The 143,593-nt window shown below is 39.1% G+C and overlaps 5 protein-coding genes across 21 annotated transcripts; 2 read left to right on the forward strand and 3 right to left on the reverse strand.

Moving 5' to 3' along the window:
• Positions 1 to 2,040: 2,040 nt before the first annotated feature.
• EFHB (EF-hand domain family member B) lies at positions 2,041 to 56,521 on the reverse strand. 7 transcript variants are annotated; one of them, XM_071429327.1, is made up of 14 exons: positions 56,448 to 56,521; positions 22,165 to 23,171; positions 21,062 to 21,121; positions 20,108 to 20,251; positions 18,696 to 18,876; positions 17,957 to 18,067; positions 16,186 to 16,312; positions 15,744 to 15,827; positions 13,939 to 14,006; positions 11,060 to 11,214; positions 10,037 to 10,244; positions 9,461 to 9,664; positions 8,473 to 8,654; positions 2,041 to 5,634 (listed from the first exon to the last, which is right to left on the reverse strand). In XM_071429327.1, exons 5-14 carry the CDS (start codon positions 18,826 to 18,828, stop codon positions 5,470 to 5,472), a joined length of 1,437 nt encoding a protein of 478 aa, XP_071285428.1. In that variant the 5' UTR covers positions 18,829 to 18,876; positions 20,108 to 20,251; positions 21,062 to 21,121; positions 22,165 to 23,171; positions 56,448 to 56,521; the 3' UTR covers positions 2,041 to 5,469. The 7 variants fall into 7 exon arrangements, with proteins under 7 accessions (XP_071285428.1, XP_071285429.1, XP_071285430.1 ...); XM_071429328.1 differs by lacking the exons at positions 22,165 to 23,171; positions 56,448 to 56,521 and adding an exon at positions 21,913 to 21,965; XM_071429329.1 differs by lacking the exons at positions 22,165 to 23,171; positions 56,448 to 56,521 and adding an exon at positions 21,766 to 21,882.
• Positions 27,524 to 49,510, forward strand: RAB5A (RAB5A, member RAS oncogene family). Of its 3 annotated transcripts, none has more exons than XM_071429331.1 (6): positions 27,524 to 27,776; positions 33,422 to 33,674; positions 37,007 to 37,158; positions 38,228 to 38,350; positions 40,215 to 40,308; positions 42,668 to 49,510. In XM_071429331.1, the coding sequence occupies exons 2-6, from the start codon at positions 33,512 to 33,514 to the stop codon at positions 42,781 to 42,783; spliced, it is 648 nt and encodes a 215-aa protein (XP_071285432.1). In that variant the 5' UTR covers positions 27,524 to 27,776; positions 33,422 to 33,511; the 3' UTR covers positions 42,784 to 49,510. The 3 variants fall into 3 exon arrangements, with proteins under 3 accessions (XP_071285432.1, XP_071285434.1, XP_071285433.1); XM_071429333.1 differs by lacking the exon at positions 27,524 to 27,776 and adding an exon at positions 28,099 to 28,227; XM_071429332.1 differs by lacking the exon at positions 27,524 to 27,776 and adding an exon at positions 28,202 to 28,339.
• PP2D1 (protein phosphatase 2C like domain containing 1) lies at positions 44,070 to 58,187 on the reverse strand. The gene is given in 11 exon segments (XM_071429885.1): positions 44,070 to 44,449; positions 44,452 to 44,620; positions 45,038 to 45,426; positions 45,429 to 45,468; positions 49,142 to 49,199; positions 49,201 to 49,315; positions 49,318 to 49,729; positions 55,903 to 56,023; positions 57,026 to 57,185; positions 57,500 to 57,645; positions 58,111 to 58,187. Coding segments are annotated over 11 exon segments (1,797 nt in total). The 3' UTR covers positions 44,070 to 44,339.
• A 517-nt stretch (positions 58,188 to 58,704) lies between these two features.
• Positions 58,705 to 99,426, forward strand: KAT2B (lysine acetyltransferase 2B). Of its 9 annotated transcripts, none has more exons than XR_011679562.1 (19): positions 58,705 to 59,133; positions 67,983 to 68,109; positions 73,446 to 73,591; positions 74,134 to 74,223; positions 75,953 to 76,134; positions 78,442 to 78,633; positions 81,039 to 81,145; positions 81,730 to 81,855; positions 83,286 to 83,422; positions 85,194 to 85,402; positions 87,637 to 87,763; positions 89,983 to 90,093; positions 91,096 to 91,239; positions 92,809 to 92,923; positions 93,683 to 93,719; positions 94,081 to 94,144; positions 94,216 to 94,326; positions 94,438 to 94,622; positions 97,406 to 97,595. XR_011679562.1 is itself a non-coding variant. In XM_071429319.1 (18 exons), the coding sequence occupies exons 1-17, from the start codon at positions 58,912 to 58,914 to the stop codon at positions 94,276 to 94,278; spliced, it is 2,199 nt and encodes a 732-aa protein (XP_071285420.1). In that variant the 5' UTR covers positions 58,706 to 58,911; the 3' UTR covers positions 94,279 to 94,326; positions 97,406 to 97,595. The 9 variants fall into 9 exon arrangements, 6 of the variants coding, with proteins under 6 accessions (XP_071285419.1, XP_071285422.1, XP_071285423.1 ...); XR_011679561.1 differs by having other exon boundaries at positions 94,242 to 94,326; XR_011679563.1 differs by lacking the exon at positions 94,438 to 94,622 and having other exon boundaries at positions 94,085 to 94,144; positions 94,242 to 94,326; positions 97,406 to 97,444.
• A 572-nt stretch (positions 99,427 to 99,998) lies between these two features.
• Positions 99,999 to 104,411, reverse strand: SGO1 (shugoshin 1). The gene is made up of 8 exons (XM_071429334.1): positions 104,194 to 104,411; positions 103,914 to 104,110; positions 103,401 to 103,505; positions 102,892 to 102,956; positions 102,589 to 102,728; positions 101,156 to 102,001; positions 100,786 to 100,960; positions 99,999 to 100,544 (listed from the first exon to the last, which is right to left on the reverse strand). Exons 1-8 carry the CDS (start codon positions 104,327 to 104,329, stop codon positions 100,403 to 100,405), a joined length of 1,806 nt encoding a protein of 601 aa, XP_071285435.1. The 5' UTR covers positions 104,330 to 104,411; the 3' UTR covers positions 99,999 to 100,402.
• Positions 104,412 to 143,593: the final 39,182 nt, after the last annotated feature.

Below are 143,593 nucleotides of genomic sequence, written 5' to 3' on the forward strand. Positions count from 1 at the left end.
GTGCAAAATCACTGCACTCCTATGAAACTGCTCCTGCTTCCATGTTTGAAATACAGTAGTTATTCCCAATACTGTTACTGGGGGAAATCAACTGACAGCACAGAGAAAGCTCCTGTCTGCCACTTTTAAAGCCATGCTCATGGTACCTCAGAAAATGTGCTGCAGAATCAGAAACCTCTCAGAAAAAGATAACCTATCAAAAGAAGACTTAAGAATCATTTCTATGCAGGTGAGCAAGCAGTCCCCAGTACAGACTTAGGAAGGATGTGACAAAGGTTTATAAACATCTGTATGACTGACAGCATTTGGAAATTGATTTGTTTGTTGTTTCTGATCATCTTACATCATATTAAGACCTTAGAAAGGAGGTTTAAAATAAGCAAAGGAGCTAGGTTTTCTGTTCAATGTATTGCTAAAACTATGGAAATCCATGACAAAAGATGTTGCAGAAGGTAGAGCATCCCAAAGTTTTAAGGTTGCACTAGGGAAGCTCATGAAGAGAAACATGTTTAAGATCATTGAATGTTAAGAATGCCTCTCAGAAAAGTTCTTCCTTCCTTTCAACCACTTCAAGCTCAAGTAGTTGGAGCACTGTGAGACTGCTTGGAACAAACATTGAAGCATTTGCCCTGGTGGGCTACTTCTCCATAAACATGTTTTTGACCACTGTCAGTTGGCACGCTGGGCTAGATAGAATCCCTGGGCTGCCCTGTGCAGATACTCATTATGTTCTCATTTTATATTCATTGCTCACAAGCAGAAAACTCTACATTTTGTCATGCAGAGGAACACACTTTTAGTAAAGCAGTCATTTGGGATTCTGTATGTCTGTCTTTGAAATCTGTTGAAAACTACTGAAAAAAAAAATCATCACCCTGTGATTAACTGGTACCATTTGAAAACCCTTCACTCTTATTTTAGTCCTTTGTACCACTCCAGATTCAAAGAAATACTTGACTATTTCGAGAATCTGCAGAAAATGTCAAGGCTTATAGGAAAACTATTTCTAGAAGAACATGTTTTTAAGCTCCTCTGTCTACTTTTGATCTGATTGTGTGGTAGAACCTTATCTAGTGAATATACACCACACACAGGATAATTTTTTTAGGACACAGAACATACGATCCTTATTACTAGAGGAAGAGAGCCTTCACAAAAGCCATGACTAAAACTTGTCAGTGGTACTCAGGACCTCCTTTCTTTTAGATTAAGTCTTAGTTTTGCCATTTTCATCTACGTCTAGGCCCTGGAATAAGAAGTCCACTTTGAAAACACACAGAATATGGCAGATTTACTCTTTAGTTTTATTACAGAGTTTAACACTTCATCTCTTAGGGTATAATCTCAGAACACAGCTGTGCATACCTACGTCCCCAGGAATATAAATTTCCACATTTGGAACTAAGAATGTGGACCCAGGATGCACAAGTTCTCTACATCCTCCAGGCCTCAAAGAAGCCACACACATTTGGCAGAAATCAGCAAGCACCTGTCTTAGGATATCAGAACCTACTGGCAACTGTTTTAACTACCTTTCTCCTTGCAGATTAGTCCTGATCAAAGATTTCAAAATCTTTCCTACAGGTTTGAATAATCTATGATGACATCTCCAAAATTAGTAGGGTATTAAAGAGTAGTAAAGATCCTATTGGAACTATTTAACCATGGTAGCATTTAGTGTTTCTCTGGCACACCTAAACCTGTACCTAGCTGACAGAAAAGCACTCTGGCCATCCAGCAAGGTGAAGCCACTCAGGCAAATGGTGGTCTGTGACAGACTGTCAAATGCAAATAACTACTGTCCAAAGAAATGCATCCTAATGGCAAACATCAACTAATTAAGCTGTGTAAGTCATTCCAAAAACATCATACCTGCTCCCATCTGTTGGCAATACAAAGACTTGAGCCATCTTTCTAGGCACTTTCCCCCAGCACCTTTTTTGCTTAGGCATCCATTTGAAGTACTCTTCTTAGTATAAAAGATTATTAGCATTCCATTTAGCACACAAATAATTATATACAGCCATTCACTTCAAGGAATGAGTTCAAGGACCAGGAAATTTACTTGATCAGATAAATCACTGAAAAACAATAGTTCTTGATATACAGAACAAAAACACTAAATCTTTTTAAGACAGATACAATAATATTATCTAGTAATAATATCAAGGACAGGCATACATGTATTTGTACATACATTTCTATGGAAGACAGTGGGCTGGATCTTCCAGCATGTCAAACAAAAGTCACTGCACAGATGATTTTTTATTTTCATTAGAGAACTGAAATAGTAACAGTAATAATAACAGAAAATCTAGTCCAACATCTGCTTTACTTAGCACAAGTCACTGCCAAATAAATCATACTAGCTGTGTACATTCACATTCTTATATATGCTAATATTCACATTCTAATGTGCCAGAAATACAGAATGAAAGTAATTTTACACATTCAAATCTTCAACCTTATCTTTTAGAGGTGTCTTTAGGTATTGAAAGTCAGTTTCCCTGTCATGGCTTTTGGGGACTAGCAAACACTGGTCTCTATCGCTGCATATAGGAAGAGCTCCTGCTCAGCTCCTGAAAACCAATACATCTGCTCCAAAATGAACTTTGAGCATTTGACAGAACCAATCAATTGCATTAAAAATGCATCATTATTAAATACATTATTATTTGGAATACTCATTACAGTGAAACAGAGATTAATGGAGAAATAACACACAAGTATCTGAATGTGCTGTCTTTTATCCAGTGTCTATTTTTATGAAAATTCTATTAAGAAAATTTGACACAAAATGTCTACAACTCATCAATTTTTGACAAAATATTTACCTTTGCTACAATTTGTTGTTTATTAGTTTTGTCCACCATATCAGTCAACATGCGATTTTTTAATATAACTGTTAACAGAATAAATTGCCTTAACCAGTAAATTTATACATTCACTCTTAGAACACATGGCTTTTGAGTTGTCATCACATCTCTTTCCAAAAACTTCACCTTGAATACAGCCCCTGGATCAGTGCAAGGTAGTGTGCTGTCCTTGTTACACCAGCTCTATACCTAGAATCACACTGAAATATAGACAAAAGCAAAGCTTATATTTTTTGTCTTTTGGAATATATTGAGGGACCCTCAAAAATTACAGAACAGAACTTGCAGCTTTAAAGCATAAAAACATGTCATTGAATTCACATATTGGGAAGTCAAACAGACATGAAACAGAAAATCCTGCACCAAAGCTCTGTGTACACAAACTGTTTCACAAAAGAAAGCAAAAGAATTGGGGAGCTCCTGAGAAGTCACTGTGTCATAGTGATTAAATCTTTCAGGGGCTTCCTAATCAGTATGGTGATGAAAAACAAGTACCTACAAGCAGAATTTACAAGTCTTTTCAGTAATTTATCATTTCAAGCTTCAGAGGAGTAATTTCAAACTCAAACCTGAAAGAAAATCTTTAGTCTGTGGTTACAAATATACTCACAAAAAATGAAACCATGATTTAGCAGTCTTCTTTACCCAGAACTTATTTAGTAGACTGACCAAGAACAAAATTAATTCAATTTCATTGACAAAGGAAAGGATTCTACTGAAAGAGGAGTGCAAGTGAGTACTTTATGGCAGAACAAAAAAAAAACTCACAGAATTTCAAGCTGCTGAACAAACAGAACAGATCTCATATATCTACACATACATATACATAAATACGTACACACAGATGCAGAAGTTTTTTTTTCATTTTCCCCTGACATGAGCTTGAGTATTTCATCTAAAATCTTCTATTGAAGAGGAAAAATATTTTGTTTTTTCTAAAGTAATTCTCTCCAGTGCTTTTCAAAGTTCGCTGCCACAAAGGTGTAAAGGATTCTTCCTTCCCACATAATATGAGCAGAGAATAAGCTTTAGAGAGTTTCACTGAAGGTGGTAAAATTCCAACATTGTAAATTCAATTCTAATCAGCTGTACATTTATCTTTCTTTCATGGTTCCACTTGGGACAGTCAGTCTGCTTCCTGCATTCTTCTGAGTGCATGCAGAGAGTTCCAGAAGGATGGGGAGGCAAGGCAGCAAGAATGCAGAACATTCATTCACAGCAGGAAAGAAGTTGCCTTCATCAAGCAGCATTTCCACCACCTGGTCCTTGGAGATACCAGAAAGCAAATGCTTTCTACTTGATGTAAGACAGCTACTGTTAATGCTACAAAAATACTGTACAAAAGGCTCTGGCTTGCAGATTTCAAGTAACAAGCTAGTTACATGTAAATGACCTGCTCCTAGAACATAGGCAAAAGAGGAATCTTAAACACAACAGAAGAAGGAACTAAAACATTAAGCTGGAATTACATGTGCATTTCTAGTATTTAACTAAAGAAAGTAAAGTTTTCTTTGTAAAACTCAGTAACGCTTTTGGCTAGCAACATTCTCCAAATCTTACTAAGGTATTTAAATCACTAATAGGTGACAAAATAGCATCCTTCTTTAAATTCTGTATATTAAGATTACATTGGGCAACAATCTTTCATTTGAAAGTCTAGAAGTAATATTTCTCACTGTTAAATAGTGAACAATTTATATCTGTTTTACATCAAAGTTCAGTACTGTAGTAGAAGAGTGAACATTCCCACTCACAGTTGCATGTTTTCATACTATTTTCTTTCCATTACTATTCTTATTGGACCTTTCATCTATTCATTGAGATTTGCATAATAATCTTTAAGGGTTTCTATTAATGACTCTCCCTCTTTCCAAGAAACCACACTGGTCACAAATGAACAACTGGCTCTCTGAAAGCCCTCACAAACTTTTCTGACTACTCAGCAATGTAATGCTTATTACATAAGCACCTCTCAATATCCATACTTTTTCCTCATTGTGAAAGCTGAATACTATTAAGTAATAGTCATAAGGCTGCATAAAGAATAGGAGCCCTCTACCACAAACTGGACATTCATTTCTGGCACTTCTTAACCTATAGGTTTTTATGGAGTCTATTTCATGACAACACTTTAGATCCCACACCTATTGCTATTTACCTTTCTTACTATTTGACAGTAAAGCACTTTCTCACATGAACATTCAAACATCTCAAACACTTTGCCACAACCAGATCTCTGTTGGCAAGAATTATGGAACATGAGAAGAAAGGGAAAATGCCATGATATGATAATAATCTTTGACAGGCCTTGAATATCTGAAACATTTATTTTTAGTACTTTCAAAAGTGTTTTTCCATTTATAAAAAAAAAAATAAATTTTATAAAATGAAAAAGGGGATATATTTGTAAATATTAGTACTACATTTACAAGCATGGATACCAGTTCCTACCAAATACAATGATTCATATATATGGTGAACCCACTACTCAGAAAGACAATACACATAAATATTTGTTGTTTATTTTTTTATTCAGCACCAAAATTATGACTAATGTTAAATAAAAACAGTGCCCAGAGACTAGAATCAGAGTCTAGAATTCTATGCCTGATTCGCATATCTTACTCAGTATATTCCACATACTTTCTTCACAATCACAAAGCTCTTTTATCTCATGTTTTGTACACACTTGCTTCCATATTTCTTCAAACCTTTCATCTGAAGCATTCATGCCCATATTGTGGAGAATTTGTTTAATCTACAAAAATAATACAAAATAATGCAATTAATGTAATTCTAGTCAGCATTTTGTTAAACTCTACAGTGTCTGGCTTTGACATATTTAGCAATCTCTATTTGCCAAAGAATATTTTCCCACTCTTAAGTTAAAACTACAGACCACATCCTGCCTCCTTAACGAAAGAAGTTCCTATTTAAGTAAATCTGAATCTTATTGCAATGAAAGCTGTACAAAATTGTCTGTCATTAATACAGTAATGTTGATGCACTACTTCAATGCTGGGACAAAAATCAAATACAGAAGACTAAGGGAAAAGTAAATGTTTTTCAAAAGCCCTAAGTAAAGTCCTGTTTATCCACTCTATTTTTGCTGTCTACAGTTACCAACACAAATCAGATTCTATTATTATCTGCATTTCACAGCAACAGTACTACACACAAGGTCATCAGCGGGTATAGATAAGTGGGTGAAGTGACTAAAATGAAATGGTTCGCATCAACTTTGAGCCTTGCTATAATTTTACACCAAAATAATTCAGCAGAAGGGATTTTTCCATGTTTTCTCACTTGGATGCTTCATGTTGCATGCTTCATTACACTGACCTGTTGACTCATTAGAGGAAGGTAACTTTAGAAGAATATTGATGCACTCTGTGCTTCTGTTAGTATCAGCAAACATTTGGCTTCTTCAATTGTATCATATATATGTGTGTACATGTGCTATATTTATGCTATGGAGGCTTTATGCATGCTTTGATAAAAACCTTTAACGCAGTCAAATCAGCCTTATTATATTGTCTTTTATATTTCTGTATAAATATAGGCCTGATCCCCAGTACAGCAAATCTTCAGCTTCATCTTAGCCAATAAATCTGAGTGTTTCTGCAAGCTGAAATTGCAGGAGGAAAAAGAGGACTGAATTTTGTTTCTTTAAGCATAAGTGTTGTTTCAGTTACATCAATCATACTACCCATGAGTAAAACAAACCAGATCTGATCCGTTGTCTTCAACAAGCTAGTGAAATATAGAAATTAAACTAAAAGCAATATTCCTTCACAGGGCACCACTGCAGGGAGAATTAAGGACTACATGTTCTCATAATTTGGCTTCACCATGTTAAGAGAGAGCTCTGTCCTGACTCATCAACTGCTGTAAAATCATCACTGACCAAACCACAGACTACTGTCTGCGGACAGGATAAAACTCACTCTCACCCATGATCAACATGCTGCATACAAATTACACACTATTTCTCAACTACATAACTTCTATCCTCTTCAACAGACTGGAGAGAATTTTAGTGAAGAAAACAGCAAGTCCAAGAACTATTTTGTTCTTTTGCAACAAGATGAGTCACCTCACAAAACTATTTCATAGTCAGAATTTGCATTCATTCCGACCACACTATACAAAAACAGCATTAAATTACTCTGAGCTTTCATCTAATAATAATATCATATAATCATAGTATTAACCATGAAATTTTTGGAAACATTAATTATACATATCAAAACAATAATCATAAAATTGCCAAATATCCTATTTCATGAACATAGGGTGTTTCGACAGACTCAGAGGTGGTTCTGCACTGAATTCTATATAGCTGGTATAGTCTACACTAGAGTATGACATCTCAGGACATGTTATAACTTCAAAGAACAGCTCTATCTAGTGCCTGACAGATGTAATTGGCTTCTCAATGAAGCATGAATTCCGTTTATTGTTAGCTATTTGCTGCATGCACTCATTTCCTGCTTTCAGAGCTAGATTATAAAGTGGTAAAAGCTCATGTACACAACATTCTAACAAGATGTTTGATGAGCATGACACCACACCTTCTACCCCCAGTCACCAACCAGCAACATTATTTTTTGTGAAATATATATTCAGTTTCTAGACCAACTTTCAAACATGACTGCTGAATATTTAATATAATGAGTAGAGGTCACTAATGTAATGAAGAAGAGGTTGCCACAGCCTCTTTTCTCATTTTAGATTGGAATTTCACATTTCATCACAATTGTCTAATAAACTGTATGTCATGTAATGAAGTTCTCTCTTAATATTTTTTCCCTATGAATTGTATACATATGTAAAAACAAAGTGGTAAACAATACTGAAGAAGAAACAGCGAAGTTATTTTAGTATTTATGTGAGAGAAATTCTGGTCTGTGAGAAAACAGAGTAGCAGGAGGCTGCAGATGTATCAGAGGAATCAGGTAAGTCCCTAGAGTCTCATGTCCCATCTTTGTCTTGAGAATTATGAGACAGCACAGCATTGCTGTGTGACTCCCAATGTCCTCCATCACTATACAGATCCTTTGTAGACCTGAGCCTACAACTGTGACTCAGCAGAGCACTTAAAAGGTACTGTCAAGTTGTTTGCTGAATTTGTCATTAGCAAAACCTGCCAAGTTTGTCTGAGGAGAGACACTTTTGGTAAAATTTTCCATTAAACACCCCTATGTGAAAGAAATTATTCATATACACCTTTAAAAATCTCCTTGTGGGGCTTTTTAAGACATTTCATGGAATACCTTAGATTGGAAACGATCTCTGGAGATCATTCATCCAATCACATAATCAAAGCGGGGCTAACTTTACTATTAAACCATGTTGCTTGAGACCTTGCTCAGAAATTCCAATAGCTTGGATCACAATAAAATTCATGTCTACCAGCTTCACAAACAACTTAAAATGTGAAGAGAACATATTTTTCAGATAGCTGAATGGATGTAAAGCAAGATGGTAATGTTGCACTATGAATTTTACAACCTGTTTACTTGATGACTTCCCACTCCCATATGGCTAGCAGAATCATTATCTTGGAAGAATATTCTGAAGAAATTCACTATACCTCTGCCTTTGGTCTCTTTTTTAAAAGATGTTTTTCATATACTCCCTTTTGACTGAAGACAGAAGGGTACAGAAGTGAAAAACTACTGCCCTGATCACCATAATTAGTCGTGTCACTGAGGCGGCAAACTTGAGGAGCAGGAATATCTGAACGAATACTTGGAACACCACACAATGGATAACCTGTGAAAATCAACCAACAGGTAGCATGGATAAACAGCACCAGGGAGGAGAAAACATTTTGTATGAAATAGGAAGAAATGTGATGCTTGACATAAGTTCAATAACAAGTTACGTAATTTTCTTCCTTGTATCTTTTTTCACATTTTTAGAAATCCTGGCTTCAGCTACATGATGAAGTGTGAAAACCGGGAACCTTGCAGTAACATACTAGTACTTACTCAGTATTCCCAGCTGAAATTATTTTAGGTGATTGTGTTATCATTATAGTGCAAAGGTTTCACATTGTTGTCTCCTTAGTGTAAGAGTTCCATGCCTCCTTGATGCTTCTTTCAGGCAGCTCCTCCAAGCACTGAATCTTTGTTCTTGCAGTAGCCAACTGACTCCAGTTCCCCTCAACCAACCAATCCACTCTTTTAGAACACTCTTCTTATTGGCTACAGCTGTGGCATGTTAAAGTCAGGCCTGCTCCTAATCGTCAATAATTAACCCAGCTGCAACTCTTTAGGGGGTATGATTACTTTCTATACTACCTTTATTTTCTTATATTCTATCCCCCTACATGATTGTAAGGAGATATGGTCCTCCCAAATTTACTAGCATAATTTCTCAAAGACATCTAGATTAATTTCAATGTTGAATAGGCCATCCCTTCCAACTTACAACTCCTAATCTTAAAAAAAACTTAGCTTAAATAAATTAATTCGCTATTTTACATTGGTAGAACCTGTAGCAACACTTTTTAACTTTGCTCCTGATTTTGTCTTAAACAACGCTCACAAGTGAGCAGCACAGTCCACTGTACTTACAGGATGCTGGGATACCACCAACTACAGCATTATACTGAGAAGATGATGTTTGATAATTTGTATATACACGGTCTGTTGATCTTGTAAGTGGTTTTGGCATCTTTTCTGAGCTTTCTGGTTCTTTTAACTCAAGATCTTTCTGTTCTGGCAGTGGCTCATCCTCTTTCTTTGTGTCTTTGGGAAGACAGGCATCTAATTTTTTCCCTACAAAAGGGAAAAAGTTATGTGACAGCCAAGATAGATTACCAATATATTATAGACTAAGAGGCAAAAAACTTTGTTTGAATAACTGTAAAGGAGGTAACAAAATTCATCTACATTTCTGATAATATTTCTAGGTGATGTTTTGCTTTCTGTTGATCTGTATTACTAAGGAAACTTCCCAGTGTCAATCTTAGCATGCAACACAGAGCTCCAGGATTCTGAAACACATCTGTACCTGAGATGCTGGTAGTTAAATTAGTCTCTAAATCCTACCCTTCTAACGGAGCACCTAGTTTCCAACAGCAATGTCCTTTCAACAGCTATCCTAAGAACTAGATCACCCCCATATTTTCCCAGTATTAAGGAATCTACCTTTTGTAATTATTTTTTCTTCAAACTCTTTAACACCCATTTTATCTTTCCAGTTCAGAAAGTTCGCAAAGTCCCGGTAATTAATCAGACCATCCTTATCCAAATCACAGCAGTCAAATAAGGATTCCAGGAGCTCATCATCCAGATTCACATTCAGCTGAGAAAAGATCTTTCGTAGCTTTTCCTTGTGTATCATTCCATCACCATTCTATTAAAAAGAAAACAAAACAGTTGTTATTTTCTATAATTCTCTAACTGCCATTATAAAGTAACTTCACCAAAAGAAACATATACACGTGTTTATACATGTATGTATATATATTTATACATATATATAAATAGCACCAGACACGCTATTTCAAGAGTAACATTGCTGAATACAAAAATAAACCCTAAGTATTTTAGAAATCTGAAAAATGTTAAAAATGTTGAAAATGTTAATTTTCAACTTAAATAAAACAGTGATTTGAGAGCAAAGGTGTGAGAGACAGGCTACTGTAACAAGATAGCAATCTAATCATAAATGTTGAGGAAAAGCCAAGATATCTTTAAAAGTAAGACATCAATCATTCTGTATACATTACAATAATGTTACATATGAAATTCCAATTACAATTTTTTTCCAGAGAGAAAAAAAGAAAATACCTGAAATTCTGAGGCTTGACAACTCAGTCAAAAAGTACAGCTTGGAAGAAAATATGAATATAACCCCTTCCAACAGTTTACTCTTTGCAAAGGAATGCCAGACTTTGAAGTTCAAAAATTGTTAAGATTACTCCTGCTTGTCCCTCTAACCTGGATATTCCTAATAATATTACTAAAAGCTCCAAATACTATTGTGTCTAATTCCATAGCATATCACAGTAGATGAGACATTCAATAACTATGAAGTTATCTTCACAGTTACAGTCTTCATCCATATTTACTTTGCTATGCTTGTGTTTCTTCTTGTCTGTATCTCTACAGCACGGGAGTGCTAATGTCACACATTCCTTTACATTTATACCTTTTCAGAGCACTAACCTTATCAAAATGTCTTAATGCTTCTAGTAACACATTAAAATTCCCATAGTTAGCTTTCTTCAGACTTTCTCGAACTGCAATCAAGATAACTCTTTCTCTGTCCTTCCCACGGAGGAACTCACATGGAACCCGGACATGAAGAAGATCATGAACGTCTATAAAAATGAACAATTCCTCAATTAGTTGTGCATATACAGTAATCAAACATTTACAAAAAAAAAAAAAGCTTGCATTCATTAGGAAAAGGAGAATTTCAGTTTCAAGATGCTAATTTTCAGCACTGCTGAACAGCTGATACAACTACTTCATTGCAAGATCAAATGGCTCATATAATTATTTTTCTACTCACACGCAGAACCTAATGTATGGAACGTAATAATGCAGCTTCACAAATCCATCCACTGCTTCCAAGAGCTTCTAAAAGCAGTAGTTTTTACTCAATGTCCAGATAATTGAATAAAAAAGAACATATATTATTGATCTACCACTTCCAGTCTGTCGCATTCCACATACTTCTGAGATAAAAGCATATACTTATATACTATCCAAAATTTAGTATTTTGGATAATTATATATCACAGGTTTCTAGAAAGACAATACAATATCCTTATGTTACTGTTCCCATTTTCCATGTATCCTAACTCTATCAGTATTTTTAAACACTTTAGCACACTGAGCTACAATCGTTATCCAAATTCCCAAGGTACAAATGCCACTTTCTGGAGTGCAAGAAGTTCATTCACAGTACAGTAACAAACATGAGTAGCTCGCCTAATCCCCCTCTAACAGCAGTGTACAAGCATTTTGTTCAGTTCCTTCTGCTCTTGCTTATAGCATGAACTTTATTATACTATGTAGTAAAACGTGTAAAAGATTATTCACTCTTTGAACAGACTTTCTCTGGCCCAGATTAACTGTACGACTTTGATCCACTTCATTTTTTTGCTTCCCAATTATTGACTGTATTCCCTAACTATTAAACACAACGCTAAAACATCATCAATCCCATTGACTATTTGAGTTGAATAGCTTTCAAAATTTTGTCATAATGAAAATAAAGAAGTTTTGCTGTACTCTGCTTTCTATCTCCTTGCAACCTTCAAAACTTATTATTCCTATTTATTACTTGTAATTTTTACTCTTTTTAGAGAAGTGCATGAGAAATCATTGAGAGGGAATATGCATGATTGATTTAAATAGCCATTTTAGTTTGTCACTTTGATGTCAATAAGGGTTTTCTGCCATTTCCCTTTTTGTTACATGTCATGGTTTGACACTGGTGCAATGCCAGTGCCCCCATGAAAATACATTCTCCCTGGTGTCTACTGTGAGATGTGACCCAGAATAGAGCAAAACAGGCTCCAGCTTAGGAATAAAAGGAAATACAACCTTTGTTAACTTACAATATATAAAAGAAACACACAGAACTCAGGATGAAAACCTCCCAAACATTCCTCCTCCCCCCACCAAATTCCCAATACATCACAGTAAGACAAAACCTTGGATTCTCAATTCAGTTACCACCCCTCAGATCACCAACTCTCAGTCCATCACCACCCTTCAGATAATCAATTCTCAGTTCATGAAGAAGAGAGGAATCCCTCTTGTGCCATAGGCATCCCCAGGAAACACAGTTGAAACTCGTGTGTTTCCATGTCACACGTGGCACCGCATGGAGCACATTTGCCATCCTGACATCTTCCTTCCATGCCCAGTGCTCTCACCACTGCACATGGACCAGAGCTGCTTCTAGGGTTTTCCTTTTAAGGGTGCTTTGCCCAGTTCCAAAAAGATCATGGTCTCTCACTTCTGGAACACCTGTCCCCCCCAGATTTCATCTCCTGGGGCCGAGAGGTCTCAACAACAGAGATCATCTCCTTCACTGAAGATCGAGGGCACCACCACCCTCCTCACCCGTTGTCTCTGTTCAGGCACTCCTTCACCTACCAACACTGAACTCTCTTGCTCCGAGCCATTGCCTCCCCATAAATGCAGTCTCTGTGCCACAGGAAAAATGGTTCTGTCCATGGCTTTACAAGAAAAGTCCAACCAAAGGCCACTCCATCATCTCCTACCACCTAGAATTCTTCTCAACTTCTCTCAGAAGGTCTCCATGATCCAAGAAAAGGGTTAAAATATCAGGCTCTGCCTGTCCAGAACGCCCACAGCTGCCCTGCCGGGCACCTTCTCGCCACAAACCCCCTTCTCCTTCCCAGCTGGCCGTGCTGTCCGCACACAATATCGAATTTCAAGGTGGCACAAGCACCAGCACAGGCTCGCTCTCTCTCTCTGCGGGGAGGGGACTGCCTGATGACTCTCCAATGCTCCTCCACCCTTCCATCCTGCAGGGGCCTTCACCTCCCCTCTCTGTCCAAGGCCCGGCCTACCTCACCCGGCCGCATGGCTTCCCTTCCTCGCCCAGCCCGCAGCCGGGCAGGGCAGCTCTCACCTCTTTCACCACCAGAACCCAAGAGAGCTTCTGCCTGCCAGTTCTCTGCTTTTAACCCCCTGCGTTCTCAGAGGCGTATCCATGTCCCCAGTGGCCACACCAGGTGCCAATATTCAAATCTGAACACCCATTGGTTTTATCACAGCATCCCAAAAAACTCACTTCCTCTTAAAACATGACAAAAGGCTTTAAAAAAGAAAGAAAAACCAGCATGATAATCCCAAACCTAAAGCTTCTATATTTTTGACATTTTCTTTTTTCCCACTAGCAACTTTAAATCCACTCAAATTTACATTTCAAAAATTTATTGTCAACAAATTTTTGTACCTTGCCTCTTAAAATTTTAGGAAAATTGTACATACAACCAACAGTTACTACTTCAGCAGAGTTTCATCAGCAAGGTAAGATTTTATTCTGCTCTTGAACTTACCATATTCATCTGGACGGATTGCCAATCCAAATGTATGGTCTGGGGGAACATTCATAGTATCTGCTATACTGTCAAAAAGAACATCTTTTTGTTAATTGCCAAACAGTTTATTAATACCCAAAATAAAATCTCAGCTACTGTTAAAAAAAAGTGATTAATAACAGGGATGATACTCATAGTTTACCTGAAATTTGTTTATCAGGACTTTGTTTCATAATTACCATTCCAGAAAAGCAACCCTTTACAAGCTGATTAGAACATTCACTGTTTGTAACATAACATAGCCAAATGTAAACATTAACTTTTTGAACATTTATCCTCATTATAAAGAAAAACACTCTATGCCATTTTTCCAAAGAAAATGATAGAAACATGCAAGAAAAGTCCTTGTAGTCAAAGAACGGGAATATTTAGACAAAATCTCCAACTGAAATGTCTGAAATAAACTACTTTTGGATAAAGTGGAAAAATTGAATCACATCTCTGCTTTTCCATGTGCAATTTTTTGTCTACCAAAACCAGCAACCAAGCCCATATCCATGTGGAAAACTTTTCTCAGTTCTATTTTCCAAAAGTTGAAGATTTCTCTTTTGACATTAAAGAACTCCTTCCTTTTTTTAATTTTAAAAAGATACAATGCTCATTTTATTTTTAATAATAAAATAATTAAAACTCTTATCTGAATCAAAAATCCCCATCAGAATTTAAAAGATTATCAGAGCTTTGTTCTAAAGCACAAAACAAAAAAACAAAAACCCACACAGAGAAATGGAAATAGCCCAATCTAAAAACCACTATGTATATTTTCTTTTATCATTTTCATATCACACATAGGACATGGATAGCATAAAATTCACTAAATAAGATTAAGTTTAGCCTGTATCTGTCTTGTAATATTAGTGTTGGATTTCAGCCTGCACTGCAACCCATCCCTGACTGATCACACTGCTTCATGCTGCTCATGCTGCCAGTCTGTCTCACAGTAAGCTGGGACACAGTGACAGGGAGAGAAGAAACTGACTTGTATTTGTGCTCACTGCTCACATGCATTTATGAGAACACTTCCCCAGATCAACCTAGGCCTGGGATCTTGAGTTTAAAATTATCTTTTGCTACCAAAGTCCATGTTAGTGAGCCTTCAGATATATTTTTGCAGAAATCTAGAGCATCTGCAAAGACAGCCTTTGGATACATTCAGGAGCCCTAGATCTGCAGCACACCTGGATCCTAACCACACTGTACCTTATGACTTCTCTGGTGCTTCTTAAGCACTGTTCTGTAAAATTACAAACTGTCCCAGATTGCTTCATAAATGTCAGTCATTCTAATGATTCAACAGAGATTGGTAAATGCTGCTCAGTAATAAAATTTAGTTCCATGTCCTTTTCCAAGGAAGTAATACAGTGAGATTACAGATGATGTAACAAAGAAGACCAAAAATAGTGTGAGAGTAAGCAAAACGGTCGAATCCCAAAACATTAGGTGATATGTGTCAGTCCTTTCAAAACTTACTAATTGCAAAATACTGGGGAAAAAAATGTCTTAAAGAGTGCTTGACCATTTAAACAGTAAGACCTAACTTCACTACATGGACACAGTACAGCCTCTACTAGAAACTTGTGTACTTATCAGCCTAATTAGGGCAGGTAGAAGGTCCTTTTCTGTTAAATGAGTGCTGCACTGGAAGCATCAAGCACACAGCTATATTTTGTATCCAAGACATAAAAAGATATTGGAGAAATGGCAAAAGTGAGTGAATTTTGTGCTTGATCAATTTGTAACAGAAGGTATATTTGCTTACTTACGGATCAAAAACTTTTCCAATCAGAGGCTGGTATTTTTCCTTAAAATCATCACTTCGTTTTGACACAAGGTGTGGTGCTCTCTTCCTACAAATTACAAAAATAACTCTTGCACATACTTTTTAAAATATTCAATATTTTTTCAATACTATTTTAAAATATTATTATATATTAAAAGAAAACAGCAAGTCCTTTCAACTTAGTGATTAAACTATCTTGCTACTTAAAATCAAAGGGCTTTACATAATGCATAAGACATGCCAAGAGTTGTTATATGGTAAAAGTTATCTGGATAAACTGTTCTGAAAATCACATCTTGCATTTTCTATTCAGTTCAATACAGCTAAGGATAGGGTTGTGAGATATACAATTTTCTTCAAATAGGAAGACCCACTCTTCCTGATAATTTTTTAAATAATTAATTAGTTAACTCATTGCAACTTACGAATCCAGGTCCAAGACCCAATTGAAGGTCTTGGCTGTATTTCGCCCATCTTCATAGTGAGGGGTTTCCATTCCATAAACAAAAGACTTGTCAAAGTGTGAGTTATACTTCCTATTGACTGATTCCCCTGCAGAAAAAGGAGGCATTTCAACCTGTGTAAAACACCTAAGGAAGAAAAAAAATGTACCCAGTATCTTCGTTCTTAAGACAAAACAATGAAGAAACAAAGGCAAATAACTAACAGATCTGTTCAGTTAAAGATAAATAATTTGCATTCTCCCTGTTTATTGAGTAGTTAGGAACAATCTCATTGTCAAAAGTGAAAAGGCAAAATAAAAAGCAAAAACTGCTTCAGTTGGATGTTCTTTTATGTCTGATTAAAGACAAGCCCAACAGAATAAATTAAACCATGTAGCCTAAGTGGTGAGGGTCAAACAAACATTGCTTTATAATATCTACACTTGAGCAGAAATGTGTACTATTTGATTTATTGTTTTCAAAAAATGCAAAAAATGTTTTTGACGTGTTGCATTTTCAGATGTACTCTTGCTTTGTCTTTTTGTCACAGAAAAAACAGTCATTCTTTTTCTTCAAAGTCTTTTCAATCACCTTTTAAAAAGAATGATAATTACAACTTTCAAAAATATTATTCACTGCATGTTTTCTAATAAGGGCTCCATATGGCTGTATGGCAGCATGGCATTTTTTACACTATTGGTGGGGCACATAGTTGACTTTTTTTCTGTCAGTCTGCTTCTGACTTGGCCTCTCCATGGTGGATGTATGTAACAAAAGAGACAGAAACAGACAATGGATAATTTCACTAAAACACCCAAGAAAGGCAGAGAAGAGAAGAAATGAAGTTACAGGTTTGGCCAATTTATACCAATACTATTTATAGAATAATTTCTCAGTGAGACAACAAAGTACTATAATTTCACATCAATGTAATAGTCTCCACATAAAATTTACATTTTCAGCCGAAGTGGAAGTCATGGAACTGGGAAAAATCAAAGTGGCTGCAAAAAAAAAAAAAAATGTAGTGCATTTTAGAGTTCTATTTGTCACTCTGCTCCTGTGCAGACCTGTGAAATAAAGGGTAACCACCCCTGAGCAGACCACATCACACAGGTACAGCCCCCAGGAGCTGAAGCAATGCAGGCACAGCCCACAGTCCCATTGGAGGATTCTGTAGGCTGAGGAACCTGCATTCCAGAGAGTCACCCAGCAGCCTGAAATTCTTTACAACCAGATCTTAATGCTAAGCTCCTCATCAGAAAGTCTGCCTGCTCTGAAATTCTGTTTGGATCCTGAAGAAAGACAAGAACTAGAGGAAAAAGTACTGGAATGGGTTGAGCTCACAGTGTGTGACTTCAAATCTGAGATTGCTTTCAGTGGCATAGACAATGCCAAACTCAATAAGCAACCAGGGCATCTGTGAGTTTCTAGTTTCCTGGAAATATTTTGCTTTTCAAACAGCACCAGGCTTCCAACTCCTTCATGAAGTACTTACACTGTTTTAAATGCCCATCCTGAAGTGATTGACAGTTCTAGAAACTGAGATCATGCTCTCTCACTTGCTGTTTTTTCACATAATTTTTAAAAGTAATATATTGTAATAAGTAATATTTAAAAGTAATATATATAATAATATATGTATTAATACAGTGGTTAAAATTAATAGTTTATATCTCAAAAAATAGCATACAGTAGGCACTGAACACACCTAGAGGAACTTTTTACGTGGTTTCTTATGAGCCTTTTACCTTACCTGCATAATAATCCTCATGTGAGAGAACATACAAATCATGTCCTTCTCTCGCTTCTTTATCCACTTCCTCAAAGGTTTTTGGTGGATTTACAAGCTCTCCAGCTGTTAAATCTGGAAACAAATTAAGAAAGTATGGTTGGGGGAGCTAAGGGGGGTGGATATCTTGTTTCATTCATTCTTAATTGTAAACAATACCTGTTAGAGAAGTTGCTAATACTGTGGAAGGATGATACTTCTTACTACATTGCTAGTCAGTCTGTATTCATCTAATGAATAGATGAATAAACATCTAATTCATTGTTCACCTAATGACATGGGACTAGGGAGAGAATCACAGAAACCCAGATGAACAGAACTTTTGCAATAAAGCTACATGGGCAATACAGATGTGATTTCCTCCAGTCTATGGAGGAAAGCTACACATGTCAAGGAAGTTTCTTCCATGAGACCTAATAGAGTTGTTGGGAAAAGGAAGGTAAGTTGACAGCTGCCCTGCAATTCTCGCAGGGAATCTATAAACACAGAAAGGAAGAGAGCCAAAAGTCCTGGTAGTTACCATATGTTCTCAGTTGCTTGTTTCTTCATCAAAACTGAAAAATTTTTACGCCTTTTAGTAGTTGTTATTTAATACCTCTTCTCTTAAAATGGAGTTGTTGGAATCTTAGAGCATGTGCTAGATAATAAATTGCAGATTATCTTGTATTTACAGGAAATATGTTTTAATCGCACATTTTCCTACCTTTGAAGAATTTAATTCCAAATGTAGTTTTAATTATATCCAAGCCCTCAGGTAACTTCAAAGATTGATCATGTGATTTACCCAAAGGTGCTTCACGATTACTGAAGTAAATTGCTTCTTTCATGTCTTGCATCTTTTCTTGAAATTCACTTTTAGCAACTGGACTTATCAATGAAGCTACCTGAAGACATCACAAACAACACCAGAGGCAGGAAAACCAACAAACTTTGATCATTCACACATCACTACGACTACCCACACAAACAAGAGTTTGCTCATAAACTTCTATGGTTACACTGACATAATTTTATCCATTGAGTCTCACAATAAGTATTTTATTTTTATGCTACTTTTTCCACTTTTTAATATATACATTTTCTGACTGCAGTCTTTCTTTTCTTAGCACATATTAGAAACTATAGTCAAATTAAAATGTGACCAAAACTAAAGTGATTTGATTTTTCAGGCTATCAAAGTAATGGAGATTCTAGAGATTTATTATTAGACTCTCATTAAATATTATATAAAAAAATACTGAAAAAATTAGTAGCAAATACAATTGATCCAAACCCATGCTTAGCAAACTGACTAGGCTTCCAACCCTTCCTAGAGATAAAATTTAATTAATAATGCAAAGTCTTCAACAGACAGTACAGGTTAATCCAATACAGATCAATCCATTCAACAAAAAACTTCTAAGGAAAGACACCAAAACCTGGTTGTCTTTCATTTTGGATATGCCTGATAAATGTCCTACTCAACATCCTGGAATACTAGGACTCACTTACTTCCTAAAAATACACTTTACTAACCCAACTGCTATTTTTAGAGACAGGAACACTAACTGTGTGGTAAAACTACCAATGATCTCATCAGTTGTTTGATTACAGATTACAAAAATAATTTCTAAAGAATACACACAAAATAGTCTGATATATCCAAACCATCACTTTTTGGCTAAAAAACTCACTTTCTAGCCAAAGGTAAGAAAGCATACGGAATGATTACACCAAACTGTAAACACATTTGCAAATAACAGCTCTTTTGCTAAGAACTAAACTGGGTTTATCTCTGTAACCCACAAAAAAAAAAAAAAAAAAAAAGCAAGCAGCAAAATTTGTGGGTAGAAGACTGTTCATTAATTTAAATTTTGAAATTAAATTAACAATTCAGTAGTCACTACAAAAAGTTACATCACTGATAACAGTCACTGAACTTCAAATATTTTCCAGGTTCAATAATGCTAAGTCCTATGATTTGACCTAAGAACTCAGATAATTCACAGCAGCTGTGAAATGCTGCAGTATAAATCACTCACCTTTATCCCTGACTATGAAGACATCAGTTGCTTTTATTAAGAACACTCTTAAGAGGTTCATTCTTAAACAAGAGTAAAGGAGTCACATTCTTACACTGCATTGGGAGGTTGACTTTATGCCATGTGTCAGGTGTGTTGCAACATCGGGATCATCTGCACTGCCGTAGAATATTATTTTAGCACCAGGAGCTGGATCTGTTGTCTTTCGAAACTTTCGTACAGCAGTGGGAGTAACAGGCTATTTGTAAGGCAAAGCAAAAACAAGTTTACACCACACATTCACAAAACATTAATTAAAAGAAAATGTACTGCAGATATTTATGTCATTCCAGATACAAGAACAAAATATGAGGATGCTTTAGGGCTGCAGTACACGCATATGATCCTGCAGATGCTGATACTGTGAGCATAAGGTCAACAAAACCCAGACTAAATTTTATCAAACTAGCATTGCTAAGTTTCAACACTTCCGATAATTTTTATTTCTTTTTTTAATTTGGGTAACAGCTACTTCACATATTCTTGATGAAAACTAGATGTTACAATTATAAATTTCAGAAACCTTTAACATGACTCACAATTCCACCATCAATGAAGCAATTTTGGAAATTATTTAAACTAGAGTGTTGGGGTTTCTTTAATTATTATTTAAATGGAGACCTGCTATTTACAGGATCCATTTGTGCCTCAGTAGCCTCTGACTCTTCAGAGCCATGGGGAAGGGCCAGCGAGATTCCCATTTCTTGCAGGCATCCTTCTAAAGAAGAACCTCCATCAGAAGTAATAATAATTTCCAGTAATTACTTCAATTGCATTACCAGAGGGGAAAACTGCCTAAAACAATTATATTTAGTCCCAACTAAGCAAGCACAGTGACTTTTGTAAAACATGTGGAATGAAAATGAACTGCCAGAAGTGTTTTCCAATCTTGCCGGCTAGTCTTAGAAATTCCACGTGATAAAAAACAACATTGAAATAAACGGTAGTTTCAAAAGTGAAGGGATGTAGGAAAAAAAACAAAACAGGAGCCTCTACAAAACCAACTCACCCTGGGTGTCTCTTTGAGACAACTCGCAACCGTGTTGCCCGCTGGACTCAACTTTCCAGCCTAAACAATGCAATCAAAAAATAAATAACGTATTATTTATTTATATTATATTTATAACGTATATTTATTTATATTATTTATTTATAACGTATAAATAGCTCGTATTAATACACACAACTAGTCAAACTGGGATCTGGCACTATGCACGGGACGTTGTCCAATTGTCCCTGTTTTGATGAGGGTGGGAAGGAGCCACCCTCATTTCTGGGAGAGAAGGGGCTCGCAGGGAGATGCTCCATCCCCACCCACACGCTGCCCTCCTCCAGCCCCTTCCCTCGGCGAGACTCCGCCCCAGAAAGGCACAGGAGCGGGGCACAGAAGCGGGGGCGCGGCTCCGGGGCATCGGTGGGACACCTTTGGCGAAGGCACTCACATCCGGCAGCTCTGGAGTCCCGTTGGGGAGCGTCTCTTTGGGGCATGGCGGTGACTGCTCCGCCATGGCCACCGCTTACTCTCCTCGCTCAGTAACGGCGGCGGCGGCGGCGCCGGCAGCGCTCGTGCGAGATCCGCCGTGCGGCCGCCGGTCACAGCGCTCCGCCATCCTCTCGTACCCAGCGCCCTCCATCCTGCCTCTCACAGCGCTCCGCCATCCTCTCGTACCCAGCGCCCTCCATCCTGCCTCTCACAGCGCTCCGCCATCCCACCGCCCTCCATCCTGCCCCTCACAGCGCTCCGCCATCCCCTCGCACCCATCGCCCTCCATCCTGCCCCTCACAGCGCTCCGCCATCCCCTCGCACCCACCGCCCTCCATCCTGCCCCTCACAGCGCTCCGCCATCCCCTCGCACCCACCGCCCTCCATCCTGCTCCTCACAGCCCTCCGCCATCCCCTCGCACCAGCGCCCACCTCTTCTCTGCTCACAACCCTCCCTCCACCGCCCTCAGCACCCGCCACCCCCCTTACATCTCACACCCCTCGCGAAAAGTCAGGAAATAAATTGCATCGGGCTGTTTTGTAAATGTCACGATCTAGAAAAATAATTAAGGCCTAGCCGCAGAGGTCGCACATTTCTTAGACCGACTGTTAAATCTTTGAAAACCTACCAGCTTTCAGATAGGCAGGTTGACTCTTGAGGTTGAAATGAGGTCTTACATGGTCAAAAGTTTGATCAAACTTTCAATCTTTATTACTGTAATAAAAAATACTGCCCCTTTCACAAGCATTGTCACATGCTATTAAAATATTGGGGCTGTTCCTCTAGAGAAAACTGCAGCTCACCCACACACAGCTTGGAGGTGGGTGAGAGAAGCCCGTCAGCACTACCCCATGTATCAGACACGTGAGTGCTCTCACTGTTTGTCTTAAATGAGTCAACACCTCATATATCTAACCCACTGTATTTGCCTTTTAGAAACAGATGTGGATTATTTCAGAAAAGCAGTGTGGGTAAGACTGAACAGGTCTCACCGCTGTTAAACAGACCCTCAGTTCTTACGAAGACTTATTCTCAGATGACATGTAGCAAACCATCCTATTCTTCCCAGCAAAATATGTCAATTAAATCACATCTTGCTCCATTCTCTATAGTCCTTCAATGGCAAAACCAATTTTAGATAAATATACAGACCTTACTTGTAATTAATCAAACATTACCAGGTGTCACCATTTCATTCTCTGCTCTAACATTTGTTTGGTAAGGACTTTAGATGAATGATGCTAAATTAAAACTAAATTCCTTTTCTACAAATGGAAGCTGAGAGGTTCAGGCAGCCACTGCTGTCTAATGATGTGCTCTGGCTGTCCAAGTCACCAACAGTACTTGTCAGTGGCATGATCCATGAACTTCCAGCACATACAAGCAAATGTATCTTGGTGTTGTCCAGGCAAGAGGCATCATGTATAGCATTAACTATGATTTAGCTGTGGCAATGCTGATACGTCTTTTCAAAAGACATTATGTGTTTTCTGATGTAGACGTGGCTGCACCACACCCCTGGTATAGAACATCCATGTCCACTTGGGAACTAAAGAAGCTCTTGTAAAGTCTTAGTGTGTTCAGTTCTTTTCATATTTCAATCATATTTGTTGTTGCTTGAAGTTTAGAGTTTTCCTGCAAAACAAAACAATATTTTTGGTAGTTTAATAAATAAAATGATTGGTTGTGTCTTGCCTTGTGATCCATTAATCTGTAAGGTTAAATTTCTATCTAGTAAAGTTGTCAGAAGGGAGAACTATTTATAGAGAGGAAGAGCAAAGTACAGTAATGTAAAAATTAGATGGTAATAATATGGCACAGGAAACTGGGGTTTTTTTATCCCAGGATAAAATTAAGGAAATGGAATTTTTGTCCTAATGTTTGTTGTATTTCTAGATGGCTCTCTACCTGTGCTTAAGGTGGTATCATTTTTATACCTTCTGTGCATTACTGATTTATTTTTCCCCAGTAGGTGGCCACACTTGCTAATTGAAACCATCCACTCAGCCCCGATGGAGTGGGTTGTGTCAAAGGCATAAAAATAGGACTTGGACATGTAAGAAGAGTGCCTATTGCAGAAACAAGTAGAGCAGAAGTCCTTTCGTTTTTTTGCCTCTCTGTGCTTCTTTCCTTTTTTTGCAAAAACGTGGGTCCCTATAAATCAATTTGAAACCTACTTTCCTATAATTCCTCTCATTCTGGAACCAGTGTTACATCCATTCTTTCTTATACTGAAAGTTATTTTGGCCACAGAAGGAGTATTTGTGGAGTGGGAAGGACCTGTAATTTTAAAGATGATGAATTAACAAAAACTAATTGAACTCAACTTTAGGGAAAAAAAGATTAAAACTTTCTTTACTTCAGCATGAATTTGTCATCTCCTATGTCAAAAGTAGAATCTCTAGAGAAAACTATTTGGAAAAAGTTGAAAATTTTCCATTCCACAGCAGCGCTTATTTTCCTCAACAGTACTTGACATTTCACATCCAATTCCCACAACCTAATGCCTTTTTCTGTCTCACTTAGGCTAAAAAGGAATGGAAACTGTCCAAAACCCTGCATTTTACTTTCTTTATGAAGCGCAAGCAGCCCATGTTCTGCAACACAGCTCTCACTCTGACTATGGTGCTGGCACAGACTGGAGTCAAAGCACTAAGTTTGTATATTCCTGAAGGTCTGTGGAGGCTAGAGAACTCTGTGTAAAACACTCAGAATGTTGTGAAATGTCTTAATTGTGTCACCATGCTGATGCACTTTGCTGTTACTGCCTGGTTGCTTTCATAGGTTTTTATTCAGTTCATTTATGGATAGGAAATTACTGTTTTCTATGCACTGCACACTTTCTGTATGTTATGGTACAACCAAGCCAATGTAGGTACAGAGAAAATGTACACAAGTAGAGATAGGAGACAGAAAAAAAGAATGTTATAGCAAAAAAAAAAAAAAAAAAAAAAAAAAAAAAAAAAAAAAAATTGGGAAGTTCAAACACGATAAAGAGATTCTGCACATTCTCTAAAGTCAAGTTCAACTTATTATTACACATCTAGCATTAGATTTAAACACAAAAAGGCTGAGCAGAACATAATATTAAAACTCTACAGAGACATGCTAAAATAGATGGAATGCCACCTGGTGAAACCATGACCCACTAACATAAATTTGTTAATATCACCCAGCAGTTTCACTTTTGGTATATGATCTATGAACCACGAAAAATAAAATATGAAAACAAGACCACTGGTAGGGGCTATCTGTGTGATTTCAGAGCTTTCCTTCAACATCTTTTTGTGCAGACTACAACAGAAGAAACTTGTCTTCACCACTAGGACTCACAGAGACCTGTCAAGCCTGAAATACAGAAAACCAGTAAATACAAGAACTTGGTCATTTGATTACTGCCACATTCTCTTGTGCCTCTATTTCACACATTCACAGCGAACCCTCGGTGTTTGCTGTCCCACTTTGTCAGCGTCGACCAGCTGTGAACAATTTGGGCATTTCACAAAGCGAGAGAGATGTGCTGCAACTCTGCCTTGCACTCAGAGAGTTAAGTTAGCCAGCAGGAACCTCCTGCATGTAAAACAGGCTTCCTAACACCAACTATACAATGTGAATAGAATTTCTGCACCAAAAATTCCATTTAGCCTTGAACTTCAGGTACATCTGATAATCTGAAAGATTATTTCCATTTTATGAAGTATTTATTTATATCAGAAGCATAGATAATGATCCTTACATATGGAATAGTATGGTTCTTTATTACATAAGATTAAGTGAAACATGAAATGTCATGTATGACGTGTTAAATTTCTAAATTGAATTTAGTTCAAGTAATTCTAAAGTGTGTAAATTCTAAAGATTTGGCGTAATATTTTTCCACAAAAGCTTTTCATCTGTGTACTGTGTCTTACTGAGGTGGAGTTAATTTTCTTCATAGCAGCCTGAATGGTGCTGTGTTATGGATTTGTGATTAAACTACTGTTGATAACACAGCAATACTTCAGCTACTGCTGAACAGTGCTTGCACAGGGTGAGGACTTTCTTTTTTTCCCCACTTTGTCATCAGCCCCACCTAGGGAGAAATGCTGCTGATGGTCCAGAAAGATGGGAGTGGAATACAGCCAGGACAGCGGACCCAAACTGTTCAAAGGGATATTCCATCTCACACAGCATTATGCTCAGCAATAGAAAATGGAGGTAGACAAAGGAGATGTCTTGCAAGTTGGCTGCTGCTTGGAGACTGGCTGACACCAGCCTGTTTATGGGAGGTAGCTAATGATTTCCTCTGTATTGCCTTTTCACTTCCACTTTCCTTCATCTATTACACTGTCTTTATCTTAACCCACAACTTCTCCTACTTTTGTTCTTTCTGTTGTGTTCTCTGTCTTGCTGCAGGGAGGTGAGTAAGTCATGAGTGAGTGAGTGAGCAGCAGCCAGGTTGACTGGTTATTGTCTGGTGCTCCAATGCATGCCTGTCAGGTGTGTAGTAAAACACATTTGGTTATCAGGAATCTGCTGTTTGCTCAGCAAATCCTGCAATCCAGTTGAACGTATTGAGACCAGTCAGAGGGTTATGGCAAATAAGCAGTGTACTAGGGCAGGATTACATGATTTAAAGGACAACTCTTACAATTGGAAAACTCACAGCTCAAAGAAGTTTGTATACTTTACTTACACAAACATGTTTCTCTGGAGCTAGTGTGGCATTCTACATCACTGGTGAATGCAAAGACTATTTTCCTTTTTTTGAAGTTACATATCGGCCTTTCACAAAGCACTTATGTAAGTGATTAACTTCAACTTAATAAAGAAGAAAGGGGAAATTGTTACTCTGAGAGCAAACTAGTACCAATGGAAAAGTGTATGGAAAAGAAGAACTGATGAAGATTAATAAACCAATATTTTTTCACTCCATTCACTTCATTATGTACAAATATTGATATACCATACTAAGGAAGGGGAAAGTAGCATAACAGTGACCACAGGCTTTATATAACTTGATATTTGCTTCGTTTAAATATATGTGGTTGAAATAAAAAATGTATTCTGAGAATGCAACTGAATCAACTTGATTATTTCCTGTGATGGAGTATCCAAACAATTTTCATTACATTGTACCAATTACTAAATACCATTATTGATACACTTACTAAATGTCTTACCAGTTTACTTGTTTCTTTCTTTCAAATGCCAACTCTTAGACCTTGTTAAAGATGCTATACTGAAGAAACACTTATCATGATTGTTCTGTTTCCGCTGCAACCCACTTACAGCCTGTGGCAAACTGGCCTTTATCCTGCTCTCTCGCAAGGTCATGCTTTGTGCTATGAAGCAAGCGAGACTTGTTCTGGCCTTTATCAGTGGCTGTTCAAAAAAGGCAAATTCCCGATGGCAACTCAGGTTTTCCCATGTAGTTCCTCCTTTCAACTCATTTGACTAATACCTTTGAAACTGGTTCTTTTAAAGGATTAAACCATGACTTGTCTGCGTGTGCAATGCCCAGCTCCCACCCCTGGCTCCTCAGAGGCCTCCTCAGGCTGCAATGCAGTCCCTAGAGGATTAGCAGAGAATCACGGAATAGTTTAGGGTGGGAGGGACCTTAAAGATCATCCACTCCCAACTCCCCTGCCTTGAGCAGGGACGCCTCCTACTACAGCAGGTTGCTCGGAGCCCCACCCAGCCTGGCCTTGAACACTGTCAGGGATGGGGCATCCGGAATTTCTCTGAGCAACCCATTCCAGTGCCTCACCATCCCCACCGTAAATGGAAGATGGAAGACGCGCGGGTCGCTCGCAGGGACTCTTTCCCCGGGCGCAGGGGAGAAGCGGGAGACAGGGAACACCCTATAGCCGAGAGTGGCTCGGCCGCGGTGGGAGCGGCCGGGAGGGAGGGGAGGGAGCAGGAACAAAAGAAGGAGGGGAAAAGGTGGGAAAGAAAGGGAGCCACGTGACGACTGGCGCGGGCGAACCGGAAGGGCACGGCGCGTGCGGGCGTGACGTGGCGGCGGCGGAAGTGCGTGTTGTGTGTGTGTGTGAGTGTGTTTTGGTCGGGACAGAGGCGGCGGCGGAAGTCGGCGGCGGGGCTGGGTGAGGCACGGCTGCGCCCCCGCCCCTCGCCCCCACCGAGGAGCCGCCTCCCCTCTTACCCCTCCTCCGCCCACCCTGCCCCGGCGAGCCCGCCAGCCCCGACCGACGGACGGACATCGCTGCGGCGCCGCCCCGGCTCCCCCACCCCGGCCAGGTGAGGAGGCGGTGGCGGCGCGGGGGGGTCCCGGCGGCGGCGGGACGCGCCTTGTCCGGGCTCCTGGCGGCGGCCGTTCCCCCGGCGCCGCGGGAGCGTCGTGCCGCGGTACGGGCGGCCGAGGTGGGCAGCCCGGCGTGCGGGGAGGGGACGCTGCTCTCTCCCTTCCCGGCTCAAAATGGCGCCCCCGGTTTTCCCACTTCCCCTTATTCCTGTGCCTGGAAGGGAGCCGCGGGGGAGGGGAGGTGGCGGCGGGGGTTGGAGGGGCTGGGCCCGGGAGAGCGGGGATCCTCCCCTGCGTGCGGGCGCTCCTGCAGAGCGGTATCGCTGCCTGGGGCCGGCCGGGAGGGCTGTGCCCCTCGAGGTGCTTGTGAGATATGGAAGGGGAGGCTGCGTGATGGGTCCCTCGCTTTCCCTTTCGCTTGCGTCTGGAAGAAGGACCGTGAACTAGGTGGGAAGTAAATTGCTCCCGACAATGCGTCGCCATCGAGGGGATCGCGACAGGCCTAGTATGCTGGATATCTTCTGCATCGCACGGAATTGGAACTAGACACAAAGCTGGGGTAGGGTGGAGGAACAAACCTAAGCTTTTTATGCTGTAGAGGAGAGCTGAATTGCGTAAGATCTATCAAAATGTTCCAAACAGGGCCATGAAAGGCTGTTCTCTCGGCATTTTTAGTATTTTTTTCCTACCTTACATCTCTTTCAGAGCTTGGAGGTGGCAATGAGAGGCTAAACAGCTGTTTAAGCAGCAGAAATTAATCAGTTTCTTTCATGTAACGTTCAGGCAAAGTAAAAATCATGGATTTTTTATTTTTTTCCAGTTTTGTAGTGTCTCTTCAGAGTTACAGTCATGCTTACCTACAGATTGCATGTAGGTATTGTTCTTCCATAATGGGAAATGTCAGGAAAAGGTAGATGGTGGCTAGAGACAATGGTATTGTAGTCGTCACTTACATTTCCTGTATGATAAACCAGTTTATCTGAAAGTAATTGGTACCATTCATCATTCAGATGAGCTTATGAGATGGCTATTACCTTTAATTGTAGGGCTATGATTTTTTTTGCAGCAACTGTGTTGATTCACTTGTTTAACTTATAGTCCCATTATGTTTCAGTATGGCTTACATATGATGATCATTTTGCTGGTTATCTCTGTCACTGTCTTGAACACTGCAGTAAGGTGCCACACTAATTCTGCTGAACTTGGAAGGAAACTTCAGTTAGTAGGAGTGGCTAATATATAAGCCTTTGTAGTTACTGCCTTTTAAAACGTTCCAAAAAGTCCAATATGAAGAAATTTAAAGTAGATAATAGTTGTAGCCTCAGCATTGTATGCTTTGTGTCCGTTAATGCAGCATACAAAAGTTTTAGTAAGAAACAGTGTTGTTTGCTGTGAGATATAAAAGTGGTGGAATGTTCCAGTTTTAAATTTATCGTGAATTTTTTTGTGTGGCCTTTCTATTTGATAATACACTTAATCACATTAATTGTAGGAACAGTGCTCACTGTCTTAATCTCTTCAGTAGGCTGGCTTTTGTCACCAGTGTTACTTTGATACTTCTGTATTAGCTGTATTGTAGTTGAAAATAGACCAGTGCTTATGCTTACATGTCTGAATTATGCCATTAAATTGAGAGTTTGTAGGTATTGGCTGGGGCCATTGGTATTTTGTACACAGACTCAAGCATAATAAGATTTGTGTTTGATCTGTTATACTTAGGACCCTTTCATAAATAAAACTCAAGACTGTCCAACAGCATACAAATTTCTCTTCTGGAGTGAGAATACCCAGCATCCAGTAAATTAGTTGGTGGGATTTCCAGGAGTACTTGGCTAATAATATACTCCAGGCTTTGTGTTCTGGCACTTCAGCATGGATCTGCTCTGTCATGGGGGGAATATTCAGGAGAAGAGTGAAAGTTCCTACTTAGCAGAGTGACCTATGTATTTGTACTGCCCAAGACTGCAAAGTAGAGTTTTTATGTTAAACTTGATAAAAGCAAGCAAATCTCCCTCATTTCCATCCATGTGAAGCCATCCATCACAAAATTTCTATAGTATTTTCTTTAGCAGATTTTTATATTAGTAGGTCACTTCTGTAACTCCCATATGTATTGGTTTAAGAGCTTCTTCCAAGTCAAGCAGTTGTGTACTTGCCTTCATGTAGCTGAATGAAAATGTCTTACCCAGCTTTTCTTTCTTTACATATTCCAAACATATTGATTACATTGCATACAAAATCAGAAGGGGAGAAGAAAAGGAGCCATATCAGTGGATTTTTTTCCTCGGGAAATTTTCACCAGAGCTGAGTTTGCAGTGTATGTGTAGGGTACTGAGTGTGCTATTCCTCCTGGGTTGTATTTTACTGATGAATTAAGAAATAGTAGAATTAATGTGACCTGAGACTTGGAGTGTGCATGGGGGACTGTAGCATTGAAATCTACTTCTGAACCTTTGTGAGGCACTGTGTGCTCAGCTCACAGATGTGAAAATACCAGGCCAAAACCATTCTGCAGTGGCTGTGTCAAACTGCAGTACTGCTTCTCTTCACATCAAGCAGGTACTTCTCTTGTTTCTTGTGTAAGTTTGCTGCCATGTTGTGAACTTCAGCTACAGAGTTTTGGCATCATCTGAAACTTCAAAAGATTATGATTTCCATATATGCTGATAGAAGGTGTTAGTGACTTTTTTAATATGTCACAATCATCTGGATGTGCTCTATCAGGTTTTCAGTCTTGCATTTTTTTATCCTGAGCTGTTGAAAAGTGGGTGGTATGACTAGTAGGATTCATTATTAATTTATTAGATGTATTGATGTGACTGTTGAATGAATGAGGTTTGCAGTATGTTTCTTAGATGGCCTTCCTGTCAGGTCCTGTGGTCTGCTATCAGCTTGAGAGCTGGTTATCTTTGTACATGATATCTGACTGTCTAGAATGATTTCAGGGGAGGGATGCTGTAAGAATGTAAACTTTGAGGGTCTCTGATAACTACGGCTTCTGTAGCTTTGGCATCAATAAAAATCAAACTAGATATTTTTCTTGACAACCTGTGTCAGCTTTGTAGTTTTGAAGTAGTTTTGCCAGGGGTAGTAATTACTGTTTCATGAGTGATAAAAATCTGAAATAACTACCAGCCATAAATGCTCAGGTGAAATTGATAAATATTATGAAAGTTAAATGTTCTTTTCTCATACCTCATTTTGCTCTCAGTATGGAAAACAGCAAGCGAAAAAATCAGTCGTAGGGAGTAACCTGTGCAGTGACTTGATTTCCTCACTGTGTGTTGTGTGTCATCTGGAAGTCACTTGCTCCCAGGAGTACCAAATCACACAGTCATTGGATGTTGTCCTTATGTTTTTATGAATGCTGCAGTCTGGAAAAACATGGGACATATTAAGATTAAAGGGTTTTAAATTATTTCATGGCTGTCCAAACACACTGGAATGCTACAGCAAACAGATGGGTTTTTTTCCATTTTAAAACAAAAATAACTTAATTGTCTTCATTATTTTTCCAAAGGAAAAGATAAACAAATGGCTAACAGTATTCTGAACCACCTATATTTTGGTTATGCCTTGCTGCATTCTCTATTGTAGTACAGTTAGGGAGAGATTAACTGTTGTCACTGATCCATTTTTATCCAAATCACTCCACAACTTCTGAAGCATATTTCCACATCATGGAGGGGGGGAAGAGTCTTGCCTGAGAGCCAACGCACTAGTAGTGCAAAATCGTTTTATGGTGTAAGGATGAAAGGTCTGATATTTTTAAAATAACTGGATCTATTCCCGTATTCTGAAATACTTCACCAAAATTAGTTTAATGAATAAGAGTTGTAGTATCGAATTAATGTGGTTGTTAATAGGAACGATGGTAGGATTTTCAGGGGCTTTTTTGCTTCATTCTTTCACTGTGGAATACTTTCACATGTTTCTAAGAATATACAGCTAAAAGGTAATGCTTGATAGATTATGTTGCATAACTGAAATGTTTAAAATATGTATTTTTTAGTGTGATGTAATAGTGAAATGGAACGCAAACTCAGGACAGAATGCAAAATCATTATATTCTACCTCAAAGAAAGGAAATTATTTTGAGAGAGATGAGAAAAGGAGGAACCATGAGCAAATAAAAGTGTGTCTAAGATGCTGAAAATAGTTTTTAAAACCTGTATTCTGTTTACAACTGGAAATAAACTACCTGTTTTTCAGCTGTTACATTTTTCTGTAAATAATGCTAAGATTTTTGTTCTCATTTATTCCTTGAATATTAGCTTGAAAGGGAGTATCTTACTGAAGGGTAGAGTTCTGCTAGACTGCTGGAATGCTTTCCAGGAAAGAAGGTTCTTCAGGACTTGGGTTGAGGGAAGGGGAGAGCTAGGAAGGAGAAGGAAGGCTTAGCATCTGAGCTAGGCCTGTAGCAAACTGGAATGCTCAAGTGCCTGATCTGTTTTTGAAACAGGAAGGTGGTTAAAGAATACTGCTTGGTTTAAAACGTAGTTGCTTTATCACAAGGAATAAAGAACAGGAAGTAATTTGAAAGTAATATGTTTGCTTACTTTTTTGCAACATATGAGTTAAAGCCATTTTTTTGCATTAGGAGCATGTACTCTAACCTAACTCGCATCCTAGATGTTAGAAAAGCTGTATCCCTGCAAAGTGTGCTTAATTCAAGTAAATGATCAGCTGGAGCAGGACAAAATAATGAGCTAATTTTAGAGGTCTTTTGTTTTGTATCTACTGTTAAGTGTGTAAAAGCATAAATATTAGGGTCAGAAGTGGTACCAGCAGAGTCTAAAGGCCTTCCTTTCAATATGAATAAGTACTGTGGGTGGGGTTATTTTAAGCAGCTGGAAAGAAGAGTAAGCAGACTAAGTGATACACTGTTCATACTTGTTCTTACCAAAATCTCTGTTGTTAATACTGATCTAGGACACGTATAACTATTGGAAATAGAAATTTATCATTTTATGGTAGTTGTCTGGTAGTTTGTGCAAAGTGGCCTGGAATTCTTACTGGTCAATTGGTTTTCATATGGAAGGCTTCACTTTTGCTTCTCAGTACAGTTGTTAATTAGAGAGGATATTAATGGTTTGCGTGTGAAGATCTGTACTTTTATGTAAGGAAATTGTGTTTGATAGGTGGGATAGAAGTGAATTGATGAGCTACACTTGCAAAGAAGCTGCTGTGGTGTTGGGTTTTCCCAAATTGCTCAGTTTTTTAGCATCCTTGAGCAGTGCTGACTTTGGAATATTGGTTAGCAATAGCATAATTATGAAAAGTTATTCTTGTCATTGTTATTCTACTGACAATTTGAAAGTCTAAACCTGTTGTCTTATACATCAGTCCTGATTTGTTAAGAAATAACAGGAGACTGAGGTCTTGGAAAAAGCAGCATAATTGGATTTTAATGTGCTAATTTGAAGCTTTGATGGGAAGACTAGGTGTTGAAGAAGATAACTGGTTCATGTATCATAATTCTGGCTATAGTTGACAACTTACAAATGATGGTACCTGTAGTCTGGACTGTTGAATTTGGTAAATACTAGGTGAAGTTATACATAATACATTGCATTAGTGAATGAGACTTGTCTTACTTGGTTTGTAAATCTAATGTACCCACTGTCTTTTCACAAAATAGGTTGTTACTGGCAGAAGAACCAGGATTCAGATCTCAGTGGAACTTGCTTTCAAAAGCTGTTGAAACAAAGGACTGCTTTCTAATTTGGACATGGCTAATCGAGGAGCGACAAGGCCCAACGGGCCAAATGCTGGAAATAAAATTTGCCAATTTAAACTAGTACTTTTAGGAGAGTCTGCAGTTGGCAAATCAAGTTTGGTGCTTCGTTTTGTAAAAGGACAGTTTCATGAATTTCAAGAAAGTACAATTGGAGGTGAGAAAATTACCCTGTTAATTTGTTTCATGTTATGTGTTTATATCATCCATGCCCTTGAAAGCCTTTAATGTAATGGCACTTCTAGAGTGGCTCATTGACAGCAAGGATCAAACCTGTGTCAGTAATTGAGAACTATAATTGTCTGAGTTAAACACAAACATCCTTTTCAAATGGAGGTAGTAAAGGTGTCTTGAACTGCATAGTTTTGAAACCTGGACTAAATGTTACATTTTGTTTGTAAGTGGGTGTGTGGCTCTTTTAATTGTGCTGCATGCTTAATGCATAAAATAACTGCTTAGTAAGAATTATGAGCTTGGTTTCTATGAAAAAAAACCTGAGCATTGCATCTTCCATAAAGCTTGTGTTTGTCACTTAGGCATTCTGACTTTGCTTTTGGAGAACTTGCTACATTTCTGGATATATTTCTGTGTTAGCAATCACAGAATTTATTGTGCTGTTTTTCCATTCTGTGACTTCAAACAGAACAGGTGCTGGCTACCAGAATTTTTAAAAAATCTGTTCAGCTTTAAACAGCTTTTATCACACTCTCTCCCTTGGCAGATTTCTTAAGTTATATTGTGTTTTGGAGTTATTTGTGCTTTGAGCTGTATTCCTCCTCGGATAGATGTAAATGTATCCTAAAACTACCTAACAGAATACAGACTTTACAAAGTTTGGATTTTGTGAATTGATAAATACTCTCCAGTAGCTGCTGTTGCAGCTTGCATGAGTCAGCCTGTTCCATTGTAATATTTATGTGAAGGCCTTTCAGTGGTCTGTATGTGTCTTCACACACCAACAGTTGTTGAAATGTAAAAACGCTGGAAAGCTTACAAAATAAATGGAAGCTGAATTTCATTGCATACTTCTTTTGCCCTATTTCTAGCTGTTACATGTGTTTATTTTTTCTATCTGTCAGCATAAATAGACAACCACATATTTTCTACTTTAGCAATCTTGCTAATGCATACTTTTGGCTTTGTGCATTTTATCGTGGCTTGAGGATAGGTGTTAGTATGAAAGTTTCTGCATGCTCTGATAAACAGCTGTGTGGTAATACAGAGAACATTCTCAAAGATGTGTTGTGAATTAACCTTCCAATATCACCAAGGTCTTTAGTTTAGAAAAACAGTTAAAATTAAGTAAAATTCGTTGTTCCATTTCAATGATCTCAAAATTCATTTAACCTCTGTTTAGTTTTTTTCTTGTTTTAGTGTTTGGAATAACCCAAACCCTGTTACACTGATCAAAATCTAAACAAAGGTTAAACAAGAGCCTAAGTTCAAGTTTATATATATAAAGTTTAGTGTAATCTGTATTAACTTGTGCCTCTTCTATATCAAATAGAAACAAGGAAATGCTATATAATACAGCTGAGAGCTGTTACATGCAGCAATGTTGGGATTCAGAAAAGTTTTCTATAGAGAAAGCTGTCTAACTCTGTGGCTTGTAGTTGCCTAAGGCATAATTTTTCTTTGTATACAGAAGGGCCTTTTAACAAAGAGAGGCTTATGTGCATTGTGAATCTGGATAAAAACATCTGAAAGGGAGTGCAGTGAAAGGCAGACATGTTGGATGGTGGTGGTGTGGTTTTGCCACTTCAGACTAGTGTAGCAAGGCCTGTTAGTTGCTTAAGACAAAAGTATGGCTGTTAAAGATGACAGACTTTCAGATAATTAACAGATGATTAATTGTCAATTCACTATGGCCTTGGGAAGGTCGAAGAAATTTATCTTTTTTGCAGAAATTAACTGTCATTTTCAAGTGGTTGAAATGTTACTTTTGACAAAACCAAGAGGATTGCAAAGAATAGACCTCTTGTTTAATTCTCTTTCCTAGTACATACCTTCATTTATGCAGAGTAGGTACATTTCTTGTTAAGAGAATAATGTCTGTGAGAACTTGAAAATCAGCTTGCTTAACATCTTGTCTCTGCCTTGGAGAAAGACAATATTGAGCTGGTTCTGGTGAGAAAGCCCCTTAGTTTAGTGCAGAGTGTATGGTGTTTTTCCACTCTGTTTCGGTTCTGGGCTGCTTAGGGAGCTGCCAAGTGGAGCCTGTTTTTCTAGTGTTCGGATATGTAGCATTTAGAGAGATTTATGTTGATTTAAGATTGGAACATCAAAGCTTTTACCTTCTCCAGCCTGCCTGCTCATCTGTGATGGATGCTAATACCCCTGAAGCAGGAGCACCTGACCACTTAAGGAGTCAGCTTCTGGTCACGGTTTAACCTCAGCCAGCAGCTAAGTACCATGCAGCTGCTGCTTACAGCTGAGACAGGGACACTTCTGTATGCTAGTTACAATGTCCTTTACAGAGCAAGATTGGCTTCATTTTGGTTTCTGTAATGAGTTGAGTTAAGGTTGGAGCAGTTTTGGAATGATTCATACACTATGATGTCTCAGAAGTATGTAGGACAGGATGAAATCCCAGGTATGCAAGTGTTACGGATCAGTGTCTCTTCAGCCATTTGATTTAAATTGGTCACAGACCATCTGTGTGCCTAGTGATCAGAGCTCCTGCTTCAGCTAAGTAGTGGGCTTTCCTTAGTTTAGTTTTTAATATGGTTTTCTATGCTGTGTGGGCACTCACCTCCATACTTCTGATTGTACCTTAATCTGAATGGAAAAATTTTACTAGTAGTAACTGTTTGAAAACTTGGAATGAGTTAGTATTTTCTCTAACTGGAAGACCATTATTTATGGTAATGCATTCAGCCATAGTAACAATGGCTGCAAGTTTTCCTGAAACTGCAGGCTGTTGAAATTGTGCTGAAATTAATTCTTGAGATCACTTGCAAAGTCAAAAATCTAGCTGCTTTGAGAATAGGAAGTTACAAGCAGTGCCTCTTTATTCCAGACCTGTTAGCTAAGGCAAAGTTGTTAGGAGCTGAAAATCAAAGTTTTAAGATGCAAATCAAGTAATACAAATATGTAGAATTGAAAATATCTGAACTTTTGGATTATAGCATGATGGGATGCTGTTATTGGTACTCTAGTATCCATCCTGCTTCAACAGACCATATCTAGAAGCTTTAAGAGAAGGCTTATGGTTACTCAGATTCACTATAATGAAAAAGGGAATTCTTTCCAATTTTTGCTCTCTTATGTCTAACTTGAGGGAAGTCCAGTTGTTTAAATAACTCCTCTTTGATGATCAGAGTCAGGCTGTCAGCATTTTGTTTGAATAGATAGGAAATAATGATTGCATCAAACCTGTTGTATGTTAATAGTAGGCTATAAATGTTTTGCATCTCTGTGAGCATAACTATATATGAATATAGAGGTACAAGCAAACTTCTGGTTTCAGCACCTCTGTCTTTTTTGTAGCTGCTTTTCTAACCCAGACTGTATGTCTGGATGATACAACGGTAAAATTTGAAATTTGGGATACAGCTGGGCAAGAGCGGTACCACAGTTTAGCACCCATGTACTACAGAGGAGCACAAGCAGCTATAGTGGTATACGACATTACAAACGAGGTAAGTGCTGGACTAGGGATGCTTAAGGGGGATTTGGGCGTTACCAGTCTTGCACTGATCTTTACGTATTTTTTTTCCTCACTGACTTGTGTAAATCAGTTCATCATTTTGTAGAATTATAGAATGGTTTGGATGGGAAGAAGCCTTTAAAGGTTGTCTAGTCCAACACTCCTGCCATGGGCAGGGATGCCTTCTGCTGGACCAGATGGCTCATTTCATACTGCACTGTGTAATGTCAATTAATTTGTGTCTAAACTTTTCTGGCTAAAAGACTATTTCTAGAGTTGGGGTTTTGTTTGTTATTTTTTTGGTTTTGGGGTTTTTTTTTGTTGTTGTGTTTTGGTTTGGTTGGTTGTTTGTTTTGGGGTGGTTTTTTATTAAAAAGAGGGAAAAGAAGAGGAGAAATCCTCTTGTAAAAATGTTTCTAACCCACCATTAAATCAGTTCATGGAGTTTGAGCTTTTACTCTCATCACATTGCTGGTGGCACCTTTATTTCTGATAGTGCAGCCATTATTTTAATATTGTATTTTTGCAAATTTTGATTAAGGATTGGAAAGGTAGCACAAGCTATTGAGACTAAAACTGAAGGTTATTAGATTTCTTTTTATTTCAACTTGGATGAGTTAAGCTTCAGTAGTTTCTGATAAAATTAGACTTCAAACCCAAATCTCTCAAAAAAACCACAGAAATCATGTACCATAATGAACAGTCCTCAGTAATTAAAAAGTAATTTTGAGGCCTTCTCAATGTAGCTGTTCATACACTTGAATCTTCCAGAGAAACTGAAATTCCTGTTTTCTCTCTCAACCACTTCTTTCCTTACTCTGTCTACACAAAGATCTTCCTACCTATTTACTTCAGCATTATCCCAGCTAAGCACAGTTGAGAACTAAGGTAGGAATGTTTAATTTTAAAAGCTCAGTTGGCAATTTGGAGTGTGCCTTTGGACTAAGGTAGCAGCCTTACACTGGCATTTTGTGCCTGAAGTGTAGATAACAGAGATGGGGATAATAGGTGAGTACAAAAGGATGATAAAACTCAGTTGCATCATTTATAATCATTAACAGGAGTCCTTTGCCAGAGCGAAAAATTGGGTCAAAGAACTTCAGCGACAAGCAAGTCCTAACATTGTAATAGCTTTAGCAGGAAACAAAGCTGATCTAGCTAACAAAAGAGCTGTGGATTTCCAGGTATGTACATAATTTTTGTTCATAAGAATTGCATTTTGTTTGAATAGATAGTAAATAAACCTACAGGGAGCTTATATGCATAGCCTATCTAGTTATTATGGAGGTCATGCTGTTAAATATAAATGTCAACTGAGACTAATTAAATTATACATGCTACTGAAAAACCTATTTCTGTACAAGTAATGTGGAGGAATAGGCTTTTTGGAATAATTAATTTGACTTTGAGGAATAATTAATTTATTTGCGTATCTTTAAGGCTAATTGAGTATCTGTTCTTTGATGTGACCTCTTTCTGTCTTCTACCCAAAATTACCAGTAACTAGAGTTTCAGTGTATGAGATAGCAGTAACTCAGTGCAAACTGTTCTGTCTGGCTTGTCAGCCAGAGAATTTTGATTATCATATGATACAAAGCTGATTGATGTGCCTAACTTGCTTAGGTACTGTTGAAGCAGTGTTGAAATTTTAATTGAGCTTTTCATGGTATTTCTTTTGGTTTAGTGATTACAGCTGTGCTCTCACTGGTGTGTATTTTATCTTCTAGAAAGTTTAATCAAGTCATCAGAAGCCTTTAAACTGAATTAAACTACCTGCAGGTAGTTTTGGTCCATTCATGATTGGCTGAATTTGAATTAAGATAGTATTTATTAGTCAATAATTTATGGTGTTCAATCTGTGTTTGGGATTCAGCTGCATACAGTAATGATGGTTTTCAATCTCTGTTTGAGATACAGCTGCATACAGTAATGAATCCTTTTGTAACTATAGAGAGTTGAATTGAAAGGTTAGCAGTGGTTTAGGTATTTTTCTGCCAGTTTTTTAATTTTATACTTCTGTGACAGTTGACAGGCGGCTTTGGTGTTTTATGAAAAATGGTGGTATTTAACAAAAATTTCATACATGACTGCAGTCAATAATGTAATCACATTTAGCTAACAAAGTAAACCTACCTGTGCTATTTTTTGAACAATTACAATCTTAATGCTTTTCAAATGTAGGGGAGGTTTGCTACTGTGGATTTGTGGGCTCCTTGTGGGCTTGGCAGGCCTTTCTCATTGCAAATCAAATATTAGATTTCTAAGTATTTGTTAATGTGTTGTTTCAGATAGAATTACATAGATCTTATCAGGTGTCACTTAATTATAGAGAGTCATCAATTATTCTTATGATCATCAAAGGTGTTCTGTAATTCAGCTTTTTCATGGATTTCTTATTGAATGCAAAGGCAGTTACATAATCATAAGAAGCTGCAGATTCTCAGCTGAATTGACTAATAAGAAGTGGCAGAAATAGTATGGTTCTTAAGAGCAGTGTATCAGATTAAAATTCATACTGAAAAGGGAGGTAACATGGCAAATTACTGATTACTGCTTATTTGCAGTAATTGTGAATTTATATCAGGATAATAAAACTGTTCTGATCCATCTGCCTCAGTGGTTGAAAGATTCAAGATCGTTCACAGACTGCCTTTTTCCAGGGTAATAATGGACTCACTGACATTTGATGGCACTTTTGAAGCTTATTTGTTCTTACTATCAGAGCTAATGTTCTGCATTGGGGTTATCTCTTTCATAAATATTTTCATTTATTATTTAGTTTTGTCTGAGATTTTTCCACCTGGATATTTTTAAGATTAGTAAGGATCTTTAAGATTCCACTTATAATTGTTTAACTGATTGGTGAAATTGTAACTTCTCCATAGCTGGTGTATAAATTTGTCAGATGAGTGTTTCCACAAACTGTCTTTCTTTCAAAATGCTGTAGAGATTGTTTTTTTGTAGCAATTTAAAGTACAGTCTGTAATGATTGTATGAATTTACTTCATAAGAAAAAAAAAAGAAATGTATTCTTATTTTAACTTTCAGGAAGCACAGGCTTATGCAGATGACAACAGCCTATTGTTCATGGAGACATCTGCCAAAACATCTATGAACGTAAATGAAATATTCATGGCAATTGGTGAGTTTGTGAACAAAATGAGAACTTTAAAGGGAATGGTTTTCATGAGATTCAGACCATGGCAATCTTCCTAACCTAAGATCTCTGTTTTTCATGTAAATTATTTTTGGTATTGAAGTGTTCTTACTCCCTTCTCCCTTTCATTTGTTTAATTTTATTTAAGCATCTATCTGAAGTCCAAAAGCTGTGCCAAAGATGGAAATGTGTGCTTAAATTCAGTGTCCAAGTTATAAGTAAAGGATGTGGCATGTGAAAAGTAGATCTACTCATATATTTTTAACTTAACATAATCTTAGGGATTTCTGTAAAGATGCTAGCATGTAGTAGTAAGTATAAACCAAGAACTTTTGAGTTCCATTGATACCCAAAATTGTATTTAATTGTTAATAGACTTCTGAAAGTGGAAGAAAAAAATTCATTTTTAGGCTGGCCACTAATCTATTTAGTAGTTATCTTAATTATAGTAGGTGCTTTCCTAATGGGTAGTAGTAATGTATAGCATCAAATAACCTCACTCAATCTGTTTTGTTTGTTGCACCTCTCTAACCTGCTTTTTGTGAAAAAACATCATTGATGTTAAAATTAAATGTTTTTAAAGAAGTCTTAATCTTCTGCTTTCCAAACCAGGAGAGCAGGAGGTAGTTTTTGGTTTCTTTCAAACTTCCAGCAGATGCAAATTAAATTATCAGCAACACTTTATAAGAAGTACTTGCTTCATATTAACTGTAAATAATTGAAAAAGGGGGATAGACACAGACACTTAACTGTCTGACAGGAAAGTATATTTTTCTCATAAATGTTCAAGATAGTCCTGCATTTAATGATACAGAAATGCTCAACTGTACTATTCTGGTGAAATTTCAAGATTATGTTTAATGGTGCAGGTTGCTTCCTGTTCAAAAAAATCCCCAAAATCTGATTTTTAAAAAAATTTGTTATATCAACAGTAATTCTTGCCTCCCTATTTTAATGAAGCCTATAAAGTAAATTTGAGGGAAAAAATGCCCAGTTAGTAACTGTGTATTTTGTCTGCAATGTTTTTTGGCCATCTGAGAATTTTGCATCAGTGGGGTGAAATTCAGCTTTGTTAGTGCATCAGAACAAGATATGTGCAGCAGTAGACTCTGAATGGAAATTCTGATGAGGTTATAAGTATTGCATGTAATTTGGAATGGCCTGCAAAATATGGATGCAATCCTCAGGACCATGTATAAATATGATCTTAAAGCTGAGAGAAAATGAAAAATGAGAATGTTGAAAGAATTGTTGGATGCAAGCTGCAGCTGCTTCTAAATTGACTGCTGCAGCACTCATTCAGAACTCCCAGTTAAAAATTCCCAATGCTAATTCAGTTCTAGATACAGTTCTAGAATCCAAAACATTGCTCTGAAGACATTTTTCTATTGGTGCATTGACCCTTTGTAGTGGCTCAGCAGCTTAGTACTGTGTGGATTCTTGGATTTTACCACAGAACTGTAGAACAGCCCAGCTTGGAGGGGATATCAGAGGATCCCTGTGGCCCACCCACTTGCCCAGCACCCTGAGGTTATCTGGTACCACAGCATGTTGATGTCTGCTCTGCTGTTTCTTGGCTGGGTTTCATTCATTTTAGAAAAAGCTCTTCTAAAAACTGACCGAAGTAATTACTTTGGAGTGAAACCATTCATCCAAACTATAGAGCAAGGGTGGTTGTTGGGCCCTGGTAAGATAGGCCCATGGAAGTCCTTTTGTGTAGAACTTAGCAATTTTCTGATGGAGAGAAATCCAGGAGAAGCTACTGCTCAGAAGGGTGACAGCTTTCACTCTTATTTTTTGTGTTAAGACTGAGGAGGAACCTTGGAGCTACAAGGGCAACAAAGAAATTACCAGTCAATTGACTGATAAGAACTGAAGAGAAGAGACAGCTTTAAAAAAACAGGAGTGGCTTGATCTGGTGTTGAGGGCATTTTATATGTTGTCTGCAAACACTTATACTGGTTGCATATCTGGGAACTATTTGACCCATTTCTGTCTGTGTTTTCTGCCTTTTCAATGTTTCTGTATCTTTTTGCACTAACATCCTGATCTTAAAGCCTGTTCTGTGTGGGTGGATTCCCACAAGAGCTGTCATTTACTGGCATAGCACACCTGTGCAGATACATTTTACTGCTCAGGTTACCAATGCCATTTTACTCCTGGAAATCATAAAGTAGCTAATCATTAAGAAGTGTCTTCACTTCTTTTATTACCAGTGCACCGAATCAAATCAGATTATATAATGAGTACACTGATATGCCTATTATGTGTTGTTCTGTTTACTCAGGTGATTTAATCTTAGTAAAATCTCAGGTTTAACTCTTACTTCCTGTTCACCTTACAGCAAAAAAATTGCCCAAGAATGAACCACAGAATGCAGGAGCCAGCTCTGCCAGAGGAAGAGGAGTAGACCTTACCGAACCCACACAACCACCCAAGAGTCAATGTTGTAGTAACTAAAAGATCAATTGCTTTAAACTGTTCTGAATATTCTTCTGCTTCCTAACTGTTAATAACCATGGAATTGGAGTGCTTAACCTGGTCCAGTACAGCTTCCAAACAGCGAAGAGACTTACAATAATAGTCAAGTTCATGATACAGAGTTTTCTTTTCACCTAAAATTTTAACATGCATGTATCCACCACTGGCTGTAATGTTTCAGCAGTAGAGGAGAGATGGAGGCGGAATAAACTTCCTTCAGTTGAAAGGTTTTAAAAATCAGTTGTTATTATTAGAGGTGTAGAAGAACTACTTTCTGTGGACCTAATTGGCCAGTTCCTGTAGCCTCAATACTGATCACTGTTATAATAAATAGAATTGGGTCTTTTCATAATTCTCAATTGTGCTTTAAAACCTCCTTAGAAACAGGGTCTAAAAATTACTTAAACTTATTTGCAGTATTGATGCAACCAGTTGTTTCTGCAGGTATCCACTGTTTAGTTACACATTCCATAGGTTAATAATTTTATTACAGATAATACTTGCATTAACAATTTTAAGAATTCTATGCTTGCCAGAAAGTGGAGTTTTAGTTGGTACACTGTATGTAAATTATATCAACCCAGTTAGTTATCTTAATGAATTAGTGATGAATCAAGTCTAACTTCATTTCTAATCTATTCAGAGGGTACAGACCAGTAAATTCAACTCTGCAACTTAGGATATGGGGTTTTTTGTCCTCTACAAACTGTAAGAGCTCTTCAAGTAAAACCACAACAAACTCGGTGTCTGTGACTTCTTTCTTGTTTCTGATCATTGCTGGCCATTACAGTTTGTTTTTCCCCTAAGGAAAAAAAATAGTGCACTAACGATTATGTACATCCAACTTGATTTTAAATTTGGATATTAATGTACTGTAAATAGGTACTCTGCATTGTAGTCTACATTTGTTTAATACTTTCTGTAATATTTAAGAGTTGCTTAAAGGTATACAGAATGTACAGTTACTTAAAGCTAACTTTTTTCCTCTCTAATCAAAGGGGGTTCTGAGTTCTTCCTTTATGGCTAGAACAGTAATAAATGATGCTCCTGTATCTGTAACATAAGTACTGCTGTCTGTCAGTAATGAACTTTGCAACTTTGTTTTCCAAAGTACATTTTATTTTGATCAGTCCAGTATATTGCACTAATTCTTTTAGTTATTTTCATTATATGAAATCTACAAAGTGTGTCAGAAGAGATGAATTAGTCTATTTAAATGTTGAACTGATAGAAACTTACTTGTGCAGATTTTAAATTTGCAGTAATCTGGGTTTAGCAAGAAAAATGACAGTTCACCAGTGTTTAGTTTTATATTGAGGTGCTCAGGTTTGAATAAAGTGGTTTAAAAAAATTTTGATTACTGGTTCTTATTGGGAATTTCAGGAGGTTTTACTGCATTTGTACAGTTCCAGACAAGATGTCTGATTCACTGTATGGGTCGGCATTTAAGATGCTTTCAATAAATTCATGGCACAGCTAAATATAAGCTTGTCCTATATATATATTGTGGCACTCCAGTTATCCTGTATAAATCTTTAAATGTTGAGGTAATTGGGTATCTTATCACATCCATTTAGAAGTATGATCAAAATAGTAATATTGTCTCTTGAACCTGCAGCTAATGCAGTCTTTGCCAGTTGTTCACAAGGTGACTTGTTGCATTGCAGTGTCTCTGAGCTGACTGTGTCTCCTCTGCAGCTTGTGATTTGCAATTGATTGGGTACATTTTTGTGTCTTTTTCAAACTGTGGTGGTGGTTTAGAACCCAGTGGTGATACAGTCTTTAGCAGTTCTTGACCAACATCACCTGCAGTTTGTCACAAAATGAATTGGAGTCCATTTTTTTCTGCCAGCTGTGTATTTGAGTCAGAATTAGATGGCATGGTTTTGTCTGTTTTGAGGGCATTTTCATTGCTTTAGACCTTGATGCCAGCACATTATTTCGCAGCTGCTTATAGCTGTGACTTGGACCTGTTGCACAGAAAGTGTTGGTTTCTTCTTGCTCTGAAGTCTCACTGTGGATGAAAACTTGGATAAAAATTTCTGTTGTCAAACTGAGTTCTTCAGAGTCACCTTGTGTGTTAGAATTGGAGCAGTGTATCTCTGTTCTTTGAATTTACTTCATTGGTACTAAAAAGAGACAGTTCTGGATTAGGTTGATTTTTGTGGTCATGGGTTTTCTTATTAAGAATTCCATTTTTACTATGCCTGTAATTCTTCCCAGAACATTTTCACTGATTTTGTTTCAGGTTGCCTTTTGAGTCACTCTGAAAAATACTTTGATTGGAATAAAATAGCTGTATTCTATCTTGCAGATGATTAATAATGCTTGAGTCAGTAAAGTTGTCTCCAGTAAGGGATACTAGACACTGACATACGAGGTCCTGTTTTGTTGAACAACATTCATGCATTCTCAAATAATGAGTGAATGTTAAGAGTTGGTGCAAGTACTTCAGGTAATCCATAACCCCTCGAAGCCCGTTAGAAGTCAAAATAAGAAACTGGCAAGTAACATTTATAGGGACAGATGCAGTATGAAGTACAGATATAACAGATGTTCTTTTTACTGGAGCTCTGTGATGTCCAAGAGCCCTTGTAGTTCTCAGGTATCCCTCTACAAATCTGGTTTATTAGTGCTGATGTTTCCACCATTCTGAAGTGTTTTCTCTCACATTAGAAGTGCTGTGCTCTTAGGAGACATGACTCTGTTTTTATGTAAGACTGCACGTACATCATCTGAAGTTTAAATAGTATTTATAGCATACTGTTTTTTTTAAAAGATACTGCTGTTACAGTATCAGCGTTTTGTTAAGGACTGGGAAAAAACCTAAGATCACAGTTAATAATCTACTTCACAGGCAACAATATGTCCATCATTGAATCTGTTTCTGGTTTTACAGCAAAGTTTTCTGTGGTTTTTCCCCTTCTATTCTTAGAAGACTGTTCTGGAATCTTAAATCACTTGACTGCAAAAAAACTCTTGAGAGGAGTCTTAGGTGACATTTCATTCAGCTTAAAGTGCAGTCTAATATGAAAAATATGCACTCTTGTCAAGGTGCAACTTCTCTATTTTTCTCAAATACTTCTCCTATGAGAACATGTGCTTTCAAGTGTCTGAATGAACTCAGCAAGAAGTTTCAGCTCAAACTGTTTCTGGCAGCCTACAAATTCTAGTACTTGAAAATAATTTGGACATGATGTAGGATTTACTGTTTACTTACAGGATGCCTTAAATCCCTTGGTTGAGGCACCCAAGGGAGCAAGAATTCTTAGTCATTATGGGAAGTTGAGGACTAATTTCTTGGCTTTAGTAGGAAGAGGTATTTTCCCTGTCCCTCAACATTTCTGAAATCTGAGAATTAAAAGTGTTAGTAATTGCAGCACTGCGGGAGGCTGGTCATGTCAGATTTGAGTGCAGAACATTAAGGAAAGAGCTCTGAACCAAAGTGCTGTGTTGTTTGAGATCCTCTGTGCCTGCCCTGGGAGACCATTTCTTGTGTTAGGGGAGGTGTTCAGTCCCCTCCGATGTGTTGTCATAAGGGTAAAAGCAATGCCAGGCAGAAGGAACTTCCTTGGGATGTGGTGACTTTCTAGGCATGGAGCTGGCTGCAGTGTGTTCATTTATATTGTATTTTTAATAACATCTGGCTAGACTGGGGCACAGATCTCTGAAAAGGGTGTATGAGTAGGCATTGTGTACACAGTAATTGTGTTTCTTGGGCAGTATTGGCATCATCGAGTGTAGGAGACAGCTGAGTCTAGTCTGTGAAGGCAGATTTCTTCTGCCTTAAATCAGAAAGTGATTCAAAATACCAAACTGAAGGATGCACCTTTTTAATTAATTATAAATTTTAGATGCCTTAAATTGTGCTCTGTATGTTTCCTTGTGCTTGTTTCCCCTTCCTTCCTCTGATTTCCATCCTCCATTTTCTAGAAGAATGTGTAAAATATCCTTTAAACCCTTGGAGCAAGACCACCAACTGTATGCCTGCCCAAGGCCATAATATAACCCATGTGGAACAATCTGACTGCAAGAGAGAGTAAAATCTTTAATCTTAAAGTCTCTTTTGAATGCAAGTCTCTCTTGTCTGCAAACCAGAGACAGGGCAAAAGAGTCAACAAAACTTAGCTGACCTATCAATATGGGACTAAATGAAGAAGATGGCCCATGTCACCAGCTCCTGCTCCTTGTATCTGACCATCCTCTTTAGTTGCTTACCTGGAGCTGAAGAAACATGTCTGTACTTATGTAAGAATGCACTCCTTGGGGAAAAATGGAAGTTGATGTTGCGTGAATGCTTTCCTTTGATGTGGTACATTTGGTGGAAAATTAATTGTATTAGATTAAATAAATGTGTATTTAGCAGTGGTTCAGAAATGTGGACTTTAATCATAAAAGATTTAAAGTACCTCTGATGAACTTCAAACCTTAACTTGTTAGCAGAGCTTGAATTTATGTTATCCTTAATTGCAACCAGCATGAAACCCTCTCTGTAAGGAATGGGTGAGGCAGGTAACAAGACCCAGAAGCAATTTGGTAAAGAATTCACCCAGCCTCAGTTCTTGCCTTCATCAATCTCTTTGAAATAAAATATGTTTCCAATAAGGTGGAAACAAATGCCTCTGAAAACACTGCAGCCTTTTTGTGAGTTAATGCTGTATTCCAGTAAAGGTGTGACTGCATTTCCTGAAAGAACAGGTGGGCTAGTGCTGAACTACCTGTTTTGATACCTGTACCAGTCAAGGTCACATAGCTGCAGAAAGCTTATTTGAGGTAAAGTACAGCTGTAGTAGCAGCAAGCATTGAAGAATGGAGATTATGGGATACACCACAGTTACCTAGAGCAGTGTCAGTGCATGATAAAGTTGGTTTACAGTGTTTCTCAGGCTGGCAGATGAGGGCAAGTTGTTCTTAAGGAAAAGTATTTTTTCAATCTGGAATTGTTTTTTTTCAAATGTAGAACATGATTTTTTTTTATTTTTTTTTTTTTTTTTTTTTTTTTTCTTGTCTTGACCACAATGAAGTCTCTCAAATGGTTCTCCCTTTTTCTACTGATATTTGACCCTCTTCATTAATTTTAGTCAAATTTCATATGGGGAAATATGAAGAAGTCTTACAAGTTGTGTGAATGCACACATCACAGAAGAAAGAGTGCCTCTGATGTCAGCTGCAGTGTCAGCCCACTCCTTACTAATGCCAAGGAGAGTGATAGAGAATTGATGTAGTGCTGGGCATGTGCTTCAGGCAGAGGCTGGAAGAGAATGTAGCTGCAGACACAAATCCATTTGGAACTCTTCACCCCCCTGCTTTTTTTTATACACGCTCTGCTTTTTTTTTTCCCCACTCTACTTGTGTGCTCCTTTGTGGGAAAGCAAGTATCTTGCTTGTAATCTCACAGCTGTTTTACCTACAGGAGGGTGCTTAACTGGTAAGAAAAATCACCAGGTGGGAAGATACAATGACTGGAGTTGTGAGTCTGCAAGAGCTTTTCTAGTGTCCGTTGTAGCAGGGGTGGGTGAAGAAGCATTAGGAATGTATCATAGTTTCTGATTGTAATAAATAACTGATTCTGCACTAAAGAAAAGCAAGGTTCTACTTCATAAGGAAACAGGTCTGAATAGTTCTTTCATAAGAGTAAAATACAACAGATTCCTATTTCAGAAAGTAATAATTCAGATTATTTCCTCAAATTATGTTTTCAATTTGCTGGTAGCAGAATGTGGTGACACTTAGTCCAATGAAACAAATTAATTAAAAGAATATCTTAAGCATGTTTCATTGATAGAAGGACTTGGAATCATCAAAAATCAGAAGCCTGTCCTAAAGTGATGACACTTTAAACCTCTTGATTTAAAAAGAAAAAAACATACTATTCTTACAGAGGTGACTTGTGTATTATGGAATATTTCCTAAATCTGTCTTTTACCTTAGTAAATTGAGTTAAATGCTTTAAATCAAATATTGTGCTCAGGCTACTTATCTAAGAAGCTGAATACTATTGTCTGATAGCAGTATCAGTTGTGAGGGAATTGATCATGTCTCCTTCATATTGTCAAGCTAAAGGAATTGCTGCCTTTTATCTCCAGATACCAACTGCCAACAAATGTCTAGATTAATTTAGGCTTGCTTTTTTCTTTTTTTTCTTTTTTTTTTTTTCTTAATTGGATGAAGGGAAAAAAATCCTGGTGTGGAATATACTTACCTATAATAGCAACGTGCAGTAGCCCAGCAACACCTTTGGCTGTCCTCGCTAATGGGCTGTGTGTGTTGTTTTCAGGATGTTTTCTTTCTTCTTCCCCAGTGCCATCCATCTCTTCTCTAGGAATTATTTTCCCACTGAACAGCCACTCCAGTGACCTTTGGAAACCTCATTCCTTCCCAGCTGTAAAAATCTGCATTCTCCAAAAGGACTTAGCATACGCTTTCATAATAGACTGGTCTTGTTGGTCTCCTCGTTGCCTGGTTCTTCTCTTTTTCCCTGTAATCTGCTTGATTAGTCTGGCAAAATTTCTAGAATTTGCTCTTTGTCATTTTTATTTTTGTGGGAGGAATCCATGTGAGAAAGCTGTTTAAGAAATAGAAGTGGAAGCTTTGCTACAATTGTTTCTGTAGCTGTCACACTGTGACAGCCATCAAGAATCTGCAGAAAGCATGTATCTGACCTACTTTCATGGTTGTCCAGCACAATAAACCTGTCTTCCATGTCTCTCTGCCATGTGGAATTTTTATCTTAGCAAATCAGTAATGCTTTTATTAAAGAATTATTTACTTTCTTAGAAGTACCGGGATTGTTGATATTGGCAAGATCACAAAATGGTGTGGGAGTGGGATTATCCACAAGGAATTCAAGTGAGTAATGAACCTTCTGCCTATGTGTCTCAGAGAATTTAGCAGTGTAGAATTTCGGCCCTGCAAGGACCTGACTCTAGTCAGCACCAGCTTCTCTACCTGTCCTCCAGCCAGAGCTTGTGGCTTCCCCCTGCCCCCTGTACCTCCAGTTCCTCCTCTGCAGCTCCTTGCTCCAGTGTCCCCCATCAGCTCGGTCTCTCTCGCCTCACTCTGCTCCCCGCAGTGCTGTTCCAGGCCTGGCACCTGGTGCTGCCAAGCCAAGGATCAGAGCTGTAGAGCCTCTGAGCAAGGTGTTTCCTGACAGAGCCCTGGTGGCACAGAGGGACCTGTCTGAATTTACTGCCTGCACATTGGCATGTCTCTACCTGGCATGGGCAAACTGATGCTGCTTTCTAAATATTGTAACTTGCTCTGGTTTGGGCAAACTGACAAGAATGAAAAGAAGCACTGCTGATGCCATTTCAGCCAAATTGCCAAGTGGTAGTTTAAAACCTGACCGTCTTGGAGCTTCTCTAGAAAAAGAAAAAACCTTTTAGCTTAATACATTCAAAATAACATATTTTCCAAACCCTATTCTCAGGAACAGCTAAGCCATTTTACCTAGAATTTTTTCCCAAGTGATTTCTGCTTCAGGGTTGGAAAATTTCAGTATGAACTGCTGCTTGCATAACATCCTCTCCCCCTAAACCAGCACGTGACATACATGCACAGACACCATAACACAAAATCCTGACACCATGTGAGCAGCTAAGCTTGCCAGCCTATACTTCATGCATCTACTAAGTATGAAAACACAGTGTTTATATTCAAGTTGATTATGTGTTTTTTTTAGTATCTAGCATTTATGGATGAGAAAAATCAGACAAAAATGCATGTGCTGTTGTATTCTCTGTTACGAGATTTCTGTCTTAGTTAACCTTTGTTAACTGCTGATAATTCATCACCAGGGCAAAGGAAGATAGTTTAGCAGCAGTGTATTTTTTTTTTTTTGGTCTCACTACTTGTCTCCATCACCTCTGTATTATAAGGATTTCTGCAGTTTGTGTTTCAATGTGTGCCTCTTTTCTGTCATGGCAGTTAGATAAAATGTCGTTAAAGTCAAAGCCCTAACCTCCTTTAGCTGAAATTAATCCTAATACATCTTAATGAATTAATGAATCAAGAGCCTCTGATCAGCTGAGGTAGATCAATTGCAACATATCTTCTGATATTATGCAGAGCCACTTAAAAACCCTTTATGACAGTTTAGATAGCTTATCCTTCCAGAGGTGGCTTGCAGCTGGCTACAACTCTGAATCTGCTGTAGGATCAGTTTATAGGAAAGTCTGTCTCTCTACAAGAGGTGAACATCAGACTCCTCTGAAAATGCTGCACCTCTCCAGCAGGGAAAGGTGAGGAGGTGCATGGGTAAAGCTGCTTGTGCAGATCCCTTTTTCCTTTATTCTGCATAATTTGAATTTGAGACAGAGATGTCACAAGACTTTTCAATGCTTTCATTACAACGATGCATTCAAGCCTGAGAGAAATTAGGACTAATGTATACAAAACACCTGGTAAGCTATTTTTTGTCAGTCTTTTAAATAGTAGCCCATTTTATGTTTAGTGTATATAAAAGCCCCTTGGACTAGAGACAGGAAATGGGTAACTTCCAGCAAAATGTTAGTTTGATCTCAGCAAACTGAATTTCTTAACACACATTTTACATGGGTTTGTATCTCCATAAGTGGCTGTAAGTGCTAAGAAATTACATTTTCAAAGCACCAAAACAGTCCCAGTTAATTACAATGTGTAAATAACCAGGATAATATACATAATAATTCATGTAGCAGGATAGGCTGTAACTCTTTAGTTGCAATAACTTTGCTTATAATTATTAAAAGGGCAGCCCTGATGTTAATTTTTTATGCTATGCATAAATTGCTTATGTTAGTAGCTAAAAACCTTGTAAAGATATAAAATAAGAAACATTTGCTTTGCTGATCTCTAATGAAGTAAAAAGATTAGTCTATATGTCCTTCTCTCCTTGTATGTCTCTCATCAGGAACAAATACAGACTGGGAGGTTTTTTGCTGTCAGGTTAAAGGATAACAGTGAGATACTGACAGCACAATACACCAAGCTAAAGCACTGCCAGCCTCACAGTGAAAGATAAAATTCAGCTTTCTAGCTCACTGCAGTTTCCCTGTGCCTATTTAGGGAGCCAAAACCCAACACAGTTTAATGTTCTGAGATGAAAATAGAAGCAGATAAAAAGAAATTAGATGTAGAAGAATGGGGAGTGAACCACAGTTTGAGATTCTATGTGTTTTCAAGGGCAAAAAAATTGTATTTACTGTGTGTCATAACAAAGAGCCTCCTGGTCAGAGCTTAGTCTGCCATACACTGGCCTGTCTAAAAGGGGCAGAATGAGGCAGAGCATGAGGCTTATATGGCAGATGATACCATTGTCTCAGTAAATCTCATATTTCTGGAAAACCTTTCTAGCTATGACACTTGGAGCTGCTTGCTGTTAATAAGGTAAGGCAAGATTATTTTCTGTTTCTGCAGTTTGGCACTACAATTATCATTTTTTTAATTACCAAAGATGGAAGATGTTCCTGAGCTTTGAGGATGGAGGATCAGAGTTGTATCTGAACAGACAAGTCCCATATGCAGTTATCTCCCTTTGACACATGTTGTTCCTATCTCCACCCAGAGAGAGCTTCTTCCTCACTTCCCTTTGACACAGTCAGAACTTAGCTTGCACAATCTCCAGGCCTGAACTCCTTCCTCTCTTAGGTTTGGGGGTTTTATTATTTGCTACATACTTGTGGTCTTAGAAAATGGTGACTGTTATTGATGCTGAAACCAGTGCTGGAAAGATGCCTGCCTGCCTGCCTGCCTGCCTGTGGGTGATGGGACAAGGCAGAGAAGGACTGTGGGATGTAAAATGGAGGTCATGGTCTCCCTGAGTTTCTCATCAAAATATTATCATCTAGTACATATAAACAAATTCTTGCTGAATGAGCACCAGCTTCCTTGCCTGTCTTTTCCTGCTTTCCTGATGTACTTATTTACTTATTGCTCATGTCTCAGGTTGTGCTTCCCTCTCAGTCCTCTCCTTCCCATGTGCCTGTGACACCAGGACATGGCTTCATTGCCTCCACACCTTCAGCCCAGTTCTTGCAGAGCACCTCCCTTGGAAAACTGTGAATGCATCACACCCACATACAGCAACCATGACAGAGACTCTCATCATGGCCAGGACTACCTCTGAGCTGCAGGGTGCCTGATGCCACCAGCATGTGTCAAGGAGCCACCCAGGGTGGGCGGTGAGGCATCAGCACTGGTCTGGTGCAGTGTGGCTGTGCAGCTCATGCCCTGCTGCACAGCTGGAGCCACCCTCTGCTGGGGGATGCTGCCTTAGCAGGTCCCAGGTTCACGTGGTCATCTTTGGCCAAAGCAGCAAAGAGCAAATATTTTACATGAAAACCCTTACAAAGCCTTCCTTAAACTCATATAAGGCCTCTGAAAAAGTCTTCACATGAAAAAACAAACTAATTTGCTAACCCAGGAGCCATGCCCTATACCTTCCAGTATTTTTTTATCAGAACTGATCCCCTCATTCTCTAAAACCATCCACAGAAGGAATGGTGCAGAAGGAGCAAGACATCTTCTCCCAAGTGAGTCAACTTAGGCGTGCATGTATAGCCTACTTACTGCATCCCCAGAAGCAGTGATGCAGCTTCAAGAAAGTCTTGTTATGATAGGTGTGGGAAGAGATAAGGACAAACTTGTGAGTCACAGGAGAATGCCAGGGGCAGAGCCTGCATTCAGGACTTGGAATCCTGTACTCGCACCTGTAAACCTGATAATAGGTAAGAAAGAAGGAAGCGATCGATAATTAAAATAATTATGGAATAAATTAAGATAATTAGTCTCCTTATTTGTCTCCTAAAGTGTTGTCCAAAACTGGAATCCCGGGATTCCAGGCCCTCTGGTTTTGTGCCACCCTCTAAAATAAGAGTCCCCATCATTAGGTCTTCTTGGGCAAGAGTTATAATTTGTGACACTGTCCACTTGTGCAGAGCTGCAGCTCCTCAACTGGGAGGAAGCATCAAAATGGGAAATGGGAGTAGTGAAACAATGACAGACCAGCTCTTTCTACACTCCAGATATTTTGCAGCTCTTCCTCATAGATGGGTCAGTCTCAGTGGGGCAGAAGTAGCAGTTTGCTATCTCCCAAGGGCCTGTGTGGGGCAGAGAAGCCGTGAAACAATGAGTGAGGATGGTGAGCCTGCCAGCCTTGGCACAGGAGGTGAGGGATGTGAGGGTTTGGTGACCCACAAAGAAAGCTGTGGCAGAAGGTAGAAGATGGGTGGTGATAATGTAACTGTGCCTTCTGCACTCCTGCTGACATCCTGCCTCCCTCACCCCACAGATCCCCAGCTGGGGTTGGTGCTGTACTCCTGGGGTTGCTCTGCATTTTTCACTATTACAGTCAATCCAAATGGAAGTTTTTAGCTGTTTAGTTTCTGCTGCTTGGCTGAGGGGTTGGCAGTGGTGCCTATGGGTGTGTCTCTAGTTCCTGGAAAATCTAGGATTTCCAGGTGGTCCCTCATACAACAGATATGTAGAAGGCTCATGACTGGGTTTGCACAACCAGATGTGCTTAGGCCACTGAAACTTCATCTTACAACACTGACATAGATATTATTTCTGTATCAAGCGTGCTGGCTGGCACCTGGAGAAAGGAGAAAGGAGGCCCTTTCTCTCCCATCCCTGCCAGCAGTGCCTGTGCCAGTCTCCCAGGGGTATTTCAGGCTTCCACCAAATAACCTGCCCTACATGGCACAAGCAGTCAAAATGCACCAAGTGGAGTCCCAGAGGTTTGCAGGGATCTCTGCCACGAATTAAGGAATAGAGAGAACATAAAAATGCATTAGAGAAAGGAATAAACAAAAGAATTGTGGGGAGTCAAAGAGAAGGTAAGGGAAAAATAGGTATTACATCCCATGTTTGCAAGAAGAGATCCAGAGCTCTCATTACCATAAAATAATACAGTGTAAGCCTATGCAGTGACTGCTGATGGCTAAATAACTTCAACAAACATCTTCTGGACCTCACACACACAAATTATGCAAAGGCAGGAGTGACTCCAGCCTTTAGTTTTCTGACTTGGTTTGGATTAAATCAAAAGTCTGACTGCAGTCAGGAAGAGCATCCTCTGGGTAAGAAGCATATAAAAACTGCTAAATGGTCCATCACTAACAAGAAATTTGTGCGACTGGAGCAGCCATGGGTGTTGCAAATGACATTTTATCCATTTATTTTTCTGCATTTTTTCCTTTAGAAACTGGGTAATTGGGGTGTGAGGTTTCCTATCAGAGCAAAAACCTGATGGGAAGGTCTGTGCTGTTAGAGTCACATGTAAGCACCATGGGAAGCTGACGAGGTGCTAGAGGCAGCCTAATGAGCAAAACTTTAGTATTGTTAATACTTCCAGTGATTCACAAATTATTGATAGCACTCCTGAATGCCTGGTGGCCAGGAGGGAGGCCACCTCACCCACAAGGAATGCACTAATGAAAGGACACAATAGGATTTCATACTCAGACAAGTTCCCTGGAAGAGCAAGAGCTATGCTTTTCCTATTGGAATTGAATGGCAAGAGTAAAAACAGGTGGGAGCACTGGAAGAAAATCTCTCTTGAACAAAAGGAGGGAGACAAGGCTAGGTTGGGCATGCTGGATCTGACTGGGCTGTGAGACAGGGAGGAGGGTTAGGGGTAGACTCCCAGAGCTCAGCTGTGGGCTGGGTGGTCCCTGTCAGAGCAGTAGCATTCAGCATTAGGCTGCTATTAACTGAGTCATTCTTTAATTTATGGGAGCAAGATAGGCCCCAAAAGCCCTAAATGACAACTTGGTAATAACCAGGAGTCTGGCACGCCCTGAACTGTATTTTGATTTCCTCTTTTGTGACTCGAGAACGCAGCTGCCTCCTTTGCCTCCTTGGAATAATACTAACACACAGGCTCTTGCATTTAAGCCTGTCAGGTGTTCATGGTGAATTCATGCAGGAGCAACAAATGTGAAATGCATGTCTGATCTGCTGGGAGCATGGGCTCTGAGCAGGGATCCCCCTCAGGGCTATCAGCAGCCTGAGCGAGACCTGAAACCCACATGAGCTGGCACCTGTGTCTCACCTGGCTCCTGGCTTCCCTAATTTGATGCAGATGAGTAGCATTCCTGAAGTCACCTGGCTACTCACCTGAGCTTGTGAGCTGAGCAGCACAGGCAGGATCATCTGCTCCCACCTGTGCTTCCTCAACTCGGGTTTCAGAGTCAGCTCAACTTGTGCAAACCCACTGACATGCCCCAAAGGACAGAAACTGAAAAATGTGGAGAGGGTTTTTCAGACAATACTGTGAGTTTGAATCTAATTTAATATATTCATGTTTAATGACAAAAACCAAGCAACAGAGGGGTTGCATGGTGCTCAGGTTTATGCACGCATTATAATTAGAAAATTAGTATGTGCTGCACTTCTGAATTCAGCCAAGAGAAGAAAACAGCCTGGATATATGCAACAATGACATGTGTCCACTCGTATGTCAAAGCATAAGGGGTTTGTTTTTTGTCTTTTCGCTCCTTAGTCTTGTTAAAATTTTAAATGTAATATTTTTCTTTTCACTGGAGCAGTTTAAGACAAAGTAAAGCTCTTTTTCTTTTTGTTTTTAACAACATATTTGCATAAAGTTAGAATGTGAGCAATGATCAGGCTTCATGTTAAAAAAAAGAAAGAGGAAAACTTACCTATTCACAGTTAGAGTGATTTCTTTCAAAGCAGCTTCTAGCAGGCAGCAGGTCTGCAAGTGTAGTGAAATTAGTGTTTATAAATGTTACTATAGTAACCGTATCTGTAGCCACAAGCTGGTAGACTTACATTTCTGGTTATCTGGCGAGCATCAAGGTATAATGGAAAAAAAGAGACATGACATGGTATGGCAGCCATGCTCTTGAGGATTCAAGAAGGAACTGCAGTAAAATTATTTGCTTCCTGACAACTTTCATCTTTGATTTTACTTTCATGGAAGCAATAAGTTTTCAGGCTTTTAAGGTTCCTAAAGAATAAGGTTGTTCACCTAGGCTGTGATCCTGTGAGCATTCACCTGTGCAGCTTCAGACATAAATGCCCACTGAGTGGCCTTGATGCACATCGGTGGAGTTATTCATCTGTGTGAAAGCAGTAAATGTATTTTCAATACCAAAACTGTAATTCATTACATGCAAGTGTGCAAACTTAATGCTGGGTTAAATATCATTATCTACCTGGTTAAAGGAGAACCTGGTGTTTGGGGTAAAAAAAACAAAACAAAAAAGGAAAAACATACAGGGGCGTGTAAAGGTACATAACTCCCAGGATAACTAGGAGTCGATGTTCAGGCGGGGATATTATGTGGTCCATTGCAGCCAGCGTGTTGTTCCAGATGTGCTCTTTGCTCGTAACATTTGCTCTGCCGAGGAGGAGTCGTGGGAAAGCTGAAAGCGAAACTAAGCAAGAACAGTTTCATTTTCAAGTCCGAAAGAAGAAACCTAACCGGCATAAAGAAAATGCAAGCAAAGAGCTTCTTAGGGGTTGCTAATATACAGCGGCTATTTGTTATTTTAAAACGTGATTCGGACACTTACACCAAAAATTTAAAAATAAAAGACGAAGATAATTCTCTCCTAAATTCCAGACAAACTGGATTTTCTTATCACGTTTCATTTCCTATTAATCTTGAGGCTGCTACAGCCAAGGGCAGCGGCTCCTCCACCTTAACCAGTCCGTCTTAAAGCGGCGGGGATGGCAGCAGCCATCTTACGGGTCGCTGTCACAGCTGCAGGAAGCCCGAAGCCAGCCCGGCCCCGACGCGCACCCCCCGGGGTACCCCGGCTGCGGACGGCCCGCGGCAGAGGCCGGGGCGCAGGTCTGACCCCCACGCCACCGACACGCTGCCGATTTGAAAACCTCAGCGAAATGAAAATATAAATAAGTAAATAGAGAAAAACAACAGATCTCCCTGTTTCATTAAATGCTTCATTTTATTCCATTCTGGTTTCCTGTAATTTCGTGAATATGCCGACTCGCTGTATAACACCATGCTTGAAAATATCCCCAGGAGCTGCGAAGGGAAGAAGGACGCCGCAGGGTTTTGGCACCCATCCTTCCCCCCAAATATTACTTCGCACAAACCTAGAGTTATTTTTGCTTTCCCCGTGCAAGGTGCCAACGCCCTGTGCCTGCAAAGCCCTCTCTCTTTGCTGGGACTTCCCTCCAAACTCACACTGCTTTTTTGATAGTTTAGCTTCACACATCAAAGAACCGTAAATCCTACGCAAACGCCCAGCCTCAATGTCAACCCTTTAAACCGTGGTGCCGTAGTACGGAATTGCCATTTGTGGTTTCTCACGGCTCAACCACGGTTTTACATACGTGCAGCGGGGCAGAACCGCTTCGCAGCCGGTGCACTTGCTGCTGTGCATGGAGTGCGCTCTCTGGAGCAGGGCCATTTCCTTAATTTAACTTTCAATTAAAGGGTGATCCCTTTAAGGTATGAACTGACCTGCTCTCAACACTTGTTTCTGGACATAACAAAAAACCAAGCCCCAGAACCACGACACGAGAAACTGAGCAGAGAGTTTTTAAATTAGCCGGTATTTCAAACTGACCCGTACTTTTACATTCAATTAGAAATGATCTGGGGAAGAAGACGGAACCCTTCAAGGGTGGCCGCAGAGTACACAGTGTGGGAAGGCAATGGTTAAGCCAAACAAAGTAGCGGCGCTCCGAGGGGCCACGGCGGCTGCGGCAGCACCGCGGGCTCGCCGGGGTTCGGGACCGTGCGACACTGCCAGCGATGCCGCCTCTTTTTAGGGCAACTTTCCGCGCAGCCTCCCGGAGGGCCGGGATGGCTCCGTAGCGGCTCCGCACGCCGCGGGTGCCGCCGCCCTTCCCGCGGGGGCGCCGCCCGCCCCGCGCAGCCCCCGCGCAGGGAGGGGGGGCGGGAGGGAGGGAGGCGGGCGCGCCCTTGCGGTGCGCAGCGGCGGGAGGCGGGTGCCGGCCCCCCACCCCCGCCGGCGGGGCAGGAGCCGCCCGCGGAGCGGCGGGTCCCTCCTCCCGCCCCCCCGGGAGCAGCCGCCGGCGGCGGAGCGGCGAAGGGGAGGGTCCAAGGCCGGGCGCACCGCGCCGCGCCGGCGGGCCGGACGGACGGGCGGCCGCCGCCGCGCCGCGGGCATGGCGGAGCCTGGCGGCGGCGGGGCCGGGGCGGCGGGCGGCGGCGGGCCGCAGCAGGGCTCCCCGGCCGCCGCGGGGGTGGCCGCCGGGGGGCCGGTCCGCAGCGCCGCCGAGAACCCCGGCGGGGCTGGTTCGGCGCGCACCGCGGGGAAGAAGGCGCAGCTGCGCGCCGCGCCGCGGGCCAAGAAGCTGGAGAAGCTGGGCGTCTACTCCGCCTGCAAGGTACCCGGCCGGGCGGCCGCGGGAGCCCCCCCGCCCACGGAGGGTGGGGATTGACGGGAGGGGAGGGGAGGGAGGAAGGGAGGGAGGCGGTGAGGAAGGGCCGTGCCCTGCCGGGCGCGGGGGCGGCCCGGCTGCCGCCCGGCGCTGCCCGAGGAAGTGGTGGCTACGGCGGTGCCGGTGGATCCTGCTCCCCCCGGAGCTTTTCGGCCGCTGGCCGCAAAAATTAAACCCGCGCGCACCGAATACGGGACCGCGCGGGTAGCGCCGGCGCCCGCCCGCCCGTCCCGCCGCCCGTCCGTCCCGCCGCCCGTCCCGCTGCTCCGGCAGTCCCTCCGCGGAGGCGGCGGCGGGCGGGGCGGCTCCCGGTGCTGGCGGTGAGCGCTGGGTGAGCAGCGCTGCTGCCGCGCTCTCCGCGTAAACATCCCGGGCGGGGAGCGCGGCACCTCTCTGCTCCGCCCGCAGCTCCCGGCCCCGGGCGGGGGCTGCTCCAGCCCGCCCTGGCCGCGGTCTCGCAGCGCGGAGCTGTTGACACCGCTGAAGCCGCTGCTCCGGGCTGGAGCTGCCACTGTCGCCAGCAGCTCTGGCAGAGGGGCGAAGGGGCGCGGCCTCCGCGCTTGGGAAAGTTGTGTCCCCTGCGGTCACGTAGCGCCGGGCCGGTGTCCGGTGTGTGGTGCCCGAGCGGATGGCGGGGTCCCCTGTGCACCTGTACCCTGGCCCAGCAGGGCTCTCTGCTCCGTGTCTGCCTGCACTCGCATTCAGGAGTGCTGCTCCTGGTTTCCCATCACAAGCACTTTCTGTCCACCTGCGATTTTCTTCTTGGTGGGAGAAGCAGGACTCGCCTGTTTATTATAGAGGGAGGGAGCTCGGTCAGAGCTGTCGCTCTCGTCTCTAGAGCTCAGACCGCGGTCATTGTCGCCTGTGCTCAGAGCATGGGCCGCTGGCTGCGCTGCTGCTGTCAAGGCAATTTGTGGATGCACAGCGGGTCTGACATATTTAGATTGGCAGTGCTGATGTCAGATCCCCTAGTAATGCTTTCAGCTTTGAGAGTAGCTGTTTGTGAAAAAAGTGCATCTTATTTTCTCTGTTCTCCTACTTCGGCAGATGTTAAGTGAAAGGCCAAGCTGACAGACGAGACGAGGCATCGTTGCACCGCGGCTCTGTAGTCCTGGCTGGCGGTGCGAGGAGATTTAGCTGTAGGTTGAGGGCATGGCGCAATGCTGCCATGGAAGGGCAAATTACGGAAGCCACACATTGCAATGTCTTAGCTCTTCCCACATGTGCAGGCACCTACCTACACTTCAGCTTTGGAGCATGCATGGGACAGTGTGAGATTACACCAGTGCCAATAAGGTTAAAGAGCAGCTGCTGTACTTGAACTTGGCAGCACTAACTGTGGGCAGAATGATTTGAAGCTTTCCCAGTGTTAATTCCCCTTTGCACCCCCATATTTTAATGTTACCAAGACTTGCTAATAAATGAAGCTGGTTGTGAAGTGGGTAAATTTTTTGTGGGCTGTTAGGGAAGTGTGTGTGTGTGTTTGAATTGCTTTTTTCTTCCTTGGTTGGTGCTTTTTTTTCCCCTCTGATGCCCCTCCAGATGATGTTTTTGAGGGTGAAAGCCTTCTCCTGTAGTGCTCTGCCCCGCAGATGTTGCTGTGCTATAGAGAAGCCTTGTCTCCTCTGAAACCCTTTGCTTTTTTGGGGGCTCAGCAGCCTCTCTCTTGCAGGTGCTTTGTGGTAAGCGAGGTGAGCACCATTTGGGAGGGAAGGAGGGTACACTGTGGCCTGCTGTCAGCTCCTCTTTCCCTCTTGCAGGAGGTGATGAGGTACAGAGCAGGAACAGCTCCTGTTGTCAGTGCTCTGCTGGGTGTCCTTGCTGGCCCTCGTCTGTGACAAGTCTTGGATGTGTGTCTTGGTACTGATAAATGGAGCAGGACCCATGGTCAGGGGGTTTTCATCCTGCCAGGACGTAGGCACAGTTCCAGCACTAAACACTGCACTGTGTTCAGATTAAAATTGCTGTTTGACTTCTCTACAGCAGTTCAGTGGCAGGCAGCTTGCTTTCAGATCTCATAACAAAAACAAGTAAGCAGGCTGGAAGCTCCTTGCAAGCTTCTCCTGTGGGATAAGGTGGGAAGGATAGTGCAGGGTGGAAGAATGTTTTATTTTTTTTCCTGAGCACCTGGCAGGTGCTCCAGAAGGACCCTTTTTGGCTTGTAACATTAGTGATTTGCTGGAAACTGTAGCCTCGATAAGCTGGTTTGCCAACTGTAGCAGTGCAGTGTGTAACTTTAAACTTTTTCTTACTTTGGGTTGCAACTTCTCTTTCATTGATTCTGCATTTGTGCTTGTGAGTGCAAAAGAGTGAGAGGAGGCAAACACTCACACCATCTCCAAAGGGGACATCTGTTCTCATTCAACTAGTGACTGTACGTGGATCTTATGTAAATCTACATGGAGCTGTGCAAGTTGGAGTGCTAAAATATGTAACAGCATCCTTAACACCAATCACCTTCTCCCACAGGAGTTTCATTGCAGAATTCAGCATGCAGAATTTATTAGGAGCTTAGCCTCAGGGATGTTTGGAGTAACAGCCAGGGAGCACCTGTCTGCTAGGGATAAAGTCAGAACACAAGCAGGTGGAGAGGTCAGTGACTGTGCAGAGGGTGAGTGTCACTGGTGAGAGCAGAAATGCTGAGCAGAGGAGAGTTAAGGGCAGTGCTCAGGGGCAGGGTGCTTGGTCCTCCTGGTCCTTCTTTACAGCCCATCCCTTTCCATCATGGGAAACATGGACAAGGACTGCTGGTAAATACATATTTGGTGTGCACGTATCCTGAGCAGAATGAGCTTGAAGTTTAGGGACCTGAGACTAGACAAATGTGGAGTTTGGGTTTTTTCCTGATAAAAGAACTGGACCAGGAGAGCTGTAGCTGTTGAGCTGCTCCACTTGACTTGTTCGTCTGTGAGAAAAGTCTGGGTGGAAGGCATAGAACAGGCTCTTCTTGGTAAAAACCTTCTTAAAAGCCCAAGTCTGAAGGAGGAGGGTGGCATTCTGAACAAGATATATGAGAGGAGTTGGTGCTGTTTTCATGACTTTTGGAGGTACACAGTAGTGCTGTGAGGGGTTTTGTATTTGGCACTTGCTGTGTCTGTGTGTGTATGAATGGCTGCATACATCGTTTTGGTTTTGTCCACTGTGAAATTGAGCATTAGGCATGTGAGCTTGCAGCATTTTACATAAAAGCAGCACTGTGTGACTTACACACATAAATATATTTAATGAAGATGTAGGAGGAAGCCTCCTCTGCATTTTTTTTTTCCCTATTGGTTTACAATATGTGAAAATACAACTCTCTCTTCCGTCTCACTGGGAGCTTTTTTTGTAAATAAGGTGAAATATGTACTATTTTAGTACACTAAGTTTTCTGTAAACTTGTTTATTTTTCATTATACATGTCTTACAGTAATGCCTGGGTGTTTACAGATATAATTAGAACCCAGTAGTCTAAAGCACATGCACAAAGAATAATACCTCCTTGAAGAAAAGCTTTTTGCTTTAGATAAGCACAGTAGGCAGAGTGAGAAGGGTTGTGGTGAGATGACTTGGCCAAGGCCCTGCAGCAGGTGAGCAATGGGCAGATGTGGAAGTAAAATCCCAGCCCCAGGCTCCAGAGCTGCTGCTGATCCTTTCTGGAAGCACTTCTTCCCACTTCTCATTCTAGAGTGGCCTCTAGTTTTCCCACACATAAAAAAAAAAAAAAAAAAAAAAAAAAAAAAAAAAAAAAAAAAAAAAAAAAAAGCATTCATAGGGTAAACTTGTGTCACCTTTTCCATAAGAAAATATTTTATTTCCTGATTTTTATAAGGCAGATTAAGATGAGGCCAATTTGGCCATGTGACTGCTGGGCTCTTTATACTGAGAGTACAGCTCCTTGAAGCTCAACTTGAAATGTATTGTTTTCTGCAGAAGTGTATAGGAGACAAAGAAGTAATCTAAAGCTTTCTTATCACTTTCATCGTGGAGTGGGTCGGTTTTATAATGTCTTACAGCCCCAATTAAAGCAACTTCCTTTAAATAGGAAATTACCATTAACTTTACAAGATACAACTTTACTGGTTGCTTATTATTAATAAAAGCTTTATATGGTAGCCTACTTCTCTTCTGTAAGTGAAACTGGAAGGTACAGGGAATAAAATAATTGGATCAATCAATAAATTAAGAACATGCCCTTTAAGCTACCCATTAAACCGCTTATTTTGTATTGTTAAAGTTAAATGGGTCAGCTAATTTCCTGATACATATGAGTGGCTCTTTGGTTCTTGGGTACTGGACATATGAGTAGGAAAAAAATATTATTTAAATTCATCAGTGTATTTATTATAGTTTATATGATACTCTTTGATAAAGTTATCATTTTGAGCTTGCTACCAGCAGGAAAAAGCTTATAGGGTATTTTACTCAGCTTTTCTGTTGGGAGGAAGAAGATGTTTTCTAGAGTAATTATACTTGCTGGAAATAGAGAAGATCTGTAATGTTCTGTGCATAATCTGTTGAGCCTGTTTTGCATCTCAATTACCAAATAGGGTAACCTGTATGATTTTTAGCTGGAAAGAAAAATCCTGCACAACAGCTATTTGAAACTCCGATTTAGAACTGTTGGGGTCTTTTGCCTTATAATTAAGTTAGCTTGAAGTTTGCCCATTCACTACCCAAAAGGGGGAGAGATATTTTAGTCAATAGGTTATTGTAACATTCTTAATTCATTCTTATTTGCAGAGCTGAAACTCACCCAAAAGGGGCTGAGATATTTGCAATATTGTAACTTTCAGGTGCTTCCTTTTAACTACAATTCTGACAATTTGTGTTAAAATGTGCTGTATTTTTTCATGGTCCATTTTGACCTATCAGTGAATACTTATTCAGTATTCTAAGGGAAATGATCACTTTATGTTTCCTAGAGTTATAGTTTTCACTGCCCAGAGCTACTGGACAGTTTGATTTCTCCCATTGTAACACTCCACCAAACATGGAAGGAGTTAAAAAGAAAATTGAAATTGTGTTATGCAGTGCAAAATGTACATAATTTCTGCAATGGGTTTTTTCTTTTTTGCTTGTTTTGTGGTTGGCTTTTTTTGTTTGTTTGTTTGCAGGGAGGGGGGAAGGCAATAGTGTGTAGTTGTTGTGTTTTATTTTATTGCACTCCTCCAATTTAATTAAAAACCACCAATGAAGTGTGGTGTTCATGCTCCCTGGGCCTGCAAAGATGATGGTCATTATTTTTCAGGCCTCATTAGGGCACAAGTTCTACAGTGGATTTATCAGAGCTCTGCAGATGTCCCAGAAAACAGGGCTTCAAGGAGTGGATGTGCTACTTCAAATACTTTTCCTTCCTTCCCTCAAAACTGCTTTGATCTTACATTAAGTTTTTGCAGAGGTGAAGTCATACTTTATTTTCTAATGAAAAGCAGATGAGTGACATTAAAAAAAAAGGAAGAAAGGAAAAAAGCTGAAGATAGTCAAAGAAAGGATTGAATGAACAAAATGCTGTGGAACATTTAAAACAACTCAGCAATTTAAGCCACTGAGGAATGCACATTGCATATTCACTGCAAAATACTTGCACTGTCAACATCTACAATAAAAGTTTTAAAGAGGACCTTTTTAGGTTCTGTTTTGCCTTGGTTAAGAGAACATTAATGCTGATTCTGGTGTTTTATTGAGGTTAACCAAAAAACCCCACCCTAGTGGTTGGTTGGTTAAGGTCTCAAGAATAATTCGAACAATACCAATTAACAGCTGTTGCAAAAAGATCTGGAGAGGAAATACCAACAAGAGCAGAAAAAAATTTGTCATCAAGCATGCTGGTTTTGTTCTTCTGTGGGTGGGTTGATATTTATTTTTGTCAGTTTAACTGAGCTGTTATCACGATTCGTGCATCTGTTTGCATCTTTGCTGTTAATTATGGTGCAACACTAAAGTTTGCATAGTTACTCACTGTTTATAGTTTTTTTGGCTTGATAGTAAACATTGTTTGGTGAGCTTCTGTGACATACTTCTTCCACTCAGAGGAAAAAAATCTCAAAGAGCTTGTGCCTATTTTTAAGAGGGAGTTCTGGATATGCTTCATTGTGGCCTGATTTAAGGCAATAAATAATAAGCATGGTGATATGTCAGTAATTTACAGTGCTGAACATTTGTCCAGACAGCTGCATGGGAAGGGTCAAATCTTACTTCCCTAAAATAATATTCAATCTTTTTTTTTTTTGTTTGACAACCCCTTCACAATTGTTTCTTGCGTTTTCTTTGTCAAGAATCTCATTTTCAGACTTTTTTTGGTTGACAGTTTCTGTAGCTTTATGTTAAATGCAAAAACTTTCATGGCAACATTGCCTTTCTCACAAAACAAATGTGTATAGTTTATTTGGCATTGGTTTTGCACTGGGAAGCTAGTTGAAAATAAGGGGTTTGTGTCATCTTCCAGATGTCCAGAGTCCTTGCAGTGGGGCAGTCTGTGCTTCACAGGTATCCCTCAGTCTCTGATCCCTCAAATCCCTTTAGCTTGGAGGGCCTGTAGGGCTGGATGAAAACACAACTGGCTCAATGCCTGTGAAACTGCAAGAGACGGCTTCTGCCATAAAATTACACTTCACTTCTCTGCCAATCACATTACTCACAGAAAACACGATAGGAAAAGAACATAAACTTCACCATAAATCTTCTCAGATTGCATTTTATGAGACTTAGAAAAAGAATTTGTTTTCATCTTCCCCTCATTTCATCCTGAAGCCTCTCTGATTTCACTTTATAAATGCACGGGTTGGCAGGCAGTCTGCACCCTCTCAGTGAGTTTGGAGAGCCAGGAGGTTCAGGCCATGTAGGTAGTCCCTTTTTCGAGGGAAATAATGCAGAGATGGTTTTGCTGGGTCCTTGTAGGTGGATTTCTGAGTCACCCCGGTGCCTACAGAAAATGCTGCTCAGCGCCCTTGGTGCCTGCCCGACTGCCCCGGGACAGGCAGAGGCCGTGGCACCCAGGGCCAGGAGCCCAGCTGGGTAAATGCTTAAGCCTCAGAGATGGTAAAAACATCATGTGGTGCTCAGCAAACTGCAGGCAGCAGTTTTCTTGGTTCTCAGGTTACTGGATATTGAAATGAGTTTAAAAGAACAATTTACCAGCCATTTGCAAAGCTGTCAGTGCTAGGAGCTGTCAAGCTGTGATCCTTTCTGCTTCTCCTGCGTTCTTCTTCCTTAGGTAGGATGGGATTTGGAAACTTAAAAGGAAAATGAAATAGGTTCCTGAAATAGATCACACTAAATGCATGCAGAATCAGTTTTGAAAAATGATACATTAGTGCTGCATATATTACCATTATAATTTTTCCTACTAAGATTGTTTCAGCCATAAATATTATGCAGCAATTGGCATACTTTCCTCACTGAGGTCTCGGCAGTGCGATTTCATGAGTATCTTTTTACAACCCGGTGCACAGATATCACTGAAGAGTAGAAAAGCAAGCTTTCTTTCCAATTAGATCTTCAAATAAGAGTACTAATGATGTTAGAATAACCAAGACCTTTTGGATGTGCAGAAGAAAATCCCCACCTGTAAAGCTGCTCTTTGGATAACTGGAATTGGTACTTTGATCTTCTGAATGATTTGAGACACGATTACCAAAGTCACAACCTCTCCCTTCATGGTCTTCCCTTTTAGCTGCATTCTCTTGGTGGTTGTTTCACATGCAGTGAGCATAAGCAAACTTCCTAGGGAAAGCAGCAGGTTGCAGCGGAAATGCCACTGTCTTTGGCATCTGTTGCTTTTGTGGCCAAGCATTCTTTGCCTTAAACAGCCTTCTCCAATAGTGCATTTATTGCTTGGTTATTTCAGCATTAGTTAGCCCTGCCTGAGTTGACCTGGGCTTGGTTTCAGCTGTGTGAGATTCCTTGGTGCCAGTGTAGCTGATGAGGCAGTGACAAACATGCTGCCTGCTGGATAACCCGTTTAAATAATTAAATCTGTCTCGGTGGCAGTGATAAAAACGTGAGCAAGCTCCCGGTACTAAGCGATTTCAGCTTTTATTATAAGAAAAAGAAAGGCCTAAGGCATGGGGGCCCACGGGCAAGCAGGAGTGGTCCCGTCGAGGATGCTGCGGTGCTGGCGCTGGGTCTTCTTTTCAGCAGTGATGTCCCCGGTGGAGCGGCACACGTTCAGTGGGTCAGATGCCCCTTTTTAACCTGTCTTTTGTCCCTTTGGATTGGTTTCTTTTTCGATCCTTCATTTGCATGAAGGTTTAAGGTTCTTGATTGGCCCATGACAATTCTGTCCAGGCTGGCTCGTTTTGCTTGGGGGTGGTGCACTTCGGTGTATGATGGTACGTGGAGTACTATACTTCTTAAAAGTACCCTTTTAACCCCTTTTACAATATAATAACCAAACTAACAGAACATCTTAATGATCTATCAACGATTTTACAGCAGTTTCTAACCTATTTTTAACAGCAGGATCTGCAAATGTTGGTTTACAACATTTGAATGCTTTTTTCAGTAGAGTAAATATTTGAATGCTTTTTTCAGTAGAGTGAGGGCTGTCTGCAAAGGAGCTAGGCAGGGTTGGTTATTCTGTGTTAATCTCTCTGTTTGGGACTCTATTCTGTTTCTGATAATTTCCAGAAAAGAAGGAAATAAGTAATGTGGTATATAAAAATGCAAACGAACCAACAGCAAAACTCCCCAAGTCCCCTCTTTTCATCCTCCCCCTCCAAAAAAAATAAAAATTATTGTTTTTGAAATAACACAGTTCCAGCAAATTCCTGTGTTCTGTGGCGTTGATCGATATCCCTTTGCTTTGATTTCAGGCCGAGGAATCCTGTAAATGCAATGGCTGGAAGAACCCGAACCCGCCTCCCACGCCGCCGCGGGCCGAGCTGCAGCAGGCGGCGGTCAGCCTGGCCGAGCCCTGCCGCAGCTGCAGCCACGCGCTGGGTGAGCTTCTTCCTCCTCTCCTCTTCCTCCTCTCCTCCTCCTCCTCCTTCTTCTCCTTGTGCTCCAGGCACCTGAGCCCCAACATTTCACGTCAAGGCCTAGAAATGGGAGTCACGATTAGGTGTAAATGTCAATAGCTTCGATTGGAATATGTTTAATATTTAAAAGATATGTTTAATGTGGAAATAATCCTAAAATTAGTTTTAAAGAAATCTAGCTAAGGTGCAACTTCTAACAGCACCGACATTCAAACCTGTTAATGTGCAAGAGTATCATTAAGCTACTCGTAACAATTTTTATACTTTGTGTTACACATGCCTTAGCCTTACATAGCTCTATCTGCCTTCATTACAAGGTGAATGACTCTCTCTGTAGACTGTATTATGTTTCCTTACTTTAGAACAAGTATAAAATATTCTTGAGCATCACTAAAACAGTTAATCCTACCTGCAAAAAGAACTGTGTCTTTTCTGAGTCACAGAAAATAAAACTAGGTTTGTACATCTTAGCATGGTCTGAATTATTGTGCAGGCAGCTTGCATGTCTTGGAAGCAACTGCTCAAAATCCACTGTTAAATGCTGTTGTGGTTTTTGGTTTTGTTTTTCAGACTTAGAATAAATAATGATTTGTTACCCACACAGCCTGAAAAACAGCGCTGAATCGCTGTATTATTATTTTAAGAATTTATACTTATCCAAAATAAAAGCTGATGGCTGCTTCTGTATATATATCAGTCACAAATCAGTTTGAGTTGGAAGGGACCTTTTAAAGATGATCTAGTCCAGCCCCCCTAGAGTCAGCAGGGATACTTTCTGTTAGATCACATTGCTCTGAGCCCCAACCAGCTCTAACTTGGATGTTTCCAGGGACGGGGCATCCATCACCTCTCTGGGCAACTTGTTCTGGTATTCCACCTCCCTCAAAGTAAAAAACCATTTCTGAAATCTAATCTGAACCACTCTAAAGCCACCACCCCTTGTGCTGTCACTACATGTCCTTGAAAAAGTCCCCCTTTGGCTTTCCTGGGGCCACCTTTGGGTCCTGGAAGCTGCTTTAAGATCTCCCTGGAGCCTTCTCCAGTCTGAACAACCCCACACTCTCAGCCTGACTTCATCGAAGAGGTGCTCCAGCCCTCAGATCACCTTCATTGCCCCCCTCTCAACTTGCTCCATCATAGATCCATGTCCTTCTTGGCAAATACAGAATAAAAATTCAGCTAAAATAAAATTCAGAACTAATTCAAAAGAAGCACTTACTATTTAATTATTGTTGCTGCCCAGAACTTAGGACAATAAAATGGAAAAAAAAAAGAAATTTAAAAAACCCTTCACAATAGATAATTTATTATTTTACTTTAGAAAAAGATATTGCCCTTTGAATAGAATACTTTTTTTTTTTATTATTTCATGGGATTTATTTCTATTTCTTCCCTCCTCTTTTTATGGTCTCATTATATGTCATTTATTTCTAGGCTTTTCAGCAGGATTTTTTCCTGGTATTTCAAATATCTGGGTTTGCTTGCAAGAGAAGATTAACAAATGCATAGTATCACAGAAAATTCAGTCACTTTAGCCAAGTTAGTTTCAATTTTTCATCACACAGCTTCTCTGTGCTGCTTCTGTTTGTGCAGTTAGGGTGGCTTGTGTTACCTGTCCCTTTCAGTCCCGGCCTTTGAAGAAAGAGCTATTTCTTTCTTTCTTTTTTTTTTTTTAACTTGCAAGATGTGCCTGCCAGTTCTCTGTTCTTCAGCAGAATTTATGGATGCTTTGTATTTTGTAGAAAAAGCTCAGCTCTTCTAAAAGCTGGGCCTGGTTTTGGTCTATTAAATAATATTAAATCATTCTTTAGCCAGGGAACCAGGGAAAACCAGAACTGTAAAACCAGCAAAAGTATTCTATGAAGAAACTGTATTTTTATTTACTGTTTACTGTATTTTTTTAGAAAATACTTCTTCTGACTGCAGCTAATGAGGAAGATGTTTAATTTAAAATAACTCAAATGAGTTGCTCTGTGCTTCCTCATACTACTGGAACAATATGTCTTTCACCTGTGTTTTCCAAGATAATTTTCCTATTCATCTCTTCTAAATTAGTGTATTTCTGCTGAATACCTTTAAAACCAGATTTACCACAAGGTGTGTGGGCTTCACATTAGCTGTGCTGCTTTTTCCTCTCAGAAAGCCATTGAAGTAGCAATATAGGTGTATGCTGCTTAAAGCTGTACATGATGTAAAAATGGAGGATTTTTTTTTTCCTTTTTTTTTTCTCTGAATTTATTTATTTCATCCAGAGGTGAATTCAATCCTACATACTATCTTGCTTGAGATGTCTCTTTTTAGGGATGTTGTTTTATCTTCAAGCCAGTGCAGCTTTTGGTGCATAAATCAATTTGATTGTGTGTATTATTGTCTACTTATCCACAACATATATATTCATCCTTTTGGTGCTCAGCCCCACAGTTTGACTCAGTGTGGTTGTTTTAATGAATATTTCTTTTATTTGGGTGATATATTTTCTAACACTGTGGCTGGATTAGATGCTGGGACAAGTCACTGTCCACCAGCCACAAGACCAGGTGTTGCATGGTCAGAGACTCTTTTCTGTTTGATTGTTTCTCCTGTGTTGCAGGGTGCATTTGTTAATTGGCAAATGCTGTCAGTCTTGAATCACTTTTAAAACTAGATAATTAATGTGCTAATACACCATATATACATTCAGTCTCTTTTTTTCCCCCATCACTGCCTTTGGTTCCTGATGTTGTTGGTTTGTCTGGGCCTGGATTGAAGGCACTTGAGACAGTAGTTCATATTTGGACTCAAGTGTTTATTATTTCTTATCAGTAAAACAGTCTCACTGCTGTGAGTTCAGCAACTTTTCCTTAGAAGGCACAAAATGGCTAACTATCTCTTGATCCAAGGTCTTTTAAGACTAAACTATCCAATTAAGAACTGACACCTAGATTATTTTCCCTTTTAACCCAATAACTGATCCCAAAGAGGCTGCAATGCGGACTTTTCTGCCCAATTACAAAATGCCACCCAAACCCGTGAAGGAGAAGGAAGAAGAAGCATGAAGAAGAAACCCAGGACAGCACCCTGTGCCCTCCATCTTGCTTCTATCCACAACATACTAAAAATCCCAAAACCTAAATTTTTCACCAAGTGATACACCTACACTACTCTCTATAATCTATTTCACACTTTTGTGGGTTCTAGTCGATCTTGAAGTCTAGGAAACTTTCTCCATGAATGAGGGTCAAAGTCAGTGCTCCCCTGGGGGTCAGGGCACTCCAGAGCAGACAGAGAAATATTCCCAGTGCCCTGGGTTTCCACGTGCTGTGCACCTTCACACAGCATATTTGGGTATTTCTTGGTTGGAGTGTTTTAAGATAGGCTGGACACATTCCTTGTTAATCTGTGTTTTCACTGTTCCTAATTTGTGCACTCCAGTGCTTGCTTGCTGAAGTTGCAGGTCTTCCTGTCGCTGAGCCTTGTTCTTTCTGCTTGCTTTTCTGTGCATGCCCTAGTGACCTATACATGAGATATTTAAATTTTTTTTAGGCATAACAGCAACTGAGGAAAGGTGTACCACTTGGGCAGTGCACGTGATTGGGACTTGTAACTCTAGTCAAGAGTGATGCAGTATTTGATGTCAGTGTACCAAAGCTTTAATTTTAATAAACCACTTACTAACAGCCACAGAGTTTGGGAATGGGCAGTGAACATCTGAATAAAGATAGTTTGTTGGCCTGGTGTATAAACATTAGTGTCCCTTTGGCAAATACGTGCTGGCAACACACTTAACTTTTAGATTCACAGAATAGGTAATAATTTTCTAGTTTAATGAAATGTTTAAACACCACTAAGTAGTCAAGGTTCAGTATTGTTATGGAAACTGCATAGAAATGGCTTCTTATGCTGATGTTTTATTCATTTGTTGAAGGCAAGGTTTCTTTGGTATGTTATCAGTTTCTAATGCAAAGCTCTTCTAGAAGGATATTTATTACTTGCAAATGATCAAGACAAACTGCTGGGAATATTAACCCTTCATACCTGTCTTAAGGACAGAGGTTAAATGATTTTATTCTGCCCAGAATATTTATCCTCAAAGGAAGCTTATGATGGCCATGTGACTAAGACACTATACTATAAATTTTCATTTAAGTGGAAACAGTTGCTGTCATATTTTTAAAGTTCTGCATTACAGTGTACTTTGTACTTGAAGCCAAATAAAGATATTGAATTTAAACCTTTTGGTATCATACTAAACTTCTCAAAACAAACCATCTTTGCTGCGTGGCCAATAAATGCATTTTCAAGTTAAGTGTTATTTTTCCTCACCAGCTTCCTAACTAAGGAGTCAGATTTCCATTGAAAAAATATGTTAATCTTAAGAAGTAAATATAGATACAATTTACTATAATATAAAAAGCTAATATGCCCAAACTTAAAAGTATTTTTCTCCTTCTTTGTAAGGATATTTTCTTGTACTTTCAGAGGAAAGGATAAGCATACCATCTACATTGGCCTGGAGTCAGCTAAGATCGTTGCTTTTTGTAATGCAAATATCTTCTTTCTGGGAGTTGACTTTTTGTTTTACACTGCCTTCCTTCTTCGTGGGGCCAGTTGTTCAAAGGAGCTCGAAATGAGTGTCCCATTTTACAGGGAGAAACCTCAAGCTTTTGAAAATTACAGATGTGGAACTATATTTACCTTTGGAGATGATAAAAGAATGCAATGAGTTTGTCACTTGGAAATGAACAAATGAGCATGTACAGTCTGCAAAATCTCTGTTAATATAGTGTGCACAAAGCACAGTTTGATCTTACATGATATGAAAGCAAGGGACTTAGCCAAAAATGCCCAGTTTAAAACAAAAAGACATTTTTTGGAACTGGGTTTTTTCATTCTTCCTGAAATAAGGTGCTGCTTACATCTGGATGACATAATTTATGGAAATTCTGGATTTATTTTCTTAAGTCAAGAAACCTTGTCTCAAATCCATAGCTCTAGGTTAAAAATGTGTGTAGTTATATAGTGCAACATATTCATACAAGCAGGACTTGTGTAGTCAGCCTGAAGTGTTAACAGATGATGTGATTCCAGGCAGCTGCCATTCCTCTGCTGTGGAAGTTGCCACCCCTGGTCAACCTTTACAAACTGCTGTGATGTGACACAGGTTTCAGTTACCTCTGATAAGATGGGTTCTGTTAAAGTGGGTTATTACAGGATCAGTGCCTTTACAGTTAAGGCTTAGTTGGAGATCTCCTGGGTTATACTTGTACTATGGGTCCTCTCAGTAGCCTTTTACAAGTTTGGGTTCTCATTTTGTTTTAGCTGCTCATGTTTCTCACCTGGAGAATGTGTCTGAAGAAGAAATGAACAGGCTCCTGGGGATTGTATTGGATGTGGAATATCTGTTCACCTGTGTCCACAAAGAAGAAGATGCAGACACCAAGCAAGTTTATTTCTACCTGTTCAAAGTAAGCTGAACTTGTGGGGTATCTTCTCAGATTTTTCACTTTCTCACACAGAAGCCAATCTCATTGCCACGCAGGCATGCATTGACTTTATCTGCCAAGACAGTTTTTTCTAGGATGATTCTCTACTGAGTAATTGTGGGCTGGATGGTCTGGTACTTGCAATGTACTGATTCTTACTCCAAAAAGCCATCCAGATGATTGAGGAACTGACCCTGAATCCCATGTATAAACTGCAGCCTCCTTCACTGACATACCAGGAAGAGTCAGTAGACATGAATGGTAACTAGGCTGCCTGCATTTCCTCAGAGGAGCCTCTTGTACGCATTTCAGAGAAGGTGATTTCACAGGGAAGTTTAGTAATTACAAATTCAGGTGATTAAACAAGCAGATATATATATATATATATATATATGTATGTATGTATATAGTCAGGAGAATTCCAACACTGCTCACAGTGCCCTTGTGACTTGTGCCCTTGTGACTTCCATTGACTCTCTGTATGAAAATATACTAACTTTTAAAAATTTGTGTGTTTTTAACAGCTTTTGAGGAAGTGCATTTTACAGATGGGAAAACCTGTAGTAGAAGGATCTTTGGAAAGTCCCCCATTTGAGAAACCTAGCATTGAACAGGTAAAGAGTCAAAATGTGGGTTTTGTTAGTGTGTGGTGGGTTTTTTTGTTGTTGTTTATTTATGTATTTTTAAATTTTATTTTGGTAGGGGCTTAGAGGCTTTGTTTGTTTTGAGATTTTTTTGTGGTTTGTTTTTCTTTTTGTAAATGTAAGCACTGGTTTTGAAAACATGGCATTTTTTAAGCACTTTGCAGATGTTTCTGTGTTCTGCTCAGGACCAAATAGGGGGCTATAGGAGATTGCTCTTGGTTCTCCTTTTAGTGTTTGTACAATAGTTACATTATTTGTATTCTATTTCTCATCATTGGTCTTAGGCTTTAATGAAACTGACTTTTTTTTGTGGGTTTAGAGAATTAACTTGAAATGCTACTTTTGTGTGGGCAGTTCTAATCCTTCTTTGTTTCAAGTGATGAAAAATGCTGTTGAAGTTTTGAAATACAATATTAAAATGAAGCTTGCCTTCTGTATATCAAGAAAAATGTTACAGTCCAATTCAGTGAGATCATAGCCTTCTCTTTCAAAGGGTACACAAGAAAAAAACAAAGCTGAAACCAAAGAACAATTGAGGCTTTTGTTACTCTCAGTAGATAAAGACCATATGACAAATTCAGTTTTTGGTTAAGCAAGCTCCTAAGTATGCACTCCTGGCAGAGAAGTGGGCCCATGAACTCCAGTGAGACTGTGCAGAGGCTCACATACCTCGCTGAAACAGGAGCTCCATTTTTTCCCATCCCTGGATGAATGGATGTTCTATTGTTAAGCAGGATAATTTAAATGTGAAGGCTGTTACTTGTTGTAATTATTTCTTTGCAGCTCTCATTTCTTATCGTGTAGGAAGATCAAACCACTTTATTGCAGAATTTCTGAGAAGACTTCACTCTAATTTCTCCTTTAGTTTGACTATAAACAAAAAATGTGTATGTAATCCCCCATAGCTCCTAATCCTTAAAATACACTATTAAAAAGGTTTTGTACAATGCAATTTTTTGTCAATTTCATCATAATGTTCAAGATGCTTAAGAAAATAAAGCATAGAGATTAAAGGATAATTCTTGTTACATCTTACTTTGAAATCATTTTCGCTTTAAAAAAGACCAGTATTTTCAATTCTGTTTTTGGCAGCTCAGCCACTCAATCAAACAAAATTATTTGCTAAGCCCCAGTATTATAATGGGTTTATAAAATATATGTGTTACAGCACTTTTAGTCACTCATCTTAATCATCTTCAGTAGATTTTTCTTCAAACTGGACAGTGTCCAAAGTGCAATGAGGAGACATGATTGTGAAGTATTAAGACTTCTTGAAGAAATATGGTTTGCAGACATAAACTTAAGTAGAAGTCCATAAGCCCTTATCCATTATTGAAAAGTAGCTGGTGAGTTTTGAGGATGATAGTTGATTTATGTATAGATTAAAGCCTACCAGAGCTTTCTCTGTTCACTGACTTCGAGAAGGACAGAAAAAAGGAATTTCTTCTTCTTTTCCTTTCCATCAGCTGCTGAGAGCAGGTTGAAAATACCTGGATGTACCTCCTGCTGTGTACACAGGTACCAGCCTGTGGCATCTGCATGAGTAGCTAAGCAAGGAGCTCATGGTCTCCAATATTTCTTTTCTTTCCCATGCAATGCAAGTTCACGATAAACATAAAGTGAGGAATGTTTGAGGATGCTTCTGTAAAATTTATGGCTAAATTATTAAATGGAGTTTGTTTTTTTTTTACTTTTTCAGGGTGTGAATAATTTTGTGCAGTACAAATTTAGCCACTTACCCTCGAAGGAAAGGCAGACAATAGTGGAACTGGCTAAAATGTTTCTGAACCGCATTAACTACTGGCACCTGGAGACACCTTCTCAGAGAAGACTGAGATCACCCAATGATGATATTGCAGGGTATAAAGTGAATTATACCAGGTAATGCTGCTTCTGCTTGTTGGGAGACTTCCTTACAAATAGGGCATGTACAAACTTCAGGAATACACCAGTATCTTTATGCCATAGACGGACCTTGTGCATTCTTGCAGCCATGGATTTAACATGACAACCTAAGGGTTTTAGTGAGACTATATCAGTTTCACTTGCATCCTTGGGTCTTGAAAGATATGCTCTTATCTCTAGAGCCTCTTACTCTACTTGGAAAGAAGAGGCTGGAACACTTGGACAGAGTGTTCCAGCCTCTACTCTCCAAGAATGGGGAGTAGAGGCTGGAACATTTGTATCTAACAATGCTTCTGCAAGGTCTGTGTTTGTGAAGTGCTCTCGGTCTTAACATTTGAGCCTCGTGTAAGTTCCCTATTTATTATTCAACTTAAAAAAGAAAAAGAGAAAAGATAACATTTAGTATTGTAAAGCATCACTGTTTGAAACCAAATCACAGAGGAGTTGAAAAATCAAACTAATTTTGCAAGTGCTTGAATGCTAAATGAGGAACAGATATTACTAGGTTCCTTAAAATTATAGTTCTTGTTATGACCATTTAATGCATTGTTAGAATTTAAAGGAATAACTGAGTCACTGGAGGATGAAGAGCTAGGATAAAAAGACATGTCTCTATTTATTTTCTTTTTCTCAGAGGAGTAGTGCAGTGCCTTTTTCAGTGAGCAGTTCAGTGAGAGCAGTTCAGGGTCCTGCAGGTCAGGCAGCAGGTAGTTAACCTGTGTCAGCACACTGTTCCCAGGAGTGCCCCGGGTGGCCCAGGGTGAGCACCACCTTCTGGCTGCTTTCCTGGTGGCCTTTCCTCTCACACACCTCCTCTCCATGGAGAGCAGCAGCACACCTGCTGTGAGTTGAGACTCTGGCTGGTGACAGAGCAGTCTGTGCTGTGTCTGACCCAGATGTCCTGTCACCATAAAGGACACTTGTAATCCATGGTGCTCCTAAGACCATGTTTGGTGGGTGTTTGACCTCCATTTGTTTTCATAAGTGGTGTCAGCCAGGGGTAGTAGGAGTTAATTTTTATTAGGACTCTATAGCTATTTGGTTCTGGTTGGTGGCTTTTTGTTGTTAATTATTTTGTCACTTGTGTTTTCTCAAACTATCCCGCCCACAGCCCCTAAGGTCCCCCCATGACCCAAAGTGCTCTTCCCACCAAATCTCACTTGTTATTGTGAGCTTCTCTTCTCTGTGTTGTCTGAGGCATTGCTCAGGGTGCTGCTGGGCACCATGGGCACACCTGAATTTTTGCAGTCACCGATTTCATTTGAGAACCTGAGGATTTGAATGAAACTGTATCAGAGTTTCACATGCATTCTTGTGTTTTGAGAGCTGTGCTTTATCAGCCAAGAACAGGGAGTAGAAGTCTGTGAACAGCTCTATCTCACAAGTCTTTTGCAACACATGTTTGCAAAGATTAAGGCACAAGAGTTTGGGAGAACATTTCGAGACAGGCTGTACTTTGGGTCTGGATGAGGAAATGTGTGCAAGATCCAGCACAGTATGTTTGCATCCAATTCCTAATATTTTCTTTTCATTGCTGGAGCTTTCATAGTGGTTGTGGTCTGATTCTGCTAAAGCTCCAGATTCCAATGACTGTTCACTTACACAGATATCAAAATCTTGTTTATAGAATTAACAGATATTGTGATGTACATTGGCAGTGTGCTCCTGAGTTATCTCTTTGGTACCATAATTTCTTTTCTTAGAAAAGAAACATGACATGCTGTAATTTTCCTCAATGCAAAGTTTATTATGGATGGAGAGACTGGTAATGAAAGAGTAACAAGGCAGGGTATGATGGGAAGAAGCCAACTGGTGGAAGACCAGGGCAGGAATCCAGCTGGATTGGGATGGAGCTAGTTACAAGTGTCACCCATTTGGCCCCTATGTGGGGAAAGGTAAAAGTTTAGAGGGTAAAACAGGCTGTGCTGAGGGTCTTTGGAGTCAGAGGCAGGAGATGTGTGAGGGTGAATGGATGAGCTGTGGGGAGAATCCCTGACATACCCATGAATTGTCTGTAATCTATGATTATTGTCTGGAACAAGACTACTTTGTGTAACTAGACTGCAGGGAAAAATAATATATGGAAACTTAAAAGTACTTGGTTGTCATTTCTGTAAAAACTGGGCAATATAAATGCTGCTCAACTCTGTCCAGCCTTGTAGTGGAACTGATTTATACAGTCATATAGCTCTCAGCTGCATTATAAATGATGTGGCTAGTGGTTTTACTGCATTAAGTCATATGTTAGATGGTGATAAGTATCTGGCTTTTTCCTCTTTACAGGTGGCTTTGTTACTGCAATGTCCCTCAGTTTTGTGACAGTCTACCTCGGTATGAAACCACCCAGGTTTTTGGTAGGACGTTGCTTCGCTCTGTTTTTACTGTAATGAGACGACAACTGCTGGAGCAGGCCAGGCAAGAAAAAGACAAGCTTCCTCAAGAAAAACGAACACTAATCCTCACTCATTTTCCAAAGTAAGGGGTCACAATGTGCCTGCATTCACAGTTAACCAGCAACTTCATTGTGGAAAGGGAGAAATTACCTGCAGCTTAAAATAATTTATCTTTTTATTCAGTAGCAACTAGATACTGCAGCTTTCTTTACTGCCATAACTTAGATTAGTGTATTTTATGTACACAACTGCTTGCTTTGTTTTGTCCTAGGATTATTCATATTGCTGGGGGATTGTACTGGTTTCCTGTTAGCAGGTATTGTAGGTCAATTACTTTCTTTTTCTGTAGTCCTTGGAAACAATGGACCTCCAAAAACATTCTCACATCTGCTTTGGTGATGGAACACTAAAAAAGGGGCAGTGTTGAACAGAGTTTATAATAATTTCAGTTTAATTCAGCATTGTAATAGTAAACAAAGTAGTCACCCTACCCCCAGAAGAGATGGGGTTATTAGAGAGGAGTCAGTATAAAACTACATCATTGAATTCTAAACTCATAAATTTCATAGTGAGTATCTTTTCCAGTACTGGAATGTTGATGACAATCTCTTACAATAAAACAGCAATAATTATCAATAGAGGTATTGAAACATACATATTGCTCAACTTTGACAGTCATTAATTTCAAACATTTTACTGGTGGTAAAGAGGGGTAGTGATGATGACAGGATCATTCATTGTAATGAATTCCTGTTAAAATAGTGTATCACTTTAAATATATCCTTATTTTACAAGGGTAGGTTGGTTCTCCAAGTCATACTTTAAAAGCCTGTCCCTCCTAACAACAAATGAACTGAACCTACAGAAGACTGGTGGCACTGATGCTATCTATGAAAGCTACTGTGTTGGGCCAGAAGATGAGCTCAGGGGAATGAAGAACAACATGAACTTTCCTAAGCTGAGTAGAGCCAGGATTTGTTGCTCCTCCTATAATTAATAACTTATTTTACCACTTTGAAAAATGTACAGTATCTTTGGGGTAGAGTGGATACAGGCCCTGAAACAGATATAGAAAAGGACTTGACATCCCATTGATGCAAGGAGCAGATTTGTGGAGGAAGCAGTTGTGCATATGCCCCTGTTTCCACTGCCTTTTAAAGCCTTTTGCAGTAATTTGAAAAGCATTATTATTCACTGCAATTCCTTTTGATATTCTGCTGGGGGAAAAAAGACAAGTACTGTTTGCAGATGATCTGTGGGAAGTATGAATAACGTTTTAAATCTTTCATGGGCTGTACTTATCTGAAGCATTTGTCTTTCCTCTGGCATTGTTCTGAGTGAGCCCTGCAGAGGACCTGTGTCTCAGAGCATGGAGCCTGGCATTGGCACAGGGCTCTCCTCTGCCCTGTGTCTCCTTTTGGGCAAAAGGAGCACCCAGGGGTTGTGTCTGTGCATACCTAGGAAGGAGTGGCTAATGGGGCTGAAGGCAGAGCCTCTGTGCTGCCTGGAAACGGAGCTTTGGCTAAAGTTGAATTTGTCCTTCTGCTCTTTCATAGATGGTCAGGTCACTGTTACAAACTTTTTAGCCATTATCAGCTGTACAGAGAGCAGCAAACCCTGCACATTGCTTAGGTATGGCTGTCCTATATGTACAGTACAAGAGTCTTGACTTGATCCTGAAAATCCCTATCCTGTTCAAGGAAGTTTTACTCAGCAGTCCTGTTGGTTTTAGCTGAAGAATTTTTATACATATAGATGGCTCCAGAGAGTAGAAAAGTGCCAGGTCAACTTCTGGCCTGAAAACCCCTTTTGTGCAACATAGGATAAACAGCTGTCTTGCTGCTGGGAGGGAATTGGTGTATCAGCCCTGAGAGGGTGAGGATGCTGGAGAGTCTGATCTGTGGAATTCAATAATGCTGAGAGAGGTTTAACATTGTGCTGTTTCTGTAGCTGTACCAAAGGAAGGTTAAAAATACTGTTATGCAACCACAAACATGCAATTAAAAGTTACAGTAGGACACCTAGAGGAATGAAAATATCTTCCTAAGAGCATTGTTAGTAACATTGGGATTCTATCAAAGGCAGAAAGCAAATGCATCTGCAAAATACTGATTTATCAAAACAGACATATTGTGCCATCATTGTATAACATCAATCAACTCATAGCTTTCTCATTTTTTCTCATTTCTCTTTTTTCTGTAAAAGTAGTTTGTAACTGTCTCTTTCTGCACTTGCAAATTAGATTACTTGCTTGTAATCAGAGGTAAGGTTAAGTAAGTGAAAGCACTCTACTGAATTATGATACTTCATGTCTACTCTGGCTTGTGATTTTTGCATATATGGGGTTTTTTTAATAGCATTGGCCAACAGCATTTTCTTGCTGACTTAGTAATGTTTTTAATTTAAAAACATTGCAATGCTTATTTTGAAAAAGAACCTGTTTGAAATTATCCCATTAGTTGCTATTTTGCCTGGTTTTGTACCTAGGTTTCTGTCTATGCTGGAAGAAGAAGTGTACAGCCAGAATTCTCCTATTTGGGATCAGGATTTCATGGTGTCCAGTTCCAGAACTGGCCAGCTGGGAATCCAGACAGGTAATTTGCATTTAGTGGTGGGTAACACAAATGAAAAAACTGCGTGATTTAGAACTAATGTGGGGCTTTTTAAATATATATATTAGAGAGAGAGAGATGTTAGTCTGTGACCTTTTAAAATAATAGTTTCGTTCTCTTAATTGGTGAAACAGCTTCTCCCTTTTTTGAGTTTGATTTGTCCAACCAGTCTTAGAGCACTCTAAATTGGATAGATGGAGCTGAATTATGAGTTTTTGCTTTTCAATAGAGCCCTACAAAAAACCTTTTCATGAAGCTAAATGCCAGCAGGCTTGGCAGGTATGTGAAAGAAGTTTGTTTTCTTAGCTTCTGCTCAGCACTGCGAACTAATGAAGCCTGATGTTTGCAATCCCTGTTATCCAGCAGTCCCTCCTTAGGTAGAATTCAGTTTAGAAAAATACACTGAGATAAAGCTCTACTTGGGAACTGGTGGCACTGCTCTGTTGCACAGTGTTCACTGTTACTTTTTGGGTGGTGGGTGTCCGTCTTTGTGACAGTGTTTCCAGCAGCACCAGAATGCGTTCCGTGACCTGATTTTTTCTTGTTTGTTTTTTATGTCACTGCAGTTATCAGTCCGCCTCCTGTTGCAAGATCTGTTGCATACAGTGCAAGTCCTTCATCTCTGGAGCAATCCAACAGTGGGAATATGAGTCCAGCTTGTAAAGTTTCTTCTGCCCTTGACCCAAACTTAGGTAATGGACAAGGAGCCTTGCCTTTTGACTTCTGTTCATATTATCGGTAGTTGCAGTAAATGGTAACCTTTGCCTTCACTCTACATTAGCAAACTTGAGGTGTTTTTGCTGAAAGATTTACACAGACATACCTTTTTCTCCACTATGGTAATGTTTAACTAACAAAAATCACAACTGTATTTGCAACAAAAACCAATTGGTTTGTTTAAATTAAATTAAAATGGGGACAGGTCTGGTGGTGTCAGAGGTTTTTGAAAAATACTTTCTTTGGAGTACATCTATTATAAGCCATGAGGAGAGGTTTCATTTAAATAATGGTGGAGTAGAAGGAGCCATCACATTTGGGTTTTTCAATCTTTCAAGGTACTGAAAATGCATACATTTGAGCAGTGAAGAAAAACACAGACAGACCAACTAGGTTAAATTTAAAACCTGAATTGAGGTTAGGTCAAAGAGAAGAAAAACCCTTATAAGGAAAAGAGTTGGTGGATGCATAAATTCTCCTAATAAATCCTTTTTCAAACATCTTAGGATTAATGAGCCTGTCAAGAGAGGTTGCTAGGTCAGAGAGATGATCCCAAGCTTATGTAAAGTGAGTCCTCAACGAAGCAGAAAAACCAAAACCAAAGTCAATTTTGAGTCTCAGTGTTCACTACAGAGAAACTTAGGGCAGCTCCTAAACTGCAGTTTTCCATGAGGTCATTTCTCAACTTGTCCCTCAGAAGTGGGAATGAGTGGGATAATCCTGAGCTAGCAGCTGGATCTCTGTTGCTGTACCTCTGCTAGTCCTTGGTGGACTGTACTTCTATGAATTTAACTAGTTTCTTTTGCTGTATAATACATGTGGCTCTGCAGTCAGTAGGGCAGTTAATTATTAACTTGGTAAATTTTGATTTGGAAATTTTATATGGATTTTTTAATAGGTATGACACATCATACTGTATGTGCTGCTTGGTTTTAGAAGAGGTGAAAGAATTATATGATGGATACTCAGTTCCAGTGAATCCTAAAAGGGGGATTTTGTGTTATCAAGAAATAGGCATTGCAATTTGTGTATTGAGCACTGATCTTCCCAGACAGTTGCACAGAGGTTCCATGCAGAGGATTTTGAAGAAAAAGAAAAAGCAAATGGTTTAACTGTGAATTCACAGAGGTGTAGTGGAAGGAGAGGTATATTTTTCCTGCTTCATGCTAATACCCCAATGCAAAGTGGAAATTGAGAAGTGATAAATATTTTCCAGATTTCATTTATTTTTCTTTCTCTTTGTCTATAGGTATAAAAAACCACCAAGAAACAAACAAAAACAACAAAAAAACCCTAACCTCAAACTTTTCATATAAACTACAGGATATGACAGAAGTGCTAGACTTCATAGTGCTTGTTTGTGACATTTTGGTAAATTCTAATTTGTCTGAGTTTTGTTTTATAGGGGAAAAGAGAAAAAATAATGAACCCTATTCTCTGGAGGATTCAAAGAGACCAAGGGTTGTAGGAGATATCCCTATTGAGTTAATCAATGAAGTAATGTCAACAATTACAGATCCTACAGCAATGCTTGGGCCAGAGGTGAGATATAGGCTTGGTGTTGCAAATGGTCTGTTTGTGAATGGTCTGTTCTTAGTAAATGTTCCACATGGATAGAATGTGATAAGCTAAAAGTCCTGTCAAGAAAAATAGACTTTGAAAGGGTATGATTTGGTGAACAAAAAATACTGGTGAAATACATCATAAACATGAAAAATAGTTCTACAGTTTTTTAATGTGTTGTGTGCAGTTAAGAAAGAGACTTGTGAACTATTGATAGTAAGAACATAGAGCTCAGGTTATTCTGCAAGGTGCTTTTGTTACAGAATGGTTTAAAAAGGCAAATTTTTTTAACCTTAACAGATTTTTACAAATCAAATCAGAATAGGATAATGAGAAAATAAAAAACTATATCTTAAAATACCTTTGCCCCATGCCTCCCTTCTTCTCAAGCTTAGCTGCATTCATGATTCTCTGCCTTCTCCCCCAAACAGTGCTGGGGGATGGGGAATGGGGCCACAGTCAGTTCCCATTGTGGTGTCTGCTTCTTCCTCCCCAGGGAAGGACTTCCCACACTCTCTCCCTGCTCCAGTATGGGGTCCCTCTCATGACAGACAGTTCTCCATGAACTTCTCCAACATGGGTCCTTCCCACAAGCTGCAGTTCTTCACAGGCTGCTCCAGCAGTTTAACCTTAAATTTTTTTACCTTAAATTTTTTTTAAATTTTTAAATAAAAAATTTGTTAAGGTTAAAAAAAGGTGATTTGTTAAGGTAAAATAGGGTTCAAGTATTGCAACAGAATGAAAGATCCAAAGTAAAAACCTCTCTCTGGTGCAGAAACTGATCTAAAGAGTTATTTGCTCTGTCTTCCCCAGTTGCTCTTTTTTTTTTCGGCTGGAAGAGAAAAACAAACAGAATTGCGGAATTGTGCCATGCACAGAATTGCACTTTTTTTTCCTTGGCTGGCTTTTCCTCCTTCTGTTCTCTCTGCCAGGCTATGTTTTGCCAGCAGCTCATTTGCCAAGATTTAGCTAGAAACTGCTGAAGATTTGGAACCACCTACATTTCTTATTCAAACTATGCACTGTGACTGATGGCTCTGCATATTACAAATGCTGTGCCAGCCTGGCTGTTGGGGCTGGCAGTGACTAGAAACCCAGCAGCCAAACTTTGCTCAAAAAAGTAAACAGTATGTGCATACAGAGATGTTTTGGCATTGTAAAATGATCTTGAAAAAAATAAGCTAAATACATTTCCTGTATTAATTTAATCTGCATTTAGATATATAGATGCAATTGCTAGATATGTAACAGCAAATTCTGTAGGAATTGAAATCTTTTTTTTAGGCTCTTACAGTAGTGGCAGAGATAGGGGAAAGCACCAATAAAATGAAAAAGACCTACTTTTCCTGTGCTGCCATTGAAATGTGTGATTTGCAGTATGTTTAGGCGAATCCACAAGTCATGCCCGAGCTGGATAAGAGTAAAGCAAATATGAAGACTTAGTGGCATAGGCTTCAGCTGGATGTGTGCTATCCCTCAAGGGGTTTTGGAAGTTTTTGAGTCATAACCATTGTTGTTGTTATCTAATCTGTATCAATATAAATTCAGGTTGGCCCTTGTAGACTGTAGAGTAGACTTACATCTGTCTTATTTGAACGTGGCCCTTCTGCAAAGCTACATTACAAAGGCAGTCATTGGCAGTTCTGTTGGAAAAAGAGAGTGGGGTTTATTTGTTTGTTCATTAAAGCTGTTCTGTCAGAGGATGTGAAATCTCAAAACTGTGATTTTGTTCCTCGTTTTTGTGGTGCAGACCAACTTCCTCTCAGCACACTCGGCCCGGGACGAGGCAGCGAGGCTGGAGGAGCGCAGGGGGGTGATTGAATTCCACGTGGTTGGCAACTCTCTGAACCAGAAGCCCAACAAGAAGATCATGATGTGGCTGGTTGGTTTGCAGAACGTGTTCTCCCATCAGCTGCCTCGGATGCCGAAAGAATACATCACCCGCTTGGTCTTTGATCCGTGGGTATCCTTGGACAGGGGGCTGCCCTGTGAGGCAGAGGGAGTCTGGTGCTGTTTGCAGCAGAGGAGGGGTGGAGAGCAGCTCTGCCTCTGCTACACTTTTGCCATCTTTTCAAGCCCTCATAACTCCTGGTCAATCTAATTGGGTTGTACCCAAGTGCCATCTTGGTGGCTGTATTAATAATAAGTGGCTTCTTGTTGTGGGTCCGTGATGGGTTGACGTTGGCTGGATGCCAGATTTCCACAAAACCTGCTCTATTGCTCCCCTCCTCAGCTGGACAGGGGAGACAAAGTACAAAATTCTTGGATAGAAGGACAAGGAGTGATCACTCACTGATAACTACCACAGGCAAAATAGACTCAACTTGATGAAATTACTTTAATTTTTTACAAATCAAATCAGAATAGGATAATGAGAAAATAAAAACTACATCTTAATATTTTTGCCCCATGTCCCTTCTTCCTAAGCTTAGCTGCATTCATGATTCTCTGCCTTCTTCCCCCAAACAGTGCTGGGGGATGGGGAATGGAGGCCACACTCAGTTCCCATGTGGTGTCTGCTGCTTCTTCCTCTGCAGGGAACGACTTCCCACACTCTCTCCCTGCTCCAGTATGGGGTCCCTCCCATGACAAACAGTTCTCCATGAACTTCTCCAACATGGGTCCTTCCCACAAGCTGCAGTTCTCCATGAACTGCTCCAGCAGTTTACCCTTCCATGGTGAACGCCCTGGGGAGGCTCGCGTCCCTCTGCAGCCTGTGAAGGAGCCCCATGCTGGAGGAGGTGGATGCCTGAAGGAAAGCTGTGGCCCTGTGGGAAGCCCACCCTGGAGCAGCCTCCTGGCAGATCCTGTGACCTGTGAAGAGAGTTGCCCACACTACCTGCCTGAACAGCTTTGCTGGCAGGACTTGTGTCTCTATGGAAAGGGACCCGTGCCACTGCAGTTCCTGAAGGACTGTAGCCCATGGGAGGGACCCCACACTGGAGCAGGGGAAAAACTCCTCTGCCTGAGGAGGAAACTGTGACATAGACAGCATGTGGTGAGCTGACCATAACCCCATTCCCCACCCCCCTGCACTGCTTGGGAGAGACTGTAGAGAATCAGGAAGGAGGAGGGGAAAGGTAGGTCTAGGATTTGTTTTACTTTCTGTCATCCTGCTCTGATTTTGATTGGTAATAAATTCAGCTAATTTCCCCAAGTGAAGTCTGTTTGGCCTGTGGTGGTAATTGTTGAACTATTTCTTCCTGCTCTTACCTCAACTCATGAGTCTTTCATTACATTTTGTCTACCCTGTCCAGCTGAGGAGTTATACAGCAGCTTTGGTGGGCAGCTGGCATCCAGCCAGGGTGAAACCACCACAAAAGCTCAAGCTACTGCATTGCTGCTGTCATTCCACAAGTTTAAAAAAGCACTAAAATATGTACAAGAAAAAAAGAATATATAATATGTATGAAATCTTCTTCAATGGTGGCATATATAATATAACTACTCTTTGGGCTTTTTGGCAGGGGGTCACTTTTGGCACCAACTTTTTTCCCCAAAATAGATCATCTGTATATTGACTGTATCATTTATATGATTTATATGTTACTGTGTATTGAATAATCTAAAGGATGGTGCACTGTTTTTGCACCTTGATAATTATACTAAAATTCCTTATCCTTGACATCAGAGTTGAGATTGCACCTTGCTACATCTTTCCTGGCAGTCATTATAAGTGCAACAGAAATGGATATTTATTCTGGTCTGAGTGTGTGATTAGAAATAAGAAATCTCCTCTCTTACTTCATCAGTTGTATTTGAGACTGATAGCTTAACTATGGAGAGTGCATGCAAGAAAACAGGAATCCCTTAGAAAGGACTTGCTCTCCTGTAACTCCATTAATTTCTAATTTACTCAGGATAAAATCACCCTGCGAACTGTGCAATGGTGTAACTATCAACAATAGATTCAATGAAAGCAATACAACTTTTATTTATTGGGCATTACCTGAGTATCTCAGCATACTTGGCCAAGCCAGGAGCTTGCTCTATGTTGATCACCTTTATGGTACACTGAAAGCATGGTATTAAAGTAACAACTCTTCTATAGATACAGTGGCTAACTTAGGAGGCATACAGAATTGCATTATCATCATGGAAAGAAGTGAATCAAGTTTCTGAAAAAGGAAGGTTAATGGCATTTGATATACTATGTGCATGAATTAAAGTGATTGTTATTTTTGTCTGCTCAGGAAACATAAAACCCTTGCATTAATAAAAGATGGTCGTGTTATCGGTGGTATCTGCTTCCGGATGTTCCCCTCCCAAGGATTTACAGAGATTGTTTTCTGTGCTGTGACTTCCAATGAGCAAGTCAAGGTAAAAAGAATTCTGTATTACTAGTGTTTATTAAATGGATTTGAGTCCCATTCACCCACTGCATGTGCTCCTAATACTTTTAGTCATGTTGAATACCCTGCTGAGTTGCCAGACAGAAATAGATTTTGAAAGATACAGCAATTCTGAATAAAATATACAAAAACCAAACTAAAATGTGCAGATTTAGCATCATCATTGTAATAGTAGGATTACCTGTATTTAATTAATTAAATAAAATTTTTCTCAGCAGAGCAATAGTGGCCAGTAGTCTGCCATTCTTGGAATTTTCATGCCTCTGTCCCCAGTAGCTGTGTCTCTGTCTAGTGTAACATCTTGTGGTTCACTGAAATATGTATTGCTTGTGTGGGGCAGTAATTTGTGTTCAAGCACTTTGTGACATTACATAAATTCAATCTAAATGAGATATAATAAAAAAATCAGGTGTAGTTTTACATCTCAAAAAAAGTACAGGGTCAATTCTGTACACTCGTTTTTGAGTTAATGCCACAGCATTTTCTCAGAATTTTGAGAATTGTGTTGAAAGAATACAAAGCACTATGAATACATGAGATTCCTCCAGCTTTTCCAGCTACTCACCATTTGGTTCAGTGTTTTGCCTTTAGATGGTGCTCTAGCTTCATGATTTTCATTTCAAGAAGCAAGAGCTGAGATGTGGGCTAACTCAGAGTGTATAGCAGTTAACATGCAAAAATTGTACACCCTGGTGCAAAAGAGTAACACAGTGGGATTGAAAGTCTGTGACAACTGTTAATACTCAGGTTATATTTGATTTTATTCTGGTGTTAGAGAGGAGCATTTCCCTACATTAAGCAATGACCTGTCAGCATTCAGAGTGTTTTAGCAAATGCAAATCCTTGCAGAATATGCCTACGTTGTGCTTAACTGCACTACACAGCTGAGGCTGCCAAAGATGTGTTGTGATTTTCTAGGAATAATCTTTCAAAATAATAGAGCAGATAATTCTGACCAATCAGATTGCGACCAGGACTGCATAGCACACTATTTATTCTTTTATCCTCTGGGTGCTTTGCTGTATGAGTTGAGTGTTTCTGAAAATTTGCCTTCCTGCTTTTTGCTCTGAGTGAGCTGACCCTGTCAACAGGTAACTGAGAAAAAAAAAGGTCACATGGGTGACCTGCCAGTCTTAGGAAAAATATATTCCTATTTTAATTCAGTTTGAGGCTGGAGTAAAAAAAATATAGGAATTGTTTTCCCATACAAATTGAATTGGTTTTTAGGTAGTTTGGTCCCCCGTTACAAAATAATTTTAAGTATTACTCTCTGTGGCTTAGTTTCCTGTCTGGCACTTGCCATATTTGGGTCTATGAAATTGTAAATTAAATCAGAAATTTGTATTTTCTAAGTCATTTTTTCTGGCTTTTTTACATAAGTAAAAATTTTCCCAGTTTTCAAGACCAGAGTACCCAAAAGGAATCCATATATGTTTCTCTAAGTGTCCTGTTAGTCTGCATGATGAGAAAATTGAAACATTTGCAGTAACAAAACACTATTATGGGATTACCTATCTATTTTACATTTCTTCATATCACAGCAGAAGGGGATGACTATAGCTTCCTTGGCAATGTGAATAAATGCAACCTGTTGTTTACTTTGGGGCTGAATTTAAATGGAAATCCTACCTGTGTGCAGTCAGAAGGCGTAGCTGTTTATTTGATTGTGGACTCTATAATTTTCTGCTCCTTATTATGGTAATTGTTCACTGTTCCTTTTTATGCTTATGATAAGCTTAGATAATAAATCCTTTGAGGCAAAGACTGTTTTGCTAGAGATGCACAGAACACTGGAATAATTTCAGTATTGTTACTGCTTTGTAGTTTTGAAGTGACATGGCTCAGAAAAGATGCTCTATTGTTACAGTATGTGCAGTTTTGTTATGGGTGAAGTATGTGATTTTAATGGTTGATAGCTAATTTAAAAGAGGAACAAAAAAAAAAAAAGAGGTGGGCACCTTGAATTACAACTTCCATGCTGGGTCACAAAGGTACCTCTACAAAGCTCAAAAGAGTTTGCTCTTGAGTGTGCAACACCCAGTTAATTAAGAGAAACTCTTTTAAACAGGATCGGAAGGAAAGATTGCATTTTGAAAAACAGTGTGTAATAACCCAGGGTCCACAGGTTCTAATATGTGCAGTCCCCAGAGGCTTTGTCATGGCTTTTTCCTGCTATGTTTCACCCAGGGTTATGGGACTCACCTAATGAACCATCTGAAGGAGTACCACATCAAACACAACATTCTCAACTTTCTCACGTATGCAGATGAATATGCTATCGGCTACTTCAAAAAACAAGTAAGTTCAATGCAAGAAATTACTTTGTGCAAGAAGTTTTATATCTAGTAGGGTTGGCTAAATAACTAGGCATGACAAAGTAATTGGATAAAATATATAGTACAATTTTACATGTGTATTTTTTATCTATAAGATGTGCTCATCTTGGGTAATGTTTTTGGCTTCTAATACATTTTACTTTGATAGAATTATCTATCATAACATAAGTATATGGTATAGTCTATAATTTGTCTAGTCTAAAAACTAGTAAAATGTCAGTTCATTCACTGATTCTATAAGAAGTATAAAGAAGGAATAGGCATACCTGTGACAGATAAAAACTTACCTGACCTGCACTTACAGCTCCTCCTGATTTGAAGTATGAGGTTCAAATTCAGGAAAGATGGCAATGTCTGTTCTGTCAAATAGATTTGATAAACAGGTGTCAACTATCTGGTCAGCAAAATGGAGTCAGATTTTTCTCAGAGGTGTACAGCATTAGGCAGTGAAGATGACCTGAATAGTGGGAAATTGCAACCAGGTAGAAGAAATTTTTTTTCCTTTCCTGTCCTGAGAGTGGTGAAATACTGAAAAATGTTGCTGAGGGAGGTGGTGGATTCTCTGTCCTTTTACAATATTCAGGACTGGTCATGGCCTTGATCAGCCAGATATGATGAGACCTGTTCTGAGCTGAGATGGGGCTAAATGACCTCTTCAAGTTCCTTCCAGCCAGTTCTATGGTTCTGTATATAAAACTGGTACAATCTACTCTTCACACATTCAAACGGAGTACAATCTCCCCTATCGCCCTTCTTAGCAATTAACTGTTCTTTTATCAAGTGCCTCCCATGAGAAGGTTTGTGCAACACTGAACCATGGTCTGTAACTCACTGTTGTATTTTTTGTATTTTAACATTATGATGAATTGGGTTCTCAATCCTCATTCATTTCAGTTAAAACAAACATGTAAAAGGAAAATGGCATAATGACAATATAAGTTCTTTTTTTTTTCCTCTTTGTCAGGGTTTCTCCAAAGATATTAAAGTACCAAAAGCAAAATATGTTGGCTACATCAAGGATTATGAGGGTGCCACATTAATGGGATGTGAATTAAATCCAAGGATCCCCTACACGGAATTTTCTGTCATCATCAAAAAGCAAAAAGAGGTGAAGGTTGAAATGAAATGTTGAATGTTACTCTCTATGCAGATGTTTAGAAAGAGTTCAGTGGGTGCTGGGTTAGCTCTCTTCTTTGCTTTGGTGCTTAAATTTGAGTACATACTTTTATTAATTAGAATAATCCCTTCATTCAAGTCCCAGTGCCAAAATTTTGTAGTTGAAGCATCAAATTCTAACTTGCTGACTTAACAAGAGCAAGACTGTTAAAGTCCTGGTATTTTGAGAAGTAATTCACAGTTCAATTTTGTGGTAGTTAACTAAGCAAAATCTTGTGAGGTTGATTTTTTTAAATGATTTTGTCATTTCCTTCCCTCCCATATCAGTAGTGTTCATTAGACTGACATTTAAATGGAGTGTTTGTATTGCATGGCCTGTTTTACTTGAAAGAAAGAGGATTCTTTTTTCTGCCATTTTCAAAATATATAAATCAAGGGTGGACTGTCTTAATTTCCAGTCTGTCCCTCTTTGGATTTTATGTGGGTTGTTTTTTATTTAGTCCTTATTAATATTCTATATAATAAAGCAGTTTATTAGCAAAATAATTATGATGCTCCCACTTGTTTTTAAATACTTTCCTTGTTTTTTAAAGAAATACTATTTATAATTTGTTCTTTCAAGGTTGTTCAAACCTGACTTTTTAATTTTGTTAAAAAAAAGTCTGAATTTATCTTTTTCCTCTTCTTTGAGAGGAAATATGCTGTATGAGGGAGTGAAGGTCCTTAAAAATAAAAATATGTCCATTTTTATTATTTCCAAAGAAATTATTCTATCAGACTGGCAGTGTGCATGGCTGTGCATTTGTTTACTCCAAGTTACAAAGTTTTGAAAGTCACATATCCAAGACACACAAAGCTTAGATAAGTATCTAATTGGGTATCAAGACCACCAAAGAAAATTGCTTAGAATTAGAGGTAATGAGATTGCAAAGTAAAACAGAATGTACCCAGAAGTGGGAAAAGCCTTTCCCTAGCATTTGCAAAGCGAGTAGAATTTTGATTCTGAAGTGTGGCATCATTCTGACATCCTCCAGAGAAAATCTTTCATGAGAGTATCTTTGATTGATACATAAGCAACTCCTACAGACAGATATATGGAGACTTTGAAATGAATAATTTCTAAAATTTTGAATATGAACATGTATGTACATGTAAAAATACCTGCATTCAGTATGTGCCTTGAAATTTTTGACCAGCTGTGCTGAAGCACTTCAGAAGTTCCAGCTGTTAAAATTTTATAGCCCATTCTCAAACTTTCTTCCAGAAAATTTCCTTCTCTTCTCTGCTCCAGTCTTCCCAAGAGCTGTGCAGCTTGTGATCAATAGAGCCAGCAATGACTCCTTTCTTTCTAGATTTGTGCCAAAATAGCTGAGAGACCTAGTAGCTTCATTTGCAGAATCAGTGTTTGCTCAGGTAGCTCAGCCCTATTTTCAGCTTCATGGAAAAGGATTGCAAAGTTAGGAAGTGAGAATGTTTCTGTTCATCACAGTTTTGCATTAATCTTCTGGGTGACTTTAGACCAAATAAATTATTTTTTGTTTTCTCTGCTGCTTTATTACAGATCATTAAAAAACTCATAGAAAGAAAACAAGCTCAAATCCGAAAAGTTTATCCTGGCCTCTCTTGCTTCAAAGATGGAGTACGGCAGATTCCTATAGAGAGCATTCCTGGAATTAGTATGTATCAAACTCTTTTAATGTAGAACAGAAGCAGAATATCCCAAGAAAGGTCCAAGACTAGAAATATTAATGTAGTCACATAGTTCTTTTTGATTAGAATATAATTGTTTTGGTTTGCTGATTTGATTTCTGTGAAGATTGTTGTGCTTCCATTACAACTGCTGTCTTTGAGATTTCCCCAAGGCATCCCAGGCTGATCCTGTTTTCTGTACGTGTGTATAATTTTACTTATATGTGATCACTCTTTGATTTGTATCTTTGATTTGTAGGCAGCATTTTCCCTCTGGCACCATTTTAATGCACTGTACTCCTGAACAACAATGATTTCTGTGCTAGGCATGAACGTACAGGACAAAACAGAATTAAAAATAATTAAGTATCATATTTTGGGGGACTTTTTTTTGGTTATGCTTTTCTGCAATTTATTCATTGTCCCTGGGGAATGAGATTGGATAACTTTGTCATGATTATTCTTTACAGGGGTGGGTTGCAGTAAAATATGTATTGAATTATTGAAAAGAAATGTGTTTCATATAGAAATATTGTAGAATCTTTTCAGCAGTCTGGTGGAAGAATCATGTAGGAAATTGAATGGAGCTGTGGGCTAGATGGTTATGTTATTTATTAGGAGTAGCTTTTATTAAAACAAACCCATTTTACTGCAGTAGTGCTGAAATGGCTTTGAGTTGCAATAACTCAGTTAATGTTTTGACCTACTGTAGTTCCCATATAATATCTCATGTTGTTGGTGTACAGGAGAGACTGGCTGGAAACCAAGTGGAAAAGAAAGAGGGTAAGTGCTACACAAACTAAAATGTTGAAGCAGTTGGGATATTCCTTTGAGAAAAGTGTTTAAACAACAATGTCACTTGATATTTCCTTCCATCCACTGGGAATCAAATAATCTACAAGAGATGAGTTCTTAAGTGGCTTTTTGGTGGTATTTTTAATTTTATTTTTTACTATGGGCAAGTGTGGTTTGGGTAGTGGGGTTCTTTTTTGAGGATTTTTGTTTGGGTTTGTTTGCTTGTTTTAAATTTTATTTCTTCCATAAAATGCTTGTAACTTTGGAGTTGCTTTTAGATAAGATGCAAATAGTAGGAACAAAGATAAGGGACTCAAACTAATCTTTTTGTATTTATATTTCCTTCAAGTAAGGAGTCCAAGGATCCAGATCAACTTTACAGCACGTTAAAAACCATCCTGCAACAAGTCAAGGTGAGTGCTAGCTCTAGTTTACTTTCTGTAAAGATTTTTAAATGATTTCCAATATCTAGTTTCCATATTAGATACCTTACTTTTTTCTTTACCAAAGAGCCATCAAAGCGCTTGGCCCTTCATGGAACCCGTGAAGAGAACAGAAGCTCCTGGATATTATGAAGTTATAAGGTTTCCCATGGGTAATGCCATTAACATTTTTTAAGTAGAGTTTAAAAATCATTATAGCTGCAGACATAGCAGATAAAATTTAATCTGATTGTTTTATGGTAAAAGATATATGTTACTTGCAGCTGAATACCTTGCAGCTGTGAAGTGTCAAGAGTGTGATGCTGTCGTTTGAAATTGATGAGTGTTCTGTGACCTCTCTGAAACATGTGTGGTGTACCTATCTGAAATCTTAGTGTGCTCTAGAGAGCTCTAACAAACTCTTAAATGGTGCAATCAGCTGGAAGCTTTCAGGACTCGGCTGGTGTAGGTGAGTTGTAGGGATATGTTCCTGTGTGTGGTAACTGGTCACTGCAGATCCTACTCATAATGTTAAAAAACCTGAAGGCAAACTTTCAGGGACACCTGAGCATTTGAGTTGCTTTCAAATACAGATTTAAGATTTCTAAATCATATAGACAAAATATTTTCAAAGGTCACAGGGTTTTCTAAGTAAGTCTTAATACTTTGCTCCAATTTAAGTTTAGGAAAATGCTTCATGCAACTAATTTTAAGCTAACTTTTATCTTTCTCTTTTAGATCTGCCACAGTTTTCTGAGGTGTTACATTTATTTCTTTATTTATTTTTACTTCTAAGTAACGCAGCTATTGTTTGTGTAGGATTGCTTGCAAAGGGAAGTACACAACTGCTAATGTTTTTCTTTTGACTGCTTCTCTTATGACCCAGCTTTTTACTTCTGGGACACATAATTTCAATGATAATTCAGTGATACTCTAAAAGAATGCTTGAATTGTACTGCACCAGATTTAAAACTGAATTCTGGCACTCCTTCCTCATTTGTGCAATACTCACCTCTATCATTTTGATTACAGTTTCTGAACCCTTTAATATCATTAGAGAATGAAATACAGATTCATGGCAGGATATTAGCTATCAGTTTCTCAGAAAATAAAAGTATTTGTTCATGTTGCTTTGTGCATGGGCTCCAAGCCCATGTCTATCAAATTAGTTTAATTATTTTTTATATTCAAATTACCTTTCCCAAATAGCAGATGTACATATACTTTATAACCCAATCGCTGGCTTCCTGTACCCCCAACACAAATTTATTTTCTACCAATGAAGAAAAGGAATGTAAGTCCCTTTCTGTGGCAGAGTTTTCTCTGTCTGCTTTTCTGAGAGGTCTAGCTCAGAAATCTGTTTAATCTGAACAGTGGTTACAAACAACTTACCTAAGTTGTCAAACTCAAAGTAGGAATGTTCTCTGTCCTTTTCTTGTTCAGATGCATTACAGTAGAGGTAGGGGCAGCAGTTTACTTTGAGGATTGAGCTGAGGTCTTTGGTTTAGTTTTGCTTTTTTTTTTCAGCTAAGGAACCCAGCATGACTAAACTGTGCCTTGATTTGTGATAAATTCAGCTTTCTTTCTGCTCTCCCTGCCAGCAGGCTGATACTGTAAAAAGTTGTTCAGACAAGATAGAACAGTTGCCTTTATGTTTGTATGCAGACTAAATGGTACAATTTTTGAGAGGTATGGCTGTAATTTTTTTTTACTACCTCTTAAGGTCAGTTCTCATGTAGAAATGCTTTTTTACCCTGTTTTAAGTGCTCTTCAGGTGCTGTATCAAGCAATATTCTTTGGGGTTTTTTTCCCCTTTTCATCTGCCATTCAAAAGCTGTATGGCTGAGTGACAGATGGAACCAAACTTTCACTGTGCTTAGAGGAGAACAGCTTAACTCTCTAGCCAGGCAACATTTGCTATAGGGCGAGCTGAACAGCCTTCTCAGCTGGGTGCTATAATTAGTCTATGGACATCTACTTTAGGTATAGGCACCTAAATTTCAGACTTAAAGGGAGCTGAATGGGCCTTTACTTTTGCAAAATATGGTGCAAAACTAGGGAGTGGCAAGTTCTGTACCATTAGAAAAAGTATTTGAGAGCATCCATTAAACTTTCCTTAAATAATCCCGTCTTGTCAATTTGAAAGGATTTCTTCTCCTTTAATAAATTCAAATTCCCCTCAAAAAAACCAAACCCACCCCCCAAAACCCCCCAAATCATTACCAAAACAAAAACACAACCATATTTTTAAATCTGAAGTTAAAAAGTTTAATTTCTTTGCATTGGAGGTCTTTGGTCTCTGGTGTCCTTGCAATACTCATTGACATTGTCTTCTTCATTTCCACTACTACTGTTTCAGTTTCACAAAGGTGCTGCTGATGCCTGGCTCAAGCATTGCTAAAAACTAGTTAGAGCATCTGAGGTGAGAAAAGCCAAGGCATCCAGCACACCTCCCACTACTTCTATTCCTGTACTCACTCCTAGAACACTTGTAATGTAGACAGAATTTTTAAATGCTTGATGAGAATTACTGGGAAAGTGACTATGTGGAGAACACAGATGATTTACATATTTTATGGATGACTGATTTTAGTATAAAGGAGAACACTTCTTAAAGAATGTTCTGTAAGTAAATGTTTTGCATGATGCTCTGAAAGCAGGGGAGATCAGTTCTCACATGGTTCTTAAAAAGGATATAAAACTATAAACTCTGAAGAGGTAATAAAAATATATGTAGAGTGTAGGACAAATTTTATCTTTTTTTTCAAGGCTACAAATCCTGCTTGTAGTGTAGACCAGTGTATCTTCTCTGCTGTGTTTGCACAGCAGCAAGGATTTTAGTTTAACATACATGTTTTGTGATGTTTGAATTCTTTGCCCATATACCCCTAAGGCCTCCTCCAGCAGAGCTGAGAACAGGTTGTCTCAGGACAGTCAGAAGAGGATTAGGGACATCTACTAACCACAGAAAACTCAGAGCTCTAAGTATGAGAACAGAACAAAAAAGCTTTAATGTTTTAAAGAATGAAAAATAAACGCTACATAAATTAATCCTTACAGTGAGATATTGCTTAGTTCCAGCAGCTCAGTTACTTTTGAAACTAAAATACAGACCCTGCCTGAATTGAAGGCAATTTCCATTCCAAATCCTAGCTTTGCCAGTTCATGTTAAATGGCAAATCAGTCTGAAGGGACACTGCACACAAAACGTATTTGAATCCAACGCTGTTAATCTATTTTTCTTCTGTGCAGATCTCAAAACAATGAGTGAGCGACTCAAGAACAGGTACTACGTGTCTAAGAAATTGTTCATGGCAGACTTGCAGCGAGTCTTTACAAACTGCAGAGAGTACAACCCCCCCGAGAGCGAATACTACAAATGTGCCAATATACTGGAGAAATTCTTCTACACAAAAATTAAAGAAGCTGGATTAATTGACAAGTGACACTGTCTTTTTTACAACCAAATAGTGTGCCTATGTTATGGACAGGGAAAGCCGTTCTATATCTGAGTTGTGGGACTTTTAAGAAACTTCTGTTTAATACTTAGCACTTTTAAAAACCCTTTTAGTTTTGCAAACATGTATTATACTGAAGTTACAAAAATTATTTTATTAAAATGCTTTATAATGTATTTAATTATGGAATATTTCTTTTGTGTGCCGATTACCTTATGTTCCTAATAAGTTTATCAGCTACAGCCTCAGAAACCCCACAAACATGGGGGAAGTTGCACATGTTTGGGAAGATGAAGAAAATTCCCAGACAACAGATGTTATAGCTCACCTAATGTTATAGCTTACCTAATGCAGTACCTATTTGATAAAGTTTTATTATTTTTTCCAGTAAAAAAGAAAATTGTAAGGGAAAACAACAGGTGTGGGGGGGTTCTGAAACACTTGTTTCTTTGTAGAATCTTTTTATAAGATATTATTTTTTAAAAGAAACACTCAGCTGGTTGAGAAGCTGTGAGAGAAGAGCAGTCAGTTCTGAAAAAGGACTGCCTGTGATCTTTGATAGATGCAAGTTTTTCTATTCATTTTCAGTTTTGATAAATATTTTACCTGCAAATTGTAATCTCATAACCACTCTTTAAAAAAAAAAAAAGAAAAAAGAAAAAAAAATCTGGCTAGATGTGCAATGTCATAGTGACTTGGCTTATGCAGGACATAAGTACCCAAAATAACTTTAGAGACTACTTTGCATCTACTAGACAATTTTAATTGGCTCAGTAGAGTTAAGGTTTTATGCACTTCATGATCCACCCTACTTACTACTCCTCACTGCTAAATTCTTTAGGTTGTTCAGCAGAAATAAGACTATTGTACACAAAGGAAGACAACATAGGACAGCTTCAAGCTTAGATACTTGGCTCTGTGGTAAACTGGATTTTCTACCAAGCTTTATTGTAAATGCATATTAACTGTGATTATTTAGACCCAGAAACATATTAACATTATACAACTCTTAGTATACCTTCCAAAGGAACACACACTCATATATACATAAAATATACATAAAATATATATACATTTTGCTGCTTACACTACAGTTAAGAGGTACACTTAAATTCTTAATGGAGATCAGTACAGGCCAAAAAGCTGTCCCTTGACATTTTCTAATTAGAGTTTGTAAATTATAACTGCTTTTGTGAAAAACAGATTAAACTTTCATTCTTCGTGTTTTATATTTACAGATGTTATACTGGTAAAATTCAAGTTATGAGACAGAGAAAACCAATCCTGTGCTGTGTCAAAGAATCTATTCCTGCAAAATGCCTGTGCAATGTTAGATCACAGATCAATTCAGCAAGGAGATGTCAAGAACTATCTAGAAGTAGTAAATGTGGTACCCAAGGTATTCAAAATGTAAATGCTGGACTTGCCATTGTGTTTTGTATGAATTTAGTCTGACCTACATTGGGATCTATAACAAAGGTACAGTGAGTACTTTTTCTTTACTAGCCAGAACAGGATACTATAAACCTGTTTGGTAGATTGGGCCTACAGATGCACCTGTTAAGCTTGGTAACCTGTGAATTTTTGTTATTTTCAGAGTAGATTTTCTTATCGTCTTTCAATCAGATTGTCTCTTCTATATTGAAACGTGTTTTCTAATTTAAGAATTAATATTTTCATAGATACTGTGCAATAAAGTTATGGTAGGATATGTGGTTTTGCAAATGCTTTAACAGCTGATGAACTTTACATTTGTCAAATTAATATATTGTACTGGTACAGAATAGTTTTAAATTATATATGTACAAAACCCTACCTATTTTGGTCTCTGTTTTTTCATTACTTGGTACTTCAATTCATCACTTCAATTTTTAAAGCTTGCTCAGTCCAGTAAGAAAAAAGCTACCCAGGCCCACCACACCTGCTTTGGGCTGCTCTACTATCACCCTGCTCTTTTTCCTCTCCCTGCTATAACAGCTGTTGCAGATTTGTTTCCTGAAAAAGCACCTGAGGTTCACAGAACACCCTCAAGGATCATTAAGTGCACCTCTAATGTGAATGGCTGATACAGGGATAGGACCCACAACCTTGGCATTATTAGGATGAGGCTCTAACACTATAGTTCAACCACTCTGCTTAAGTTCCTCTAGTCCTAGAATTCCAGACTGTGGAAATCCAAAGACTGTGTTGTGAACAACTGTTTTCAAATGCTCAGTAGCAGAAGCTAGTATTAGTATTATTGAGAGCCATGGAAAAAGTTACAAATAAAATATGCCACCACATAAGATGAGCACAGAATACACAGGCCTGTTATGCCCACTCCTGACATTAGTGCCCTTGGAGCAACTATGGAAACTGCCAAAAGAACACCAATTCACTCAGAGCTGTTTCAAAAGACTAAGATGTTTATTATAAGATTCTACATGAAACTACAGCCATCACATAAACAAGATCTGTACAAACACAGTTATTAAAAATACTTGCTGCTCAAAACATTTTAAGTGCCTGAAGTTCACCCATACAATGACATTCACCATCTTATCCATCAGAGATTTCTCATAGACTCCCAGATCCGGTCAAAAGGAGCTTGAATAGAATCACTTCAGTTATAAAAGTAATCAATCTGTATCATTAAAAATAAGTCACTAGAATAAATCCAGGCCCCCTTAATCTGATGTCCTTAACGCTAGACACACAAATATTTACATATTTATATAACATACTGTGCAACAAAATACTTCATCCAGGAAATGACTTTCTTCGTGGCAGAAGCATGGTTTTGCTGGGAATCTCAAGGACAACTAACCAATTTCTCATTGGATATTTTCATAGAATCTTTCTTGCGAGAATGTCGCTTAGCATCTTTTTTCAGCTTGAAAATTGGAGAACACAGGAACTTTGTATCTGTAAATGGATCTCCTCTCCTGAGTTTCCTGTTTGAAAGAAAAAACAAAAAGGCAAAATGAGTTCTGTTCCCTACATCACTCAAAACAATAACTTTTAGCTAGTAAGCTTCATTTCACACAAACTAGGCTCTATTATTAACTTTAGAATTTGAGTACTTTGAGCTCTTTTTTTAAGGTCTTGTTTTCAAGATCTAAATAAGCTTCTCAAATCCTCTATTGGATGGAACATCATGAACTTCATGTCAAACTGAAAAGTCAAGACACCTACCCTACAATACTCGGTTCTTTGTAGTTCACAGTAACACTACAGCTTCGCCGCTTGCGTTTTGGGGACTGAGGTCCTTCACCTTCAGGGACAATTTCTGCATCCCCAGTGCTGGGGAGCACTGCAGCTGTATTGGTAACATCACAGAGATGCCCACGAGATGGCTCAGAAGGCTGCTCTGTGAAGAAATTAGGCACAGTTCAGTTCATTCAGATAAGCAAGCTTTAAAGAAAATCTAACCGTTCTTAAAACACTACTCTTTTAGTTGCTATTAAAAAAAAAAAAGCAACTTAAAACAATAAAGCCTAAATCTCCTAAACAATGTTATCTTTCAAGAAAACAAAACCAATTACAGAACACTTTCTGTACTTACTAATAGACTTATCACTTGATTTGTTTTCAGTCTCTTCTTCATGACAGAGCTTCTGCTCACGCTGTGCCAAACATCTTTTAGACCTTGGCCTTGGATGGATTGGTGACATAGGGCTCTCATCCACCAAACTTCGCCTTTTCTTTGATTTACTCTTGTAAGGCTCATAGAGGCTGTCATCTGAGTCCCCTGCAGTACTGCTTGACTCAATGGTATTGGTTTCAGCTGAATCTTCTTCATCCTCCACTTCAGTATCACTGTTGTTCACCTTGTTTTGTCGAAAAGGTGTAAGATGGACACTCTCTTCCAAATGAAAGTCATAAGCATCACTGATGCCACCCAAGAAATTCTGCTTTTCTTTAGAAGCCTCTTTACCCAATTTTCCTGGTCTTTGTTGGGAAGTAAGTGGCCATTCCAGTTTTCCTTTCTGATGCTTTTCTTTCCTTCGTTGAGGGTTTTCTCTGCTTTTACACTCTGGTTGTTTAAGATCAGAATTACGTTTCAATTTGAACTGTGCAGTTTCAGAAGTTTTCTGCTTCAATACCAGCTCTGAATCAACCTTGCTTTCATTCAAGTGAGGAACAGCTGCATTTATATTTTCTGTAGCACACTTCTCTAGACTTTCCTCAAGCCTAATTTCATCCTGTTCAGAAAGTTCTTTTACTGAATCAGGTGCTTCTAAATGGTCCAAGACACCAGTACAAATTACATCATGGTTCCTCATCGTCGAAAAGTGACGTCTGGTGGATACACTTTTTGGTAACACACTACCAAATCCAAACTTTACACTTGAAGAAACATTTTCCAGCTCTGGCTCTGTGTTGTTCAGATGAAAATCAGATGGCTGCCCTTGTAATTGAAGGGAAAATGTCATATTAAAGGCAAACAGAAAAATCATGTTAAGATGTGCAAAAATTCTGAACCTGTCAAAAATTCAGACTATTCTTTGGGTTTTCTCCACAGATTTTTATAATCTAGGATTTGGCAATTGAGATCAGCTCTGCTTAATATCGCTTCCATGCAGAAAGCAGTTAGGTAATATAACACTGGCATTTTCCTCTAAACTGTTCCTTTTGGAAAGGTTATTTACAGATCATTTATTTTCCTGAGTATTTTGCTTTGTTAACAAGTTTTTATTGATTTCATAAATGCCAATGACTGTATAAAGGCAATTTTACTTGGTTGAACTGTTTGATAGATAATGAAACTGGATGTAGCTATAGAGAAGATAAAGCAGTTTTAAATTCCTCCCCATTTTGCTGGACACCTTCATTTAAACATTTTAGCAGTGGACAGCATTAGTATTTGCCCTTTATGACAAGAAGCAGAAAGTTACTTGTCAGTTCCTTTAAAAGCAGCAATGTTTTAAACTCGTACTCACACATTGTTTTCCTAATTCAAAAATAGAGCAACATCTGATACTTTGATTTAGTTACCTTCACTTGGAATTATTTTGGTAAAGGAAATGTCACTTTCAGATTCCACACAGATCTTTGACAAAGAATTTCTGTCACCACCAGCTTCCATCCCACTTGGAAGTACAGGACCATCTTCTAGAACACACTTTAGAGGTTCTCTAGAGAAAAATACCAAAGGTAGTATTTACTGAACAGCAGTAGATTTTAACACAAAGAACAGTTTTCATTACACTGGGTTACTTCCTTTTTTCCAGTCAGAAAATTAAACTTCCTGTAACAGATTTTTCCAAAGATAGACAGGCACTAATCAATGATACTTACATTGAATGTGTTAGTCCTGTGACACTGCAACTGTTTCCAGGACCTGAAGAAAGCACTCTTTGATTCTGTCAACAAAATCTTACTGTGATTATATGGCTGAAACAAGTTTGCACCATCAACAAATTTTAGACAATAGCCAAGTTACCCCAAAAGCACCAAAGAATACCTTGACTCTCTGTCTAGCTAATACCAAGTGCCGTGGGTGTTAGCCAGCCACCTTCTCAGCCTCTGCACATCAGCACATTCATCCCCAGCTCAATCCTACAGCAAGCAGACAGGGGAAGGAACTGTGCCTCAGAAAATCAGGGTGCTCCAACCACTGCCTAGCAGAGCCTCAGTCCCACTTATTGACACATCCCCACAGTGTGCACCCCGGGATACTGGGAACTGTGGACTAGTCCTTGCTCTGAACTAGGGCTCAGATCTAAAAGTCTACGTGCAGCTATGGTGGAAGAAGTGAAAGCAATCAGAAACAGAAGTCCTGCTCCTCAAGACAAAAAGGCACTTACTACATCTATGGAACACAAGTTCTTTGCTGGGCCAAGGAGAGTGACTGAGTCCAGTAAATTCTGAGAGACTTTGGAAATTATCTCATTCAAGGCCGACAGTCGGTTCTAATGGACAAAGGAAGAACAGTAACACTGTTACTATCATACTCTAGTATTAACTACAAACTTATCAGCATTATAACTAAAATCTGAAGAAACCTCCATCAGGTGCCTTCACATGTGATAAGCTCCCTACAAAATTCACAGAAGATAGAATAAACATAAAATCTTAATTAACAAAAATGAAAGTCTTTCTTATTTTAGGTAAATAAGAAAGAGTAGTGAGAAAAAAAATTCATTACCATGTGTCAAGGTACTCGAACTAGCATACCAAATTAGGTGAAAAAAATCCCCATTGAACATACTGAGTTAATGTTTTATGAAACATTTAAGATCATAAAAATATCTGTCAATGGATTGGTACAGATTCTGATGGTCAGCTTCACCAGCTCATATAGTTATTATTACAAATACCTCCACATGTCCTTGTTCTTGCTGGAACCTATGATTTCTTTGCAAGTCAAACATTTGAGCCTTCAAAATGTGATACTCTTTCCTTAGCTGAAGAATGGTAGCTTCAGCTTCCCTCAATTTGAGCTTGTGTTCTTGCAAGGACAGAGCCAAATCTCTGTTGTTTGCTTGAATGACCTTCATTTTGTTGGAGGTGCTGTCTGCAACAGAACAGTGAGTGTTTCAAATGGGATTGAAAAGAAAACAAATAAATTATAAGTCCTAAGACGTTTAAGCATCTTACTTGCTCTTTTGGCCTTTACGGTGGAGAACTGGGTAGTTTTACCCAGCCTTAACCATTTCTGAGTTCTTTTCTCTCTCATACGTTGTTTTATATCACTCAGACTGTCTTTGAAGGACTTTCTCGAGGATTCTGCCATCTTCTACCTTTAAAAGTAGAGAGTGTGAGGAACCCACGAAGCTGGGGTTGCACCACGCACCCCCGACGCCAAAAGAAAAGGCACAGGGAGAGACGAGTGAAGTTCGGGGCAGTTTTAAGCGGAGGAACACACGCAACAAAGCCCCACAGCCAGGAAAAGACAGGCAGCTCTGGCCATTCTCACCGAGGCCGCTGTCCCGACCGCGCGGAGGCTGAACTGCAAAACGCTCGGTGCCCGCGGCAGGGCCGGGCAGGGCTTTAAACACCGGCGCCGGAGCCAAGAGCTCGCCTGGCGTGTCCCGAGGCGCCGGCAGCCGGCCCCAGCTCCTCTAAGTGCAGGCACAGCGTCCCAGCACCCAGCACGGCCGGCCGTACCTCCTCGGAAGGGCGAGCGCAGAGCGGAGCCTTTCCCCCCGACCGGCTGCGGCCGCCCGAGCCCCCGGCGGAGGCGGGAGGGCCCGCACGGATCCGGGAGCAGCAGCGGCCTGGATTTTCCCTCGTCCCGCAGCTCGGTGCTCCCCCTTCCGCGCACGTCCAGCTCCTCTCTCCCCGCGGCCCGGCTGTACCTGGCTGTGCCCTGTGCCCCGCTCGGCCCCCGGGACGCCAGGAGCGCCCGCTCGGCCCCGCGGGGCGGCACCACCCACGCCCGCCACTACCGCCACGCGCCGTTCAAACGTCGCCGCCGCCGCCTCCCATTGGTGCGCCCCGAGCCTTACGTCACGCTGCGAGCGCCGCGCGCACCCGCGCCTGGCCCCGCCCACCTCCGGCACCGCCTCAGTAACGGCGGGGCGGACAGCTGAGGGTTAAACGGCAGGGCCCGGGCATTAAACTCCTTAATTTAACTCCTTAACTTAACTCCTTAATTTAACTCCTTAATTTGTGGTGCTTTATTACCTGTGGCCGCTTCTTACACCAGTAGCAGCATGAGCCTTTCACACTTTGGAGCTGCGCTGTGAGAGTTACCCAGGCTGTGAAGCGTAGGACAAGCGCGAGAGGAAAGCCAGTGTCTTTACAAACGATTTGAAGGGTGAAGGTGTGGGTGTTAAAGTCTCTGAAATGAGTGTTGGTGTCTCTAACTTTGGCAGCAGGTTTGTTGCAGAGCCCAGGCAGCTTGGCTTGTGAAACAGACAAGCACAAGCCTAGGTTTCTGAACTTTGGGGTAAAATAGTAGGTTCAAGAGGGGAATATGTGGCAGGTGGATCGGGAAGGCTGTACCTTCCCAGTGCTTCAGCGATGGGCAAAAGAAGAGGCCAACATGCGGCCGGGAGTTCAGGATAAAAGGAGGCTGTCCGTCCCCCCCCCAAAACCTCAGGAGAGAAAACCCTGCATCTGTGTGTCCCAGTGGACGCTCTCTTTATTAGGATGAAGTTACAGGACTCCTCTGTCTCCTTTTTGGACATAAACCTCTCTGGCATTTGTGGATTTTCCTGACAAGCGTGAGGGAACTTGCACCTTCTGTGTGCTTATACACATCTTTACCACGGCGTGCTGAACCTTGATTAACCACTGAGAGAAATGGGAGGAAAAAAAAATCAGTGAAATGATGTCTTGTTAACAGAATAAATGGTATTCTTGATTCTGTTAAATCAGCATTTCATAGCTGCTACACTTTTTCTTGGTCTTACAGCTATTCCTGATTTCCTGGTTTTATTCATTACAGCTTGGATATGTTGTGGCAATCTGATTTCAAACTTGAAAAATTCTCGTGGATCATGACAGAAACCGTGATGTGTGTGCTTTTGTCCTTTCCCACTCCTTGCAAAGTCATGTAATTTTTCCAGTTCAGCCTTGAAGGCCTCATCTGTGTAGTTTTACAGTAGTATAAATGAATATTTAACTTACTCTCCTACTTTATCAATAGATAGCGTTAAAGTTGGTGTTGCATTCCTGTTAGCAAAGAAGTTGTCCTGCAAGCCCAGCCCTGGATGCAGTGTGACAATTCCCCTTGGAGACATAAGATCGTGTAAAAAAAACATATTTTCTTTAGGATTGAGCATGAAAAATTATGAGCAATTTACACACATTATAGACCCACTTACTTACCAGTAACACACAAAACTACAGCAACCCACAATCTTAGTTTCTCATTACATGTTGTTTTCTTTTTTCTCATCTGCTTGATGAACCTGAGTACAACAACCCACCCATCCTTCCAGCCCCAAAAAACTCTCCCAAAACAAAACCTCACAGGCCTGGGGGAAGAAGAAAATAAATGTTTTTAAAAACCCAACCAAGCAACCAAAAAACCCCCAAACCACCTCCGTTTCCCTTCCCCTCTCTCCCTCCCCTGCCAAACCAGAAGAAAAATAGAGGCATACTGGACATTAAGAACTACATAGTCTGTAGAAATGCTGATTTTCCGCTATTGTATGATTAGCTTCACATCCCCCTCCCTCAGGCCTCTCACTGTGTTAAAGGCCATGATTGGGCATGCTCCTCCACTCAGCTGTAGCAAACAGTGTCACTTGGAGCCTTGCAAATCTGTCTCTAAACATAGATGAAACTATCTGGTTGAATTCAGCTTCTGGGGGCTTGGAGGTTGTTTTTCGTATTTTGGTTTTTTTTGGTTTTTTTTTTCCAGCTAGGCACAACTATTCTAACCCAAAGCAATACCTTTCCCTACAAACTTTGTCTTGCTTAAAGGCAGCAGGTGTTTTGCATTTAGCCAAGTAGCAATTGATAGCTCCCAGCAGTGCTGGTAAGGTCTTTTATCCATTAGTCATTTATTAGTTTGACACAAACACACTGATTGTGATTAAATGAACCCTGTTTTAATGAAAAAATAATGCTTTCCTCATTATTATCTAAGTGCTACTCTTTATTAATTTTTTTTTGTTCTGAATACACTTATATCACTTTTTTCCCATTCTATTGTTTCCATCAATTTTGTTACAGCTCTTTCAGAAACACTTTGGAATCTTTCTGCAGATTATCTTTTATTTCCTGTATTTGAATTTCTATATCCTGATAATCACATTTTCACTGGTACTGAGGTGTGCTCCTTTGTGTCTCATCTCTATAGCCAGTTTTGTTTCTATTAGATTATTTGCAGGCTACACCCTGTGTATGTATCATTTTACATATTTATAGCGGAGGATTCCAAGTAGTGAATTTTTCTAGCTCAACTGAATCTTTGCTGTAAGCAATTTCACGTTTTCCTCCATAAAGATTGATGCTGTCATTGCTGCCAGAGTTGCTGTGGATTATTAGTTTATTTCTAGTGGGTGTACTCATGTGGCAAAACAGCTGCTGCAACTGCAATTGCAGTATGGAAAGATTTGCTCTCATCTTAGATTTATTATCTTGTATTACAAGGCAAGAGTTACTTCATATAATGACAGCAAATTACAGGAATCAGAGCCATGATTCTGGGAGCATTCTGGATACTACTTATCAGAGCTGCCTGAGTGTGATGTTACATGGTGATGTCCAATACATTATTTTAGGCCTCAAAGTTTTTTAGAAAGTTGTTTTTCCCAACTAAGCAAAAAATCAGATATTAAATATCCTGTGCAGATTTAAGTAAGTTACTTCTATTGCTACCAAAACCAATGTCTTCAAATAAATGGAATTTTAACTTTTTGAGTGAATGCTTATGAGAGGCATTGATAATCCAGTACTTGATGAAAAATATTTTTAAAACTCTTACTGGTTTCAATAACAGGATGAAGTGTATGGCTCTATAAGAACAGATGTTTAGACTTGCTGTATTTAGTTTTTCACTCATTTTTGATGACCACTAGTAGGGCACAGAAGAGCAGCCATGATATGGTGACTGATGGTAGGCTTTTGTTGATGCAGGCAGCTGGGTAACCTCCAGATACCCAGCTTAAATACCCCACCCATCTTTTCAGCTGCTCCAAGTCCAAGCCTGCATCAGACAACCACAGTGGTGGTGTTGGTACTATCTGGTGTTAACCATCACAGTTACTGAGTTAGGATGGTAGATATGACTCATATTTTACTACCTCTACCACAAAGAGGTACAGAGCTGGAAATCACGATGTATGGAATGCAGTGCATACTGTATGGACAAAAGGAAAGGTGTATACAATATACTGTTATGTGTAGTACCAAATTAATGAATCCTGCAAGTGTCCTGTTAGAGGACATCCTTAGAAGTGGCTCTTCCACACCAGCAGTATTTCCTTCCCTTAGCAGAGAAGAGAGACTGATTAGTGAAACACAGGGCTGTCTTGCTAAACCCCCTGTCTGGGGTTTAGGAAGATCATTTATGTCTTGCTGAGTCAGCTCTGTTCTCATTTGCTGTGACATGCACACTGATGCTGCCTTGCAGTGCTTGGCCATTGGGTGGCTCGTTTGTGAGCTGCCTTGAAACTGTTCAGCTCTGATCAGCTTGGATGTTTGTAGCTACTATCCTCTTGGAAGTACAATGACAAGAGTCTAAGAATATTTGACGTGTGAGAACTGCAAGATGCTGATGCACACTCTTCTTCCTGAAAGCAGAAAAGCAGCGAATGTTTTTTGAAGAAGCTGGCACAGACATATTTGAGTAAATAAGGTGTACTAGTCTGAGCAAGTTTGGCTGAAAATCCTGTAGAAATAATGGCCTGAAAAGATTTTGACAACCGGATAATTGATATTTGTCCTTCAGCAAGGTTAAAAAGAGCTGTGAGCATTTTTGGGGTGTCATTTTTTTAATATATGTCCCTATGTGCTATTTCTTTCACGTTTCAGAAAGATATATCAAATTAGAGCCATAAGTTGCTAAAGTTGAGACCGTTTCTATTTTGGAATATGTTATTAGTATTACATTCTCTATTCTAAGTTATCCATAACCACTTTCTAATTACAATGCTAATTTTTTTCTTTCTCAAAATTAACTTTGATCTACTTACAAGCAAAACCACAAATATAAGAGGAAAAGAAGCCTGAGTTAATTGAAGCATGAGGCAACATGAGTTTCATTAAGCTAAAATTAATTAGCTATAAATCAGCATTCCTACATTAGTTGTATCAGTGTCTTTTTGATGTAAATATGTATTCTAAATTGTTCTAAATGCATATATATACATAAATCTTTGTGTTCTAACTTATTCTAAAATGTTTTTAATTATTAATCAGTTTAATGTAAGTAAGAAAGTGAAAGATTAATAAGTATCTTTATCTGTTTATGAGAAATAGTCCATTGACAAAAACATATGCAGTGGTAATTATATGCATCAGATACAGCTGTGTCTTCCACTTTAGACACACTGAGTTATATATGACTGAGTTGCCACCAAATCTTTCCTTTCAATGCCAGGGAAAATCCAGAATCCCAAAAGAATGTCTTAATCCATAGCAGTATGCAATATAAGTGCCAATCTGAAATCTTGAAACTAAATGGTCTAATGAGCAAAGAGGAATAATGTGTCAAAAGTGTAAATTAAATGTTAAACATTTTCTCAACATTTCTGTTGAGTACCTTAATTTATCATTGTACCACCTGTCAGTAATCCAGAACCCTGACTTTCTCCAGTACACAGTGGTTCCAATGCGTGCAGTCAGAAGCAACCTCCTCCCCCTCAAATTTTCTATCCCCAAATCTCCTACTAACCTCTGTCTCACACTATTGAAGTGAAGCTTAGCACTGCTTCAAGGTTACCAAGCAGTAAACTTTTTTCTTTTTAAGCTTTGAAGGTTTGGTTTTTTTTTTTAGTTTTTTTTTAAAGTTTGGGGTTTTTTTGAGCCATTGAATATTTACTGACAAAACTATTTATTCCTTCTACTGTTTGTACAAATATGTGGCTTTCCACCAGTTATTACCCAGTTTGTCCTATTTCCTGGTAGTCGAACATGCCACCAGTAGCATAAAGAGACAAAGGCAAAAATGACCTACATAGTGGATCTTGATGATAATAATGATGATTATGATGATGATGATTCTGTCAGGCATAATGGAATGAAACTCATTCATGGATACAAGAATATGTTTTAGTGTAGCTTTTCTTAATGCTAATATACCTGCCATAATCTGAGAGGTGAATATTAATCATATGATAATAAGTGCAGAAGTCCTGGATCCTGATGGAACAGAGTGCCACCAGCTTCCTACTCTTGCATACCTTCTCTCTCTAGGTTCTGTGGTGTCAGTGGAGAGGGTCTTGATTTTCATGGGTAAACCTGGGGTTAAAGCTGACCTTTCTCTTTAAACACGAGTACTCTTATAAGCACACATTACATACAAGTATTTATTTGAGGCCTTGTAGTAGTGTGTGCAATCCTTACTGGCTCCTAAAGTCACTGGTAAAACATGGTGAAAGACAGAGGTCTGAAGAAATTAGCAGCATTTGGCATGTACATTGGCTGGGACACACTGGTACTGGGTAGGGAAAAAAAATGTCTTGACAGCCAGCATTTCCTCTAGAACAGAATATTCAGTTAAGGAGGATTTTTATGAAGTGTGGAAAGGCAATTTTCCTTCCTGCTGGGGTTGCATTGCTGCAGTCAGCTCTCTGAGGTTTGGGTCATGGGTGAATGACTTTCAAAGAGCTAATCATTGTTCATAGGTAGGAGACAGAGATATAGATTGACACTTTGTTCTCTCAGAAGAGGTCCTGCACAAACACTTTTTACTGACTTCAATCCACCACAGAGAACAAGACATGGTAGACAGGGGAAGATAGGTTATAATAAGTTATGAAACCTGACAGCCAAGGATAGACAAAGAAGCAAACACCATTACCCCCCAGTACTCTGTTTGGTTTTGCTCTAGGTATGTTGCCCACATTAAAATAAGCAGGATTGCTTCATTATTTAAATGCTTTGTGGGAAATGCTGTGGGTAACACCAGACAGAAAACAAAGGCAAAAAAAAGAGTGGTCAGTTCCTAAATAAAGCAATACCCTGCAACCATCATTCTGTGCTTCTGTTGATAACAGATCCACTCGCACTGGGGCTGCAGTTTCTTTTGAAGAAATGAGGGTTTGGATGAAAAACACTCATGAGGATCAACTGAAATCATAATTGTATGGACAAAATGACATAACATTTGACATTAAAATGTCTTCTAAGGTTTGAGGTTGTTTTCTTTCTGTAGCTTAGCTTGCCACTAACATCCTGATGTTTACTTCAACAGTTGAAGCAGATCTGTCACCAGCAAAAGCTATAAGTGGCATGACAGTGGAAAAGAGATATGGAAAGACAGCTGAACTGCTGCAGATGTGAACTTCAAACATTACAAGATTTTTGACTGACAGAAAAGTGGAACAGAGGCAGAATTCTCCAAGGTCTGTTATCTTTGCACTTCTCTCTCCTTGTGTTCCTCTATATCTTGGTACTTTTTATCATTCTATTATCGTGCTTTGCAACTGTACTGTAGTGTCCAGTGTTACAGCTTTTTATTCCCACAATTTCATCTGGTTTTCTGTCCTTTCAGAATATTTTCTCTCAGTTTTATTGGAGAAATCAGAATAAAAAGATATGATATTTTTTTATTTATAGACAGATACAATAGGCATGGTGAGAACTAGAGATTGTATTGAGAAAGAGGAAGCAAAAAAACCACTATGTTGAAAAAGACTGTTTTAATGGATGTTTCATGGTTCTTTTAGTTTATTTTGTGTAATTCAAATATTTAAAAATTTTAGAGCATTTGAAAAATTAAATACTGTGATGAAATTTCTTTCAATCTGAACTATTTAAATCAATAGAGATAGAGCACAGCATTTGTCACGTTTGTAAATAATAAATGAAAAATACTGGAATATTACTGAAAAAAGTAATTAAATTATTATATCACAAATTTTAATGCAATCAATGTGTTCCCAGAAAGTGTTTCACTGTAGTTAAGCCAACAATTTCTAAAATAAAAGGTTGGAAGGAGATCTAATAAAAAACTTCAAAATTCTTTAGTACAAAGCAGTTTTATAGAAATTTCATGAGATAAATTAGATTGAAGTAATTGTTTACCAAGAAGTAAGCACAAATCTGAACAGAGTTCCTCAAATGGCAGTTTGCTGTGCAGATGCTGTAGAGAAAATGAAATTGCAGACATGGAGCCCACTCAACATGCAATCACATTCCTACACATCTCTTCTACCATTTTTGTATTGGAAACTAGATGTAGACTGTTGCAGAAGATTCTCTGAGTTCCTCTTATATACATTTAAATAAAGCTACTTATTTCTGGCTTTCCTAGTTTAATTCCTACAGGTACTGTTGCACCTGCATCAGATACACTGGCTGCTGCCCCAGTCAGCAAGGAAATAAACACACACACACAGATACTACTGATCAGCTTAGGCCAGCTAAGAAGTAATGGCTAACCCTAGGCCTCTCTTTTTAATGTTTTTTTAAAGAGGTCTAGAAACACAGAAGTTCTAGAAATAGGAGGAAAATATTGCTATGCATAAAATAGTAGCTCAATGTGCACACCATATTTCATCTGATTGCCTGTAGACTGAAAAACCACATATTACCCAGCTGCAAACCCATTTTAATTCTGTTATTTTTATATAATTTGTCAGACTGTGCATTATTTGATGGCAAAGAGGCTTAGGTCTTAGTGAATGGTTTTCTGTAGTCAACTGGAGTACTTACTAGTGAACAAGGAATGAGGGAGTCTGCAGTTTCCATAATTCTTTGGCTAAAAATTTTTTCATGTGTCTGCCTTAGTACTGGCTTATTGTAGTTTATCTGTTGCCTGTTGAAAACTCACTTGGGCTTTTTATTAATCCTGAAATCTTACGCCAAAGTACAATTTAAAATCAGAATTACCAGATATTTCAACTAAGTATTTATTGTCTTCAGTTCAGCCTTCAGCACAGATTCTACTAAGATCTTCACTTTCTTTTAATTTGTATTGTATTCTACCTGCTTATTGCTCTCTACTTCCTGATTAAGCTGCTGTTTGCTGGACAGTCGGTTTACAGTTTGGGATAACTGTGATTTTTAACTGTGGAGTGGATGACTTCTTATGGGCCAGTGGAATTTGGTGTTGCTAGCTTTTGTTAGAAACAATAACACTGACACTAATTGTTCAGGATTCCAAAGATTGCATTTCTCTCTAATTGATACTGAAGTCTATAAGTCATAAAGGTCTGCAATTTCAAAGAAATAAAGTCCTAGAAAAAAACCCCAAGATTTTTATTTGCCCCTGATCTTCAGCATGAAGAATACATGTAATTCTGTAATTCCCCCCCTCCCTGCCCCCATTAGGTGCAGTGTCAGACTAACAAGAAATCAAAGAAATCAAAGCAAAAAACTAGCTTTTAGAAGCATCTCAATGTGTTCTTCTAAAGAAGTCAGTTCAGATCCAGAGGTGATTCTCCTTGCTGTTTTATTCACACCCCCTGCCCTTTCTCAGAATAACACCAGGATCTAGGACACTAGCAGCTTCTATTGGTCTGCAAGGTTGTCTGTTCCCTCCTGTGACAAGATGCAGAGTGGAATACAGCTTTGATGTGAAATGCCTCAGGCTTTCATCTTATAATGAGCTTCCCCAAAAGATCCAAACAATTCTAGGCTAAAAAAAGCTAAAGTTTATTTAAATAAATAGTTGCATTTCTACTCTTTTTAATATAAAGAACTCTTAAGGCAACTTGAGGTGACACACACAGAAAAAAGATTTATGCACTGTTCTCTTCTTGTCCACTTTCACTGCAGACAGACCCTAGGTTTGAGCTGCTGGGTGCCCAAATTTCTGTGTAGTCCAGTTTGCAATCTCTTTCCAGTCTTTCTAGAGCCAGAGTGTTCATTCTTGTAAATATCCTATCTATTTCTTCTTGTGGTGCCCTCTGGTTTTCTCTCCCTTGAGCATGCTGAGTTACCTCCTGTTGCATGGAGCAGGCTTCCTCCTCAACCAGTGTTTTCAAAGGAACAGAACACATAACTGAGAACACACAAATTAAATAAACACTGCATTATTGTATAGCTATGGACAATGGCAGAGAGAATGATAACCCAAAGATATTAATAGATATTAAATTAATTTATAATAGTTTGTATGCGTGTATGTGTACATCCATGGGCGTTGGGTTATGATTCTTACCAATAGCTGTCAGCCCCTTGCATTGGTTTTTCTGTTAAGAATTAATCAAAGTAGAACTCTTCAGTTTGCTCAGCCTTTTCATAGTCTTCCTCACCAAAAAGAACTACTGCATGTAACAATGATGATAAAGGAAATCCTGCTGTTTATGGTAAAATTTACAATTGATTAACAGTGATATTTAAAACCTTTCAACTGCATCATGGTAGTTTCAAATTTCAGCAGAGATACTTTTTCATGCCCCTGTCAGCTTGCAAAATCTAAGCCCAGGGTCTTTGGGTGGGTTCACAAAGTCAATGCAGGCAGCATCCAAAGCAATTCCAGTTTTACTGCCAGGCTTTTCATAGTCCCTCCCTGGCCACCTGAAGTACTTTAAAAACTTCCCTTCCAGAATGTGTCATCGTTCAAAATTAGTTTTGCAGAAAACATTTTATAATAATCTTCTTTACACCTGTGATTTTTATTCACTTTGTTTTTAACTGTTCAGAGCATGTTCTCTTAGACCTTACATTAAGGACTGTGTGTAGCAAGTTCATTCATATGCATTTTTGATATTCCAGCAGGCTTTCTCTCATTATCTATCCTCACCTGAAAGGTTTGGAGTGAATTTCAGGAAGCTAATTTACTGTCCTGCCTCCCTCCTACCCTCCTACAATTATTCTCACAGGTGTTGTTGATGGAGTTACTAATAGTAATCCAGTGGGTACTTTTGTAAGACAAAATTTCATCCAGTGGGACAAGTAAGTTCATTGCATTGCCTCAGTGTTTTCCCTTACTATCTACACTTTAAGATAATCTATTTAAAATGTATGATATAGTGAAGTTCAAAGCTATCCAGCAAAATCCCACATTACCAAATTAGGTTAATATTTAGGACCCTTCTGTGTTTTCTTAGGTCCAGGTGTTGACTAGCAATCACAGCAATCGTCACTTGGTGGAGCCAGATTACTCTGCAAGTGAATGTGCTTCACAAATAGTTTGCAGAAAAGCTATCAAGGACAGAATTTATAAATAGTACTTTGGAGAAAGATAATAAAAAAAATTGTGGGATTTCAATACATCCTTATAGAAATTAGAAGCTTTTCAGCTTTGCTTTTAATTACTCCAGCACAGAAGAAGTATCAGACTTGCTGGCCAAAGCAAAGGCTATCTCCTTTTGCTGGAATAAAATGGAAATACAGTATATTGGAATAAAATGGAAATACAGTATATTGGTATATTTGATAACGTACATGCAAACCGGCAAGGATGAAGCCATAGTTGTCAATCTTGGTACAATTTTTTTAAAATTCAGCATGTTAATGTTTATATATGTTTTTACATTATTTTCCCATGAATATTTTAAATTTATTCCATACTTGTATCTCTCTTCTAAATGTTCTTCATAAAATCTGGAAAGACGCCTAATTTATTTCTTGTGTAGAGCACAGATTATACTTGGAAGAAAAAAGGAGGGGATACCACACTGTAAACACCTTCTCTATACTCTGCTAAGTAGGAAGAACTCTCAGTAACTTTTCCCCACAACTTGTTTCTTTTCTATCCATATGAATGGGAAACTATTCAAAGAAGTGTCAACAGCAGAAGCACCTACTCATTCTTATTCTGCACTGTACTGTGCACACTGTAACAAAGAACTTGGGGAATTTATGGCTCTCTCTGCCATTGTGATAGTCAGCAATCAGAGGTTACTACTGGGAGTGTGTATTTTCTTGTGGTTTTGTGTGTTTTGGGTTTTTTTCTATTATTCTAATTTTTTAGTGTTTTTAGCATGCATTGAATTCCTCTGAGATGGGTAAGGATAGGTCTTTTTGGGGAGTTGTTCTGACTACCATGTGAATAAAATCTTACACTTTCAATACATTCTTTAGACTTGTCAGATCTCATTTACTGGAAACAGACTCTGTCATTTGAGCTCAAGCTTCACATTTTATTGTGTATTATATTGAGCACATGGCTCTTTCCTGTTTGGTGACCCCCTGTGCCAAAAAAGAGCCAGTTCTTCCAATCAGCCATCTGTTGACAGATATATCTGTCAACCAGGGTTATAGAACAGGAGAGAAGCTACAGCACTGGGGAGAGAAGCTTAAGATTGGCCTGCTAGAGGGGTTTATGCTCTGAAATCCAAGTTAAAAGACAAAATTCTCAGTGACATAATGTCATCACAGTCCCACACATTGCATGCCTTCGCTCCCAGCTCCCATGTGTGTTTTTAGAAGTACATCTGCTTCCCTGACCTGTCAAGTCAAATGACAGTTGAGATTTTCAAGCCTTTGAGATACTGGCAAACCTGGCACAGAGTGTTCTTATGACTTCTCCTATCCTAGTATAAAAAACCAAGAAATTTCTTGAAAATCTGATGTTGCAGCTTCCTAGACTGTACATGCAAAATCAGACTAGGGACATTATTCAGAACCACTTTGATTTTCTAAATAATTAGATTTCCTCAATTATTTTTGCATAGAACATGTTTTTTCTCAGTGAATAAAAATATGAATCATGAAAACAAAGCATATTTCTAGAACATCTTAATTTATAACTGTGGGCAGCAACAAGATATATGTTAAGGAGAATTAAAAATGACTGTATTTCTCCCTTGCAAGAGAGGAGGAAAAAAAGGTATATTAAACCTTCATGTAAAGAACAGATCACATTTTATGGAAAGACAGCAATGACATTACTGGTGGAAAAAAGGAAAGGTCAAACAGAAGAAAAACTTGAAATACGGAAGTGACTTTCCCACCTACAGAAGGGCAGGATGTGCTCTGTTAATGTTGGAAGATGGAATAGGAGCAGGATGGATGTGGGGTGTTGGTTTTGCACATCCAGAATATCTGGAAAGGGCCCTTGTGGAGGCCTCTTTCTGGGTCACTGTCCAGAACTTCTATCCAGGCAAAATGATGGCAAGTGTTAAATTTTGCAGTGCTTTTCCAGATGATGAAGTCTGTGGAGGTTTTGGGGGATTTTATTTTTTTTTTGGTTTGTTTCTAACTGGATAGCCCTATTTCTCTTTTATACTTTTGGTTACACCTTGGCAGTTTGCATTTGGTTTCTCTGCCTTTTCTTAGGATAAGCAGTACTTATTACAAGTTACACAGGATTTTTGACATCCTTGAGCAGGGAAGGAAATTTTTGAAATTACTTTTTCTGATTTTCTGCTTTCCGTCTGTGATACCATTTGAACAGCTGTATCTAGCTCTGCCAACAAGGGAGAGAGGTTCTCAGCTGAAGGGTTTTAAAAGTTCATTAATTTAATTTATTCTGCCTCTCCAAAGGAGATTTGCATTGTCATTGGAATAGCAGCTCTTACTGTTTTTTTTCCCCTCTTCCTTCCTCCCCAGTTGAATTGGAGATTTACAAACAAAATCCCTGATTTCATGCATTTTCTAACTGGCATGTCTAGTTTCATTCCTTTTATATAAACTACTTGATTTTATGTGCTCTTATTTTCATTCAGTTTATTGCTCTTTTCTTTTTTCTATTCTCCCTGTGGTTTTGTATCATCAGGAAATTTCACTTCTTCCTGAACACATCTTCATCCAGGTTAAAAGGGAAAGACAGTCAATCAGTCAGTAAATCCCTACTCTCTGAAAACATAGTCAGCACCAGCTGTAGCTCAATTAAACTCAACACTTGAATAGTTCACAAGAGAACCCACACTTGTATACACACATTAATCAAATAAATCCATTTTAACCTGTAGTCACATTCCAAACTTCCAGTTAATAGCTTGGACAGTAAAGTGTGGGCTGGAGATACGTGATGCAAGTAGCAGATAATTAAACCTTCTCAGCATAACGTTTAAACTTCCGATGTCCTGACATACACAGTAAACAAGGTGTGCTAAAGGAACCTCAAATATATGGAGTTTACATGCCTAAATGTTGATGAACACTTCCCCTGAGTAATGCAAGCAACTCAGCTGTTCAGAACCGCTTGACATCTTTCTAGTTTGAAAACAGAGAAAAATATTTTAGGTTTTACTTTTTCTTTCCCTAGGATTGTGGATGCAACAGTTTGTAGAAAGACTATTTCTATACATGTTCTTAAGTCAACTTAAAACATTGTAAATGAAGTTATGCTTATGTTATTGAGACAGAACGTCTGTCTGCATTTTTTAATTCTACAGATATTAAGAATAATTCCCAAGGATCAATGATTTCTTAATCCATATTTAGAACAACTTGCATATAACAATATGTGCTTAAATCCTGCTGACTCAATGTTAATGACCCATACTGCCTTGACCATGGGACTGTGCTTTAGAGCCAGCAGACCCCTACTAAAGGGCACTCCAGCTAAAAAGCATCCCAGTCTGTGGAGAATACAGGCCACGTCAGACTCTATTCTAGCTTTCTAGTCTCATTAAGTAAATGTCTTCTGAACAGATTTCAGACAAGGTCAGGCTGGCCATGCTGATTGCTCTTTAGAATGTGTTCCAAAAGGAGCATTACTGACACTGGTTGGGAATATTTTACTGAAATTACTTTTGTCATTAAGTGACTGGTTGTCAAACTGAAATATATTTAGCTTAGTTTGGGACAGCTATCTCGACCCCATGCTGGGGAGAGATAAAGATGGACAAGCAATTGTCCCAAACCATAGCAATCAAGTTCACAAACACTACTGGGATCAAGTCCTGGCTGCAGTAAAATGTTTGAGTGTTTATAGTAACATATATATGCAACAGTTCCACCTCCAGGAAACCTGGTGCTCATGCTATGTTAGAAAAAAGCTTAAACTCACACCCCTTGTTTAGCCCAGGTTGTAGACCGTGGTGAATCTGATCTGGAAGTGTCAGGGAAACCATGCTTTCTCTTGGTGAAAACCTTCAAGAACTTTAGTTTCATACTCATGTGGAGTGAAAAATGTTTGAAATGTGGAATTACATGAGAAAATACTTTTTTTTTTCCACAGCTGTATTTAAAACCCCCTTTTCTCTAGAGTGATGGGGAACATTTTTTGGTGATAGACTAGTAGACATAGCTGTGAAAATGTTTTGCTTGTCACAGGCCATCAGCAGTGATCCTCCCTTGGGCTGACAGCAGTGATACAGACAGATCACTTCCCACACCCTCTGCAGTAATTGAGTTGGATTGCTTGAAATGAAATCATGTGTTCTTTGGCTGGCTGTTTCACCTTGCACCCAAACATTCCCAGTTCCAAGCAGAAAAAGCCCTAACCTGGAAACCTGGGAAGTTATTAGAGACACCTGTGAAAATTGTACCACTGTCCTTTCTTCTGCCTCGTGGCCTGTGTTCTGACACTGAGAGAGCACTGAAGTTAGCTCCAGAGCTTGCTTAAATCAGTGGGATCCTTTGGATTGGCTTTGTTGTCTATGGATCAAGTCCCAGCAGAACTCTGAAAATAAAACTCTAGCACTTTACAAAATATTATTAATTTAGTGGTGAAAAGATTTGCTATATAATTGATAAATAATAGGAAATTTTCCAACACTATCTTAAAATCTTTACCTCACTGACACTTCCTAGCTCCAAAATAGTTTTTATAGAGGATTATAGTAGTGCTCTATGTTCTGAAATCACTGGTGTATTCTTTCAGACATTCCTAGGTATCTGCTTGCATTTGAAAGGCACAGACAGTTCCGAACTCTGATTAAGGCATGATTTATGGTATGAAAACTTGAACATCTTTTGGTAAAAGGAAAAAAGAAACCCTGGCTTCAAAAGCTGCTCCAGTTCTGAAACTTTAATATATTTTACCCATTTTAATTCAGTATAATTTTAAATAGAAGCACTGAAAACAGTGCCATGGGCTACATGGTGGCACAGCTTTAAGGTGGCAAGTGAAGTAACTTGAGGATATTTAGAAGTGCTCAACAAAGCAGAAATTACAACAAGGATCGGAAGACAGGAAAAACTCATATGCCTACAAATAACTGAATGTTTCCCTAGCGCATAAACATTAATGACTTTAATTAGATTATAATTGCTCGTGGAAGCATAGTCTTGCACAAGATAAAAATACCTGACATTGCATTTGCAGCTAGGCAACTGCATGAGAAGTACAAGGAGGTTTAATGTTAAACAGCAGTTATTTACTAAATGTAAGGTAGTGCACAGTATGCTCTGTTCTCAGGATATACTCATGTTTTTCAGATGGCAGCACTGCTTCATATATTTGGCACTGAGTTGTAGCTGTTGGAGTTAGAGATTGTAATAACTGAAAGGATAACAGATGGCAACAGTGTTTGTTTAACTGAGGGTCTTTTTATTTTCATCAGTACACTTGCAAAAAGATGCCTCAGTGACAATGCTTGGAATACCCTATCCTTGTGTTGAGTGAAGATCTAGATATTCCCCCAATATTTATAGCTCCGCAAATTAAAATCCTGATTTAGGTCCATGAACTGCATTTCAGCTAAAATAGTCCTGTCACATTTCAGGAGGTTTGTTACACCAGGTTATCAGGCATGTGTGTAGCATGGTCACATGATGACCAAGTCCTTTTGCCCATTCTGGAAGTCTGCTGGTTGCCAACCTGTAAAAGTCACAATAGGGTAGTACAGTTGATTTTAAAAAGTGAATTTATTCTCAGTATGGGAACTGAGGAGCTTTAACCCTCAGCTATAGTCTTGCTGAAACATTACCTCTCATAGAATCTTTGTTCTCTTGGCTCTATGGCAGCGTAACCACACCAAGAAGAGTGCAGATAATCCTCTGCCCTCTTAGCTTAGAATCAAGTGATTAAGTTCCTTTCAAAATAAGTTTTAAACCACTGAGGTAAAATAAAAATGAGTTCTATTCTCTTCCACACTGTTTAAACTTACTAGCCACTAAGCAATTATGGATAGAAGAAAAAGGCCACAATGAAAACAGACTGAAAAGATGCAGCTGCTGCAGTTTGGTTCAAAACCCTGTGTAAATCAGAGAATCCCTGCTGTCTTAGCATGGGGCAGATATGTATCAGGTGTCCTACTGCTAGTTTCTCCTATGGATGGATCATCTGTGCAGTAATGCCTGCTCTGTTAGAGGTAGAAGGATCCACCGTTACTGGCATCTGTTCACACTATTAACAAGATGAAAGTTTTTTTTTTTTTGGTTCTTATTGGTTTTCACAGGAAGTGGTGAATGAGGACTTCACAAGTTTGAAATGTTGTGAGAGAATCAAAATGGTTAAAATATATGAATCTCTTGATTATGTGTTTATATTGGTGTTAAAAACTTTCAAGAAAAGTTTAAAAATGTAATAGAAATATATAATACATAAAAGACCTAGCACTGGATCTGACTTTAATCTGAAACATAGCCTGAGGCAGCAGGCGTTTTCTCACTGAGAGCATTTGATCATTGACTAGCATCAAGGTATTAGCTCTGCCACAGACTCAATTCACAACTGAGATCAACTATTACATGGACTGTTTCAAAAGCATTTAGACACTGTCTGGGGGAGAGAGCCTGTGCTCTGATCGGATCCAGCAGACCTGTGAACAAACCTGTGAGGAGACTGCCTGCAGTATAAACTTGGAACAGTGTACACTTGTATATTTGGCACAGTTGAATACACGCAACCCCACTAAATGAGATAGAAAGGAATAAATGTAGATGAAAAAGCCCCATGGAAGGTACTGATCCCATGATGTTGATTTTACAGCTGAATCGTTATTTAAAATATACTAGTTATGTTAAAATATTGTAGGTTGGTGGGAGGGGGTTGGGTTTTTTTTAAAAAATTCCTTATCTTTAAAATCAGCAAGATTACTTAACTGACAAGGTCCTTACTTTCATATCATTGCTTCCCAGATTAGGTTGTGTCATTGACCATTGGGTCTCAGGAATAGCTGCAGGTGTTCTCAACTAGCACAAATACTGCTACAATTAATTTACTTCTGCAAGACTTTCACCTTGCTCCTATAGCAAACAAAGTGTTTCAAACAATTGTAAGACCATTAGTTACTCCTAATGAGAACACTATTGACTAAGATTACACAGATGCTTTGCCTTTCTAACATAAAGCTGTAGCTAGTTAGTGATGAAAAATAGGTCAGATGAAAATACTAGAGGCCTGAGATCCTTATTTCATTTTTATGCACTTTTTTATGCTTAAAAATTTTTATTCTAGATGGATCAAACTTTTGACAGAGAGATCAGTTAGGAAATTGGGAGAGAAAAATAGTCTTTAGCTCAATACTCTTCACTGATTTAAATTTAGGTAGTGGTGTTTCCTTAAAGGATTGTAGGTCTTTTAATCTTCTCATATGCTCTGCACTATAGCTCTTTTCATTTCCTTCATCTCAGTATTTTTACCCTACTTTCTTCTTTTATACTTCTTTGACTGTTTTAACCCTATATCTGCCATAATTCTGGACTTTACCTCCATGGCTGTCAAATAAAATAAATCCAAGGTGACAGTTACTATCATACCTGTAATGATCCGCTGACATGTTATCTCACTTTCCCTAGCCCTCAGTTATCTTCAAAGCTGAAAGCACTTAAAGTAGGATTTTTCTCCCTCCATTTGACTCTATGGAGTCCCAAAGAAACTTTGGCTCCTGCATCGTATGAGTGAATGCTGATTTAGTGGGGTGGGGTCCAAAAGCTCAAAGCTTCTTCCCCTTTTCTCTGTAAGTGTTGACTCACAAGCTTGGTGTACCCTGACCTGTAGGTAATATGGTTGTGTTGGCTGCACAGCCCATTCTTCCTCCCTCCCACCCTACTGGCTGGAGCTGTCCCTATCCCAACCCATGACACATGACCACTAGCATAATTTTGTTGTTTTAGCCACTGTATATTGTATGCAAGATAAGAGTTTAAATAACAGAAAAAAATAGGTCATCAAGATTCACACAGTGCAGAACCGTCGCTGTAAGTACTGAGTGTTTTGGATATGGTAGAGTTGATACTGGAGGAATCACATATTTCTGGGAATACCTTAGAATCCTAGTTCTTGATTCACGAATGTCATGTCAGTGTTATTTATTGTATTTTTTTTTTTAAAGATACTTAAAAATGTGATACAGCCACACTTATTGTATACTAAAACAGACTTAAAGTCAGGGACATTACTGATAATTGATTAGCTTTAAAGTTGAGCAGCATTAACTCATCCCTTATTTCAGGGAAAATTTAAACAAATGTGTGACTTTAAATGCTCATAAGTTTAAAATTACTGAACCATTTTTCATTAGCCATGAATAATTTTTCCTTCCTCTGTGAGGATTTATAAAACAACCTGGAATGACGTGTGGAGAATTAGCCATTTTTAAGATTTCCATGCTTGAAAATTTCAATCAGCACATATGGCAAAAACGCAGCTTATTTTTCATGCTGGCTTAACTCAAGTGACTGAATTGATTTTACTCATGCTTTCCAAAATAATTCATCACTGGACTCAGAACAGGCGCAGACATTTTTGGCTTGACAGAATTTGCATGAGAAAGTTAGGAGCCACTGATGCAGGGGAGGGCTGAGCAGTGGATGGAATTCCTCTTTAATGACAGGGGTCACTACCAGTTGGATCCTGAAGAAGCTTGATCTGCACACTCAAGTGAGCAATAATGGAGGATTCCAGCAGAAAATTAATAGACTGACAAATACTTTTTGTGCTTGATGAACTGTAATTGCATAGGAAGGCCAAACGCTAATGGTAAAACATAGCCTAACAAAAAAAGATTTATGCCATGGATATGGGGATCGTTATTTGACTGTCTGCTCAAAGCAGCAGTTATAATTGGGGAAAAAAAGCCTCTGTCAATCCCTTTAAAAAAAATAACCATTATGAAAAATGAACCACTGCTCTCTTTTCCTCTTGTCCCAACATCTATTAATCTAAAAACAGAAAATTACAACTAGTAAAAGTAAAGCAAGTAAAACCTTGAGAATTTCATTTCTGGACAGATCTGACATATATATAAATAGCATTGCCATGACATTGATGAATCAAGATCTAGGATTTTGGTGCAACTCTACCTTGAAATTGTGCACAGTTCAATCATCAGTACCTCAAATGATAAAGGGTATCTTGGCTTATCTGTGCTTAATATCTGCTTCCGTTCTGTCCTTTATACAGTTTCACAGAGATGTGCTGCTTTTCCTGATGGATGGGTTAGCCAAATGAGACTTTTGGCAAGCTCTATGGAAATTACATCATGCAAAAAAAAAGTAGGGACTTGTTGGCAGATCCCAGAAACATCCAGAACAAAAGGGTCCACCACTAAGAGTGGCCCTGACCCCAAAAAGCGGTGTCCAATGATTTTAGCCTGTCTGGGGGCAGCATGGGTGTGTTAACTAAATCCCTTGTCTAAGAGGTGTTGTTTCTCAGCAGGGCTATTTGCTTCAGCTGTAAAACCACCTTGATGCACTTACATTGTTTGTGGAAAGCTCTTGCCGAGGTAATGATTTTGGAGAACCTGGTGTTCTTGTTTAGTAAAACAAACACGATGTGGAGACAAAGGTTCTGAGTCCAAATACACCACAGAGGAGACAGAGGGAAAGAAAAAGGAAAAGAATGGCAAGTGCTGGCCTTGATATGAAAGGAAATAAGTCAAATCTAACCATAAGGAAAAATAGGCTTAGACTTTACAAAGGCTTATAGCTAAATTTACAAGCAGTTTTTAAAACAAAATGCTTATGATAGTAGGGCAAAAAACCTACAGGTGCCTTGAAGTGGATCTCCTTAGAGCTAAAAAAAAAAAAAAAGTTAATGATGCTGTTAATGAGTTTAAGCATCTAGACTTTAAGGATACAGTCCTGAAAACCTCCCTAAATTTTTGTAATATTTCTCTAGGAGTAGGTAAGGCAACCAATTGTAATTCAGACAATTTTGTTGCTTGCTATTCCTTACAGCTTTTCCCTAGCTGATAACTATTCAGAGCCTTGCTTAGTTCTTTCCTTTCTTCCTGAAGAGCAGTTAATTCAGATTCATACCTTCTGCTTGTTTGTACAGGAAATAAAGCAAAACTCTTGCTGGTTTGTACTGCAAAAAGAAATCTCCCTGAATTTCAATTAATGAACAGGTTCATTGAAAACTCTTCACTAGCTAGTGAAGCATAATTATCCCTGCAGTAGTTAGGGCCAGTTCACCTTGCCCCTGAAAAGAGCAGTGTCTCTCTCTTCTGAAGCCTTCTGAATTCAGCCCTTAGCTATATCATTGTTACAGGATAGATAAATTAGAGGAGAAATGAGCAATATAGGTGAAGTTTATTGTCATTTTTGGGTTATGGATTATTCTTCTGTTTTCTGTCTTTTTCTTTCCTAATCTACCATAACTGTGCCAAAGTATATGAAATGCTGTTTTTTTCCTTGTCTGAGAACAGTAAAGCCTGCTGGAATTAATAAGTGAATCAAGGGTAAATGAACTCCGAAAGCAAATAATGAGAAAAATCTCAGGATAACAAACCTTTTTATATGCCCATCAAGAAGACCTGAAACTTTTAAATTAGTTGCCTTTAAATGCATACAATGTATCAAAGAAATTTTAATACCTACTTTCTGCCTTAAAACATTTTAATGCCTCATTTAATACACTTGATCAGCCAGGTTGTTAAATGTCCATCACCGAACAGTGATAGAGTGCAAGAAATTGCCTTCTGTACCCAATAAAGTGTCCCCAATAAAGTGTCCCCTGAATCCAGTTTGGAACTGGTGTTTTAAGGTTAGCAAGATGGAAATTGCCAAAGAAATTTTGCTTTTATTAAATGTCGTTAATTTTTATTCTTTCTGAGTCCTCAAAGTTGCTGAAGTGTGTAATATGACTCAGATTAGATGTCCAAAACAGTGCTTAAAATTTTCTTTCTGTCTTCTGAAAGAAAACCTAGCATTTTAAGGAGCATTCTTAAAACTTTAATTTGTTCGTATTTTCCCTACAGATATAGAACATGCAAGTTGCAGTTGGCTTCCAAGTACCATGACCAGTGTTTTGATCTTGCCTAGGCAAACAGAACCAAAACAAGTTATGCTGCCACATGGACAGCCATGTCAACAAGAGTTTCTTCTGAGCTGATGAGGAAGCCTGTTTGGTTGGGCTTACAGACTTTGTCTGATCTGTCCAACAAATGGTTTGTGCCAACTCAAAAGTAGAGTGCAATTGAATCTGTGAAAAGGAGTGTTTTAGTCCCAGGCTGCTGACCAAGGGTCAGCATATAGGCCTAGTAGACCTTAGTTGGTAGAATTTACGACCTCACAGAAAGAATGTGTTTTATGATGACTCGTAACTTGAAATAATTTCTATGCTATGTAAATTGTGTTCTAATTGTTGTGAAACAAGATATTTTAGTGTTAGAATTGATTGCTGGCAATTTCCCTGTGGTTGAAAGTTCACCCTGGTGATTGCCAAACATCATTCTGTTCTGACTGGTCTCCTTTGCTAAGTTTACTTTGTATTTATTGAGTATGATATTCATGGTATAACGGCACTTCAGTCAAGGAATGGCTGTTTCAGTTCCACTGCCAAAAGCTTGACGTCAAAATTTCTATGCAGTTTTCATTCTGAGATTTGTTAATAATTTTTTACTTCTGTATGCCTCTAAGTAGAGCTACTTGAATAGCCCTTCAATTTTAAGGATCTTACATTTACCACCATTAAAAGCATGTGTGTTTTACATGTTTGACTGACAGCTGGGTAGTTGACTTTTTAATGTGACCTTTCTTTGATCAGTTTTTACTCACATTAATAGTCCATTGCACTGCAAAGTGATTCTGGGATCACTCTCCTCACTGCTATTAAGAAACAGGACATAAATTAGAGGCATTGGGATGATGTACATGGTTGATGCTTGAGGAATTGTGGGGAGAGCATGGTCTGAGAATGTTGCAAATGGGTTATTCCATATTCATATAGATGGGTGCTACCTGTCTTGCTGTAAAGTTGAATATGGGTTGGAACATGTATAATGAGACCAGGAAAAGGAAAAGACTTGTCTAATCTGTAGTCTCTGATGCTTGGTTACTCTGCTTACTGAATCAGAAAACTATTTTATGTCTTTTCTGTTAAATAATTTTTTTTCTGTTTTCCTTGAAGACTTGCATTGCTATCCATTTTAATAGACTTGATTAAATATTTAATATTGATTGCATTGAACTGGGAGACTTATGATATTTCTGCTGTGTTCCCATTCTGTTTACTGTTAACAGACTGTTACTCCACTAGGAAAACCCCTGAAAACAGCAGCCTAAACCCCTATAGTAACAGCCTCCAGACTCAGCTCTTTGGCTAAGAGGACCAAACTATCTTTAATATCTCCTGTAGTTTGTATCTTCTGCTTCCCTGATGTATCATAGAGAGCAAAAGTGACTTTCAGAGGCCCCTTGCTTCTCCTAGTTACCTCCATGTTCTGCATAAAAACTATCTGGCCTGAGCTGAAGGTATTCCTTTGCATGTCAGAACAAACTGTTTGTTTGTTTGTTTGTTTGTTTGCATGTTTTTCCTATTATGCCAGGACTATATTCATGTTTATAGATGGTTGCTACATCAATCCATGGAATACAAAAACCAGCACAATAGGTCTGGAACAAAGAGAAGTAAATTAACCATACAGTGGAATTCTGGAGACTGCAGATTTAGCAGGGACAGTTAAACTCATCTAATTATGTGTTATGAAAAGCCTGCTGAAAGAGAACTGAGAACTTCCTCAGACAGATACTGAGCAAGTATCATCAGCATAGTGGTTACTGTTGAGCATGCATGAAGATGGGTATGTAGTATGCATTGCTAGTAGCAAAAAGAATCAGTCTTTCTTGGATCTTCTCACTGTTTTCAAAATCCAGGATAGGGATCTAGGGACTAATTGGCCTATTACACACAAGTCTCTTAGGAAGACTTTCTTGCTACTTGATGCACTCAGGACTTACATAACTATATATCTTAATTATAGTGTGGTGAACTTGCTCTCATAAAAAGAGAGCAGCTTCCATTCCTCAATGTTTTTTGCCTAGTTTTAAAGCCAAGTTTGAACTTCTAAAGTACCTTCTATGGAGGTTATGTTCCTATGGACTGAGTACCTTAGCAGAACAAAATGCTGATCCCTCATGTGACTAAATCTTTGTCAATTTGAGGCCTAATTAAAACTGAAGCCAGAGCAGGAGGTTTCCCAGTTCCTGATGCAAGCAAGCAGAGTGCAATCCAGCAGGAGTCTGGTAGCAGTATAATGCACCATGTTCTTGGTCTGCTAACCCCTGCCATGAGTCTGCTGCAAATGTTGCCTTGATGGAGTGAGAGCTGCTATTCAAATGGATAAGGGTAGAAATGTACTGAAACTAATAAGCTCTCCAGAAGAGCTTTTTTGCTGGTTTTTTTCCCTATTTAGACCAGTTGGTATAACCTCATTGGGGTACCCACATGGCCCTCCATCTAACCAAGAATTTAAAAAAAAAGATGAATGAGTCAACTTGAAAAGAAGTATGGAAGCACCATGTAAATTTGTGACAGGATGGGGGAGGGAAGTGGGAAGAAAGCAGCAGTCAAAACCTATTTTGATACTTCCAAAAGTCATCCTTTGGCATGACAATTTCTGTCTAGACCTAACAGAGCATCCTTCACATTGGAGTGATCCAGCCGCTGTGGTCAGAGGATTGGGAGCAAAAAAATAAGGATCTGTGTGTGCTAACTTGTGGTATGATGTCTCAGTCACACAGGGATTGTAGAGGGATACAAACAAAGCAAGACCACCCACATTTCCAGCAAGATGGGGGTGCAAGTAGGGAAACTGTACCCCCAGAAGAGAATGGTAAGGGTTTATTGCCCTCAACCTTGTAAGAGAGTTGTGTGTATTCAACTGTGAACCTGGGGGATGCTGTAACTCTGGGATTAGTTACAGTGTGCTTAGAAATTTATAGCTATTAATTAACATTTCATTCTAATATTGTGGTTTGTGTGTTGTGATACTGATCCTGAATGTATAGTTTACTGACTGCCAGCTAATCACATCAATATTAAATCACTGCTTTCTTTGTTCATGGCTTGAATTAGATCATGTGAACTGAGCAGTTTTTTCTTGTAATGTACCCTAAGAAGACATCCTTTGTCCAGCAGCAAGGTGATTGCTCCTTAGTCACTGCCTTCAGGTGGCTATCTTCAGCTTTGAGTAGGGAGTGGGCTGTCTTAAAATGTTCAGGTTCTGAGGGAAAAGACAAGCCTTCTTGCTGTGTCCCCATGGTAGTTTTCTATTTATGCTGAATGGCATATCTTTAAGTGAACACAAGATAAGTCTTACAAATAGTTGCTTGGGCTCTTCATGCAATCATCTGGTTTGGATTTTAGTCTTCCAGACTAAAAAGGGAGAGACTTCATCTCCCTCAAGAAAAGACTAGCTTATACTAGCAAAGAAAGCAGTTTCTGAAAGTGACAGTCAAGTGGATTTAAAACCCCAAACCAACCAAACAAAAGGACCCCTATTACACTTCCCCATGTAAAATGGTTTCCTCTAAAGTATATGGACTAGAAAAATAATTAATTAACCATTATATGAAATATTATTTTATTCTGAGCCTTGTTATTGCTTTTATAGTTTCTTGAAGGTAATTAAAATTGTGTGGGCTTATAAATTATTTTTTTAACCTACAAAATTGTTTTCCAAAATGAACAAGTGTAGGAAGTTAGTATTGCAGGAGGAGTGTGCTGCAGGTTTGAGTACAGATGAAGAAAGCCACTGAATAGGTACAAAATGTGATGCAAGGAAGAATTATGAATAATTGTCGTGGTTGGTTTTGTGCATTTCCAGTGGCATGCTCTCCAGGCTAGTTCCTAGGTTTCCGGATGGTCTGTGGCAGAGCAATCAAAGATGTGGATCAGAACTGTAATAGCAGGTGGAGGACATCTAATTAAAATAAGCCAGGCAGGCCGTGTGATACTTGTCTCTATTTCCAGGCCTAATATTAGCATGAGATGAATCGTCTCATATAATTACATACTTCCTGATGTTCTTCCAAAGTAGTGCTTCATCCCACACAACGTTGTAGTTGCAAGTTCCTCCTCTTTAAAAGAGGCAAATGCAAATAATCTTTGTAAAAATTATCTTTGGAGGAATTACTTCTTCGGTATGACAGCTTGGTTGTCATCTGCTGAATTCACCCAAATCCTTGTGCTTAACATGGTAAGAGGTCTCACTGGAAGGGAGGAGGTGTGTGAATGAAACTGATTTCTAATGGTAGCAGCACCCCATGCACTGAAAAGGTAAAGCTTGTAAATATTTACAAGGGAAAACCTGTATTGTGGTTTGTTCTTAGTTTCAAGCAACCTACTGATTAATCAACACATACTTAATGTTTACACCTCATTAAGTGTAGCAGTAGTCAGTGCTTTTGTTTCATGTAGACCCTGACATATCATTTGGTGGAAGTGTAATGTAACTCACTTCATGGCTCTTTTCTTTTCCTTTTTAAATTTCCAATGAAATTTCTAGTGAATAAATTAGTAAATTTATCATTTTGTCTATAATAGTGTCACATGGACAGTTTGATGAAATAGCTCATTACAGTCAATGAAGTGAAATATGAGTTCCATCAGCACATTTTCATCAAACAGAGTTACAGAAATTAGCTTGCTGTTATCAAGGACTGTGGAATACAAAAATAAAATTAAGCAAGCTATTAGAGGATAGATTTAGGGAGGGTCCCAATTGAGTTGGAACGTAACTGCCACTGTGGAAAACAGAAGACTGCTGTATGCTTAAATGAATTGTGAAGCATCAGTATTAATTGTAAATGATGTACTTTAGGGACAAAATTAAATTCAGAACCACCTGAGTGTACATGAATATCACACACTGCGCAGCCACTCAACCAGGAATGAATGAAAAGCGAGTGCTTGCTGTTCTGCAAGCACTGTCAAAGTTTGTAACTGAGCTAAACTGTCTTCACCAGTGTTACTTCTGTGACACCATACCAGGCCAAATAGATGGAAATTCTCTACTGTTAAAGTTATCCTTTCTCCAAGTATTTTCCAAAGTCAGAATGGAGAAAGAATCTGACTCTGAAGAATTTGCTGTACTCAACCTGGGAGAATTAAGTACTGAAATAAACCCTTCCATAGTGGGGTGCAGGTCTCTCCTGCCAAACTGAGAAGCTGTTGACAGACAATGAGTTCATTCTTTAAGCACTGATTTTTAAGTCAGTCAATAATCTGTGATCAAGTATGATGTACTTAGGCCTTCTCATTCTTGGAATACTACTTCCAATATTTAACTTTAACCTTGGATCTTCAGCTGACATTTAACATTTTGTTTTAATAAATTATTATTAGACTTTATTTGCTGTGTGCAGAGGGAATTATTTCAGCTGTTTCTACTTATTCATGTTATTTTTGTATGTGGTCCCTTTCTAATTTTACTCCTTAACTAGACTGGGAATGAATTCTCAGTGTCTTGATAATGATGTTACACAGACTAAACAGTCCAGGCAGCCAAATGCCAGTTTCATGTGACATTTTTTGCAGGTGTCATATGTGGTAAAGTTCTTATATATGAAAGAAGAGGAGGCAGCCTAAATCCTGCCAGGCAGGAACTTGAAGGGATTAGCGCACTTAAGGAAGCTTGGAGGCTGCCTGACTTCTTGTTGAAATGAGAACTGGCTCACTGTCATACTTACTTTCTCTTGAAGGTTATTGTCCTAAGTAAATTCAGTTTCACAATTATGACTCAGTCTCTAATGAATTCTAATAGACTAAACTGCCCGCTCCATTTAGAAGCATGCATGTGTAACATTCTCTCCTCCACTGAGTCATAGGACTTGCCTAATTTTGGAGACTAAAATTAAGTTTAATTTTGGGATGGCATTTCCCAAAAGGGACATGAAACTATAAATAATGGAAAGCCGTAACCAGTAAAAACTGTTTGCATTTTGATTGCCCTGTTATGTCTATTATGCAATAGTTTCAAACTGTAGAAACTCAGGCAGTTTTGTAGTTGGGGAATATTGCATGGACTGCCAAATTTAGTAAAATACCCAATTTATCTGTACATGTGGCATCACTTGCTTACAAAAGTAGGATGGTATTTTGTCATTTTCACAGGTCTGCTTCAGCTATCCACAGAAAGCATTCCCACAGCCGTTTCTCACATGTTTCTTTCCACCCTACTGATGGACTAGAAAAGCAAGAGAGGATTTGGGAGATGTGATACAGGTTTTGCTCTTCCCCTGCCACCCTGCTTCCACATTAAAGGAAATGTTACTATCCCTTTCAAAGGGGTCTGACTTCATCCAGGAAGAAGTCAAGATAGAGGAGGATTAAGATATACCGTCATTAGGCTAAGGTGTAATACAGTAAGAGATCCCTATACTTCCACTTGGAAACTTTTTTCCCATCCAATTTAGTGCCAAATTTTTAGAATCAACTGAAGTAAGGTAAGACTTAGAAGCTGAGAATAAGATATTAGAAGTCTGTTGCAGATATACAGGCCTTGAAGACAGAGATTTCTGATAGGCCATAGGATTGGGCAAAAAGTGAAGATAGGCTCAGGCAGAGGAGAAATCAGTGGAAAAGTGTGACTGGTACTTGGTAGGTGTGGATGGCTGAGACTGAGACACTGTTACGGTCATTGCCTCTTGAGAACCCTGTAATGGGAGACAGCAGAGGAGACTTACACCCCAGCTGCTGCCCTCATGCCTGAAAAAACATTTATATATATTTATATTTGTCACTTTCTCTCATTGACATGTGACATGAGACAAAGTTAATAACCTTCTGTGTAAGGGGATATGTATAGTGTATACTTGTATGTAGGCAAAATGAAATTTAGTGTTGAAAAATTTTGAGAGTATCTGCCACCATGGAACCCTAGAGTGGTTTGGGTTGGAGGTACCTTAAAGATCATTCAGTTCCAACCATCCTGCCATGGGCAGGGACACCTTCCACTAGAACACATTGCTCAAAGCCCCATCCAACCTGGCCTTAAACACTTCCAGGTATCATGCATCCACAACTTCTCTGGGCAACTTGTTCCTGTGCCTCACCACCCCCACACTAAAAAATTTCTTCCTAATATCTAAGCTAAACCTATCCACTTCCAGTTCAAAGCCATCATCCCTTGTCCTGTCACTGAATGCGCTTGTAAAAGGTTCCTCCCCAGCTCTCTTGTAGGCCCCCTTTAGGCACTAGAAAGTGCTCTAAGGTCTCCCTGAAGCCATCTCTTCTGCAGGCTGAACAATCCCAATTCTCTCCATCTGTCTTCATAGGAGAGTTGCTCTAGCCTCCTGATCAGTCTTATGGTGCTCTTCTGGACAAATTCACATTTTTGTTCCTATTAAAGCTGCTGATGTCATGGATCTGCATTATAGTTCCCTGAAGGTTATTCTAATGAACAAATCTAGATTCAATTATTCAAAAGTGCTGGAATTCTGCCTGTACAATTTTCACTTCACTAATGGGCTGGGCAGATTCTGATTTTTCTCAAACAGTTCACAAATGAAGCTTAACATCATGTTGTTAACTGCTTTTATTACATTTCCCATAACATGAAGCAAAACATAAATTTTAAATGCAGAAAAATGAAAAAGTCAAATGAATGCAAGTCTGAGGTTTTGTTCGAAATATTCTGGTGTCATTATTGGCTTTTTTTCATTTCAGTTCACATCAGCTTAACACATTTGCATTCTGTCTGTTTATATGACTGACAGCTTAGGAGAATGCAGGGTAGGAGTTAACCTGATTGACTTCTATTTACCTTCAGATAGCCAGGCTCTGGTAAGTGAGTTATATGTGATCATGCAGAATTTCTGGTTCTCAGCTAATTTTTATGTCACATTGCTACCTCTATCAAAGCATAGTATGCACAAAGACACTATTATCATTATTATTTTTTTGCTTCCACTTCATGGGTGTCAATATACTTGCAGTTTGGCCCAAGTGGCATGTAATATGTGTCACAGCCTTCTACACTCTGCTTCATCATCATTTTTTCCAGCTCAAGCTCTCCAACAGATCAGGGGAACTTTAAAGAAGGATGCTGGAACTTCTCTTCAGTTTGCATAGCCTCAGCTTACAATTTCATTCTCATATGTTTCAAGCCAAGTGTTCCACTCCTGTCCTCTGTGACAGAGGATCTTTCACAGCCTGGAAATCAAAGCTGAAATTGTAGCACACCTTCAAGCTTGAGCCTGCAAACGTTGCAGCCGGAGACTTGAATTCCATAAGATCTCTTTTGGATAAATCTACTTGCCCACTGTGGACCAGAGGCAAGCTTTAGGAGCAGGCTGATCTATCAAGTGAGTAAGCCGCTAGTAAAACTGAAAAGAAACCTTTTTAAGACCTGTGGTAAATTGTTTAAATTTCACTGGCTTAATCCCTCAAGTATTAAGCAAACAGTCATGAATTAGGACTTGAGGAGGAATCTGAACAAGATGAGGGTTAGGGTAAATGTTCGTAAAATTAGAATGGTAAAATTAGAATAATAAAACAAATCCAGACTGTTAAGTGGGCTGATTAAACAGTAAGAGCTCATTTTCCCCTTCTGCTATTCTAGTAATGTTATGTTCATTTTAATGACATTCCTATATCTTTCAGGGCTGTAAAAAGTTCTGTACATCTTTCTGACAGCAGTAAGAAGCAAAGGGCATGCAGCAGAGGCCTAAATGACCATATGACAAATTGAAGCAAATCTGGATCTGCTAGACTGGGGCATGATTTAGGACTGGGATGAGAAGCTGGTGTCACTGCTGGAAAATGACATCCAGGACAGATACCTCACTGCTCTTCCTTTGTGCTCTCTGCATCTGGAAAAGAGGGTGATCACAGCATTGTACAAAAGGGCAATTCAAACTGTGAGTTAATTTTGGATGTTCTTTGGATGTTCTCCTTGTGGGAGCTTTTCTGTCTCCATTGACTCATAGAAAGCCTATGATATTCATTGATTAAAAGTGGTGTCTAGGACTGATTAATGCAAATGCTTTAGTTGAGTGGCATGGAACCATAATTTCACTGGAGAATTTAAAGGTTTGGAGAGCTCAGGTGCTGTTCTGGTTTACCTTTATCTGAATAAAATTTAAAGGTCATTACACTAACCAACCACATGCAGTAATCTCTGTGGAAGGACCCATAGTGTGTTTGGATTGTGCAAGTTTAAAGCAAGCTATGGTATTTGGTATTTCCATCATGAGAAATCTGTAATACTGCCATAGGAATCTGGTTTACAACTTTCCTGAGTTTCCATGAGTTTGAGGCACTGTCCCTAAACAGGACTGTCCTGAAACACTTCCAGGCATTATGCATCCACAACTTTTCTGGGCAACCTGTTCAATTGCCTCACTACCTTCCCAGTAAAGAATTTCTTCCAAATATCAAATCTAAAGCTACCCCCTTTCAGTTTGAAACCACTCCCTATTTTCCTGTCACTACAGGTCCTTGTAAAAAGTTACTCTCCATCTTTCTTGTGGCCTTCCTTTAGTTACTGGAGGGCTGCAATCAGGCCACCCTGGAGCATTCACTTCTCCAGGCTGAACAATCCTGATTCTCTCAGAATCCCCTTGTAGAAGAGGTGCTCCAGTCCTCTAAGCATTTTTGGTGGCTCTCCTCTGGACTTGCTCCAACAAGTTCCTGTCCTTCCTGTGCTGGGGATACCAGAGTTGGATGCAACACTGAAGCTGAGGTGTCACCAGAGCAGAGCAGAGGGGCAGAATCCCTCCTTGCCCTGCTGGCCACACTCCTTTTGATGCAGCCCAGGACAGGTTTGGCTTTCTGGGCTGTGAGTGCTGGGTCATGTCCAGCTTCTCACCCACCAGCACCCCCAAGTCCTTCTCTCCAGGGCTGCTTTTGATATGTTCATCCTCCAGGCTGTGTTGATACCATGAGTTGTTCTGACCCGGGTGCAGCACTTGCATTTGGTCTTGTTGAACTGCATGAGGTTCCCATGGGTCCACTTCTTGATCTCATCCAGGTCCCTCTGGATGGCTTCCCAGCCTTCAGTTGTTCCAACTGCACCACTCAACTTGGTGTCATCTGGAAATTTGCTGAAAGTGCACTTGATTTCTTCATCTTAATATCTTCTTCGCAAAGCTATTGAAGAAATTTCCTGTGGTGTCCTTAAATCTCAGCTGTTCTTTAAATCGTGTTATGTGTCTGTTCATCTTATAGAAAGGATAATGTGATTCTGGTATGGAAATAACTCAGTTTTTTCTCCTGTAACTTCAGGAACTAATTGAAATTTCCTTTCCTTTAAATCCTTCTTGAACACTTGAATTGCTCTATTTATACACATTTGTAACAATATGTTTAATAAATGTAACATGTTAATTAATTCAACAGCATGGTTATTCATCCTGTTAATTTTGTAGTGCAATTGTTCAAAGAAAGACTTACAGTCAGGGAAATAGCCAATGACTAATCCAACATCCTGAATGGGATTTTTATTTACTTCTTGAGAGTTAGGGCTGAATCACGTCACCCCCCACAAAAATCCCCACCAATTTCCCCCTGACTTTAAGTGGTGTATGTTTGCTTACATAGAAATAAAATAACAAGAAATCTTGGATTTTTTTTCAGAGAATTGTCTCTAACATAACCACAAAAATATACGGTAAAAAAAATTCAAAAGATATAAAAATCATTCAGTAATGAGACTCTGTTGAATTAGAGATGGGTAAGAATGAGCAAGAGGAACCTAAAAGAATATTAAAGGAATGAAAGATACATACATCCTATCTGAAAAACTATAACAAGCAAAAGGGGTATATTCTTTTTTTTCCTGAAAGAAAAATAAGTATTTGAGAAGAGTGATAGAACCTATGGAAAACCTGCTAGATTTCATTAGCAGGCTTGGATCCTACGATTGTAACTTCTTCAATATCTTTAAAATGAAACGTAAGAAATTGTAAATAATGTAATTGTAAATAAAAAATGTAAGAAATTGTTTGAACCAGGGTTGTTGAAGTCAACCAGTTTTGCTTTTTAGGAACTACTGATTACTCCAAGAAAACTCCTTCTTTATACCTGAGATTGTTCTGTCTTGTGGGTCTAGTGCAGACATATATGCCATTCCAACAAGGGATGCCTTTGACTTTTCCAAATTTTGACTTCTGTTTTGGCAAAACAGAAGAATTTTCCTAAAACCTGAAACCAAATAGATAAGATTGTCTGATCTCGTGTTTCCTTAAGAAAGGTCCTTGAACTTCTAAACAGCCAGATGGGACTTTGACCCAGAGGGGACACTACTAGGCATTTATCCATAGTCTGCTTGTGGTCTTTCTTACAGGTTAGGAGCTAGCAAATACCAGGTTTCCACCAGAAACAAAGTTAAAACCACAGCAGATCATTTGATGTAAATTTGATCAACACAAAAATATGCAGATCTTGAACTGGCCTGTTTAGGAATAAAATTATCTTATGGCCCCTTTTCTGAGTCTTCTGCTCTGCTCTGCATTTAGGTGGTCTTACTTTTGAAACACATGCAGAAAGAAATGAGAGATTCAGAAAAGAGAGAAAGAATTGGTTATGTGTGTCACTTGGGATTGATTCTTAAATTTCTTTGGGACGTAAATAATTGAGTACCAGCAGTATCAGGGAGGGTGGGGATGGTGGGTTGTATAACCTTTCAGTGGAGACAGGAGCATTGCTGTCCCATTTGCATATGATATTAAGTGTAACACAAAAGGAGAGAATGGATATCCTGGGATAGACTGTTCTAATGGATATCCTGGGATAGACTGTTTTAATGGTCTGGTAATTAGGGCATCTCTGTGGTAAATATGAGTGTCTTGATAAGATACCTGATATGATATGGGCAGCTGGAAAAAGAGAATTTCATTTCATCTCTCAAGAAACAGTTATTCAGAAAACTGAATTACAGGATCTCCCAGAAAGTACAAGGGCAAGAGGAAGGGGATAGAAATGGATATATGTATTTTCTGTTTATTTTTTTTAAACTTAACTGGGAGCATTTGCTAGTTTATAAGCATTTCTATCAGTAATGTTAACTGAATAAAGACTTTGGGGAAATTAATTAATTACTAAAAAAATCCAGTTACCCTGGTATACAAAACAGGTCAAGTTTGCTGACAGCCCTGTCAGTAAACTGATCCCATTCTATATAAAAATTTCCTTTCCAGAAAATCTTAAGCAGTTTTATTGCTGCAATCTCATCTGATGTCCCTGGTTTCTACTAATTAATTAATTATTTTTTTATGACAAAGAAATATTTTTAAGCTTTTCATTATGTGGGTCTACTATTGAATATCAAGTGTTTTGGCTTTTAGCTAAGTGTCAGTAAGCAGATCAGAAAGCATCAGGAAAGGCTGGATTAATTAAACACAAGCTTTGATCTCTTTCTCTTTTCTCTGCTATGTTTTTAAGTAGTCCTTTGGGTTTTGGTTCATTACTAGCTTTTGTTTGTAGATAAGGTTAAGTGCTAATGTGCAAGGTGTTTGTGCAAAAAATAGGAAGATTTACAAAATGTTTCGTTACGGTGCCCATAGCTACCCACATTTGAACAGCAATGTATAAAGTGCTATACAGACAGTTAGTGAATGATAGTTTTTGCCTCAGCTCACAACAAAGTGTAACTTTTGAGCTTCATCTTTATTTTTAAAGGTGTCTGAGATATGCTAGTATACATTGCTGTGCTATATTTGAAAAAATAACACATGATGATAGTAGCATACAGTGATTTTTTTTGTTTGCTTTTAAACAATATTTTCCCCCAGAAATAATTGTTTAGAATCTTGGAGTGGTGGAAAGCCTTTAGGTTGGAAAGTCTCTCTGGAGATCATCTGGTACAAGCTCTAGCTGAAAGCAGGCCATTGGACTGTGTTAATCAGGGCCCTCTCCAGCCAAGTCTTTAATATCTCCAGCAAAGGAGATCCCACTACTTCTCTGAAAACCTCTTCCAATGTTTAACTGCTCTCACAGTAAATAACTTTATGTAATACCCCAGGTTCTGCATGTTGCTTTTTGCTCTGTCACTTTCCTTCCTTTGGGAGAGAGTGCTTACATCCTCTCTGTGACTGCCTCTCTTAGGTACTAGAAGGATAATTTATACTGCTCCAGTCCCATTTCAGCTGTTGGCTTTTTAACATTTTGTTTTAACATCTGGCATAGTTTAGTTTAATCTTAATCGAGTAGATTATTAATGATTACGATGCTCACTAAAACCAAAACTGTTAAATGGAGAGAAGAGCCAGTATCCCCTTTGCCATTTATAGAAATAATTCATTTCCTATCCCAGGGAATAAAACTGCAAGGGATCAGAAAGGTGTTCTCCACTATATCATCTACTTTCTGTAAAGAAAAGGAAAAGTTCATTGTAAGGCATCCTTACTTTACCTCTGAAATTAAGCAAATTCTAGCTCATAGAAATTCTTCTTGCAGACACAACAGTGTGACAGGTGACTCTGGCTTAGTGCTGCCCATGTCACTTTGCATTAGAAAATACAATGTGACAGACATTGTATTTTCAATGAGTGATATAAAATGTCAAGTAAGACACTTGTCAAAAATGAAATTTGGACCTCTTCTGTTTAAATGTAGCAAAAGAAACTGTGTCTTAAAACCAAGTTTGGCAGCCTGGGTTTTGTTTGGTTCTCCTTTTCCCCCACTAAAGGTGACCTAAGAATAGTAACTTCTAAATAGTTACAAAGGTTTTTATAAATTTATACTGACAAGCTCTCTCAGTGATGATCAGGATCTGTCTTCATCAGGAGGCAAGGGGACTTTCAGTCGCATTTCTTGCTCTGTGTACACCTGAAATCACACTTTCCTGCTCTGGAGGTAACAATTCCTGCATTCCTAATGCTGCCCTATAGATTGTCTCCAGCACATTCCCATGTGAAAGCAACAGAACTGTGCAGCTGCCTTAATTTCCCACTTTTCCCATCCCTACTGTTCCCATCAGCAGGAAAGCCTCCAACACTTGGATAAGATGCATAACAGTGTTTCTGTGCCTTAAAGTGTGATTATTTGTATAAACCCTTGGACCAGTTTCATCTCTAAGGAGATAAGGATGCTCAGCAAGTGACAGAACTTGATCTTACACAGTGTTATAGTCATAGTTTACAAAATCAGATCGTGGTCCTGTCAGGTGCACTTTTAGCCCTGTGGGAGAAAAATTGTGTCCCGGACTTTAGGATATATAACAAGTAGATGATATAAAAAATAATGTAAATTCATAGTTATAAAATACAAGTAAAAGACAATATTTGAAGTGATTCACAAATAAGATTTTTATTATTTGAAAAATATTTATTGGCTAAACAACTCTTAGAGGGTTTTATTGTTGACTTTGGGAAGCTGGACTATGACAAAGGTGCATGTCTACAAGGAAGTTTCCCTTTAGATATTCTGGAAAAGATCTTTCCATGACTGCTCTTGCTGTGCAGTGTTGCTTTATTCTTCAGTGCATCCTGCAGTTCTGCCCGAATTTTCTGTGAGAGATCTAGCCCAGACACAGAACTTCCTCCATAAACTCTGGTTTTGATAGATTAGTGGACAGACTTGTTGAGTTCCAAATAAGCAGTAGAAATTGTTAGTTAGAAATTGTGTATTAGACCACATACACTTGCACTTCTCTTTACATGAAAACATTCTTCATAATTTTCATTTATGAATAATTTTAATACCACATAAGATGAATTTTTGAAATATATACTTTGTTTGTTAGCTGAGTGCAAATAAAAACAGTGATTTAAAACAAAACCACCTGCTTCTCCTGGTGTTTATGAACATGAATGGAATTAAATTAATTTCTGGGATGCTTTCTAGATAGTAATGCCTTTGTGCCATGATGTAGCTACATAGATTTAGATGTCAAATTTAGTGTGAGGGAAGGCAATCTGTGACAATAAGGCACTTAAACTATTATGTGGCACTTAAACTATTTTGGTTAATTCTGCAGCAGATGTAAAGTGATGACAAGGAATACATATAGATCTCAACTCCTCCTCTGGTTATTTCTCCTGCCTGCTAAGGACTCATCTCAAAAAAAACAAAGGAAGCCAGATTTGCCAAAATCAGTAAAATAAGACATTATGAATTATGCTGCCATCCCAAAGCTTATTACTAGTATGGCATAGGCTGGCTCATCCTGCCTAAAGATAAAATGGACAAGTACAAATTAGGGGGTGATGTAGCCAAGAGTGGTCTAGGTTAGGAGGCAGAACTCTTTCAGCTATGAAATGCAAACTGTGTACTATGAAAGGACCTTTGATTTCTGGCTCAAAAAACCCAACCAAAAATCTTGGGGGAAGGAGAAGATTTTGAAAATACAAACACTGCTACCTCCTTCATTTGGGTTGGAGCTGTTGGACTGACATCAACATCCTGACCCATTTCATATACCAGATATTGAAGCTTGATTCTTCACTGCAGCTCCTTTCTTTCTTGGTGTTCCTTATGTTCTGAATATTATAATTTTCAGCAAGCATTCACATAGCTCTTTTTGCTCTTCCTTACTTCCTCTGTGCAAGGATTCTTTTATAGGTCAAGCAACATAATGTATTGTGGTGCTTCAGCAATGCCAGCTGTGGCTCCATGTGTTCCATACCCTAAATAAAACACGTAAGGCAAGTCCTTAGGTCACACAGCTGAATATCTGTGATCAATCTTTGCCATGCTGGGGTGTCTCAGTCATATACAGTGTTACAGACCATGGTAACAGTCAGCATCCTTCAGCTAGGATTTTGCAGCAAGAATAATAAAATATACAAATACATAATTTTTGCACTTCTTGCCACAAACACATAAATCTTCTAAGGACATTAACATATTTCCACGACCTGATGTATGGAGTAACTTGTAAAGTATGATATCTAGAGGAAAAAACCCATTATTTTTCTCTTAACACATGAATGGATGCTGTTGCTAGCAATTTTAAAGAGATGACAAATCTTCTCAGATCTGGTGCAAAAAGACCCAGTGTTCTGGGCTGCAAAATCTTCATTCTCTGCAAATGCATTTTATTAGAAGAGATTGTGGGATGGTAAAGGGGATGGCACTCAAAAGGTTATTTAGAGAAAGGGGAGTAAAATGTAAGTAATTTACATTATGTCATAAAATAGACTTTTACAAACAGGTTTGAGAAATTACATAGTGCTCATGCAATCGGTTTCGTCAACTCCCAAAAACTGTTCACTAACCATGAGTGAAAAAGGGAAACATACTCAGTTGAAGGAAAATGCCAACACATTTCTCAGTTGTTTCAGATGTTAAATAACTACATGTTTTTGCAGCATATGTTCCCATGACCTTTATAGCATGGATTGAAGGATATTTTCATAGGATGTCAGAAAACTTCTCATAAAGGAAGAAATTACATATTTTCAACCTGCCCACCTTCTGAATTGTGAAGCAGCATTTAATTGGAGGGCTAACAGCACAGGCTGTACCCTGTATAGCTGAAGTACAAATCCTATTTGTCATGAGCCTCTCCACTATGGAAAATAGGTCATCCTTAAGCATTAAGATTAGGGTTCTGCAGACCTGTTTTTATCCTTGATTCTGCACCTGACTTAGTCCTTAATTTTTCAGCAAATCATTTTTATTCCTCTGTGTTCAGAAGTCTAAAGCCATGGTGTTTGGTCACCCCTTATTGTAGTTCAAACCTGAGGCCATCTTCTGTTCTTTGGAGAGGATCTGGCACAGTGTGCCCCTGATTCTGTGAGGGTCACATAAGTGCTACTGCATTGTCATGCAGTATTGTTTCTGGATCTGTCTTTGCTGAAAGGACAGGCATTGGCTTGAGGCACACATGGTAAGCTTCATGTGTATAAAAAATGGAGGAAGTTCTGTGTGTGTGAAAATAATTAAGCAATTACATGTGAGGAAGATACAGGAGGAGTGAATAAAGAAGGCAGGAGCTTGAAGGCACAGGCATAGGAATCATTCTTACCCAGTATCCAAACACTGGGTGAGTTTCAGTAAGCTGGTCACGTGTGTATCTGGAGAGGTAAATCCTTCTTTTGGCTGTTGGGATTCTCTCTAACAATACAACAGAGTAAAATTTGATCCCAAACTACCAAATCAATTAAAAAAAAAGTAGCAATATTTAGATTAATAAAAGTGTCGGGTCCGGCTGTCTCTCTGCCCCGACATGGGTAGGGTGGTTCTTGGGTGGCACGCGTTTCAAAGGACGAGTCTGGACTCTTCAGCTTTTCAGTCTTCAGATTGTTTATTGTTTCTTATCTACAAAATTTTCTGTCTGCCCAACAGAGGTCTGATCTGCAAGGCAGCCACAGGCACTCTGACCACCCACGAGGCGGTCTTGTCTTTTTATACTAAAATCTACGTATATGATATTTACCTTTATTTTACAATACTTTTCACCCATGTTAGCAAGTGCACTTTCACCATAAACCAATCCCCAAGTGCCAATATCACCACAGAAGATGGAGGACAAGAAGA

This window comes from Agelaius tricolor, unplaced genomic scaffold (genome assembly GCF_023055355.1).
Source record: "Agelaius tricolor isolate 1412-34295 unplaced genomic scaffold, bAgeTri1.0.p SCAF_6, whole genome shotgun sequence".
NCBI lineage: Eukaryota > Metazoa > Chordata > Aves > Passeriformes > Icteridae > Agelaius > Agelaius tricolor.

Excerpts from the sequence above, each read along its gene's own strand:
- SGO1 (XM_071429334.1), bottom strand. The coding sequence starts at position 104,329 with ATGGCAGAATCCTCGAGAAAGTCCTTCAAAGACAGTCTGAGTGATATA. Across the intron at positions 102,002-102,588 it reads CAAAATAATTCCAAGTGAAG|GGCAGCCATCTGATTTTCAT; the intron begins GTAACTAAATCA and ends TTCAATTACAAG. Across the intron at positions 100,961-101,155 it reads ATCAAGTGATAAGTCTATTA|AGCAGCCTTCTGAGCCATCT; the intron begins GTAAGTACAGAA and ends ATTTCTTCACAG.
- RAB5A (XM_071429331.1), top strand. The coding sequence starts at position 33,512 with ATGGCTAATCGAGGAGCGACAAGGCCCAACGGGCCAAATGCTGGAAAT. Across the intron at positions 33,675-37,006 it reads TCAAGAAAGTACAATTGGAG|CTGCTTTTCTAACCCAGACT; the intron begins GTGAGAAAATTA and ends TCTTTTTTGTAG. Across the intron at positions 37,159-38,227 it reads TATACGACATTACAAACGAG|GAGTCCTTTGCCAGAGCGAA; the intron begins GTAAGTGCTGGA and ends AATCATTAACAG.
- KAT2B (XM_071429317.1), top strand. The coding sequence starts at position 58,912 with ATGGCGGAGCCTGGCGGCGGCGGGGCCGGGGCGGCGGGCGGCGGCGGG. Across the intron at positions 93,720-94,080 it reads CCAAGTGGAAAAGAAAGAGG|TAAGGAGTCCAAGGATCCAG; the intron begins GTAAGTGCTACA and ends ATTTCCTTCAAG. Across the intron at positions 94,327-97,405 it reads AGTTATAAGGTTTCCCATGG|ATCTCAAAACAATGAGTGAG; the intron begins GTAATGCCATTA and ends TCTTCTGTGCAG.
- EFHB (XM_071429324.1), bottom strand. The coding sequence starts at position 21,560 with ATGGCGGAGCAGTCACCGCCATGCCCCAAAGAGACGCTCCCCAACGGG. Across the intron at positions 18,877-20,107 it reads AGTCAACCTCCCAATGCAGT|GTAGCTTCATTGATAAGTCC; the intron begins GTAAGAATGTGA and ends TGATGTCTTCAG. Across the intron at positions 10,245-11,059 it reads CATTAAGACATTTTGATAAG|AATGGTGATGGAATGATACA; the intron begins GTTAGTGCTCTG and ends TCTTTTTAATAG.